This window comes from Neolamprologus brichardi, chromosome 18, assembly GCF_056152115.1.
Source record: "Neolamprologus brichardi isolate AB-2024 chromosome 18, ASM5615211v1, whole genome shotgun sequence".
Taxonomy (NCBI): domain Eukaryota; kingdom Metazoa; phylum Chordata; class Actinopteri; order Cichliformes; family Cichlidae; genus Neolamprologus; species Neolamprologus brichardi.
The window spans coordinates 7193584-7334416 of record NC_142121.1 but is presented as its reverse complement, the minus strand read 5'-3'; the positions used below and the strand labels follow the sequence as shown (position 1 = coordinate 7334416).

The 140833-nt window shown below is 41.5% G+C and overlaps 7 protein-coding genes across 7 annotated transcripts; all 7 read left to right on the top strand.

Annotated features, from left to right (window-relative positions):
* Window positions 1–15892: 15892 nt before the first annotated feature.
* LOC148097558 (tripartite motif-containing protein 16-like) lies at window positions 15893–17847 on the top strand. Its single transcript, XM_087832527.1, has one exon. The coding sequence runs from the start codon at window positions 15893–15895 to the stop codon at window positions 17555–17557; it is 1665 nt and encodes a 554-aa protein (XP_087688653.1). The 3' UTR covers window positions 17558–17847.
* Window positions 17848–28009: 10162 nt separating this feature from the next.
* LOC148097557 (tripartite motif-containing protein 16-like) lies at window positions 28010–35271 on the top strand. The gene is made up of 3 exons (XM_087832437.1): window positions 28010–29520; window positions 33877–33906; window positions 35120–35271. Exons 1-3 carry the CDS (start codon window positions 28086–28088, stop codon window positions 35269–35271), a joined length of 1617 nt encoding a protein of 538 aa, XP_087688563.1. The 5' UTR covers window positions 28010–28085.
* Window positions 35272–52544: 17273 nt separating this feature from the next.
* LOC148097556 (E3 ubiquitin/ISG15 ligase TRIM25-like) lies at window positions 52545–56118 on the top strand. Its single transcript, XM_087832435.1, has 2 exons — window positions 52545–53264; window positions 55958–56118. Exons 1-2 carry the CDS (start codon window positions 52562–52564, stop codon window positions 56116–56118), a joined length of 864 nt encoding a protein of 287 aa, XP_087688561.1. The 5' UTR covers window positions 52545–52561.
* A 7270-nt stretch (window positions 56119–63388) lies between these two features.
* Window positions 63389–65458, top strand: LOC148097555 (zinc finger BED domain-containing protein 4-like). The gene is made up of 3 exons (XM_087832434.1): window positions 63389–63971; window positions 64033–64251; window positions 65454–65458. Exons 1-3 carry the CDS (start codon window positions 63410–63412, stop codon window positions 65456–65458), a joined length of 786 nt encoding a protein of 261 aa, XP_087688560.1. The 5' UTR covers window positions 63389–63409.
* Window positions 65459–66166: 708 nt separating this feature from the next.
* LOC148097554 (E3 ubiquitin-protein ligase TRIM47-like) lies at window positions 66167–82015 on the top strand. Its single transcript, XM_087832433.1, has 4 exons — window positions 66167–66889; window positions 77413–77580; window positions 77664–77792; window positions 81930–82015. Exons 1-4 carry the CDS (start codon window positions 66193–66195, stop codon window positions 82013–82015), a joined length of 1080 nt encoding a protein of 359 aa, XP_087688559.1. The 5' UTR covers window positions 66167–66192.
* Window positions 82016–101989: 19974 nt separating this feature from the next.
* Window positions 101990–107126, top strand: LOC148097553 (tripartite motif-containing protein 16-like). The gene is made up of 2 exons (XM_087832432.1): window positions 101990–103186; window positions 107052–107126. The coding sequence occupies exons 1-2, from the start codon at window positions 101990–101992 to the stop codon at window positions 107124–107126; spliced, it is 1272 nt and encodes a 423-aa protein (XP_087688558.1).
* Window positions 107127–112769: 5643 nt separating this feature from the next.
* On the top strand, window positions 112770–120458 carry LOC148097552 (tripartite motif-containing protein 16-like). Its single transcript, XM_087832431.1, has 3 exons — window positions 112770–114141; window positions 119062–119091; window positions 120307–120458. The coding sequence occupies exons 1-3, from the start codon at window positions 112770–112772 to the stop codon at window positions 120456–120458; spliced, it is 1554 nt and encodes a 517-aa protein (XP_087688557.1).
* The last annotated feature ends 20375 nt before the right edge of the window (window positions 120459–140833 follow it).

Below are 140833 nucleotides of genomic sequence, written 5' to 3'. Positions count from 1 at the left end.
CATTCTAGGATCTCACTCAAATCTGATGCAGAAAATATGAAACTAATCTCAGTTTCAGTTTTCAGTTTTATTTGTCATATGCAAGTTAGCACAGGGTCAACATTGCAATGAAATGTGTTTGACGAGCAGCAGTCACTCAGCAGCATGATACAGTAGGAGAAAATATAATAAAATATAATAAAATAAAATAAAATATAAAAATAGTAAGGAGCTAAATATTAGAGAGACATGGTAAAAGAGAAAAGATGACTAAATATATATGTAACTATAAATATAAATATATGTACACTAGTGATTAAACCTACGCTCTAGGCCGTAGGTCGATGATCGATTTTGTAATCGTATCACCAGACTTGCGACCATATGTTCTGGACACTCGGGTAAAGAGAGGGGCTGAGCTGTCAACTGATCACCACCTGGTGGTGAGTTGGATCAGGTGGCGGGGGAGGACGCTGGACAGACCTGGTGCACCTAAACGCGTAGTGAGGGTGTGCTGGGAACGACTAGCAGAGGCCCCAGTCCGCGAGATCTTCAACGCACACCTCCGGCAGAGCTTCAACAGCATTCCGAGGGAGGCGGGGGACATTGAGTCCGAATGGACCATGTTCAGCGCCTCCATTGCCGAAGCTGCTGCATTGAGCTGCGGCCGCAAGGCGGTTGGTGCCTGCCGTGGTGGTAATCCCCGAACCAAATGGTGGACACCAGAGGTGAAGGGAGCCACCAGGCTGAAGAAGGAGTCCTATCGGGCTTGGTTAGCCTGTGGGACTCCGGAGGCAGCCGACAGGTATCGACAGGCCAAGCGGAATGCGGCTCGGGCAGTGGCTGAAGCAAAAACTCGGGTGTGGGAGGAGTTCGGAGAGGCCATGGAAAAAGACTTTCGGACTGCCTCAAAAAGGTTCTGGCAAACCGTCAGGCGTCTCAGGAGGGGAAAGCGGTGCTCTACCTGCACTCTGTATAGTGCTGGCGGAGCGCTGCTGACGTCGACTGAGAAAATTGTCAGGCGGTGGAAGGAATACTTCGAGGACCTCCTTAATCCCACTGACGCGTCTTCCGAGGAGGAAGCAGAGTCTGGGGATGAGGGGAATGACCCGCCAATTTCCGGGGGCAAGGTCACTGAGGCAGTTAAACAACTCCTTGGTGGCAGAGCCCCTGGTGTTGATGAGGTCTGCCTCGAGTTCCTGAAGGCTCTGGACGTTGTAGGGCTGTCCTGGTTGACACGCCTCTGCAATGTTGCGTGGAGATCAGGGGCAGTACCCGTGGATTGGCAGACTGGGGTGGTGGTCCCCATCTTTAAGAAGGGGGACCGGAGGGTGTGTTCCAACCACAGGGGGATCACACTCCTCAGCCTCCCCGGGAAAGTCTATGCCAGGGTGCTGGAAAGGAGAGTTCGTCCGCTAGTCGAACCTCGGATACAGGAGGAACAAGGCGGTTTTCGTCCTGGTCGCGGAACACTGGACCAGCTCTTCATCCTCTCGAGGATACTTGAGGGTGCATGGGAGTTTGCCCAACCAGTCTACATGTGTTTTGTGGACTTGGAGAAGGCATTCGACCGTGTCCCACGGGGTGTCCTGTGGGAGGTGTTGCGGGAGTATGGGGTGTCTGGCCCATTGCTACGGGCCATTCGATCCCTATACAACCGTTGCAAGAGCTTGGTTCGCATTGCCGGCAATAAGTTGGACTCATTCCCGGTGGGTGATGGGCTCCGCCAGGGCTGCCCTTTGTCAACGGTTCTGTTCATAATTTTTATGGACAGGATTTCTAGGCGCAGCCAAGTGGCGGAGGGCTTTCGCTTTGGTGGCCTCAGAATCTCATCTCTGATCTTTGCGGATGATGTGGTTCTGTTGGCTTCATCGGGTGAGGGCCTCCAGCTTGCACTGGAGCGGTTCGCAGCCGAGTGTGAAGCAGCGGGAATGAGGATCAGCACCTCCAAATCTGAGGCCATGGTTCTCAGCCGGAAAAGGGTGGAGTGCCCACTCCGGGTCGGGGATGAGTTCCTGCCCCAAGTGGAGGAGTTCAAGTATCTCGGGGTCTTGTTCGCGAGTGATGGGAGAAGGGAGCCGGGGATCGACAGACGGATTGGGGCTGCAGCTGCAGTAATGCAGACGCTGCACCGGTCCGTCGTGGTGAAGAGGGAGCTGAGTGTAAAAGCGAAGCTCTCAATTTACCGGTCGATCTACGTCCCTACCCTCACCTATGGCCACGAGCTGTGGGTAGTGACCGAAAGGACGAGATCGCGGATACAAGTGGCGGAAATGAGCTTCCTCCGAAGGGTGGCTGGCCTCTCCCTTAGAGATAGGGTGAGAAGTTCGGCCATCCGGGAGGGGCTCAGAGTAGAGCCGCTGCTGCTCCACATCGAAAGGAGCCAGCTGAGGTGGTTTGGGCATTTGACAAGGATGCCCCCTGGGCGCCTCCTGGGTGAGGTGTTCCGGGCATGTCCCACCGGGAGGAGGCCCCGGGGCAGACCCAGGACACGCTGGAGAGATTATATCTCTCGGCTGGCCTGGGAACGCCTTGGTGTTCCCCCGGACGAGCTGGAGGAGGTGGCTGGGGAGAGGGAGGTCTGGGCCTCTTTGCTTAGGCTGCTGCCCCCGCAACCCGGTCCCGGATAAAGCGGATGAAGATGGATGGATGGATGGATAGTGATTAAATAAGAAAATCTTGAAAAGAAATATGACGGGAGGGTAGATGGGATATTGCACAGGAATGAGCAGCAGAAAATTACAGTATTGCACTTTTAAATATAAATATCAATGACAATAAAGTGAAGTGACCAGTGCAGATTAAACAGAGTACTGTGTGCTCTGAGTGCTGTGTTGTGTGTGTTTAAGTGTTGTGGTTGAGGTGTTGTATGGCTTGGTGGTAAAAACTGTTTTTAAGTCTTGTAGTCCGAGCAGACAGACTCCTGTAACGTCTGCCAGATGGTAACAAGGAGAACAGCTGATGTGCTGGGTGGCTGTGGTCCTTGATGATGCTGTGTGCTTTACGGAGGCATCGCTGGAGATAAATATCCTGAATGGCAGGAAGCCTCGTGCCAGTGATGTGCTCTGCTGCCTTCACCACCCTCTGTAGTGCTTTACGGCTGCTGGCAGAGCAGCTTCGTACCAAACTGTAATGCAGCTCGTCAGCAAGCTCTCAATCGCACACCTGTAAAAATTTGAGGTGATGTTGGTGTTCATGCTAAACTTCCTCAGCCTCCTCAGGAAGTAAAGCCGCTGGCGAGCTTTCCTGATAGCAGTGTCTGTGTGAAGGGTCCAGGAGAAGTCCTCGGTGATGTTGACTCCAAGGAACTTGAAGCTGCTGACCCTTTCGACCTTGACACCGTTGATGTGGATGGGCTGGTGTTCTCTGACTGGTCGTTTCCGGTAGTCCACTATCATCTCTCTAGTTTTGCTAATGTTGAGAGCCAGGTTATTTTCCAGGCACCACTCGTACAGTGCCATCACCTCCTCTCTATAGGCCGTCTCATCATTGCCTGTGATGAGGCCTATGATGGTTGTGTCATCCGCAAACTTGATGATGATGTTGGACTCATGTTTAGCAACACAGTCGTGTGTGAACAGGGAATATAGGAGGGGGCTAAGCACACAACCCTGTGGCGTACCTGTGTTTAAGATGAGTGATGAGGAGGTGTGCTTACCAACTCTCACCACCTGGGGCCTGTTTGTGAGGAAGTTTAGAATCCATCTGCAGATCGGTGTTCCCAGCCCAAGGTCGACGAGCTTCGTGGCAAGTTTCGAGGGGATGATGGTGTTAAATGCCGAGCTGTAGTCGATGAAGAGCATCCTTGCATATGTATTCCCTTTTTCCAGGTGAGTGAGGGTGGTGTGCGTTGCCAGGGCGATGGCATCCTATGTGGCTCTGTTTGTCCGATAGGCAAACTGAAGAGGGTCCAGTGTGTCAGGGAGGGAGGAGCAGATGTGACCTTTGACCAGCCGCTCCAGGCACTTCATGATGACGGATGTCAGTGCAACAGGACGGTAGTCATTCAGACAGGAGACCACTGATTTTTTTGGGAAAGGGAATGATGGTGGATGCTTTGAGGGCCGTGGGGACCACTGACTGCCTTAGGGAGAGGTTGAAGATGTTGGTGAACACCTCTGCCAGCTCGTCTGCACACACTCTGAGTAGCCGGCCTGGGATGCCGTCTGGTCCTGGAGCATTGTGAGGATTTACCTTTTTAAAGGTCCATCTCACAGCTTCTGTTCTCAGAGTTAAAGTTGCAGCCTCACTGTCCTCCTGAGGGTAGAGGATCTGCTCTCTGTTGTCTGCATCAAAACGAGCATAGAAGTTGTTGAGCTCGTCTGCGAGAGATGCAGTGGGCTGAACACTGACTGTGTTGACCTTCTTGTAGTCAGTGATGCAGCGCAGTCCATTCCACAGTCGCCTGGTGTCAAAGCTGTGGTAGCTGGACTCCATTTTGTCCCTGTAGTCCTTTCTGGCCTTTTTTATGGACTTTCGGAGGTCATACCTGGCTGCTTTATAAGCATCAGCATCCCCGGAGTTAAAGGCAGAGGTCCGCACTTTTAGCTTGGCGCGAACGTCTTTATTTACCCAGGGTTTCTGATTTGGATATATGCGGACAGTGGTTTTTGTGATGATATCATCCATGCACTTTCCAATATATCCAATGACAGAGTCTGTGAGTTCATTGATGTTGCCATCAGCTGCATCCACAAATATCTGCCAGTCAGTTATCTCAAAGCAGTCCGGCAGGACCTCCTCAGCCTCACTGTCCCATTTGTAAATAACCCTGGAAGCTGGTTTTTCCTGTTTCAGTCTTTGTCTGTATGCAGGCAGCAGCAGTATGGAACAATGGTCTGCCTTACCAAAAGCTGGGCGGGGGAGGGGTTTGTAGCACTCTTTGAATGGAGTGTAACAGTGGTCCAATGTTTGATCACCTCTTGTGGGGAAGGAGATGTGTTGATAGTATTTGGGGAGAACCTTCTTCATGTTGGCTCTGTTGAAGTCTCCCAGCACAATAAAGGCAGCTTCTGGATTATTGTTCTCAAGTCCAGTAATGATGTCATACAGTTCGTCCATAGCCGTAACTTTATCAGCGTGTGGAGGAATGTAAACAGCTGAGAGGAGAACTGAGCTGAACTCCCTCGGGAGGTAAAAAGGCCTGACTTTAATGGTCAACAGCTCGAGGCTCTGAGAGGAGTAAGTTTTTAAGATACACACATCTCTAGCCCACAAGGAGTTAACCATAAAGCACACCCCTCCTCCCCTTTTCTTGCCTGAGGCCTTCGTTCGGTCTCCCCGGTAAACAGTGAATCCATCCGGCGTGATGGCGCAGTCGGGGACGCTGGGCTCCAGCCATGTCTCTGTGAAGGCCAGAACGCAGCAGTTCCTGATGTCTTGTTGGTGTTTAATCCGTGCACGCAGCTCGTCAAGTTTGTTGTCCAGAGACTGGAGATTCGCGAGCAGGATGCTGGGGAGAGGTGGCTTGCTGTTTCTCTGTCACGTTCGGCACAGAACTCCGGCGCGTTTCCCCCTCTTTGTTTTCCCTCGACGTCGCGCGAGTAAACAAAGGATCCCAGGCAGCAGAGCGTCCACGGAGTCGAAACCCGCTGTAAAGTCCGAACTGGCTGACGAATGTAGCTCCAAAAGCGTTTGTCTGTCATACCGAGTGTATGATCGCGCTGTGCGCACAGAAATTGAAAGCAGAACAAAATAAATAATAACATTTTTGCTGAGATGACTGGGAGCTCTCGTCGGTGCAGCCATCTTACGGCGCAACCGGAAGTAATGGAATCTGAGAGAATAACTGAAGCAGTTTTCCTCCTGAAGCATCACAAAGTTCAGAGTTCATGTTTAGAGCAGAAGATTCAGCAGTCGCTCTGTGACCTTTCAACTTTCTTCACTAAAACAGCTTCATTACAGAGAAACAAGTCACATTTTCTTCATGTTCTTAAGTCCTTTCAGATGTTTTTAATGGTCCTTGAATGCAGCATCAGTGTCGCAGGTTTAAAAGGTCACTTTCTGTTGTGTTCAAAGATTTCCTTCAGATATGGTCTTTAATCAGTAAAGCCAGTGATACAGCAGTGTCATTAGCTGTGTTATTGGCACCAGGCTGTGTTTATGTATGTATTTAATTCTGTCTGAGGATGTCTTCAGCATGAAATGATCATTTGCTCAGCTGCTGTGTCTCATCTCTTATCAGACATTGGTTGGAACAGAGTTTTGTTGCTGACCATCTGACAAGAGGGTGAAGAAAAGCTTCAGGCTTCATTTGGACACTACGTTGGACAGAAGTCTCCACAAAAATGACTCAGAAACACAAATATTATTAATGAAAGTCCAAATGTCAAAAAGGGGTCATACATGATCCTGAGAAATGTCCTTGAACATTTGAACATGAGTCAGAGGGTTGTCAGGTTTCTACACTGCAACGTGGCATCAAGCCTGAGATGTCTGTGTAAACAAGTATGGAGGACACAAATGCACAGACGCAGTCGAGCTGTTTACTGCTGATGAGGAAGGAAAATAGTCTGTTGGATATTAAAGCAGCATTTATTAGAGTAAGAACAGATACTTGTGTCCTTCATTTGATCCCCGTCAATTTACACAAGACTTAAGGACCCTTTGACTTCTAACATACAGCTGCATGTTTACAATTTTATTATTGATTTATTTCTAGCAAAGCGAGACTTTACTGATTAAAGACATATAATCAGACATATTACTGTTACTTTCTGAAAAAGACTCACATAAAGCAGATTTATCACAAGCAAACATCAAGACACATCCTTCATGGCTTAAAGTTGCAGTGGGACTCTTTCGCCATCTGGTGGTTGTAACAGTTATGACAACTGTTCCTGCATATATGTCCCTCCTCAGTGTGAAGAAGACTGGACTCCAAGCTGCTCCTGCTGATCACTGCGTGTTCCTCCTGTGTCTAAAATCTATTTCCATTATGAATCAGGAAACTGTTTGCACCAATCATAAAGGCAATAAAATACGTCACACACTAAGAAATAACAAAAAGGAATTGTGGATTTCAAGGAGATTTTTCCCTCGTTTTTTGAAATCATAAGAATACAAACTAATGCAAGACTGTCATGTTTTCATAAGTTTGTAGAGACACTGTTCTGTTGTATTCTAGGACATCAGTCACTTTTTAAATGCATGCTACTCCTCATCATCATCATCATCATCCTCATCAGCACCCATGACCTCCTTTTAGTCTTTGTTTTGTTATTTTTCAGAGTTCAGGAGACGTTCTTATGGGATTTCCACAGTGTACAAGTACTGTTTAGACCCTTTACCTAAAAGAAAAGAGTAAAGTACAAAGTAGATTTACTCACTGCAGGAAAATAATGCTTCAATCTGATATATTGTCTTATATGACAAACTGAAAGTGATGCATCAAAGTGTAAGCAGCATTTTCCTGTTACAGCTGGTCTAGATGGAACTGATCTGATCTCCTTTATGTACAGGTAGATATCCAGTGGGTTTGCTAAGGGTCACAGATGAGGGGCTGTGTGAGATGTTTAATGGGAAAGGAAATAAAACCATTGTTCCAGACCTGCAGCTAAGATACTCGAGTATCTTCAAATATGAAGCTGAGTATTACTTCCATACTTTCCTCCACTGCTGATGACCTTGTTACCTGCTGCTCCCTGTTAATGATCAGCCTCAGTTCTGATAGTAAACTGTTGGCTCTCGTTCTGTCAGGTTGTTGCTCAGTGACGTCTTGTTTTCATTTCCCTTCTTCTTCGAATGTGTCTTCCTTTAACTCTTTGCTTTTGTTTCTGCTTCAAACACCAAATGATACACGTGCTGCACCTCTGATGGTTTGTCAGAGAGCAGAACAATTTACATTAGTAAGTGTGCTCACTGGTTTTTCCAGCTGCTGTGAGATGTTTATGCCTGACTGTAAAGATGGAAATAAACACAGATGGAAATGTAGCCCTGTCTGAAATTATTCGGGCTTGCAGTGTAAAGAAAAAAAGTCTACTGTTATAAAAATAGTTAAAATATAAATAGTTGATAAAAGGTTTAAAAATCATATGCTTTGGTACAAATGTATTTCATTTACAGTTAAGAGTCCAATAAAAAAAAAGGGTTTCATGATTTAGAGTTCATTTTCTGTGCAGAATAAATATGTTGGCGTGTAACCTAGTTTATTTACCCATTTATTGTCAGTTACCTCAATGTTGTTTTGTCATTGGTTGTTTGTGCTGACGAGCCAGTCAATGTCATTCTTCTCTGTTATGGGGGCGGGACGAGTGTTAAAGTTTGTGTGAATCTGTGGGAGCGGACACAGAAGCTAAGTCCGAAGAGAGAGATGTCATGAGCCAAACGTGGTGTGGATTTTACATCTAAGAGTATCATTGAGGTCGACTACCCGTGGTCCGAATATTTCTTATTTGTGATCTGCAAGAGGTAAATGAGTCTGTGTGCCTTGACATTTGTACTGTAACTATTCGTTATAGTGGTAAAATGGCGCGAGTGATGCTAACTAGCGGCTTGCTAATTAGCGCAGCTTACCGCGTTATGTGCTGTGATGCCATGCTGTATGTTTAGCTCTGTGATTTTTAGTCTAAGCATGCTAATGCTAAATCGTTATGTGATAGCATTTGGTATTGTAGCTCAAGTGTTTTAATATGTTTAGAAGCCGAGGGACGCTCTGAAAGGAGAGGGAGAGAGAGGTTTCTGCCCGGATGGACCCTGCTGTTTTCTCGCCCCTGACTGTCTTCACTACTGGTGAACTAACTGCTAACTGCCCGTTTCCGATTGCCCCACTAACAAACTCTTTGGACTCGTGAGTACTAACTGGAACTAAAGTACACGTATTTTGTTTATGGCTCAGTTTGAGTGAAGCGGCCATCAGTTTTAGGCCTCACCGCACCCGAACTTCGAATCAGGCCTGCAACAAGCACTGTGCTACCGGTGTAGTGTGGACAGGTTAAAGTGTGTGTGTGTGTGTGTGTGCGTGTGCCCACTGTTACAAATTTGGTTTAAATTGAGTAAGTGTGTAGTTGTAAGCAAAGTTATTATCAAAGGTTGAAATTCATCCCTGTTAAAGGTGTGAGCTGTTGTAACTGAAATAACAGTTGGCACCTAAGAACGAGGTATTTTGTGTTGATAATCTTTTATTGAAAACCCATGTAGTCACTTTTACAGTATTTTTGTTTGTTTATTTGACTTCAATTCGTTTTATAAAAGTAACTGTTTATTTTATTCATTTCTTTGCTGTCTAAATAAATACCTGGTGAGGGATTTAATTTGTGTAAAATACAGTTGTGCTGGTCCTTATTAATTCAATTAGAGGATATCAAGTATCATGATTAGTAGCACTACAAACCCAGGCCCAGTCTCATTGTACTAAATAAATAATCATTTATTTTTTTGTTCATTTGTCTAAATTCTGGGAAAAGAAAGAAGTTTGTATTTGTTTAAGATACAATGAAATCATATTTTGACATATTGGAAGATGACATGGGGCTGAAAAAATACTACAGGTATAAATGGAAACTACAGTTTATTTCTGTTATTTCCTGTGATAGTGTTTGTACACTCGCTCATGATAACTGTTCATTCAGCTGCTGTTTTTGTCTGCTGGACATCTTTAGCTTTCAGTAAGGATGCATTCATAGATCAGCACATCTTTTTGAACCACATTTCTTATGAGACTCAGAGTTTACATTTTGGAAATGTGCTGAGACCTGGGGTAGAAAGAGACTGAAGCCAGCTTCAACCTCGGCAGTTTTGTGTGTCTGAAGCAGAAAGATAAGAACTGTGTGGCCAACTCATCACACACATAATCCTGAATCAGAAAAACAGCATCAAGTGTTGTAATTGTTAAACACAGAAGAAGATGCTGGCTCAGTGTAACATACGCCTGCATAAAATCTCATCTAACTGTCCTACCATCACAAATGCTTTTTCAAGGGAGGACCTTGCAGCTGACATGCAGGGCCTTGACCTTGGACAGACACCCATGCAGCGTGGCTTGGGCTGGGACCTTTCTATAGACTTGTTCAGGTTCCAGACAACCGTCAATAAGAAGCCCTTCACTAGGCGTGGAGTATTGTCAGTCGTTAATAGTGTGTATGACCCACTTGGCTTCGCTGTCCCTGTCATTGTAGAGGGCAGGGTCATACTCAGAGACATTTCCACTGACGGTTGTGAATGGGACACTGAACTCCCTAAAGACAAATTTCAACAGTGGCAACAGTGGAAACACTCCCTCAAACATCTACAACAGCTGGAGATCCCCAGAATGTTCACCTCAACACCAGTGTCTGCACCAGTAAGTAAGGAAATCCATGTTTTCTGCGATGCCTTTACCAAGGCAGTGGGCGCCGTTGCCTACCTGAAACTCACAGACAGAGATGGGCATAAAGAAGTGGGTTTCCTTCTCGGCAAGGCACGGCTTGCCCCGAGACCAGACATCGCCATACCCAGACTTGAGCTCTGTGCAGCGGTCCTGGCTGTCGAGGTGGCGAAGTTAGTTGTGGTCGAGGTGGCGAAGTTAGTTGTGGACGAGCTGGACATCGCAGTTGATCAGGTGAGCTTCTATTCAGACTCCAAAGTAGTCCTCGGTTACATCTTCAACACGAAGAGGCGTTTTTACATCTATGTGCACAACAGAGTGGAACGCATCAGGCGATCTACACAAGCCCACCAGTGGCATTATGTGCCCACTCACTTAAATCCTGCTGATCATGCCACGCGCGCATTACCTGCTGAGCAGCTTTCTACCTCCACATGGCTCAGTGGACCTGCTTTCCTTACCAAATCAGAAAAAGGTCAATCTCAGGCAGAGTCGTTTGATCTTGTAGACCCAGAGACTGACAACGAACTGCATCATGAGGTAACTACTTGTGTTACCACTCTTGCAACGGATGTTCTCAGTAGTGCCAGATTCGAAAGGTTTTCAAGTTGGAATGTACTACTGAAAGCTATATCTAAACTCCGACATATTGTTCAGTCCTTTAAGCACAGCTGCAGTGAGCATTTAACCGAAAAGCAGCTCGATCAAGCTAAGATCATTATCATTCGCACCGTCCAAAGAGAAGTCTATGCAGAAGACATAAGACAGCTTGAAAAGAGTATGCCCCTCAAAAGTTCAAGCCCACTTGGCAAACTGAACCCATTTTTTGACACAAATGGAATCCTCAGAGTGGGTGAGAGACTAAGATGAGCACAGTTGACTTCGGATGAAACAAATCCTATCCTCATCCCTGCCAAACACCACCTTGCCCAGCTCATTATAAGACATTTCCATGTGAAAGTATGCCATTAGGGCAGACATTTTACTGAATTGGCAGTCTGGGCTGCAGGCTTTCGGATTGTGGGAGGAAAAAGAGCAATAAGCAAAATGATATTCAGCTGCGTGACATATCGAAAACTAAGAGGCAGACAGCAGGAACAGGTTATGGCTGAGCTACCAGAGGACAGGCTGTCCACTGACCCTCCTTTCACACATGTAGGGCTTGATGTGTTCGGGCCCTGGCCTGTCACTGTCAGAAAAACGCGTGGTGGGCAAGCGGACGCAAACCAATGGGCAGTCCTATTTACGTGCATGAGCACACGGGCCATTCACATTGAAGTTATAGAGTCAATGGACACGTCGTCATTCATCAATGCTCTGCGTTGTTTTTTTGCCATCAGAGGTGCAGTCAAACTTCTTAGGTCCGATTGTGGGACAAATTTTGTGAGTGCTTGCAAAGAGCTGCAAATAGACAAACAGGGCTGCTACAACAGTAAACTAAACAGCTTTCTGGAAGACTCTGGCTGCAAATGGCTTTTCAACCCCCCACATGCATCGCACATGGCTGGCTCCTGGGAGCGCATGATTGGGATCACGCGCAAAATCCTTGATGCAATGCTCCTAGAACACAGGAATGCAAAGCTTACCCATGAAATACTGGTGACCTTAATGGCTGAGGTCACTGCAATAGTGAATGCTCATCCGTTAACACCAGTGTGTGAATGTGAGAGTGAATGAATAGTGGCATTGTAAAGCGCTTTGGGTGCCTTGAAAAGCGCTATATAAATCCAATCCATTATTATTATCACTAACAGCAGTTTCTGCAGATCCAGATAACCCAGTCATCCTTACCCCTGCCATGCTGCTCACGCAAAAGGTTACAACCTCACCAATCCCACCAGGTCAGTTTGGAAACAGTGATCTGTTCAAAGGTCAATGGAGGCACGTACAATACCTCACTAATGTCGTCTGGAGACGATGGAAAAAATAATACATCTCAGGACTTCAGGACCGCCGCAAATGGAAAACAATAACGCCTAACCTACAAACAGGAGGTGTTGTTCTTTTAAGAGAGGCACTCGAACATAGGAACAACTTGCCACTTGGACTCATCACCAAAACCCTTCCCAGTGAGGATGGGCTTGTAAGGAAAATAGAGGTGGAGATTTTCCGCAATGGTGAACACAGGTATAAGGCTACATAAGTGACGTTGTGCTATTGGTGTCTAAGGATTGTACTTAGACACCAATAGTACAGGTGGCTGTAGCTCAGGTGGCAGAGCAGATCAGCCATCACTTGGTGGTTCGATCCCAGGCTGCTCCAGTCTGCATGCCAAATATCCTTGGGCAAGATACTAACCCCATGTTGCTCTCCGATGCATCCATCGGAGTGTGAATGTGTATGAATGTTAGATACTTAGCACTTAAGCTTAGAAGTGCTTGTGTGAATGGGTGTGATTGGGTGAATGAATTAGTTGTATAAAGCGCTTTGAGTGCTCAGACAGAGTAGAAAAGCGCTATATAAGAACCAGTCCATTTACTTAAAAGCAGAAACTTTGTTTCATTGTATTTTACTTATTATTACAAGTATTTTACTTGCCTTTTACATGTTAGTTGAGGATGATATTCCACGGATGTCAGGCGGGGAGTATTCTGCCCTTCTGTTGTTGCTTTATTGGGTTTCTTTGGCTGGTGCATTTCTCAGGTTTCCCACTAGTGGGCAGTATTACCCCTTCAGTTTGTGGCTTCTTCTTTAGTTATTTTGTGTGCACTATACTGCCCCCTTTGGTGATGTGTTGTAAGCAGCAGGCAAAGTTCACACAGGCAGTGTGAGTAAATGCCTGGAGCAGAAAACAAGCTGCACAACTTTAAGCCCAGTTTACATCGTTGGGGAGTTTGTTGAGCCATAATCTGTAAGTAATCAATGTCTAGCTTTATTTTCTGTAAGATTTGTTACTTTCCTCTTACTTAAGAGGTTAATTGAACTTATAAGGAAAGATGTTTATGGTGAATGTAAAGGGGGGTTCGTGGTTCTTCCCTTTTGTCCTCTGTGAGATGAGTAGTTCAGAAGTTTGGATCTAAGAGGTTCACAGTTCAAACTCCAGCAGAGACGCTAAAAGGAGAACCACAGTCCAACCTGTGAACCTTTTTAACCCTTTGTGAAACAACAAAGGCATAAATATGATCATATAAATATTATCTACTGGGTCAGACTCATAGGATCAGGGATTAGAACTCCTTTTATCAGAGAGATGAAATCTACTTCCTGTACAGGGTTTTTTTGTGGGCCTACCAATCGACAGAAACTAGTCAATAAAAAAACTGGACATTGGCTCAATGTGTGTGTGGCACAGGGAAACAAGGACTGAGCGCTGTGTAGTCCCACATAAAGTCAGACACCTGGTCACCCTAGGTGGACCATGGCATGGCCTATATGGAGGATACAGACACTGCTGAAAACATGACTCTGTCTGGTTTAGATGATCAAATGTCTTTACTTTAGGAGGCTGTGGCTCAGAGTACATTCACATAATGCCTTTGAATAAACGTAAAAAGCTTGTTTTTCTCCTGCTTTGATTTCTTTGTCCAGGTAGAAATTCTGCTTTTTGCCTCTAAAATCTGAAACAGTTTGAAACAAAGTTTGGCGCTCTAATCCTCTCTGTGTTTGTCCTTTGGTCAGATGGTGATATTGAATGAAATATTCCAGTATTCAGTAGCTCAGCAGCTTTGTAACATGTGGTTTTGCACACTGTTCAAACCTCAGATGTTTGTGTAAACAAGTGTGGAGGACACAAACTCACGGGGGGAGGAACGACATTTACTGTTGATGTGTCTGACATTTAGTCTCCATGAGTTCTCATAAGACTGAAGAACTCTGTGATCTCTAACATGCAGCTGTATGTTTTGAAATTATGTGTCTCATTCTCTGGACTTTACTAGACAACAAGTGAAGAACATATAACGAATATCATCTTTAAAGTGATGAATAATAACTCTGCCTCTGTGTCTTATAAAAAGACCGTACTTCTGAAAGGTCAGAGGGCAGCATCCACTCTGTGTTTACACAGTTTTGCAGGTTTAGCTCTTCTGAAGTTCAGCACCTGCTTCTTCAGCCAATCAGAAGCCAGTATTGTAGAGAGTTCATATTTCTTTTCATGCAGTTGAATAATTTTGAATGTTTAGGTGAATATTTATATTTAGAGTATTTTCTCGATCAGTGTCTTCAGTCCTGACCCTGAGTGCGTACATTTAAAAATAAAGTGATATAACTTCTTTTACATTACTGTGAACTTCTTGTACAGTTTGACAGCTGATTGTTGTCGTGTTTGTCGTCATATGAAGATCGTTTCCTAAAGAGGACTGAACAGTCATTTAGCCTCTGGCTCCATCCATGAATCTGATGTTTGCTGTATAATCTGTGCTGTTAATAGTGTAATGGAACATATAATTTGTACATATAATTTCATATGTAATTATGATGATCTTTACCCATTAAGATTTTAAATGAAACGATAAACAAAGGCCAAGAAAACTGAGTTAAACTCCTGAGTCTACTATATATTTGCACCATGAAGAAATGAATTGTTTGCACCAGTAATAAATAATCAAATATATCAAATTATCATCAATTATTTAAATAAATGAACCATTGCAACAAACAAAACAACAATTCAACAGACAGTTCTATAAAACTGTGGATGATTCAAAGTGCTGCTATAACTGCACAACAAAACTGCAGTGAGAAAAGCTTTGGATGTTCAGTTTAGTTATAATGACAGTTAAACAACTAAAATACTCGGTTAAGAAGGTGAGAAAAAGTTACATTTACTGGATCAGTTTAAGACCAAAATACATTTGAATGAATTACTGACATGGACACTTTGTGAAAAATTACTAAACAGTTCAGGCAAAATTTTACTAAAACCTTGAATTAAACTTGAAAGTTTTCATTTCAAGCACATCTTGATGTTTTCATTGAAACTCCACTGTGACTGTGTACACAGGAAAAACTACAAAATAATGTTTGTTTGTTTGTTTGTTTTTGTAAACACTGTGGACCGATCTGCATTTGTTATTGCTAAATTTAAATATTTGTTACTATTTAATGATCATAATCTCATTTGAACATAGGTTTCATTTAGTGGAGTCAGTTGTTCCCATGCATCATTCTGTAAGTGTGAGAATGAACTAAGATTAGAAAATGTCAAAATATAAAGTGTGATTTATTTTTATTCATCACAGCATCCTAAACTTTGCTGAACTTTTTGAAATATAAAATGAACTCGCTGAGTGTTGACTGTCATAACTCAAGAAAAGTTAAACTGGGCTGACCCAGTTGAAACTAATTTTAACAGTTTAAACCAGTTAAACCAGTTTACCTGGGTCAGACTTGTTACTGCATGATGTAAACAAACATACCACACCCTGCATCATGTGAATGGCTCTTGTTTGCTCTGTAAGAATATTGCTTTAGTGCCTCCCTTCACAGATGTGTCTGTATCAGGATGGGTCTAAACAACATGGTGTAAATGCAGTTGCTGGTGAGCCTCATTTCCTGTAGGAGGAGAAAAAGAGCAGAGATCTGTTTCCCTTCAGAGCACAGAGGTTGTTTCTGTTCAGATGAAGTCAAACTGTCTGACAGTCACTGAGAGACGGTGAAACGGCACAGCACATGAATCAAATGGATCAAACAAAAATCTGCTGTTCAGTCTGTTTGGATCTACTGAAGGATCCGGTGACTATTCCCTGTGGACACAGCTACTGCATGAACTGTATTAAAAGCTTCTGGGATGAAGAGGAAAAGAAGAAAATCTACAGCTGCCCTCAGTGCAGACAGACTTTCACAGCGAGGCCTGTCCTGGAGAAAAACACCATGTTCGCAGATTTAGTGGAGGAGCTGAAGAAGACTGGACTCCAAGCTGCTCCTGCTGATCACTGCTATGCTGGACCTGAAGATGTGGCCTGTGATGTCTGCACTGGAAGAAAAATGAAAGCCTTCAAGTCCTGTTTATTCTGTCTGGTCTCTTACTGTGAGAAACACCTTCAGCCTCATTATGATGTGGCTCCACTAAAGAAACACAAGCTGGTGGAGCCCTCCAAGAAGCTCCAGGAGAAGATCTGCTCTCGTCATGATGAGGTGATGAAGATGTTCTGCCGTACTGATCAGCAGAGTATCTGTTATCTCTGCTCTGTGGATGAACATAAAGGCCACGACACAGTCTCAGCTGCAGCAGAAAGGACTGAGAGGCAGAGAGAGCTGGAGGTGAGTCGACAAAACATCCAGCAGAGAATCCAGGACAGAGAGAAAGATGTGAAGCTGCTTCAACAGGAGGTGGAGGCCATCAATCAGTCTGCTGATCAAACAGTGGAGCACAGTGAGAAGATCTTCACTGAGCTGATCCATCTCATCCAGAAAAGAAGCTCTGATGTGAAGCAGCAGATCAGATCCCAGCAGGAAACTGAAGTGAGTCGAGTCAAAGAGCTTCAGGAGAAGCTGGAGCAGGAGATCACTGAGCTGAAGAGGAAAGATGCTGAGCTGAAGCAGCTCTCACACACAGAGGATCACATCCAGTTTCTACACAACTACCCCTCACTGTCAGCACTCAGTGAGTCTACAGACTCATCCAGCATCAATATCCGTCCTCTGAGCTACTTTGAGGATGTGACAGCAGCTGTGTCAGAGGTCAGAGATAAACTACAGGACATTCTGAGAGAGGAATGGACAAACATCTCACTGACAGTCACTGAAGTGGATGTTTCACTGTCAGATCCACCAGAGCCAAAGACCAGAGCTGGATTCTTAAAATATTCATGTGAAATCACACTGGATCCAAACACAGCAAACAAACAGCTGTTATTATCAGAGGGGAACAGAAAAGCAACATTAATGAAACAACAACAGTCTTATTCTGATCATCCAGAAAGATTCACTTGGTGGCAGGTCCTGAGTAGAGAGAGTCTGACTGGACGTTGTTACTGGGAGGTGGAGTGGAGAGGGAGAGGAGTTTGTGTAGCAGTCGCATACAAGAGTATCAGCAGAAAAGGAGTGGGTACTGAATGTGGATTTGGATATAATGACAAATCTTGGGCATTATATTGTAACAACAACAGTTATACATTTTGGTACAACAACATCCAAACTCCTGTCTCAGGTCCTCGTTCCTCCAGAGTAGGAGTGTACCTGGATCACAGAGCAGGTATTTTGTCCTTCTACAGCGTCTCTGAAACCATGACTCTCCTCCACAGAGTCCAGACCACATTCACTCAGCCGCTCTATGCTGGACTTTGGCTTTGTTATAGTTATGGAGACTCTGCTGAGTTGATTAAAGTGAAATAGACTGAAGTCTTTCATATTGTGGGTTTAAATCTGTATTTTAGTTTCATTTTATTTTCTCTCCATCATTTCTGCACAGAGATCAGCTGTCAGTCAAACATTATGGGTGGTACCTCCACATCTTCTAGTTGTTCTCTTGATGTTTCTGAGTTTTTAAAGGAGATCTTTCCTGTGACTGTTTATGGAGGCTATCACTGCTCATCATCATTTTGATTTACTAAAATATTTCTCCACATGAAAATGTAAACTTCTCTATCCTCTAAATGTTTCTGGAATATTTGTATTGAAAAATGTCGACATTTCTCTTTATGAGTTTGGCAGACCATGTGTGTGTGTTTGTGTTTGTTTTTGTCAAAATCATCAAACAAATGAGGAAAAACTGTGATTTTAATGAATGAATTCATATATTGTGTTGATGTTTTATTGTGTGAATAAACTGGAAGGTTTGACTATAAATCAAACTTTGAACAAAGTCTTTTCTTCTGTCTTCATTCCAGGATCTCACTCAAATCTGATGCAGAAAATATGAAACTAATCTGAGAGAATAACTGAAGCAGTTTTCCTCCTGAAGCATCACAAAGTTCAGAGTTCATGTTTAGAGCAGAAGATTCAGCAGTCGCTCTGTGACCTTTCAACTTTCTTCACTAAAACAGCTTCATTACAGAGAAACAAGTCACATTTTCTTCATGTTCTTAAGTCCTTTCAGATGTTTGTAATGGTCCTTGAATGCAGCATCAGTGTTACAGGTTGTGACTCCTGTGAACAAACTGACACAGTGTGATATTACACATATTTAAATCTGTCTTTACTGATGATGTTGAAGCTGCTGAAGGCTCAGTGAAGTTTTGTCTTCCTGCAGGTTAACAAGTGAAATCTGAAAGTGATGCACAACACAAGAGGGCGCCTTCATCCTGCTAACAGGGATGTAGAGGAGGTTAAAGCACCTCAGCTCAGTTTGTCCACATGTTTTACATTCTGCCATGTTTTTAGGCTGAATAAAGCCTTTATCATAAAGTGCATTGTGTCATAAATCATGGTAAACTGGATCAAAGCATCATTAGTCACTTATTTAGTTTGGACTGAAGTTACTGCTCAAATATTTCATCAGCAGCTCATCAACTTTGTATAATGTAGTGTTTATGGGCTACATTTAAACTACAGTATTACACTTGTTCACAACAAATCATTTCAAATGAAGTCTATTACAGTTTAACAACTAGTTGATGAGTACAGTGAAACAGTCATGGTGACCACAGAACAGCTGAAGACTGAACTGAGGTGAGGATGACACTCAGTGTTTAAAAGGTCACTTTCTGTTGTGTTCAAAGATTTCCTTCAGATATGGTCTTTAATCAGTAAAGCCAGTGATACAGCAGTGTCATTAGCTGTGTTATTGGCACCAGGCTGTGTTTATGTATGTATTTAATTCTGTCTGAGGATGTCTTCAGCATGAAATGATCATTTGCTCAGCTGCTGTGTCTCATCTCTTATCAGACATTGGTTGGAATGTCATTGGTCATAGCAGATGGCCCCGCCCCTCCCTGATCCTGGTTCTGTCTGAGGTTTCTTCGTATTAAAAGGGAGTTTTTCCTTCCCACTGTTCCCAAAGTGCTTGCTCATAGGAGGTCATATGATTGTTGGGTTTTTCGCTGTATGTATTATTGTATGGTTTACCTTACAATATAAAGCACCTTGAGGCAACTGTTGTTGTGATTTGAAGCTATATAAATAAAGTTTAATTGAATGGACACCGTCAAACTGCACGATGCAAATAAAATGACTAAAATCATCTTTCTTGTGGTTTATTGACTTCAGACCAGCAGACAAAGCCGACAGATTCTAAAGTTGGGGAGAAATCTCGATTGTGTACTAAAAAGTTTTTCTTGTTATCAATAGACATTTGGAATGACAGTGTTATGACGTGGACCGAAAACACAGACAAAGGAGAAAATCAAAGTAAAAAAAAAATGTAAAAAGAGGTGAACTGTTTCTTTTGGGCTGAAGTCAAAAATGGAAAACAATTAGGGCAGAACGTCCTGGGACAAACTAAACTACAAACTAAACTGGGAGCAGCTAAATTACTGTGATGACTGAAACATGAAACTGAACAGGAACATGAAGAAAAAAAACATGAGCATGAACCTGAGAAGTAGAAATAAAACGCTGTGAGCAGACGTGACTTGACATGGAGAAAACACACAACCTGACAAAGAACAGGGGAAGGCAGAGGACATGAATACACAGAAGGGTAATGAGGGAAGTGGAAACACAGCTGACACAAATGTACCTGAACGCCACAGGAAAAGTACAACTAAACACACTGATTATGGAACAGAATCCACAATAAAACAGGAACCATTGAGACATGAACTGGGACACGCAAGCTTGACACGAGACAGAGAGGGAACCTACAGACGAGGAGATAAAAAACAGACAAAGACTCAAACAAGGAGACGAAGGAGAAACATAAACTAGGTTAAATCTCAACTAAACCCTAACTAATACTAAACACCAGAACCTAACATATTTACAATGTAACATAAAGCAAACTCAACTCAGTTGTTGGTTGTTCTAAAGTAAAGCTCACAGTCTTAAGTGTTGATATTCAACACAAAGAAAAGCTCACGTCTTTGAATTTACTTACAATTAGTTTTTATAAATTCTGACCGTAGACAATTTTTACAGGTTTGATATTCTTGGACACTCGATATCAGGTGAAGCGATTTAATAAAAATTTTAAAATTTGTAATTTTATATGTCCCAATGAGTCATTTACACTAAACAGTGACAGTATAACAGATTTGTCATTTAGATCCCAAATTTCTGAGAGAAATAACTGAATTTAAAATATGGCAGACCTCAAATCAGACTTAATTGATAGAGATATATGCAAATGTGGTGGCACAAAGGTGGAAAACAGGTAAAGGCAACTAGATGGTGTTGACAGCGCCACCTGGGGAGGAAGTTACACCCCAGGAGAGGTTACAATAGCCAGTGCAAACGTAACAGTTACAAAAGGCACACGGGCTTGTTATTAACCCTTTCATGGATGATGGGGGCGATCGTGGCTCAAGAGTTGGGAGTTCGCCTTGTAATCGGAAGGTTGCCGGTTCGAGCCCCGGCTTGGACAGTCTCGGTCGTTGTGTCCTTGGGCAAGACACTTCACCCGTTGCCTACTGGTGGTGGTCAGAGGGCCCGGTGGCGCCAGTGTCCGGCAGCCTTGCCTCTGTCAGTGCGCCCCAGGGTGGCTGTGGCTACAATGTAGCTGCCATCACCAGTGTGTGAATGTGTGTGTGAATGGGTGGATGACTGAATGTAGTGTAAAGTGCTTTGAGGTCCTTAGGAACTAGTAAAGCGCTATACAAATACAGGCCATTTATCATGGATGAATTATGACAACCTCACTCAGGATTGTTTTCTTGAGTATTTTTATTCATCTTTAGTCATGAAAAAAGTTAAAAAAGAGTTTTTTTAACGTAGTTTTCAAAGAGTTTTTTACACGTCCACTTAGGTGGACAACATATGTTTCAACTTGTGAATTTGACACTGTGTGTTGTGTTTATGTGCAAGTAGACCATCAACACCGACACAAATACAAGAAAACAGCCTTTGAGTAGCTGTCCACTGTAGTGACCACTATGTGTGAAAGGATCAACAAGCAGAGGTGAGGAAGGTCAGTTTCATAAAACAAAGTTTAGACAAAATAACTGCAAATGTAGAGCTGCAGAAAAGAAACTCCTTAGATAGCAGGGCTGTCAACACAGAAGCGTGAATGAAAACACTTTCTTAGCAAACATTAATTAAATGAACAGGCTTCGCTGCAGTGATGGTGGAGACCGGCCACTTGGGGAGGCAACCTACAGCAAGTGAGAGCAGCTAAACAGATTCAGCACAAAGATGTAAACACAAAGCGTGGATCGTTCACCCGATGGCACGTACGCAGACACGCTGTCGGGGCTGAATGCTGACATCTCACATTTTCTGAAGCTGCAGGTTTTGTCACTCTCTGACCAAAATTCACTGAACGAGCAGCAAAAGAAGATCAAAACTGCTTCACGTTTGATGAACATCATCATAAAATCCCTCCTACCTTTGCTGTTTTGGTTCCACCACGTTAAAATCTCACCTCCTGCACAGCTCTCTCTCTCTCAGTGTACTTCAAGAACAGTTTCCCATCTCAAATCTGTTCTCTGCATTATTCACTTGCTCATTATGCACCAGTCTACCGTTGTGTACAGCGCTGTCAGGTGCTGTTTTTATAAAATAACCTCTGACAAAAAAGCCTCATTTCGGCTGTTCAATACTGAAGAAATCTAAACTTTTTAAAACGATGCCAAATTGCAAAACGCTTAGCTGTGTCTCTAGTAAATCCTCTGCACCTTTGCTCTGCTTCACTTCAGCAGCATCACGTAATCTTCATATGCTGAGTCAAAATTGGATCCAAATGGTGATTGAATCGAATCGGGACCTTGTGAATTGGAATCAAGATGATTGTAGAAATCAAAATAATCGATACCCAGCCCAAGATATAACCCCACATACAGCTGAGCCACAAAGTGAACCAACTCATCTAGTTACAACAACAGAGGACCAAATGCACCTAACCAGCCTGCACCAACCTGACATTTCTTCCCCCTCAGTTAAATGAATAGATGGAAGTTAAATGACTGCAGACATAAAAGCCACTAGTTCCCACACAACAGTTCCCTGACACAGTGTTAATTTGTTTAGTTTTTATCAACAGTTGTAGCAGACTAAGCTACCTGAGACATTGCATTGAATTATTGTTTATATCTTAATTATTTCACCTGACTGATTTCACCTCAGATATCTTGTTTTTTCCTTTTGGTAGATCAAAGCAGCTCGTGCTGTTTCTGCTTTCTTTTTCATGCCAAAAAGAAGAAGAATGCTTCAAAGAAGTGGAGTTCATGGTCTCAGTGGATTGTTGTTTGGAGATGTGTAATATTAGTGCATGCTACAGTTTGTTATTCAAAATTGTTCACTTGTTGTCTGTTTTGCTGACAAAGCATTCAAACTGAGCAGAATACAGAAAGAGCAGAGATTACAAAACAAATCAGGAAATGACTTCAAACTTACTGAGAGCAAGGCCTCTGTTACAAATCTGTCTCATACAAAAACATGCTGTACAGGTCCAATATGGTAAGTGTTCACGGGAATCCAACAGCTGGCTCTACCTGAACCACTTAAATATTTTATAAAGTCACTGAGTCAACAGTTTCTAATGTTTGTTTTCTTAATTGCAGTTAAAGTGTGGCTGGTAAAGATGAAAACACATACAGAATGTAAACTGTCTGAGTTTGTGAAATTTGTTAATAACAAACGACACAAAAACAAAGATAAACAACACAAACAGGCTCTTAATATTCATTAATAATTAGAAAACATCTAAACATCCTGGTCGTGGATTTTTACAGTCTTAGTTTCGCTCACTGTCATCTTCATAATCATCATGATCAACATATGACAGGGGGAGGTCCTGAGGTGGGCGGGGCTGTCTCTGGTGATGTCACCATGAATGGCAGGAACAGCGTTTGCCACATGTTGCTGAAACATCACAGCACACTGGTGTAGTTTCATTTCCAGCTGTTTAACATTTGACACGTCAACACTGAGGCGAACAAGAAGAAACAGTGTTGGGTCTAAAATAACTGGCAGGAAGTAACCAGTAACCAGTAGTTAGAAAGTGGATGGCATGTGTTTATAGTGACTGCGTTATGGTTACTACAGTTAGGTAACTATAGTTACCAAAAGCAGAAGCACACAGACCAACAGGGATCAGATGATGAATGTTACAGGAACTCGCTCATCTGTGGTGATCACTGAGTGCTGCTGTGTTCTTTTATTGGAGTTGGCTGGTTGGACAGTCGAATAGTGAAAATGACTTAAAGAGGTCTAGAATATCACTACTATTAAACATTAGAGCTCAAGTTTGGATCATTTAGATCTAAAAAGAATTTCAGCAATCCAGTGAACAGACAGGAGTTTAGAGGACAGGTTGGTGTTAGATTTCAAAATTACAGCCAATGAGATGTTGCATGGTGGAGCATCTTCTGATTATTAATGAATACAGTATGTTATCATTTTCAATTCAGGTGTCAAAGTAATTTGACAAACTTGAAGTTGCCAAAGATTTAAAAAAGTGATAATTATAGTGAAGAAAATCTCTTTTTCATCTGTTTATTCAAACATTTTAAACCTCAGCTGTCTCAGTCCTTCTATAACGTTCTGCAACTACGACTAACCTGAGGAGGCTTGGATTTGGTTGCAGGCGTCCCTGAACATCCTCCTCAGCAGCACACATGTGGGTACCATATAACATCACACTTCTTGCTGAGCTTTGCTTCCTCACAAGACTAAAGGTGGCATCCTGTGTCACACAGTCTTATCATCATCCACCTGGAGAAGAAACATTTACAGTAATCCTGGTTTTGTTTTCTGATCCTGTAAAAAGATTGAGGTCAGCAAAGCCCAGAGAACACAAGATACACAAGGTCCAACATTCAGACTCAAACAGCTTTCATCAATGAAGAGCACCAGGTTGGTCCAATTATACTAGATATCATCATACATCACATTACTGTGTATGAATAATAACCAAGAAACAAACTCAGAGATGCTGAGGATGTGGTCCCATCATCAGACTGTAAACAAACATCTACCAGACTTCTTTGTTGGAACAGGTAATGCCTAAAATAGGGCTGATTCTCCCATCAGGGATCTGTACAGTGTATTAACCTGTGGTATAAGCAGCAGTCACTGAAATAAGAATAAGAATAACTTTATTTATCCCGAGGGAAATTCTTTTGTCATGTACATGCTCAAAGCAGCAGGAGAGACAGAGGAACAGATGAATAAGATATACAATATATACAATAAGAATAGTAGTGTACAGTAATATACAGTAGGATAGTGCAAGACATAGTATCAAATAACTCTAACGAAGTAATATATATAACTATATCCTGGAGAATAAATAACTTAACTATCAGTGCAGGCGATTCTATAAAGTGACATATTATTGTGCAATTGAATAAAGGGAGTAGCAGCGTATGATGGGGGGATGAAACAAATATTCAATAAGGTACTGTTGGGTAATATTGCACGGTCTGGAAGGGAACAGAATAACATTGGTAACAGTCTCAGGAAAATCAGCTACAGAGTGAGGAAGAGTTAAACAGTCTTATAGCCACCGGTACAAAGGATTTCCTGTGGCGGTCAGTTCTGCATTCTGGGGCAGTGAGTCTTTTGCTGCGTTTGCTCCGATGCTCCATCATGGAGGAGTGCATGGGGTGACAGGGGTTGTCCATGATACAAAGAAGCTTTTTTAGCATTCTCCTCTCAGACACCTCCTCCAGGTTCTCCAGTCTGACACCCAGGACAGAACCAGCCTTTTGAATCACTTTGTTCAGCCTGTTGGCATCAGCTGTCTTCACCCCACTGCCCCAGCACACAGCTGCAGAGAACACAGCGCTCTCTACCACAGAGTGATAGAACATGGTCAGCATTTTCCTACAAACGTTAAAGGACCTGAGCCGCCTCAGTAGGAGAAGCCGACTCTGCCCTTTTTTAAAGACAGCATTGGTGCTCTTGGTCCAGTCCAGTTTACAGTCCAAGTGTACCCCCAGGTACCGGTAGTCCTCCACGATCTCTACATCAGCCCCCTCTGATGGTGACAGCGGTAGGAGGAGGAGCTTCCTAAAGTCCATAATCAGTTCTTTTGTCTTTGTGATGTTAAGTTGTAGGTGGTTTAGCTCACACCACTCGACAAAGCTGTCCACCACACTCCTGCGCTCCTCCTCCTGTCCATCCCTGATACAACCCACAATGGCAGAGTCATCCGAGAATTTCTGCAGATGACATGACTGAGACTTGTACCTGAAGTCAGATGTGTAGAGGGTGAAGAGGAAGAGAAATATTACTGTTTCACATAATAAGATCTACTTCATAAAAACCAGGGTGGGAGGATTTTAGATGACCTCTGAAAACTGACTCACCTCTGCGAGTGTGAGGCTGTTCCTCCAACCTCAAAAAAAATCTGAGTCTCCAGTCACAGACAAAAACAAATATCCAGCAGGGCGATGGTAAACGCTGACTGGGTGGATGCTGGAGGTTGCTGGTCACACACATTAGCAGAGTGCTTCTAGTTCCCACTGACCCATGTGGACAGTGACTGTGGAGAGCTGCCCTGGCAAACTGAAAAAGGGAAATAAAATTTAAAAAGCCAAACAGGATTTCCGTAAAGACCATCTTGGAATCAGTAATCAAAGATGGATCACAAACTTATAGAAAATCATTGGTTCATCAAATAAATATGAACAGGTTCCTTAACTGTAAGCAGTTAAGATGTGATTTGATTCCCATCCTTCATGTACACAGCACATTTGTCAGGGCCTTCAGGTAAATACAGGAATAATCTCAGGTAACATGGCTTATTGTAGGAATTCTGTGAGAAAGGTTGCTCTAATATTAATACAAAATCCAAGGACAAAGCAACAGCTCAGATTTCTTGAACAATTTTTAAAAAAACGTCAGCCTATCGATCCATTTTCTTCTTTAATTCAGGGTCACAGTGGGAGGGTTGGTGGGTGGGAGGAGGGCTCGGGCCTGTCCCAGTAATTATAGGTAGAGTACACCTGGACAGGTCACCAGTCTGTCGCAGCACTAACAGAGACAGACATCAGAGTAACAAGTCTGTTTAAAATGACTGCAAGCTTGCTACAGCTGCATATGTGACCATGTGTTTCTGTGCATACAGTCCACTGCAGGAAGCTGCTGTCAATGTTTTTGAGTCCACTTTAAACAGACCTCACAAAAGGCTGATGGAGCTCGTCCAGTAGTCTGAATTAAGAATGAAACCTTTGGCCAGGGATTAATCCAGCACATCTCCTCACCACCTTCATTTTAACGGTCCTGGAGTGTGTACTCTTAAGTATTTTTCCCAAACCTGAATAAAAAATACTGATATTTAATAAAATACTTGGTTAAGTAGGTGAGAAAAAGTTACAGTTACTGGATCAGTTTAAGACCAAAATACATTCAAATGAATTACTGACATGGACACTTTGTGAAAAATTACTAAACAGTTCATGCAACAATTTTACTAAAACCTTTGAATTAAACTTCAAAGTTTTCCTTTCGAGCACATCTTGATGTTTTCTTTTAAACTTCACTGTGACTGTGTACACAGGAAAAACTACAAAAATATGTTTGTTTGTTTGTTTTTGTAAACACTGTGGAGCGATCTGCATTTGTTATTGCTAAATTTAAATATTTGTGTTAGGAGTTGGTGGGGTTTCTCTGGTGTGGTGTCACGGGGTCTGCTTCTGTTTTCAGCTCAGGTAGGCGGGGTGGTGTGTCACGGGATGCTGACACACCGGCGGTGCATCAGACGTCATTTGATGGAGCGTTACTTAGGAGCAGCGCGACTGACGTCTGGTGTCGGAGTATTGCCACCTCCTCGTGGGTAACGTGTTTAATTCTCCGCGGTGTGCATTACGGCCAACCTATGTCTTGGATTTTGTTTGCTTACCTGTTGTCCTGTATCCTCAGCCGGATCCATCACCCGCTTACCTGTCAGCTGTTTGTGAAGCCGCATTTCCGGGATCACTACGGAGATCAATTACAGCGTTTCTCCCACATCCCGAGAATCCTCGCCCGAGCCCGTACAGCCAGTGTGACAAGTGAGCTCTCCAACTCTCCCCATGTTTATTGCTGTTTCTTAACGGTGGTTTGGCATCTCCCCCTAAAGTTTCGTTTTCTTTTTCTTATAGATCCACGCTGCGTGCGCGGGTAACCCCTTTCCCTCCGAATGCGTGTCAGCCTCCTCCCCTGGTTTCCCTCTGTTTATTCCTCAGTATAATCTCATCCCGTGTAAATAAGTTTGACACAGCAAATAAAGAGCACTCCCTGCATTTTCTGCGCTTTTGTGTATTCTGCCATAGAGTCCGTTCACTCAGCATAACAATTTGTTACTATTTAATGATCATAATTTCATTTGAACATAGGTTTGATTTAGTGGAGTCAGTTGTTCCCATGCATCATTCTGTAAGTGTGAGAATGAACTAAGATTAGAAAATGTCAAAATATAAAGTGTGATTTATTTTTATTCATCACAGCATCCTAAACTTTGCTGAACTTTTTGAAATATAAAATGAACTCGCTGAGTGTTGACTGTCACATTTCAAAGCACCAAGTAAAGATAAACTATTAAACTTTAACTGGGTCAGACTTGTTACTGCATGTTGTAACCAAACATACCACACCCTGCATCATGTGATTGGCTCTTGTTTGCTCTGTAAGAATATTTCTTTAGTGCCTCCCTTCACAGATGTGTCTGTATCAGGATGGGTCTAAACAACATGGTGTAAATGCAGTTGCTGGTGAGCCTCATTTCCTGTAGGAGGTGAACAAGAGCAGAGATCTGTTTCCCTTCAGAGCCCAGAGGTTGTTTCTGTTCAGAGGAAGTGAAACTGTCTGACAGTAACTGAGAGACGGTGAAACGGCACAGCACATGAATCAAATGGATCAAACAAAAATCTGCTGTTCAGTCTGTTTGGATCTACTGAAGGATCCGGTGGCTATTCCCTGTGGACACAGCTACTGCATGAACTGTATTAAAAGCTTCTGGGATGAAGAGGAAAAGAAGAAAATCTACAGCTGCCCTCAGTGCAGACAGACTTTCACAGCGAGGCCTGTCCTGGTGAAAAACACCATGTTAGCAGATTTAGTGGAGGAGCTGAAGAAGACTGGACTCCAAGCTGCTCCTGCTGATCACTGCTATGCTGGACCTGAAGATGTGGCCTGTGATGTCTGCACTGGAAGAAAAATGAAAGCCTTCAAGTCCTGTTTAGTCTGTTTGACATCTTACTGTGAGAAACACCTTCAGACTCATTATGATGTGGCTCCATTAAAGAAACACAAGCTGGTGGAACCATCCAAGAAGCTCCAGGAGAACATCTGCTCTCGTCATGATGAGGTGATGAAGATGTTCTGCCGTACTGATCAGCAGAGTATCTGTTATCTCTGCTCTGTGGATGAACATAAAGGCCACGACACAGTCTCAGCTGCAGCAGAAAGGACTGAGAGGCAGAGAGAGCTGGAGGTGAGTCGACAAAACATCCAGCAGAGAATCCAGGACAGAGAGAAAGATGTGAAGCTGCTTCAACAGGAGGTGGAGGCCATCAATCAGTCTGCTGATCAAACAGTGGAGCACAGTGAGAAGATCTTCACTGAGCTGATCCATCTCATCCAGAAAAGAAGCTCTGATGTGAAGCAGCAGATCAGATCCCAGCAGGAAACTGAAGTGAGTCGAGTCAAAGAGCTTCAGGAGAAGCTGGAGCAGGAGATCACTGAGCTGAAGAGGAAAGATGCTGAGCTGAAGCAGCTCTCACACACAGAGGATCACATCCAGTTTCTACACAACTACCCCTCACTGTCAGCACTCAGTGAGTCTACAGACTCATCCAGCATCAATATCCGTCCTCTGAGCTACTTTGAGGATGTGACAGCAGCTGTGTCAGAGGTCAGAGATAAACTACAGGACATTCTGAGAGAGGAATGGACAAACATCTCACTGACAGTCACTGAAGTGGATGTTTTACTGTCAGATCCACCAGAGCCAAAGACCAGAGCTGGATTCTTAAAATATTCATGTGAAATCACACTGGATCCAAACACAGCACACGAAGAGCTGTTATTATCAGAGGGGAACAGAAAAGTAACAAACATGTATCAACAACAGTCTTATTCTGATCATTCAGACAGATTCATTTATTGGTGTCAGGTCCTGAGTAGAGAGAGTCTGACTGGACGTTGTTACTGGGAGGTGGAGTGGAGAGGGAGAGGAGTTGATGTAGCAGTCGCATACAAGAATATCAGCAGAAAAGGAGATGAATGCTGTTTTGGATATAATGACAAATCTTGGTCATTAGATTGTAACAACAACAGTTATACATTTCGGTACAACAACATCCAAACTCATGTCTCAGGTCCTCGTTCCTCCAGAGTAGGAGTGTACCTGGATCACAGAGCAGGTATTTTGTCCTTCTACAGCGTCTCTGAAACCATGACTCTCCTCCACAGAGTCCAGACCACATTCACTCAGCCGCTCTATGCTGGACTGGGGGTTTACTATGGAGCCACAGCTGAGTTGATTAAAGTGAAATAGACTGAAGTCTTTCATATTGTGGGTTTAAATCTGTATTTTAGTTTCATTTTATTTTCTCTCCATCATTTCTGCACAGAGATCAGCTGTCAGTCAAACATTATGGGTGGTACCTCCACATCTTCTAGTTGTTCTCTTGATGTTTCTGAGTTTTTAAAGGAGATCTTTCCTGTGACTGTTTATGGAGGCTATCACTGCTCATCATCATTTTGATTTACTAAAATATTTCTCCACATGAAAATGTAAACTTCTCTATCCTCTAAATGTTTCTGGAAGATTTGTATTGAAAAATGTCGACATTTCTCTTTATGAGTATGGCAGACCATGTGTGTGTGTTTGTGTTTGTTTTTGTCAAAATCATCAAACAAATGAGGAAAAACTGTGATTTTAATGAATGAATTCATATATTGTGTTGATGTTTTATTGTGTGAATAAACTGGAAGGTTTGACTATAAATCAAACTTTGAACAAAGTCTTTTCTTCTGTCTTCATTCCAGGATCTCACTCAAATCTGATGCAGAAAATATGAAACTAATCTGAGAGAATAACTGAAGCAGTTTTCCTCCTGAAGCATCACAAAGTTCAGAGTTCATGTTTAGAGCAGAAGATTCAGCAGTCGCTCTGTGACCTTTCAACTTTCTTCACTAAAACAGCTTCATTACAGAGAAACAAGTCACATTTTCTTCATGTTCTTAAGTCCTTTCAGATGTTTGTAATGGTCCTTGAATGCAGCATCAAAAAAAATATAATATTTGTCAAAAATGTCAAAATAGTCTGTTGGATATTAAAGCAGCATTTATTAGAGTAAGAACAGATACTTGTGTCCTTCATTTGATCCCCGTCAATTTACAGAAGACTTAAGGACCCTTTGACTTCTAACATACAGCTGCATGTTTACAATTTTATTATTTATTGATTTCCAGCAAAGCGAGACTTTACTGATTAAAGACATATAATCAGACATATTACTGTTACTTTCTGAAAAAGACTCACATAAAGCAGATTTATCACAAGCAAACATCAAGACACATCCTTCATGGCTTAAAGTTGCAGTGGGACTCTTTCGCCATCTGGTGGTTGTAACAGTTATGACAACTGTTCCTGCATATATGTCCCTCCTCAGTGTGAAGAAGACTGGACTCCAAGCTGCTCCTGCTGATCACTGCGTGTTCCTCCTGTGTCTAAAATCTATTTCCATTATGAATCAGGAAACTGTTTGCACCAATCATAAAGGCAATAAAATACGTCACACACTAAGAAATAACAAAAAGGAATTGTGGATTTCAAGGAGATTTTTCCCTCGTTTTTTGAAATCATAAGAATACAAACTAATGCAAGACTGTCATGTTTTCATAAGTTTGTAGAGACACTGTTCTGTTGTATTCTAGGACATCAGTCACTTTTTAAATGCATGCTACTCCTCCTCATCATCATCATCATCATCATCAGCACCCATGACCTCCTTTTAGTCTTTGTTTTGTTATTTTTCAGAGTTCAGGAGACGTTCTTATGGGATTTCCACAGTGTACAAGTACTGTTTAGACCCTTTACCTAAAAGAAAAGAGTAAAGTACAAAGTAGATTTACTCACTGCAGGAAAATAATGCCTCAATCTGATATATTGTCTTATATGACAAACTGAAAGTGATGCATCAAAGTGTAAGCAGCATTTTCCTGTTACAGCTGGTCTAGATGGAACTGATCTGATCTCCTTTATGTACAGGTAGATATCCAGTGGGTTTGCTAAGGGTCACAGATGAGGGGCTGTGTGAGATGTTTAATCAACACGTTCTCACTCCCAACTCGTCAAATGTGTGACGCATGGTCAGGCTCCCTCTGCTTCACTTATCGACGTGCAGGGTCCTCTCATTGAATACTATGCTGCTCCCTTAACGTTGCTTATTGACGACAAGAGATTGCGCGGAAGAGCCTGTTGTCTGTATATTTATATATTTCCGAAATCACATTGTAGTGACGTATACTGAACACAATAAATTATATAATGTAAACAACTACCTGAAAAACATGTAGAACGATACTTTTGTATCGTTTATTGCATTTATGGAGGGAGTGATGTATGCTGGGTAATGGCACAGCTAGCGACTGGGTGACTTTATTCACCCGCTTCGGCTGTTATCAGTCCATACAATGGGCGTTATTAGCACAAATCAGTCCCATAGATATGGGCCATCTCCTGCTAGATTGTTCAGAAGGTTGTTATCATCCATCCAGATGGAGGATCACTAACAGGAGCGTGGGAAGACTCCAGAATCCACTCTGGCTGGAATCCGGTGGATGCAGCAGTGTTTACAGGTAAGACCATTTAAACGGACAGCATTTATAGAATGACTATTAAAAGTCAGCGAGTGTCAATAATGTTAATGTGGTTATGTTAGTAATACACCGAGTGCTAATATAACAGCTTTAAGATGCATTTGTAGATATTATTACGTGTTTTACCGTCTTTATGGTGCTAGCTTAAAGTTACGGTGTAAACGTTAGCTTATATTGGAGTAAAGCTGTTACTGTTTAAACGATGTTAGCACAGAAATATTAGCTTCTGTCATGACTGATGAAGTTACTAGTTAATAAAGTTTCCAGTAAAGTGTTTAATCGCAGCCACAGATTGACAGCAAATATCTCGATTAGCTTCAGTGCATCTGTAATAAATATGTGCAAGTTTCAGTGCTTCGTTTAAACTGTATGATACTTATACTGACCCAGGGTCAGTGTAAAATACAATCCTAGCTGGGTGAACAAAGCCTGGCTCCTTTAATCCTGCATGACAAACCTCAGGATGCAGGTTATTATTACTCTTTCCTGCTGGCACACCTGTCACACCTGAGAGTCAGCTAGAAACGTACAGTGACGTGGACATCATGCAAAGACTGCCAGACTCTGTAATACTGTAAATGATCAGTGACTCAGGTTAACACTAAACTTTAAACAGTCCCTCTGTGTCTCTGTGTGCTGAACATTTAGGATTGAGTCAGGCTGCATCAGCTGAAGCTGTTATTTGTATATATCGGTATTTTTTTAAATTCAGGTGTGGGGAAAATACATAAGACTGCAGTGAAGCGATGCACCAGATTAATCCCTGGCCAAAGGTATCGTACTTAAATCAGAGTACTGATCCAGCCACATCAGCCTTTTGTGAGGTCTGTTTAAAGTAGACTTAAAATGAACTGCAGGTTCCTCAGAGGTGGACTGTGAGCACAGAAACACATGTTCATACATACAGCTGCAGCAAACTTACATTAATTTTAAATAGATTTGTTACTCTGACGTCTGTCTCTGTGTTAGTCCTCTGACAGACTGGTGACCTGTCCAGGTGTGCTCTACCTATGACTACTGGGACAGGCTCTAGCCTCTGTAATAGAAATTTTCTGTTATTCTCATTTAAAGTTTTTAAGTGCTTATGCATATGCTTAGTGACACTGTTATAGACTGTTCAGTGAAAGTTTCTAAAACTAGATGAACTTCAGCAGTTTGAGAAAACAAATCCCTTTACAGGTGCTGATAAGGCCAAGGGCACAAAACAGCGTAACCATTGATCCGTTAGGTTTCATAACGAGACACGTGAAGTGTGGTAGGATCAGTTTGTAACTTCCTTGGAATGCATAAAGGAGCAGGAGCACCACTTCTGTGGCAGCGCTGACATGACTGAACTGTGATGTTTGATGTGTGTTGGCTCTCCTGCGCGCAGTAATAAATAGCTTGATCACAGCTCTTTCTGTGTTGCAGACTTTATTTAAAAAATTCCACGACACTCCCCACCCTCCCACTGTGAAGCTGAATTGAATATTCAGAAGACATTTGTTTAAATAGTTCTAGAAATCTGAGCTGTTGGTGTGTCCTTGGATTGTGTGGTAATAATATTAGAGCTGACAATCTTTCTTACTGAATCTCTACTATGAGTCATGTTACCTGAGATTAATTCTATGTTTACCTGTCAGCCTGGACAAATGTGCTGTGTGAAGGAAATTAAATGAAATCAGATCTGAACTGCGTGCATTTAAGGAACCTGTTCATATTTAATTGAAATATGAACCAGTGTTTTTTATTGCTGATTCCAAGATAGTCTTTGTGGAAATCCTGTTTGGCTTTTTGTTATTTTAATTCTCTTTTCCATTTTCCAGAACAGTTCTCCACAGTCGCTGTCCACATGGGTCAGTGGGACCAAGAAGCACTCTGCTAATGTGTGGACTCTGACCAGCAACATCCAGCAAGACCCAGACAGCGTTTTCTATCTCCCAGCTGGAGTTTTTTGTTTGTCTGTGACTGGAGAGTCAGATTTTTGTTGAGCTTCACACTTGCAGAGGTAAGTCAGTTTGCAGAGATCCCTCCCACCCTGGCTTTTATGTGCTAGATTTCTTATCTGAAACAGTAATATTTCAGTGACTGCTGCTTATACCACAGGTTAATACACTCTACTGATCCCTGATGGGAGAATCATCACCTCTGACAGCAAAGAAGCCTGGTGGATGTTTGTTTACAGTCTGATGATGGGACATCACGCTCTGCATCTTCAAAGTTTACCTCCTCATTATTATTCATACCCAGTAATGTGAAGTATGCTTATATCTACTATAACTGAACCAACCTGGTGCTCTTCATTTATGGAGGCTGTTGAGTCTGAATGTTGGATGTTGTGTATCTCGTGTTCTCTGGGCTTTGTTGTCCTCAGTCTTTTTGCAGGATCAGAAAACAAAACCAGGAGGCGTGTAAATGTTTCTTCTCCATGATGTTTCTTCAAATGTTTCTTCTGGATGATGATAAGACCGTGACACGGGATGCCACCTTTGGTCTTGTGATGAAGCAAAGCTCAGGAAGAAGTGTAATTAAATGGTACCCACATGTGTGCTGCTGAGAAGGATGTACAGGGGCACCTGCAGCCAAATCCAAGCCTCAGGTTAGTTGTAGTTGCAGAACGCTATAGGACTGAGACAGCTGAGGCATCAAATGTTTGATTAAACAGATGAAAAATAAAATTATCACTTCTTAAAATCTGTAGCAACTTCAAGTCTGTCAGCGTGCTGAGCATGCTCAGAATGTGACAATATATTTTTGTTCAATATTTAATTTCTTTCAGTTGCAATTGTTAAATGAAAAAAAATGTATTCTTATAATTTAGCAAACTAATTTATCAAAAAAAAAAATATATATATACATATATCTGTATTAGTTTTAATAAATTAATTTGACACCTGAATTGAAAATACCGTATTGTATTCATACAGAATCAGTATCATTGTTTGTCTGTTCACTGATTGTTGACACTAAGAGCTAGTTTGATCTGTTTAGATCTAAAGTATTCAAAGTTGAGCTCTAATGGTTCTTCACCCCTGTGTGTGTGATATGTGATTTCCTACATGCTGGCAGAGCGGCAGTTTGTGCTCACAGATGGTGACGGTGTGGAGAGACGGTGGTGTTTCCTCAGAAGAACCAGCAGAGTCACAAAGGACACCAGTCCATCTCACCATCTCGACTTGCTGACTGATGCTCGTCTGCACTACACAGAGGAAATCAACTGACCGAGGTTTGTCCAGTGCAGTGTTATGAAATGTATATTTGTTTTATGCTTACAGATATGTTTTTCTTGACAGAGGCTCTGCAGAGTTTAGACAAAGCAGAGAAAATATGTGCTTTACATTTTACTGTGATTTACTGAGATATTTCTTGCCTGATGTTCAGCAGGAATGGAGAAATAGAATCAAAGGGAGAAGTTTTTGCTGTTTTTGTAATGATGTAAGTAAATCTTGAATATTATATATTTGCTTGGTTATATTAGGAGTGTTTCTGAGTGAGGGAGAGAGGAGTCATCATCCAGGTAAAGTGACGTAGATCAGTGGATACACTTGTCTCCCCTTTAAAGGAGACGATCCAAGTCATCCTTAAATGTTAGTGCTTTCAAATACACAAACATTTTTAAAGGACAAAAATGAACATCCAACTTTGACTGTAATACAAAATAAATCTTTGCATGTGTGTTTTCAAACTCTCAGATGGGCAGCATATCAGTCTTGGACTGTGTAACCTGCCGGAGCAGCACTGGATGATCACCACACGTGAGCATGTTCCTGCAACATTCAGCATCTGATCTGTCATCTGTGTGCTTCTGCTTTTGGTAAGTAGAGTTACCCAACTACAGTAACTCTAAACACATGCCATCCATTTCCAATGGCCTGGTTACTTCCTGTCAGTTATTTTAGAAACCATGTGGTCACCTGACCTAACACTGTTTCTTCTTCTTCCCCTTAATGTTGAAGTGTCAAACAGCTGGAGAGGAAACTACACCAGTGTACTGGGATGTTTCAGCAACACGTGCCAGATGCTGTTCCTTCATGGTGACATCATCAGAGACAGCCCCGCCCACCTCAGGACCTCGCCATTGATCATGATGATTATAATGATGACAGCGAGCGGAACTAAGACTGTAAAAATCCACGACCAGAATGTTTCGATGTTTTCTAATTATTAATGAATACTGAGTTTTTGTCTCTCTCTTTTTTTCCTCATTTGTTACTAACAAAGTTCACCAAACTCACACAGTTTACATTCTGTATGTTTCCATCAAGGTTTATTTTCTTAGAAATCATCGTTTTTCTCCTTTTCTCTTTTTCTCTTTTGTAATTGATGATAATACAGTGAATATACTTTTATTGCGTCACACATTGCTTTAAGTTTTTCAGAGTCCAGTTATTTTTTACTGCTGTTTGAATTCTCTGTATGTTTGACCCTGTAGACTGTTTGATGGACTGCTTGTCTTCCTGTTTGTAACCGCCGCCTGTTTTTGACTAAAGATTTGGATTTCTGACTTTAACACAGCCTCTGCGTGTCCTCCCTTTGTGTCCTCTTCCTCTGTGAATGTGTTGCATGTGTCACAGATTCATTTTATTAACAGCTTTCCCACAGTGAGTTGCATCAGCATTCATTCACAGCACATTTCAGAAGGATTCAGATTAATACAGTGATCTTATAGTCAGAATGATCCTGACAGAGTGCCATTGTAAATGATCTTTCATCAGGTACATTTTAAAGTTCAGTATTTCAAAGCAGGAGTTATGAGGAATCATATTGGAATTAGGACTGTAACAATATGTACTTACAAAGTCTAATTTTTTTAATTATGCTAGAATATTGGAAGGCAATCAACTTTTAGTGTTTTCCGCATATTAATTATTCTGAAATAGAGACGGTGAGCCTAACTGTACAGAAGCACACTAAACAACTGACAATCTAACAGACATCATTGGCCCGAGCCGTCATGCACAGTGAGTCTGATCCTTTGCTGTGAGAGTCTGACAAGCATGTTTCTGGTCAGTTTGGAAGAAATAATATCACAATGTTGATCTTTTTTCAACATTCCTTCTCTTTTACAACATAAACTGTGATCAAAGCTACTTATGTTCACAGCATGTAATAATACTGACAGTCCAGGGCATTGTGGTCTGTTGAGCTAGGGTTAGGGTTAGCAATTCAGACATATGTAATCAATATTAAACGTCTCTGACGTGGGCCACTGTCCGCAGTGTTGGGAAATCCATACCAGGCTGGAACGAGTCAAGGTAGGTGAGCATCCACGAGACGACACAGCAGATGCATCCTACTAATACTGACAGGACCAGGAGACTCCAGAAACCGAGCATCTTCTCTTCAGTGCCATCCTCTCCTGTCACCCTCTCTGCCCGCAGCTCTTTGAGTATGGGGTAGATAAGGGCGCAGAGAAACCCTTATTACTAATTTGTATTATAATTCAATTTTCATGAAATATTCATATTCAGTATCGGTCCTTTTAAATTATAACCACGTATCCACCCAGGCTCATGGTGGGGCAGGGCTCTGTCCTGGAATGCTTGAGTACAAGGTAATGTACACATGACCAGGTATCCAGTCTGTCAGAATTGTTTTCAATATTTGGTTCAAAAATATGAGTGAAAACAAAAATCCAACTAGGATTCTTGCATATGATGAATGAAGTCTGTCTTTGACTGTATTGTCCAGCTGATCCATCAAACCCCCAGCAGGTGAACCTTATGCATGACATAACACGGCAACAATGTAAAAAATTAAACAGCAACAGTCTAAATGTAAAGTGCATTCTAAAGTCCTCTTCAATAAATTATATGCAAAGAGTCATTCAGGACTGTAAAACATGAACTACAGAACCCAGAGTCTTCATCATTAAATCTCTGGTTGCTTCATTTTTCTATCCTATATCAGATACTTTAAAGGTTAGGTTAGGTAAAGTTGCACTGTCATTGTGAGGCAAAGTGCTTTATGTGTGTGTGTGCGTGTCATGAACGGCTATAAAAGGCCTATAATTAAAGAACAAAGCGGGGTTTGAGTTCGAGTTGCGGCAGACTGTCACTACTTGTAAATGGAACGCAGCCTTCCTACGGCGGACAGCTAATAACAGGAATCGGACGCGGTCCACCCAAGTCCACAGCAACCACCATAGCAACCGCCTAGCATGACCTTAAAAACATATTCTGTCTTCATAACTATCAAAAACGTGAAATGAGTTGCAAAGTGTGAAAGTGTTACAGCTGTAGAGAGCTATGGCGGTATCTTTGGAAGCTGTTTACATAGCTAATAATATACGATGTAACCATGGAGACAATCAGTCACGTGAGCTAGCGGCGCACGTTTACTACAGTAAATAAGGTGATTGTGTGCACAGCGCGTCCACAGGCTGCACAGGGTAAAGACGTTACTTCAATATTGTTTTATATTGATATATATTTGCCTTCTGTTGACCATCACCTCAGGTTCACCATTACAGTTTCAGCATACAAATGCACACTGTCTAAATATGAACACATTCAAAAAACAAAATCATGTCTCAGAAATAAGCACAGCTGTTCATGTTTGTCATTATAGTTTTATTTGTAAGAAAATTATGAACTTCATATTGTGCATCAAATAAAAGAACATTTCACAACTCTGAGTCAACAGAAACAGGTAACAGAAATGTCTCTAATGTAGACATGTACAGTGTAGTGTAAGCATTAAAAGATCATAAAGGAAACACTAACATTTATGTGAAACTAATTGTAATAAAAAATGAACAGGTGCTTTATAGATTTAAAAGAAAGAATCTGAAAACAACACTTTTTTGGTCTAAGTGATCAAAGTAGAAAACAGAACTGATGTTCAAGAACAAACCGTAGCTGCACTAATATTACACATCTCCATTGTTGTGGTGAACAGACATGTTGCTTTTAAAACCACATGCAGTGTGTGACCATGACTGTTCATTGAGACCATGAACGCCACCTCGCTGAAGCAGTCTTCTTCTTCTTCTTCTTCTTCTTCTTCTTCTCATTAAAATAGAAGCAGAAGGAGCACGAGCTGCTTTGATCTACTGAAAGGAAAAAGCAGAACATCTGAGCTGAAACCAGTCAGCTGAAATCTTTAAGACAGGAACAATCATTCAATGCAGTGTCTCAGGTGGCTTAGTCTGTTACAACTGTTGATACAAGCTAAATACGGTTAACACACAGTGTCAGGGAACTCCAGTGTGGGAACTAGTGGCTTTAGGTTTGTAGTCATTTAACCTTCATCCATTCATTCCTTTAATTCAGGAGGAAGAAATGCCAGGTTGGTGCAGGCTGGTTACATGCATTTGGTCCCATGCTGTCTTTAACTAAATGACTTGGTTCATTTTATGGCTGGGCTGTATGTGGGGTTATATCATGTTATTTGGGCAGGAGTACCTGTCCCCTGTTAGACTTAGAAAGTTTCTCCATAAGTAGAGTTTCTAACTCTTCTAGCACATCTGTGGCTGACAGCTTTTTGGTGGCTCTTTTTACCCCACACTGGTTGTGAGTGTGTAAATAGCCCCACTAGTTCTTTTGGGTTGCAGTTAACTTGGGAGGAAGGGGTGGGTCTGCCATGACTAGATGAATAACAATTATCTGGGATACATAAATTTCATAATGCATGCATATATCTCTATAAACCTGGCCTGAGTGCTGCCATTTTTTTACATTCAGTTATTTCTCTTAGAAATGTTGGAACTAAATAATGAATGTGTTGCAGTTAAATGCAAACACTGGTCAGTGTAAATGGCTCATTGGGACACAGAAACCTTTAAATTAAACCTGATATCTAGTGTCAAACAATATCAAAGCTGTAGAAGATGTTTACAGTCAGGATTTATAAAACTATGATTGTAAATAAATTCAAACAAGTGAGCTTTTCTCTTTGTGCTGAATATCAACACTGTGATTTCTTAGACTGTAAGCTTTACTTTAGCACAACCAGTTGTAGAAGCCATCACTCCAAATGTCTTTTGATAACAAGAAAAAAATACCTATAGAGTACACGGCCTGAAGTTCTTCTCCGACATCTTCTGCCATCAGCTTTGTCTGCTGGTTTGAAGACAATAAACCACAAAAAAGATGATTTAGTCACTTTGTCTGTGTCATGCCGCTCGAATGTGTCGTGTAACGATGTTGAATAGCCGTCGTTATCCCTCTGCTGTGTCAGTAGGATTGTACTGTACAGCATCTCATTGATATGTGAGGAATGCTAATGTAACACGATAACAGACTTACATCATTAAAATATAAAGGGCAGGAGATATTTAGATATTTTTTATATTTATATTACATTTTATAGCTGACGGATATTACTAAATAGATAGAATTTACTATATAGCTGGATGAACATGAAAAATATGTCTATAATAACAAATGACCATGAGAGCCAGTAGAATTAATTCAACTGGACGCTCAAAAGACGTCCTTAAATGCTCTTTAAGTGGCAGAACAGATGAACAAACAGTTAATCGCTTACTTGAGATGAAATCTGCTCAGCTACTTGGAAAACAGCTTCTAACTGGTTCCTCCTTTAACAGGATGACTGCTCAGGGGTAAGGCCATCATGCAATCCAGCAACCTTTATGGTTCTGCTTTGATTCACCAGGAACTATTAGGGAAACCGTCCAGCGCCTCCTGTGAAAGACACAGGGATAAACACAAACATTTATTAACATGTTCCACAGTGTTCCAGTTTGATTTTCTCATCCTGTGGACAACAACATACAGGGATGCAGGTTTATTGTTAACGTTTGTAAGGTTTATTTAGTGAACATATCCAGCTGCAGCTCCACTGTGATCCTGAACTGGATAAGCACTTAAGAAAATGTGTCAATAAATGGACGTACATCAACTTACTATATTTATCCAAACAGACTGGACCAATAATGCTTCACTGAGTTCGAGACTTTAACAGTCTCTTCTATGTAAGAATGTCTCGTGCTGATAGACCTGCAAACTTGACAACAAAGGTTTTTCAGACTGCATGTAGCTGTCCTCTATGTCAGCTCACACATTTACATTTATGTCACACTTATTTCTGCTTTCCCATTTTATAATTATTACTTACATTTTGATTAGATACCTTGAGTTTGTAAATGATCAGATTACATAATTGGAATACAATGTATCCAATTCAGGGTTGCGGGAGGATGAAGCCTATCCCAGCTGATACAGGACAAAGACAGGACAGGCTGCCAGTTTATTGCAGGGCTAACACAATATGTGTAACAGAAAATCCACTTAAATGTTGGATATTTCTTAGAATAATCATAATTATGACTATTATTTAAAGGTTTCTTCATAAATACATTTTGATTTTTTATAAATCAAACTAAAATATAAACACGAGCTTTTCAGATTCTGACCTCTGACCTCAGTGACCTGGCTGTGTCCACACTGCAGCTCCCTCTTGGAAGTACGTCTGCTTCTTGTCTTCCCCCAGTGTTGACCGCCTGCCCTTGATATCACGTACTGTAACTGAAGAACAAAAAAGGACAAACACTTGCCTTCATTTAAGAAGTACATTCATACAGAGATAATCTATGGAAACACACTAGTTCACCCTTTTGGGAGGAATCAGTTCCTGTGAAACATTTCTGTAAATGAACATCATGTGGAGAATGAAGGAAATGAGTTCTTCAGGTGACTCAGCAGTCCCACACTGACAAATGAAATCTAGTTAAACTATTAAGCATATTTGCTCTTCTGAAATCTGTGTTAAACAACAACAAACATAAATTAGTAACAAAAATACAGCTGAGTAGAAGCTTTACAAACCACCAGCAGCCATAATGCTAAATTTTAATCTTCAAATGTTTCTGAGCCGTCTTCAACCTGCTTTTAACACATTAAAGTCCCAATAAATAAAGTCAATGCAGCCTGACTCAATCCTAAATGTTCAGCACACAGAGGGACTGTTTAAAGTTTAGTGTTAACCTGAGTCACTGATCATTTACAGTATTACAGAGTCTGGCAGTCTTTGCATGATGTCCACGTCACTGTACGTTTCTAGCTGACTCTCAGGTGTGACAGGTGTGCCAGCAGGAAAGAGTAATAATAACCTGCATCCTGAGGTTTGTCATGCAGGATTAAAGGAGCCAGGCTTTGTTCACCCAGCTAGGATTGTATTTTACACTGACCCTGGGTCAGTATAAGTATCATACAGTTTAAACGAAGCACTGAAACTTGCACATATTTATTACAGATGCACTGAAGCTAATCGAGATATTTGCTGTCAATCTGTGGCTGCGATTAAACACTTTACTGGAAACTTTACTAACTAGTAACTTAATCCGTCATGACAGAAGCTAATATTTCTGTGCTAACATCGTTTAAACAGTAACAGCTTTACTCCAATATAAGCTAACGTTTACACCGTAACTTTAAGCTAGCACCATAAAGACGGTAAAACACGTAATAATATCTACAAATGCATCTTAAAGCTGTTATATTAGCACTCGGTGTATTACTAACATAACCACATTAACATTATTGACACTCGCTGACTTTTAATAGTCATTCTATAAATGCTGTCCGTTTACACCTCCCGAAGAATTTTGTCTGGGCTCTTATCTCACTTTTTTATTTCAAACAATCAACAGAAAATTTCACAGACATAGTTTTATGTAAGGTTTTTAAGGCTGTGGTGTTAATTTTTAAGTAACATGAGCAGCAACGCTAGGCTAACACTAACTAGCTAGCAAGATTATAATCCTGGTGCTAAACTAAGAGAAGCCACAAAATCAGTTTGAATAAGAGTAAACATTTACTCACCAAGTCAGTGTATCAGCTAAAGATCCACAGCAATGACAATAATATGTTGAGCTGAGGCTTCTCCAGGTTTGCTCAACATATTCCATAACAAATGCTGGCACCGTGAACATGCGGACTGATCCGAGAGGGAGGAGGACGGTAGTGACGTGGCATTTTCAAAACACATCTTTTATCCTTCCGCCCTCTGAAGCAAAACTTCCAGCTTAGTTAGTTTTTCTAAGTTAAGACAAGTGAAATAAATTGAGTTTCTCAGCATTTTTGCATAAAAAGTACTGGTAAGTTATTTAAATGGAGTTCTAATAAGAAATAGTTAAAAATTGAGTTGAGCCTATTTAATATTTTAAATGAAACACAATATTCCATTTTACAGTGTAGGTTTCCATGTGTAATTAGTGTGTAAGAATATTGCAGAAGAAGCTTAATGTGTACTTTGTAAAAACGATGAGAAAAAAAGCTGTCTGAAGAAGAAAAGATAAATGTCCTTTTTTTCAATGATTATCTTGGCCGGCCGCTTGGCGTATGACATGTGGCGGAAGGCTCTGGTGCAGAGCGCCGCCAGCTCGAACCCCTCACGAACTCGGTGCCACGGCCCTCGCTTGGGGGGCGGGGAGACGCATACTCGCGTTTCCTTTTTGCCTTCTCCTGCTCTCGCCAAGTCCTCCGCCCGCTCTACATCTCTCTTATTACCTTTTATTACCCCAACAAAATCACAATCACGCTTACACTCATGCCTTAGTTAGACAGCGCAACTTTTTTTTTTTACTTACAACTTTGTTTCAACAACAACAATAACAACAAATATAAAAATTTGCCATCAGTATAGCCAAATAGCACATTTTGGTAAAAAAGCACAAAATCTGATAAGACATCGCATAGAAGCAGAACTGAGTCGTACATGTGACAGACAGTGAGGTGGAATTATTCCTCAATATCACACTGGAATATGAAACAGCAAAAAAAAACAAGAAAACGTGGACTGGGAGACTTGTCAGGGGAAATAAGGTTAGCCTACCATACATGTATAAACCAATGCCCTACTATATTTCAGTAGCCCAATTATAGATGCCTTTAGCACCTTTAGGTTCGACCTAGTAATGATACAGCTCGGCTTCATTTCTTTAACTACTGTGTAGCTTAACCTATACGAAGTCATCATAATGACACATTTATATTCATCTGAATCTGCAGTGTAACTGTGTTGCTGTTGAATCCCTACCTCAAGAATGTTGTAGAGTTCAAAGTATAGGAAAAGAGAACACTTAACCTAAAATATTTAAGTGTAGCACTTAAGGAAATATTAATCTTGGCATTCCACCACTGATTTATTTTTAACATTTATTGTGGTTAATTTGTTTTTCATTATTCTACCTTTTGTCAAGGCAAAACTCAAGGGCTACAGACAGGACAGACTTAAAAGAAGACTTTCAACTGAAACACATTTGCGTAATGTTGCAGAGGTGGACATACAGATGAAGAAAAGAATTCTCATGAGTATGGCAGACCATGTGTGTGTGTTTGTGTTTGTTTTTGTCAAAATCATCAAACAAATGAGGAAAAACTGTGATTTTAATGAATGAATTCATATATTGTGTTGATGTTTTATTGTGTGAATAAACTGGAAGGTTTGACTATAAATCAAACTTTGAACAAAGTCTTTTCTTCTGTCTTCATTCCAGGATCTCACTCAAATCTGATGCAGAAAATATGAAACTAATCTGAGAGAATAACTGAAGCAGTTTTCCTCCTGAAGCATCACAGTTCAGTTCAGTTCAGTTCAGTTCAGTTCATTTTTATTTCAAACATTTCAAACATGAGCCTTCACAATCATTACAAAATATTATTCCATTATTTGTTTGAAAAGGAGTATTTACTTATTTATCCCTACCCCCTCAAGTTTTACCTCTCATTCCTTTAAATTTTTTTTTAGTCCTAAGTTAAACAAACGACATATGAAACAAAAGTAAAGCAAAACAAAACAAAACATACATAAATCAAAAACAAGAAATTAGCAAGCCCCACCACAGTATAGTTTCTTACATATGAAAAATACAGAAGGTGTATATTTGCAGATACACAAGTTATGGAAAACCAAACAACCAAAACAAAAAAAACAAAAAAACAAAAAAGAACCACAACACCATTACCAGCAACATTACCATCCTGGGTTAACCCCGTTTTCTTCATTATTATACTTATTTAAAATTAGGTTTTTATATTTTACTTTAAACTGTTTTATGTTTTTACTGTCTTTTATTTCTTCTGTTAGACTGTTCCATAATTTAACTCCTGCAATTGAGATAGACATCGTTCTTAATGTGGTTCTAGCACTTTGTATTTTTAAATTCCATTTCCCTCTTAAGTTATACCCACCTTCTCTTTCTATGAACAATTTACAGATTTCTTTTGGAAGCAATTTATTTCTTACTTTATACATTATTTGCGCTGTTTTAAGCTTCACCAAGTCTTGGAATTTAATAGCTTGCATTTTGACAAAGAGTGCATTTGTATGGTCCCTGTACCCCACATTATTTATTAATCTAATGGCCCTTTTCTGTATTACAGTTATTGTTTGTGTGTTACTTTTGTATGTGTTTCCCCAGTGTAGATTTTCCTTTCAATGGAGCCTTAGCTTGACGCTTAGCCCCTCTTTCCATATCCAAAAAACAAAACAACAGTCCTTGATAGTTTCTCAATATTTACTTCAAAAGTCCAAACAGGTACCCAGCAACAGAATTCCAAATTATAAAAACTTATAAAGCTCAATTCAAAATGGATGAAAAGAGATTGCGAGGTCAAAAAACCATGTGGCTCCACTCTCCTCTCGCCCAACTTCCTGTTTTTTCTGCACTATCAAAATAAAAGCGTACATTTCAAATTAAACTGCATGTAGGCTTCTACATTACCGGCCCCTAATTGTTATCAATGTCTTTGAAACAATTACTCCAAAATCTTTAACTTAAATGAAAAGATCTATGGCTACATTACTTAACTGAACTTCAACTATCTTAAAGAAATCTTCTTTCACTTTCCTCCCCTCAGAGGAAACTAGTTCTTGACTTTCGAAGAGTGCATCAATTATCTTCGGCTTCTTGCAAAAGGCACAGCTTTGTAACTGGTCGACAAAGCTCATTGGTCTTGGTCTTTACTTTCACCTGACGCACCAGACCTTTCTGGTCTGGAAAGATCTCTACGATTCTTCCTAGTGGCCATGAATTTCTGGGTGCTGTGTCATCTACGATCAGCACAACATCACCAACATGGAAATTTCTCTTAGGTGTAGTCCATCGTTGACGCTCTTGGAGTTGCATGAGGTATTCCTTGCACCAGCGTTTCCAAAAAATGTCTGCAAGATATTGGATTTGTCTCCACCTGCGATTTACATACTGGGCATCCTTGTTGAAGATTCCTGGGGGTAATTCTGGCTTAACCTTCAGCAACAGGAGATGGTTGGGTGTTAAAGCCTCCAGGTCATTGGGATCTGAAGATTCCTTTGTAATAGGCCTGCTGTTTATGATAGCCTCAGCTTCACAGAGCAATGTGTGGAGACCTTCTTCATCCAACAGTTGTTCTTTTACTGTGACGTTTAAAATTTTTCTCACTGAGCGGATGAGTCTCTCCAAGCTTCCTCCATGGTGAGATCCTGCTGGTGGATTAAAATGCCATTGGATCCCCCTTTGCTGCAATGATTTTATGATCATACTGGAGTTCCATTCTTTAACTGCTTTCTTTAACTCACTGTTAGCTGATCGGAAGTTGGTTCCATTATCCGAGTACATCTCTTTAACTTGTCCTCTTCTGGCAAGGAATCTTCTGATGGCGTTGAGACACGCATCAGTGTCAAGTGAAGATGCAACCTCTTGATGTACAGCTCGTGTGGTAAGACATGTGAAAATGACACCATATCTCTTTATTTGACTTCTTCCCCTTTTTACCAGGAATGGACCAAAGTAGTCAACACCTACTTTGGTGAATGGAGGGTCATCAGGCAGGATCCTGCATTTTGGTAAATCTGCCATTATTTGTTTGCCAGTACTTCCATGTAGCCTTTTACAGGTGACACATTTTGACAAGAACCTTCTAATGGCTCCATTTGCTCCAGGGATCCAAAATTTTTGACGCAGATGAGCCAACATGTGATTCCGTCCGGCGTGAGCTGTAACATCATGGGTATGTCTTAACACAAGCTGTGTGATATGTGACTCCTTTGGCAAGATGACTTGCTGTTTAGCATCATCTGGCATCGCTGCTCGACTTAACCTTCCTCCAACTCTTATGACTCCATCTTGCAGTATTGGAGTCAACTTGTAGAGAGAGCTATTTTTCTTCACCCTTTGATGTTCTTTCAGCATTACCAAGTCCTGTTCAAAACTTTGCTTCTGACAGTACTTCACAATTTCCATTTCTGCTTCAGACAAATCATCACAGGTTAGATTTTTTCCCCTGAAAGCTTTCTTGAATTGGCTCATCCTGATTTCCTCACTCATTGTGCTTGCTTCCTTTCTCTTTGCTATTAATTCCTTAAGCAAACTCTTCAGTTTCATGAACCAGGCTACAGCACGCTTTAGCTTTGTCCAGGATGAGTAGTGATTCATCAGCTGGTCTACTGAGTCTTTGAGCCCTTGCATCTGAATGACATGTGTCTGAGCTTCTCTTTTGACCTCTAAGTCATCAAAATCCAGCATTCTGGGATCTGGATTCTTGGGCCACTGATCTTCTGAGCAGAATAGGAAACTTGGTCCCGAAAGCCAATCACCACATTATAAGAATGCTGCAACAGTCTGTCCTCTAGAGACATGATCTGCTGGATTCAAAGTGGTATTGACATATCTCCACTGCCGAATGTGAGAATGGCTCAAGATTACTGAGATCCTACTAGAAACAAAGGTCTTGAATCTTGTGCCTTCACTATTCAAGTACTTTAGCACAGCCGTGCTATCTGTCCATAAAACAGATTCATGCAGTTCTACTTCTAGTTCCTTCTTTAGAAGTTTATCCATCTTCACTGCAACTGTTGCGGCAATCAATTCCATTCGTGGGATGGTTGGACACTTCAAAGGTGCAACGCTTGCCTTTGCCATTACCAAGGTGGACTGAGTCTCGCCACTTGCATTGCGCAGCAACAGGTAGCTTGCTGTTCCATAAGCGTCTTCGCTTGCGTCAGCAAAATGATGCAGCTGCGCAAAGACTGGTGCACCAAAATGCTTTGACTTGATGCTCCTGTCAACTCCAAAGTTGTCAAGCCTTTGCAAATCTGCAACCCACTTATTCCAGCTCTTAATGACATCCTCTGGTAGGGATTCATCCCAGCCGTATTTCCTCCGACATAAATCGTGCAAGATTTTTTTTGCACACAGAATCACCGGAGCAACAAATCCCAGTGGATCAAAGATGGAGCTGAGAAGGTAAAGCAGTCCTCTTCTAGTGTTCGGTCTGTTTTTAAGGTTGATCTTGAACTTGAACTGATCTGATTCAGCACACCACTGAATTCCCAATGCTCTTTCCATCGGCAAATTACTCTCGTCCAGATTCAGAACTTTAAATCCTTGTGCTCTTTCTTCATCAGGAATTGAGTTGAGCAACTTTCTGCTGTTGCTTGACCATTTTGTTAGTCGAAATCCGCCTTTGGCCAACATGTTCCTCAAGTCAGAACACAGGTTGATTGCTGCGTCTTCCTCTGCAATTGACTTAAGACAGTCGTCCACATAAAAGTTTTTCTTGACTGTCCTTGCAGCTTCTTGACCAAATTCCCTTTCGAAATCAGTAGCACATTTCTGAAGTGCAAAAGATGCAACACTTGGCGAAGAGGTGGCACCAAAGATGTGGACCAACATTTTGTGTTCTGCAAGCTTCTCCTTGTAATTCCCATCAGACCACCAAAGAAACCTGAGGAGATCTGTATCTTCCTTGCTGACTCTGACTTGGTGGAACATGGCCTCCACGTCAGCCATTACTGCCACAGTCTCCTGTCGAAACCTCAGGAGGACTCCCACCAGGGAGCTTGTCAAATCCGGTCCCTGCAAGAGATGCTGGTTCAGCGATGTTCCTTGAAAGCTTGCCCCGCAGTCGAAGACAACACGTAACTTTCGCTTGACTGGATGTCTCACTCCATGATGAGGCAAATACCATGTTCGTCCCTCCAGTGACTTACATTCAGCATTGTTCAGTTTGATTGTGTAACCCTTTTTTAGGATATCATCCATATATGCAACATATTCCTCGTAAAACTTGACATCTCTGGTGAATCTTTTCTGTAAGTTCAGCGCACGTTGCACTGCGACTTCTCTGTTGCTTGGCTAGCACAGCGCCATGCTTCTCACTGGAAGACAAATACTATAATGGACATCCTCCAGTTTTGCAGACTGAGACACCATGTTCAGAAACTGACGATCTTCCTTGGACATTTCAAGATTTTCGTCTTGTCCCGCATCAGGAAAGTCCTGCTTAAACTGTAGTTGCCAGAGCTCTTCCAACCTGGCTACTGATATCCTATTCACAGTCACTTGTGCCAATGTGTTTCTCCCACTCATGTTGCCTACACTCCTAAGTGGTCCATTTACTGTCCAACCTAATATTGTTCTCACTACGTAGGGTCCATTGTCCATGCTGTTTACCACCTTAAGCGGTTCCATGGCTTTGGGAACATTCACTCCTATGAGTAATCCAACATCCGCTTGGATCGTGGGAAGTTTCACTTCCCTCAGGTGAGACCACCTGTCAACATCCTCCTGGCATGGGATATTGTTTTTACTTACAGGAATGTGGTTTTGTGCATACACCTCTGAAAGTTTAATAAACTGGCTACCATCCAGACTACTGACTTCCAGTCCAGTCACAATGCAGGTGTTCACAACAGATTCATTTCCCATCGTTCGGAGTGAGATTTTCGTAATTCGTCCGTTCAGGTTCAGTTGTTTTATCAGTGACTCTGTCACAAAGGTGGCTGAGCTGCCTTGATCCAAGAATGCATATGTTGTTACTGTCTTGGTTCCTGACTAGGCCTTGACACGTACTGGAACGATTGGAAGAATACAATCTTCCTTACCGGCCCCAGTCATGCTGAAAGTTGTTGTTGTTTGTACAAGAGCACTTGATACGAACTGTTGAGCAGTCTCCCTTGCTGTTTCTTCTTGTGAGTCCCTATTGGTGATGTGCAGCAGGGTAGGATGCAGTCGAGAGCATTCTTGACAATGGAGCTTGTCTTTGCAGCTGCTACTCATGTGACCATGTTTCAAACAGGCAAAACACAGTCATATGCTCCTTAAAAACTCAATCTTGTCCTTATGAGGCTTGTCCTTGAGCTTTCTGCAGATTTGGAGGTTGTGTTGCTCTCCCTTGCAATAAACACAAGGTTTGCTGCTTGAATCCACTGGGACAGTCTGTGTTTTTGATGGCACTTGTTTGGCACTTTCTGTCTTGTTTTCCATTTGAGGGTTTGCTGTTGTAAACACTTTCTTTGGTTTGAATGTCTCTGCGTATTGTGGCTTTGCTCTTTGTCTGAATGAGTCCTTCACACCTGTTGTAGTTTCCCTTATATTTCCATAAAGTGGGTGTAGCACGTACCTAACTTGCTGATTGATAAAGTTGACAAAATCCTTGAACTTGACTCTTTTCTTCATTTTGTCTTGCAGGTCACAAGCATACTTTCGCCACGATTCTTTAAGTTTGTAAGGAAGCTTGTTAGCTAATGCCCTTAGGTTAGACGTATTATCCAAGTCTTCCATGTAGTTAACATCTGTCATTGCATTGTAGCAGCCGGTGAGAAACAATGCAAAGGACTGTAGTGCAGTGCCGTCTTCTGGCTTAATTGTCTGCCAATCCAGGGCCTCCTTTATGTAGGCTTCAGCTATCTTAAAGTCATCTCCAAAAAACTCTTTGAGCATTTGTTTCGCCTTTGTATAACCCACTGAAGGTTCCATATGGATGCAACTTTTAACCAACTCATGGGGTTGTCCACTCATGTACTGCAGCAAATACTGTAGACGATCACGATTATTATCAGTACGGTTTTCAATTCCATGTTCAATGGAACCGATAAAAGAGTTGTATTCAAGTGGATCTCCGTTGAAAGTTGGAATGGAGATGTCAGGTAATAGAGATGCTTTGTGATTCTTTACCAGGTACTCAGTGACATTAACTTGCTGAGAAATGGCTTGACACAAACTATCGAGCACAGGTTCACCAGCCCTTTCAGTGCTTGGCGCAGGCACTGTCCTTTCTTGCATTGGTGTATGCACATCGTCGTTGTCGCAGGGTGCAGATGAGACGTATTGCGATGTTGGGTGGAATGTTGTTTTAATCTCAGTTTTGCCATTCTGATCATCATCTGCAAAAATGCTCATGTCTGGCTGTGTATCTTCATATTTTTGCAAAACTTCCAGTTTTGCATCTGACACAGCAAGGGCAGTCTGCATAGCAGGCATTTTAGCCTTTATTGCAGCCTCTCTTTGTTTTTCTTCTGCCTGCAATTGAGCCTTCTTTCCTTTCATTTCTGCATACCAATCCGCTTCTTCCTTTTCTATTGCCAAACTCTTCTCCAGAGCTGCAGCCTTTGCCTTTAATGCAGCACGCTCCATTTCTACCTTTAATCTAATAGAGGAAGATGTAGAGGAAATGCTTCCACGTTGTGATCCAGATCTACTTGAGCGTTTGCTTGCCGACTTTGATGATATGGACCTATTATCTGCCTGCTTTCCTATGTCATCCTCTCTGTTCTGTTCAGAGCGTTTCATGACTTCATTCATCCACCCTTCACATTTCCAAAAGAAATCATTCAGGGACTTGTTCTTTGGATCAAACCAATTATTTTGATCTTCCAAAAACTCATCTTCACTCATAAGTTGTTGCAGTTCAGAATTTAGGCTAGCAAAGTCTTGCTGCAAAGAGCTAAAGTCAACTCGTAATTTATTTTTAACGAGGTCAACATATATTTATTTCCTTCTTTCTTTATAGTCAGGCGTTTTCAAACTCCATTAATCCGTGAAGAGCAGGTTTTATGACTAATGTAGATTTCCTTCTAATGGAGCCTTAGCTTGACGCTCCACTTAGTCCCTCTTTCCATATACAAAAAACAAAAAACAAAACAACAGTCCTTGATAGTTTCTCAATATTTACTACAAAAGTCCAAACAGGTACACAGCAACAGAATTCCAAATTACGAAAACTTATAAAGCTCAATTCAAAATGGATGAAGAGAGATTGCGAGGTCAAAAAACCATGTGGCTCCACTCTCCTCTCGCCCAACTTCCTGTTTTTTCTGCACTATCAAAATAAAAGCATACATTTCGAATTAAACTGCATGTAGGCTTCTACACCACCATGCTGTGTCTATGTGCTGAAAGAAAATGATTTCCTTTTAACTTAAATCAATCAAGAAGTACACTTTCATTAACTCATTAATACAAGACATTTTGTAGAAGCTAAGTTAAAAATTAACAAGGTTAGGTAGGTCAAAGTTCTTTACTACATACTGTAAAAGAAACAGAACACACCTTGGAACTCATAAAATAAGCATTTTATGACTTCTTGGAGCCTCCCTTCACAGATGTGTCTGTATCAGGATGGGTCTAAACAACATGGTGTAAATGCAGTTGCTGGTGAGCCTCATTTCCTGTAGGAGGTGAAAAAGAGCAGAGATCTGTTTCCCTTCAGAGCACAGAGGTTGTTTCTGTTCAGAGGAAGTGAAACTGTCTGACAGTCACTGAGAGACGGTGAAACGGCACAGCACATGAATCAAATGGACCAAACAAAATTCTGCTGTTCAGTCTGTTTGGATCTACTGAAGGATCCGGTGACTATTCCCTGTGGACACAGCTACTGCATGAACTGTATTAAAAGCTTCTGGGATGAAGAGGAAAACAAGAAAATCTACAGCTGCCCTCAGTGCCGGAGGACTTTCACACCGAGACCTGTCCTGGAGAAAAACATATTAGTGGCAGATTTAGTGGAGGAGCTGAAGAAGACTGGACTCCAAGCTGCTCCTGCTGATCACTGCTATGCTGGACCTGAAGATGTGGCCTGTGATGTCTGCACTGGAAGAAAAATGAAAGCATTCAAGTCCTGTTTAGTCTGTCTGGCATCTTACTGTGAGAAACACCTTCAGACTCATTATGATTCACCTACATTCATGAAACACAAGCTGGTGGAGCCCTCCAAGAAGCTCCAGGAGAACATCTGCTCTCGTCATGATGAGGTGATGAAGATGTTCTGCCGTACTGATCAGCAGAGTATCTGTTATCTCTGCTCTGTGGATGAACATAAAGGCCACGACACAGTCTCAGCTGCAGCAGAAAGGACTGAGAGGCAGAGAGAGCTGGAGGTGAGTCGACAAAACATCCAGCAGAGAATCCAGGACAGAGAGAAAGATGTGAAGCTGCTTCAACAGGAGGTGGAGGCCATCAATCAGTCTGCTGATCAAACAGTGGAGCACAGTGAGAAGATCTTCACTGAGCTGATCCATCTCATCCAGAAAAGAAGCTCTGATGTGAAGCAGCAGATCAGATCCCAGCAGGAAACTGAAGTGAGTCGAGTCAAAGAGCTTCAGGAGAAGCTGGAGCAGGAGATCACTGAGCTGAAGAGGAAAGATGCTGAGCTGAAGCAGCTCTCACACACAGAGGATCACATCCAGTTTCTACACAACTACCCCTCACTGTCAGCACTCAGTGAGTCTACAGACTCATCCAGCATCAATATCCGTCCTCTGAGCTACTTTGAGGATGTGACAGCAGCTGTGTCAGAGGTCAGAGATAAATTACAGGACATTCTGAGAGAGGAATGGACAAACATCTCACTGACAGTCACTGAAGTGGATGTTTTACTGTCAGATCCACCAGAGCCAAAGACCAGAGCTGGATTCTTAAAATATTCACGTGAAATCACACTGGATCCAAACACAGCAAACAAAAAGCTGTTATTATCAGAGGGGAACAGAAAAGCAACATTAATGAATCAACAACAGTCTTATTCTGATCATCCAGACAGATTCACTGACAGGTGGCAGGTCCTGAGTAGAGAGAGTCTGACTGGACGTTGTTACTGGGAGGTGGAGTGGAGAGGGGAAGGAGTTTATGTAGCAGTCGCATACAAGAATATCAGCAGAACAGGGAGTGCGAGTATATTTGGACGTAATGACAAATCTTGGTCATTAAATTTTTATAACAACAGTTATACATTTTGGTACAACACCATCCAAACTCGTGTCTCAGGTCCTCGTTCCTCCAGAGTAGGAGTGTACCTGGATCACAGAGCAGGTATTTTGTCCTTCTACAGCGTCTCTGAAACCATGACTCTCCTCCACAGAGTCCAGACCACATTCACTCAGCCGCTCTATGCTGGACTGTTGGTTTACTATGAATATGGAGCCACAGCTGAGTTGATTAAAGTGAAATAGACTGAAGTCTTTCATATTGTGGGTTTAAATCTGTATTTTAGTTTCATTTTATTTTCTCTCCATCATTTCTGCACAGAGATCAGCTGTCAGTCAAACATTATGGGTGGTACCTCCACATCTTCTAGTTGTTCTCTTGATGTTTCTGAGTTTTTAAAGGAGATCTTTCCTGTGACTGTTTATGGAGGCTATCACTGCTCATCATCATTTTTGATTTACTAAAATATTTCTCCACATGAAAATGTAAACTTCTCTATCCTCTAAATGTTTCCTGAATATTTGTATCGAAAAATGTCCACATTTCTCTTTATGAGTATGGCAGACCATGTGTGTGTGTTTGTGTTTGTTTTTGTCAAAATCATCAAACAAATGAGGAAAAACTGTGATTTTAATGAATGAATTCATATATTGTGTTGATGTTTTATTGTGTGAATAAACTGGAAGGTTTGACTATAAATCAAACTTTGAACAAAGTCTTTTCTTCTGTCTTCATTCCAGGATCTCACTCAAATCTGATGCAGAAAATATGAAACTAATCTGAGAAAATAACTGAAGCAGTTTTCCTCCTGAAGCATCACAAAGTTCAGAGTTCATGTTTAGAGCAGAAGATTCAGCAGTCGCTCTGTGACCTTTCAACTTTCTTCACTAAAACAGCTTCATTACAGAGAAACAAGTCACATTTTCTTCATGTTCTTAAGTCCTTTCAGATGTTTTTAATGGTCCTTGAATGCAGCATCAGTGTCACAGGTTTAAAAGGTCACTTTCTGTTGTGTTCAAAGATTTCCTTCAGAAATGGTCTTTAATCAGTAAAGCCAGTGATACAGCAGTGTCATTAGCTGTGTTATTGGCACCAGGCTGTGTTTATGTATGTATTTAATTCTGTCTGAGGATGTCTCCAGCATGAAATGTTTACAATTTTATTATTTATTTATTTGTAGCAAAGCGAGACTTTACTGATTAAAGACATATAATCAGACATATTACTGTTACTTTCTGAAAAAGACTCACATAAAGCAGATTTATCACAAGCAAACATCAAGACACATCCTTCATGGCTTAAAGTTGCAGTGGGACTCTTTCGCCATCTGGTGGTTGTAACAGTTATGACAACTGTTCCTGCATATATGTCCCTCCTCAGTGTGAAGAAGACTGGACTCCAAGCTGCTCCTGCTGATCACTGCGTGTTCCTCCTGTGTCTAAAATCTATTTCCATTATGAATCAGGAAACTGTTTGCACCAATCATAAAGGCAATAAAATACGTCACACACTAAGAAATAACAAAAAGGAATTGTGGATTTCAAGGAGAATTTTCCCTCGTTTTTTGAAATCATAAGAATACAAACTAATGCAAGACTGTCATGTTTTCATAAGTTTGTAGAGACACTGTTCTGTTGTATTCTAGGACATCAGTCACTTTTTAAATGCATGCTCCTCCTCCTCCTCATCATCATCATCATCATCAGCACACATGACCTCCTTTTAGTCTTTGTTTTGTTATTTTTCAGAGTTCAGGAGACGTTCTTATGGGATTTCCACAGTGTACAAGTACTGTTTAGACCCTTTACCTAAAAGAAAAGAGTAAAGTACAAAGTAGATTTACTCACTGCAGGAAAATAATGCCTCAATCTGATATATTGTCTTATATGACAAACTGAAAGTGATGCATCAAAGTGTAAGCAGCATTTTCCTGTTACAGCTGGTCTAGATGGAACTGATCTGATCTCCTTTATGTACAGGTAGATATCCAGTGGGTTTGCTAAGGGTCACAGATGAAGGGCTGTGTGAGATGTTTAATGGGAAAGGAAATAAAACCATTGTTCCAGACCTGCAGCTAAGATACTCGAGTATCTTCAAATATGAAGCTGAGTATTACTTCCATACTTTCCTCCACTGCTGATGACCTTGTTACCTGCTGCTCCCTGTTAATGATCAGCCTCAGTTCTGATAGTAAACTGTTGGCTCTCGTTCTGTCAGGTTGTTGCTCAGCGACGTCTTGTTTTCATTTTCCTTCTTCTTCAAATGTGTCTTCCTTTAACTCTTTGCTTTTGTTTCTGCTTCAAACACCAAATGATACACGTGCTGCACCTCTGATGGTTTGTCAGAGAGCAGAACAATTTACATTACAGAGAATATTTTACAGTTGAACATAAACTTTAAATGCATCATGTGTTTCCCATTACTGGCTGACTTGTCCGTGTCTTTTGAAAGGTGATATTTGTGTATCTTTAACCAGTTAATGCAATATGCTCGACTGAAAGAGCCATCCAGCGGGTCAGATGGAGAATTTTTCATGCCGAATCTGACCCACGAGCCTTATGTTTGACACCCCTCATTTATACCTTTTAAATAAAAGAACAGATTCAATTACAGTGTGGATTTGCTCACCACAGGAAAAATCATGAATGTGATAAATTGTGTCATATCTGACCTCTAAGCATCATTTTAACTGTCACAACTGGTGAAGATGGAGCTGAACTGACCAGCAGCATGTATAGTTAGATTTTTACTGGTTAGCAAATGTTCACAGATGAATATCAGCGGCTGTGAGATTTTTAATGGGAGTGAAAAAAATGTTACAGTTTCTGGAAACTTGACTTTGTTTGAGTTTCTAAAAATTCATTTACATCTGAAGTGGCGCTGAGCAACAGCTGCTTTTTGTGAGAGGGGAAAACAAGTTGTTGTTGTTTTTATTTAAAACTTAACATGAAGGTTGTGCCACAATTTCAGCTGCAAGAAGTGCAAAACAGCACATGAGTAGAAAAAAATATTATTGATTAAAGTCCCTGAAAGTATAAAGGAGAGTTTTACATGTACTTGGATACTTTCAGCTACTCTGCGTGACTTTTGTACCCTGCTGCTCCCTGTTAATGATCAGACTCTGACAGTAAACTGTTGGCCATCGTTCTTGTCACGGCTGCGGGGGCAGACGTGTGGTGAGTGTGAGACTGGATCCAGACGCAGGCACCGGCTTGGAAGTGAGCGAGCTTTTATTAAAACAGGTGGCACAAACAGAAATACGGCGAGCAAAGCAAAACCTAAAGCTGACCTAAACGGGGAATGACTAACAAAACGAACCTGAATGGACGACTCCGGGAGAAAACGCAGGGAAGAAACAGACGGACTAACAACTAACATGAGTGAACACACACTATAAATACACAGAAGGGAACGAGGAAACTACACACAGGAGGGAGGCACAGCTGATTGTGATCAACAAGACGAGACAGGGGAAACGCAAACTGAACACACTGGCATAAGACACAGACTTTCACAATAAAACAGGAAACTCAAAACACACATGAAGACACAGACTCAGAGACGCGGGCTTTACACAGAGACCTGACTACACTAGAGGGGATACACAGGCAGGGAAGACACAGAACAGAGGGAGCACAGAAGTAACACTGGGAGGTCAAATAACAAAAGCTAAAAATCAGAACTCAGGAAGTACCACGAAACTAGGGAGCTAGAAACACTAGGACAGAAACCCAAAACACAAACAGTCACAAACCATGATGAAATCAAAAGTAAAAGTACAAAAACCAAAAACACTGGGTCACTGACCCAGGATCATAACAGTTCTGTCACATTGTTGCTCAGTGACGTCTTGTTTTCAGATGTCTGCCTTTAACTTTTTGGTTTTGTTTACTGTGTAATATATAATATATGGTTTTTCAGAGAGGAACAACTTTTATTACAGAGAACATTTTTTAAACTCAACATAAACTTGAATAAACTTGATAAACATAAAATGAATTATATGTAACACATTATTGGCTACTTTAACTGTGTATTTAGGATCTTACTCTCTGTATTAAATACAGTGGCGGTCCTAGCCTTGTTGTCTTAAGGCCAAGAAAGATGCCAAGCAGATTTATTTTACCAAGTGGATCATCATGGCCTTGCCATATTGGTCCATTTGATTGACCTTTATTATAATTATGTATTTATTTTATTTTCGGTTGCTACAAACGGGACAGACATGACTGGGGGATAGGACAGGGAGAAAGAATGAAAGAAAGAGGGAGAGAAAGAAAACCAGAGGGGAGAAGAGACGGTGAGAAAGGGGGGAAGAAAGAAAGAAAAACAAACAAAACACCTGGATCACCTGTATGGAGAAAAAAAACAGAAGAGAAAACAAACAAAAAAAAAGAGCAACATAATAAAAACAGCACCATCACAATAAACTAGCTAGCAGTAGATAACAGTAGATACTAAATATTAAACGATATTGTGCAGCACGCAAGATAGACAGCGCACAATGTGCTTTGAGGCAGCAGCCAAGAAAGGTGTAGTCCGCGTCTGTGAACACCTGTGTGCACTGTAAACCTGAATTAGTTGACTGAACTCAAAGATTTTGTGGAAACTGATTACCTCAAAAGACTTAAGTACACAAACTCATCTCTTCTAAGTATGGGGGTACTCAAAATTTGTATTTATTGTTAACCTAAAAATGTAAAATTATATTTTATATTGTATTAATTGAGCTTCACTCAAAGACTGTTGTGGTGATATGTAGGTGTTCATGTAATAAGGTTTACCAGCAGGGGGCGCTGTATTTAAGAAAGCTCATGAATGCCTCCAGGGAGCACATAAAAGAAGACTGGTCTGTGGTGTGAGAGGTTTTTTTGAATGGTGTCAATAAAATGATTGGAGCAGTAGCTCGCAAGGCATAAGTGGATATTGTGGTCTTTTTAACAAGCGCTACGAAGACAACACATGGTACCAGGAGTAAAAGTGGGAGAGTGGAAGCGATAGCAGTTCAAAGTTGAGAGATGGAAAGTTTGAAGCCACCGGAAGGACTGAAACTGGTGGGGAATGTGGACAGCAACTGGCGGTGTTTTAAGCAGCAGTTTGAGCTGTATATGGCTGCCATGGGACTGGACTCCAAACCCGATGCCAGGAAAATTGCATTTCTGCTCACGGTAGCTGGTCCTCAAGCCATTGAAGTCTTCAACACGTTTGAGTTTGAGGAAGTTGGTGACAGGAATAAGTACGACAAAGTGGTTGAAAAGTTTGATGCACACTGTTCACCACAGAAGAACACAGTATATGAAAGGTATGTTTTCCGATCTCGGATGCAGCAACCAGAAGAGACTTTTGATTGCTTTGTGACTGATTTGAAGCTAAAGGCACAGTCATGTGATTTTGGAGAGCTGAAAGATTCTATGGTTCGTGATCAAATTGTGTATGGGATCCATGATAAACGGACTAGAGAACGGCTGCTCAGAGATTCCAAGCTAACTCTGGATGAAGCAGAAAGACTGTGTCATGCAAGTGAGTTAGCCCTGCAGCATGCAAAGACATTTAATGAGACAAGCATCGCTGCAGTACATGATGGTGCAAAAATATCTGTGGTTAAAAAGAAAATGAGGAAGAATGTGTCACAAAAGTCCAGCAAAGAGGGTACAGTGTACTCCTGTAAGCGATGTGGTAGCAGACATGAACCTAGACAGTGTCCAGCTAATGGCAAAAGATGTTTGAAATGCGATGGAAAAAATCATTTTGCCAAACAATGTCTGTCGAAAGCCAAACCCAAATCAGTGCATGTAGTTGAAGAGACTGACTTAAGCGAGACTTTCTTTGTGGGCATGGTGTCACTTGGGGATGTAAAACGTGAGCATAACGTAGCAGAAGACAGTGACCGACGCTCAGATTATGAAGACACGTGGATTGTTTCACTCCCAATACAAGGAACTTTGGTGGCACTAAGGATTGATACAGGTGCACAGGCAAACCTAATCAGCATGACAGAGATCCGTGCTATGAAACCAAAGCCCAAAATAATAAAGAAAAGAGTACCTCTAAAAGACTACAATGGAAAGAATATTGAAAGTAGTGGTCAATGCAGACTTAAAGTGACAATAAAACATAAGGATTATCATGTATTGTTTAATGTTGTTCCAGAAGGTCGTGAATCACTGCTGGGTGGAGTGACATCCAAAAGATTAGACCTAGTAAAAAGGGTGTACCACATTAGCTGTGCAGAAGCAGCAAGTGGACAGCGAGGAGCAGTTGACTCCGTTGTGCAGTATTATGAGGATGTCTTCAAAGGTTTGGGATGTCTACCATGCACTTACAGTATCCAGCTGAAAGAGGATGCAAAGCCAGTGATCCATTCACCACGTAGAGTCCCAGCTCCACTGAAGGACCGTTTAAAGAAAGAACTGGACAGGATGTCACAGTTGCAGGTCATTACAAAAGTGGAAGAACCAACTGAGTGGGTAAACTCAATGGTTTGTGTGGATAAGAGGAATAAAAACAATGATTTGAGAATATGCATGGACCCTGGCGATTTAAATCAAGCCATAAAACGTGAGCACTACCAGATACCAAAGCGTGAAGAGATTGCAAGTGAAGTGGCAGGCGCCAAATACTTCTCAAAGCTAGATGCAGCACAGGGTTTTTGGCAAATAAAGCTAGATGAGAGAAGTTCAAAATTGTGTACTTTCAATACACCTTTTGGCAGGTACAGATTCCTCAGAATGCCATTTGGCATAATCTCAGCATCTGAGATTTTTCATCGTGCCATGGACAACATGTTAGAGGGATTACAGGGTGTTCGCTGTTATGTTGATGATGTGGTTATTTGGGGCTCCACCCTACAAGAACATAATGAAAGACTGGTGAAGGTGCTGCAACGGGTAAGGGAGAATGGATTAAAGCTAAATCGTGACAAGTGTCATTTTGGTGTAAAGGACATAACATTTTTGGGAGACAAATTCTCTGCTGAAGGTATTGAGCCAGATGAAAGAAAAATAAAAGCCATCGCAACAATGCCACGTCCGACAGATAAGAGAGGTGTGCTCAGAGTGATGGGAATGATAAACTTTGTAGGAAAATTCATACCTAACTTGTCAGTGAGAACATCAAAACTAAGGGAGTTACTTCGTGATTCCATAGAATTTAAATGGTCAGCGAGACATGAACAAGAGTGGAATGATGTAAAAGCCACATTGACAACGCGCCCAGTGCTTGCATATTATGATCCAACTAAGAGTCTGAAGATCTCAACAGATGCCTCAAAGGATGGGCTTGGAGCTGTTTTACTTCAAGCTGAAGAGGGGAGTTGGAAACCAGTTGCTTATGCTTCTAGATCCATGACAACATTTTGATGTCATCTCTCCTAATAAGGTATACACACTGTAATAAAGAAATGATAAGTACCATAATATAAATAAACCACACCACAGATCCTATAATCAGATTTCTGTCTTTTTGTTTATTAAAAGGTGAAGTGTTTGCTGTGCTCTAAAGAACTTGGATACAGCAACAACACCTCATCTATGCTGAGGCATTACAGAGCCCTGCATGAGAACAAGGAGACTAACCAAGGTGGACCAAGCTCAGGTGAGTTTTTGTAGGTTTTAAGGATACAGTCATTTGATACATTTATATTCCCCATGTAATTCATTAACCCTTTAAGACCTACCATAGAACCAAGTCCGCCAGAGCTTATATTATATTTTTACATGCTGTGGAGCCATTTTTGGGAGCATTTCAAGTTGCTATACATCAATACAACCATTACAGCCTAGATTTTAATAATATGCATGAATTAAGTGCATAGTAATTACATAAATTGCAAAACAGTGCAATAAACTACAAAAAAATTGAAAATCGTTTTTGTTTTTTTAACATATATTTCTAGTTAGAGAAATTTAAGAGGCTTATCCCTCAAAACTGTAAATACAAAAAAGTTGCACAAAATAGTTTCCCACCAAAGGAAATTTATTTTGAGTGTCTTCATAGTTTTATTTTTGAAATACACCAATTTTTATACACTGCAGGAAAAACAAAAATAAATATTATAATGCAAATTTGCAAAAAAGCAGCATATGCATCAAAATAAACTATTTCCAGCAGTGCAATATGAGTCGTAAGCATCCCAGAAACGACACAGAAAGTCATAAAGTCAAACATAACTTTTAAAAACACCAGTATAGGGTCATTGAGGCCCGGACGATAAAAAACTACATTTCCGCGAAAATGACGTCACTTCCGGTTTCGGGCAGGTCATGGCGGACATCGCGCTGACCTCTAATCCAATGTAGGAAGTGTTATAAACAGCTGATCGGATCGGCAAAGCGTGTTTCTGGAATATTATGTTTTTGTTGCTGCAAGTGCTTTTTATGCAGTTTTTGCAACGCTATATGTGGAAGGAAACTGTGACCTAGCACAAGCTGATGGCATAAGATGTAAGTACAACTCCTCAGGTTTCATATGCAAAAAAAATTATTGCGCTAGCTCACGTGATTGCAGAGCTACCGGGATTTAAAAATAGTTACGCAAAACAGAGCGTGCCCGCTCCGACCGGTTTTAAAGGGTTAATATTTGGGTTCTATTTACTGAAATATGTAATTTCTTAATGTTTTTTTGTTGTATCAGGGGAGAGGAATGATGTGGATGAGGCCTTGGTCAACATGGTGATAGAGGATTCCCAGCCCTTCACTATTGTGGAGGACAGTGGGTTTAGGAAGCTTGTTAACGTTTTGAACCCTAACTATGTTCTCCCCACAAGGCAGGTGTGTATCTTAAAATATGAAGCATGTTTCCATTTTGCCTTTATTTACATATTAAGTACTGTACCTTCTTTTGTTTAGGCTTTGAAAGCTATGGTGGACCAAAGATACAAAGAGTCCAAACAAAAAGAAAAACTGACTGTGGCCAAGGTTTCTGCAGTTAGTTTGACATCTGATATGTGGACCTCCATTAACACAGAGGCTTACCTAGCCGTCACCTGCCATTTCATTGACTCTAACACTGCATTGCATTCTGTAGTGTTAGGTGTTCAGCACTTCCCTCAAGCACATACTGCTGTCAATTTGTCACAAGTAACAGCAGCGCTCATGTCAGAGTGGGGCATTACAGACAAAGTTACATGTTATGTGACTGATGGAGCAGCAAACATGGGTGCTTGTGCTAAGGAGCTTCGTTTGCATCACAGTAATTGTGTGGCACATACATTAAACCTAATGGTCAAAAAAGCTCTTGATCAACACACGACGCTGTCTGACATCCGGACTACCTGTAGGAGGATAGTGGGATATTTCAAGAGCAGTACAACTGCTAAGGTTTGTTCCATTATTTCATTACTGCTTTGAGGTGCTGCTGCAGTAACACAGCTTGAATTAATCAGTTTGTGTTGGCTGTTTTTCTAGGAGAGGCTGACAGAGGTGCAGGAGCAAATGGGCCGGCCTGCACTGAAGTTAATTCAAGAGGTGGATACACGTTGGAACAGCACATTCCAAATGCTTCAACGTGTTCATGAACTCAGGGAACCTATTGGAGCATCGTTAGCTGGCCTGCACACTGATATTTGCCCACTGTCCTCTGAACAGTATGACCTTATGGCAGAATGTCTTAAAATACTCTCCCCATTTAATGATGCCACCACTGAGCTGTCAGAGGAAAAGCGAGTGTCTGGATCCAAAGTAATTCCACTTCTACCAATGTTGCACCATGCACTAAATGAAGAGGAAATGGGAGTTGTCCTAACTCCAGAGAGCTCCACCATGGTTGAGTGTCTAAGGAGACAATTAAAGGAGAAGCTCTACACATTGCAGTCAATGAGCATCATGTCACTGGCAACATTGCTGGATCCAAGGTTCAAAAAAAAAGGCTTCTTTAGCCCAAATAAAGCAATGGATGCTGAGAAGAGACTTATTTTTGAATGTGCTGCTATTTTGCGGCACGTGGTCTTCTCATCAGCAGCCTCATCATCAAAAGCTTCTCAGCCTGTGACTCAAGGTATATGAGCACATTTCGATTATTATATTGTATTTAGTTACTTACATTCTGTTTGTTTTAGGTAGCAAACTGTGGCATCGTTTGGACACCACTGTTCTGGAGACAAAGACCCCAAATGCTACTGCTGATGCAACAGCTGAAGTACAGAAATACCTCCATGAACCAAATATCGGCAGACTGGAGAATCCGCTGGAGTACTGGGCTGGACACAAATTTCTTTATCCAAACTTGTATAAACTTGCTGTGGTTTTTCTTGCAACCCCTGCTTCATCTGTGCCCTGTGAGAGGATATTTTCAAAAGCAGGAGAAATCCTCTCAAAAAAGAGGAACCGTCTTAAGCCCAGCACTGTGGAAAAGCTGCTATTTTTGAATAAAAACAAATGAAAACTTTTCCCTAGTGTCATGAGCACTGTTATAAAGTCACAACCACATTCACATCACAACTCCCTCCCTTTTTGTTTCCATGTACATTCCTGTGTTAAGCTGCCAATTTATTATACACAAACATTAATTAAATTAAATTAATATAAAATTAGTATAATATTAAATATAACTAATATTTAGAGTTTAGTTATTGGTGTCATGAACAAAAGTAATTTCTTTATTCATTCAACTTGAAGCGCCACACACTAGTTTGTGTCACATGATTACACAGTTACACAATCATCCCAAAAACTCTGTACTGATAGTTTCCACTTTCTCTTTTGTATCAGACATACTGAGACAATATTCGGGATAAATGACCATAAAAACAATTTATTTATTCAGTTTAGAGGTTTACACATCACATCATTATAATCATTGAGCCCGTTTCACTTGAATCGTCCACTTGATGGCGCAGTAGAGCAAATGAATCATCACAATGCTTCGAACCATGAGTCGACCAGTTGGATGGAAAGCTTCATTTCATCACGAGGCTTCATCTCACCATCACTACATTTTATGAGTGAGCTTGACTTTAAGTGACTTACAGGTTTCTTTGAAAAATACTTTCTTATATCCAGGTTCTTCCTTGTTGCTGCCGTCCTCCTCTCCTCCTCGCAGCGCAGGTTTGCCGCTGCTGAAACTAAACAGAGCTCCAATCACATTGGTCATATTTGTCACGTGACGTAGGACTCCAGTAGAGAACGTAATTTAACTCTTTCTGCACCGCTGGGTGAATGAGACGCTGACAGATCGTTTTTTTCTTTCTATCGGGTTTGTTTTTCTTTCTAATTATTGGTGGGGACAATTCAATAATCGCTGGATATTGGTGGGTCCCTTCCGTCCATGCCAAATCTACGCCCTTGGACTGAACAGTCGTTTAGCTTCTAGTTTAATCGGATTTGCTGTGTAATCTTTGCTGCCAACAGTGTAGTGAAACATTTAAGCTGCACATGAAAGTTAATGGGTAATTATGATGATCTTTACCACAAAGATTTTAAATGATAGAATAAACAAAGGGCATGAAAACTGATTCTTATGTCTACTGTGTATCTTCAGTGTGAATGTTGAGTTATATTTGAGTGTCTGCATTTAAAGCACATATTAATGTATTGTTTCGAAATCCATGTTGGTAAACAGGAAAAATTACTAAAGAATGTAGAATTAGAACACTATCTGTATTTGTTTTTTAAATAGTTTTACATATATTTTACTATTTAAAAAAAATAATCAAGAAATCAAGCTTGCTGCCTGTCTTGTACAGTAATTTCATTTGAACATAGGTTTGATTTAGTGGAGTCAGTTGTTCCCATGCATCATTCTGTAAGTGTGAGAATGAACTAAGATTAGAAAATGTCAAAATATAAAGTGTGATTTATTTTTATTCATCACAGCATCCTAAACTTTGCTGAACTTTTTGAAATATAAAATGAACTCGCTGAGTGTTGACTGTCACATTTCAAAGCACCAAGTAAAGATAAACTATTAAACTTTAACTGGGTCAGACTTGTTACTGCATGTTGTAACCAAACATACCACACCCTGCATCATGTGATTGGCTCTTGGTTGCTCTGTAAAAACATTTCTTTAGTGCCTCCCTTCACAGATGTGTCTGTATCAGGATGGGTCTAAACAACATGGTGTAAATGCAGTTGCTGGTGAGCCTCATTTCCTGTAGGAGGTGAAAAAGAGCAGAGATCTGTTTCCCTTCAGAGCACAGAGGTTGTTTCTGTTCACAGGAAGTGAAACTGTCTGACAGTCACTGAGAGACGGTGAAACGGCACAGCACACGAATCAAATGGATCAAATAAAATTCTGCTGTTCAGTCTGTTTGGATCTACTGAAGGATCCGGTGACTATTCCCTGTGGACACAGCTACTGCATGAACTGTATTAAAAGCTTCTGGGATGAAGAGGAAAAGAAGAAAATCTACAGCTGCCCTCAGTGCCGGAGGACTTTCACAGCGAGGCCTGTCCTGGAGAAAAGCACCATGTTAGCAGATTTAGTGGAGGAGCTGAAGAAGACTGGACTCCAAGCTGCTCCTGCTGATCACTGCTATGCTGGACCTGAAGATGTGGCCTGTGATGTCTGCACTGGAAGAAAAATGAAAGCATTCAAGTCCTGTTTAGTCTGTCTGGCATCTTACTGTGAGAAACACCTTCAGCCTCATAATATTGTTGCAGCTTCATTCATGAAACACAAGCTGGTGGAGCCCTCCAAGAAGCTCCAGGAGAACATCTGCTCTCGTCATGATGAGGTGATGAAGATGTTCTGCCGTACTGATCAGCAGAGTATCTGTTATCTCTGCTCTGTGGATGAACATAAAGGCCACGACACAGTCTCAGCTGCAGCAGAAAGGACTGAGAGGCAGAGAGAGCTGGAGGTGAGTCGACAAAACATCCAGCAGAGAATCCAGGACAGAGAGAAAGATGTGAAGCTGCTTCAACAGGAGGTGGAGGCCATCAATCAGTCTGCTGATCAAACAGTGGAGCACAGTGAGAAGATCTTCACTGAGCTGATCCATCTCATCCAGAAAAGAAGCTCTGATGTGAAGCAGCAGATCAGATCCCAGCAGGAAACTGAAGTGAGTCGAGTCAAAGAGCTTCAGGAGAAGCTGGAGCAGGAGATCACTGAGCTGAAGAGGAAAGATGCTGAGCTGAAGCAGCTCTCACACACAGAGGATCACATCCAGTTTCTACACAACTACCCCTCACTGTCAGCACTCAGTGAGTCTACAGACTCATCCAGCATCAATATCCGTCCTCTGAGCTACTTTGAGGATGTGACAGCAGCTGTGTCAGAGGTCAGAGATAAACTACAGGACATTCTGAGAGAGGAATGGACAGCCACTTCAGTGACTGTCTCACTGACAGTCACTGAAGTGGATGTTTTACTGTCAGATCCACCAGAGCCAAAGACCAGAGCTGGATTCTTAAAATATTCATGTGAAATCACACTGGATCCAAACACAGCAAACAAACAGCTGTTATTATCAGAGGGGAACAGAAAAGTAACATTAATTATTGAAGACCAGCCTTATTCTGATCATCCAGACAGATTCACTTATTGGTGGCAGGTCCTGAGTAGAGAGAGTCTGACTGGACGTTGTTACTGGGAGGTGGAGTGGAGAGGGAGAGGAGTTGATGTAGCAGTCGCATACAAGAATATCAGCAGAAAAGGAGGGGGTATTGAATATGCATTTGGAGGTAATGGCAAATCTTGGTCATTAGATTGTGACAACAACAGTTATACATTTTGGTACAACAAAATCAAAACTCGTGTCTCAGGTCCTCGTTCCTCCAGAGTAGGAGTGTACCTGGATCACAGAGCAGGTATTTTGTCCTTCTACAGCATCTCTGAAACCATGACTCTCCTCCACAGAGTCCAGACCACATTCACTCAGCCGCTCTATGCAGGACTGATGGTTTACTATAAATATGGAGCCACTGCTGAGTTGATTAAAGTGAAATAGACTGAAGTCTTTCATATTGTGGGTTTAAATCTGTATTTTAGTTTCATTTTATTTTCTCTCCATCATTTCTGCACAGAGATCAGCTGTCAGTCAAACATTATGGGTGGTACCTCCACATCTTCTAGTTGTTCTCTTGATGTTTCTGAGTTTTTAAAGGAGATCTTTCCTGTGACTGTTTATGGAGGCTATCACTGCTCATCATCATTTTGATTTACTAAAATATTTCTCCACATGAAAATGTAAACTTCTCTATCCTCTAAATGTTTCTGGAATATTTGTTTTTTTTTTTGTTTTGTTTTGTTTTGTTTTTTTTGCCTGTCCCATTTGGTTCTTTAGCCGTCAGAATTGTTGTCTGAAGACCAACAAGGATACCCAATGGATTTATTTTGCCAAATGGATCATCATGGCATTGCCGTATTGGTCCATTTGATCGACCTTTGTTTTTATTATTTATTTTATTTTCAGTTGTTACAGACGGGACAGACATGAGTGAGGGATAGGAAAGGGAGAAAGAAAGAGGAAGGAAAAGAAAAGCAGAAGGGGAGAGGGACAGTGAGAAAGGGGGGAAGAAAAAATATCTCCGGGATCACCTGTTGAGAGAAAAAGAATAGAAAACAAGCAAAAAAAACAAAACAATGCAACATACTATACACAACACCATCGCATTAATCTAGCTAAGTGTAAACAGCAGTAAATACTAAATATTGAATGTTGTTGTGCAGCACGCAGGACAGACAGCGCACAATGTGCTTTGAAGTAGCAGCCAAGAAAGGTGTGATTTAAGTCTACGAACAGTGAACACCCATGTGCACACCTGTGTGGATCGGCGCGCTTGTATTCAAATGGTTTCCCCATGTAATGGTCTGCTAGAGGATGTAGAGAGCCATAGCCCTGTCCCCCAGGGCATGAAGCAGGCATGGGGGAGATCCAGGCCCCAGACATCCAGAGGCCCCAGAGTGCAAGAGCCCAAGGAGGACCACCGGAGGGGCATCCGTGCCACCTTCATGGGAAGGGCTGAGGATCCCCAGACGAGGGGTCACCCAGTAGCCACCGGGCAGAAGCTAGAGGGGGCTGCACCGGCGTGCCCGCCGGCTCCGCCGGCAGCCAGCTGCGCCAGAGTGAACCAAGCCGCAGGCAAACAGGCCGGAGGCCAGAGGGCCCCCCGCGCCCCGGAAGAGGCCTGACCGAGCAGCAGGCGCCAGGCCCCGCCAAGTAGCCACCGGGAGTGAGCTGGCACATGACCTGAGCGCCCAGCCCTGGACACCAAGAACCACCAATGCACCGACCCCTGAGGGCATCAGTCACCGGCAGGGAGTGTGGTGAGGGGAGATAGGCCTCCACACTTGGAGGGCCTGGGAGTTCCCAGAGAGGTGGAGTCTAAGACCCGACCTGACATATAGACACAGACAAACAGGCACACACAGACACAGACATGCATTCCCACCCTCATGCACACATATACAAACACTCAGCACTCACCCAACGTAGGAATAAACGTAAATGGACATGTACACACAATCACACTCCCCAAACATACTCTATACCCCGGGTCCAGGTATCCTCGCCCCCAGAGGGGGAAACGGCACCCAGACCCGAGAGATGTTACCCTTCCCTCCGGGGTGGAGGCAAGCAGACCGCCCCAGGCTCCGCAGCAGCAGGGAGGCAAATCGGACAGCCAGCATCTCTTCCCAGCCCCCCCGCCCCGATGGCTAGCAGAGAACGGGGGTGTGTTAAGACCCCATACCTCCCTCCTCCCGCTCAAGTGTAGTGTTGCTGCGTGTTGCTCTAAAGTGTGTTTAAAACAAGGGAGAGCATGGTGCTGCTGCCAGAGAGCAGCAGGTGTTAGCACGGCCCCTCCCGAGAACCCTCAATGTCTACATGGATTTAAAATTGAGAGGTGGGCACCGGCGCCAGAGGTAGGTTTGAATACTCAGACCGTCTACTGGACGCCGTTAACGTGCCCACCCTCAAGGCCCTATATATATATATATATGTGTGTGTGTTATGAGAGTGTAAGTAATGTGGATGTCTAAGTTGTGAGATAAAATTGAGGCACAGGTGGCCAGAAGAGGACAGAGGGGGGGGGAATGTCTCCCCTGCACCCTGGTGACACACCCGCACCCCAAAGCCCTACCTGTGTGGGTGGGTGTGGTGGAGCGGGAAGAGGGAGGCAGCCGGGGATGGGGAGGAAAAGAAGGGAGGGGAGGGTGTCCCTCCCTAGGGCCAGCTCCCCCGCTGACCCCAATATGCACCCCCGTCCTCTGGTATCCACCAAGGCAAGGGAGCCCAGGCCCATCCAGACCGGGGCCTACGGCAGCAGCACCGCCAAGCCCCACAGGACCCGGGGCAGCCCACCCCACCCCACCGCAGAGGAAACTGTACCCACCCCAACATTTAATCATCTCCCAGACTACATAAGACAACAGACACCCAGGTTAAGTTTATTCTCCACCTCTTCTGTGTCTCTCCCCCACCTGCAGAGTGGACTCCTGCAAAGATGGAACAACCTCCCTGCCAGTTGAAGAGCCCCCCGGTTAGGCCGATGCACAAGAGGCCCCCTGCGCCAGGGCTGAGCCCCCGTGCACCCACCCGCCCACAACCTCGGCGACACACCGACGAGGACCAAAGCCCCCAAGGCCCAGCCAGAGCCCCAGCACAGAGACGAAGCACCCCCGAACCCCAAACCCCCACGCCCGCCCCGGATCCACTCAGGGGCAGCCAGGCCACCAGGCCAGTAACCTACGTCCGCCAGCACAGACCATCCTCCAGCCCCGCTGCACGCGGCCACGAGGAGAACAACCTCTGAGAGCGACCAGAGCCACTAACCAGGTTATGAACACAACCCCCGGGTTAAGCCCTCCAGGGATAACGTCTCTAGGAGTCCTCCAGGTGCCCTAAGCCCATCCCAACCTCCACATCAACCACAATAGCCAAGGTGGGACCAAACCACGACCCCCTACCCCCGCTAGGTGATGGAGCCGATCAAAGGAGCCCAGAGGGATTGATCTAATGCGGTGGCAGAGGCTATATCGAGACTAATGTGATCTATTAGATAGTTTCTATATTGGCTAGAATTAAGATTATTTTTATTTTTCCAGTTCATGAGGACCGTTTTCTTGGCGATGCATAGGGCAGTAAAAACCATGTGGACTGTATTAGTTTCTGTAGTGACATCATCCAAATTTCCCAACAAGCATACTAAAGGGGAGGTTGGAATTTTACATTTCAGACACTTTGATAAGTCTTCACATATCTCGTGCCAAAACGTCTGCACTGGTGGACAGAACCAAAGAGCGTGGATGTAATTGTCTGGTGTATTGCCTTGACAGTGTGAGCAGTTGTTGGCGGATGTAAAGCCCATCTTAAACATTCGATGACCTGTATAGTGCACTCTATGCAGTATTTTGTATTGTATTAATTGCAGATTGGGATTTTTAATCAATTTAAAGGTTTTTAAGCAAATCTGAGACCAGACGTTTTGGTCTAAGCTGACTGATAAATCTGCTTCCCACTTTGCAATAGGAAGGGATATTGATTCATCTATTTTAGAAAGTGTTCTGTATATTTTAGATAATAGTTTGGGGGATTTAAGAGTAAGAAATTGAACCACACTTGGTGGTGTTTGTAATTCAACTTGACTGAGGTTAAATTTCTTTTTTACTATGGATTTAATTTGTTGATATTCTAAAAATCTTTTCTTGTTGATCCCATATTGTGTAACTAGTCTGTCAAATGGAATAAATTCTGTTCCCTCTAATATATGTTCTAAGTATTTAATTCCTTTACAACTCCATTCTGGGAAATTAATCATATTTTTGTTTTGTAATATGTCAGGGTTATTCCAGATAGGTGTACGTTTGCATGGGATTAATGAAGACTCCGTTATTTTTAGAAACTCCCACCATGCTGTCAGAGAAAAGCTGATGTTGATGCTTTAAAAGCATTCATGTCTTTTGATGTTTGAGCTAATAAATGGTAGGTCTGAAATCTCTAGATCATTGCATAGTGCCTGTTCAACATCTAGCCAGGGCTCATCTAAGAGGGTACATTTTAACCATTCTGAGATGAACTGAAGCCTGCTGGCTAAGAAGTATTGGTGAAAATTAGGCAGATCTAATCCTCCTCTATCCTTGGTTCTTTGTAGCGTTTTTAAGCTGATGCGCGGGGGTTTATCTTTCCAAAGGAATTTAGAAATATGTGAATCCAGAGATCTGAACCAATCTTGTGATGGTTTGTTAGGGATCATTAAAAATAAGTAATTTATTTTTGGCAAGATCATCATTTTTATAGTGGCGACCCTTCCCATGAGTGATATGGGTAGAACCCATATCACTTCTGGAATATTTGTATTGAAAAACGACATTTCTCTTTATGAGTATGGCAGACCATGTGTGTGTGTTTGTGTTTGTTTTTGTCAAAATCATCAAACAAATGAGGAAAAACTGTGATTTTAATGAATGAATTCATACATTGTGTTGATGTTTTATTGTGTGAATAAACTGGAAGGTTTGACTATAAATCAAACTTTGAACAAAGTCTTTTCTTCTGTCTTCATTCCAGGATCTCACTCAAATCTGATGCAGAAAATATGAAACTAATCTGAGAGAATAACTGAAGCAGTTTTCCTCCTGAAGCATCACAAAGTTCAGAGTTCATGTTTAGAGCAGAAGATTCAGCAGTCGCTCTGTGACCTTTCAACTTTCTTCACTAAAACAGCTTCATTACAGAGAAACAAGTCACATTTTCTTCATGTTCTTAAGTCCTTTCAGATGTTTGTAATGGTCCTTGAATGCAGCATCAGTGTCGCAGGTTTAAAAGGTCACTTTCTGTTGTGTTCAAAGACTTCCTTCAGATATGGTCTTTAATCAGTAAAGCCAGTGATACAGCAGTGTCATTAGCTGTGTTATTGGCACCAGGCTGTGTTTATGTATGTATTTAATTCTGTCTGAGGATGTCTTCAGCATGAAATGATCATTTGCTCAGCTGCTGTGTCTCATCTCTTATCAGACATTGGTTGGAACAGAGTTTTGTTGCTGACCATCTGACAAGAGGGTGAAGAAAAGCTTCAGGCTTCATTTGGACACTACGTTGGACAGAAGTCTCCACAAAAATGACTCAGAAACACAAATATTATTAATGAAAGTCCAAATGTCAAAAAGGGGTCATACATGATCCTGAGAAATGTCCTTGAACATTTGAACATGAGTCAGAGGGTTGTCAGGTTTCTACACTGCATCGTGGCATCAAGCCTGAGATGTCTGTGTAAACAAGTATGGAGGACACAAATGCACAGACGCAGTCGAGCTGTTTACTGCTGATGAGGAAGGAAAATAGTCTGTTGGATATTAAAGCAGCATTTATTAGAGTAAGAACAGATACTTGTGTCCTTCATTTGATCCCCGTCAATTTACAGAATACTTAAGGACCCTTTGACTTCTAACATACAGCTGCATGTTTACAATTTTATTATTTATTTATTTCTAGCAAAGCGAGACTTTACTGATTAAAGACATATAATCAGACATATTACTGTTACTCTCTGAAAAAGACTCACATAAAGCAGATTTATCACAAGCAAACATCAAGACACATCCTTCATGGCTTAAAGTTGCAGTGGGACTCTTTCGCCATCTGGTGGTTGTAACAGTTATGACAGCTGTTCCTGCATATATGTCCCTCCTCAGTGTGAAGAAGACTGGACTCCAAGCTGCTCCAAGCTGCTCCTGCTGATCACTGCGTGTTCCTCCTGTGTCTAAAATCTATTTCCATTATGAATCAGGAAACTGTTTGCACCAATCATAAAGGCAATAAAATACGTCACACACTAAGAAATAACAAAAAGGAATTGTGGATTTCAAGGAGATTTTTCCCTCGTTTTTTGAAATCATAAGAATACAAACTAATGCAAGACTGTCATGTTTTCATAAGTTTGTAGAGACACTGTTCTGTTGTATTCTAGGACATCAGTCACTTTTTAAATGCATGCTACTCCTCCTCATCATCATCATCATCAGCACCCATGACCTCCTTTTAGTCTTTGTTTTGTTATTTTTCAGAGTTCAGGAGACGTTCTTATGGGATTTCCACAGTGTACAAGTACTGTTTAGACCCTTTACCTAAAAGAAAAGAGTAAAGTACAAAGTAGATTTACTCACTGCGGGAAAATAATGCCTCAATCTGATATATTGTCTTATATGACAAACTGAAAGTGATGCATCAAAGTGTAAGCAGCATTTTCCTGTTACAGCTGGTCTAGATGGAACTGATCTGATCTCCTTTATGTACAGGTAGATATCCAGTGGGTTTGCTAAGGGTCACAGATGAGGGGCTGTGTGAGATGTTTAATGGGAAAGGAAATAAAACCATTGTTCCAGACCTGCAGCTAAGATACTCGAGTATCTTCAAATATGAAGCTGAGTATTACTTCCATACTTTCCTCCACTGCTGATGACCTTGTTACCTGCTGCTCCCTGTTAATGATCAGCCTCAGTTCTGATAGTAAACTGTTGGCTCTCGTTCTGTCAGCTTGTTGCTCAGTGACGTCTTGTTTTCATTTTCCTTCTTCTTCAAATGTGTCTTCCTTTAACTCTTTGCTTTTGTTTCTGCTTCAAACACCAAATGATACACGTGCTGCACCTCTGATGGTTTGTCAGAGAGCAGAACAATTTACATTACAGAGAATATTTTACAGTTGAACATAAACTTTAAATGCATCATGTGTTTCCCATTACTGGCTGACTTGTCCGTGTCTTTTGAAAGGTGATAGTTGTGTATCTTTAATCAGTTAATGCAATATGCTCGACTGAAAGAGCCATCCAGCGGGTCAGATGGAGAATTTTTCATGTCGAATCTGACCCACGAGCCTTATGTTTGACACCCCTCATTTATACCTTTTCTCTAAAAGAACAGATTCAATTACAGTGTGGATTTGCTCACCACAGGAAAAATCATGAATGTGATAAATTGTGTCATATCTGACCTCTAAGCATCATTTTAACTGTCACAACTGGTGAAGATGGAGCTGAACTGACCAGCAGCATGTATAGTTAGATTTTTACTGGTTAGCAAATGTTCACAGATGAATATCAGCGGCTGAGAGATTTTTAATGGGAGTGAAAAAAATGTTACAGTTTCTGGAAACTTGACTTTGTTTGAGTTTCTAAAAATTCATTTACATCTGAAGTGGCGCTGAGCAACAGCTGCTTTTTGTGAGAGGGGAAAACAAGTTGTTGTTGTTTTTATTTAAAACTTAACCTGAAGGTTGTGCCACAATTTCAGCTGCAAGAAGTGCAAAACAGCACATAAGTAGAAAAAATGATTATTGATTAAAGTCCCTGAAAGTATAAAGGACAGTTTTACATGTACTTGGATACTTTCAGCTACTCTGTGTGACTTTTGTACCCTGCTGCTCCCTGTTAATGATCAAACTCTGACTGACAGTAAACTGTTGGCCATCGTTCTGTCACGTTGTTGATCAGTGACGTCTTGTTTTCAGATGTCTGCCTTTAACTTTTTGGTTTTGTTTACTGAGTAATATACCAGGTGTTGAAGCTCTGATGGTTTTTCAGAGAGTAACAACTTTTATTGCAGAGAACATTTTAAAACTCAACATAAACTTAAAATGAATTATATGTAACACATTATTGGCTACTTTAACTGTGTTTTTAGGATCTCTATCTTCCTGTATTATCTGTACTTGAAGGACTGTGTATAAAGGACTTTGACTCTGTGATCAACCGTGGATGTGAAAGCCTTCAATTTCAGTCCCAAAGTCAGAAATTGTTTAATTCCAGTGAAATATACATTTTATAAGTTGAGTCTTTTTTGTGCTATGCAACACAGTGCATGTACATATGTGTACAATTAGTGAAGTCATCAGTCCTCTGTCACTGTGTTTAGAACGACTGTTTTCTTTTCTAAATCATAGAGATGTTTCCTGATGCTGTGTGATGGCTGTGACTGACTGTGAGGATGGAAACAAACAGAAACACTGAGAGAGTTTCTTGGTCAGTATATAAACAAACATATGGCAGATGAGACTGCTACATACATTTTTAATATGTGTTGTCATTTTTCAGTTGCGTTGTCCATTGTGATGACCATCTCACGCAGGTCCAGAGAGCAGATGTTGCTGCATTGCAGCAGCTTTTTGCAGATGTGTTCTCCCCCTGCCCGACCGTACAGCTCTCACAGAGCACCATTTTATAACCCGCCCTGGTGTGACGCTGCGTTCACGGCCCTACTGGTTACCTGAACTTAAAAGACAAATTATTTAGAGAGAATTGGCTGAAATACTGATGCTGGGAGTAATAAAAGAGCCGCACAGTGAGTGGTATAGCCCCATAGTTCTTGTAAGTGAAGACAGATGGGTCTGTTTGTTTCTGTCAACTACCACAAGGTGAATGAGTGTGTCTCAGTTTGATGCTTACCCAATGCCCCGACTCAAGAAACTCCTGGAACGGTTAGGCACTGCTCGCTTTCTCAAGACACCGGATTTAACCGAGGGCTACTGACAGATGCCTTTGTCTCCAGAGTCTAAGGAAAAAAGATATTTCTCCACTCTGAATGGTTTGTACCAATTTATCACACTTTTGCTTGGCTTGCTGGGAGCCTGAGCCACTTTCCAATGACTCATGGACTGGGTGCTGAGTCCACGCATCTTTTATCGAAGATGGGGTTTTTATTTTGCATGGTTTTATTGGCAATCCTGACAATTGTTTGGTGTCATTGACACTCACAAACAAATACGTACTCACGGGAGTTTCTTTTGAAGCTTCTGTGGAACTGCCCGTCTCTGGATTCTTTTTACCCTTCAGTGTTTTCCAGCCCTGGATCATCCTCTAATCACAGGAACACTTTGGAGGACTGAGGAAGCAAATATGATACAATCGTATTCCTTTGCCATCAATAATCCTGCTAATGTGCAGTCTCTGAGGAGTAAATTGGATGAACTGAATTTGAATGTCGCACATTTACGTGACTACAGGGACACATGTCTGATGGCATTCACAGAGACTTGGCTCAGGGATTCTGATCCTAATTTAGCAATTTGAATCAGCTGAGTTGGATCAAGAACACATCTAAAAGCTGTAGGACACCGGCACTCGAGGCCTGGAGTAGCCTACCCCTGCACTGAACCATAAACGTTGTTGCCATTGCACGTTGCACTTTTTTGATGATAGAATTTGGACTGTTTCTTTGGGCTTTTGTGTGTGTGTGTTGTGTTTGCTTGTTTTGTGTTGTGTTGGCTTGTTTTGGTCTCTCTGTATGGACAGACTGCAAATCAGTTTCCCACTGGAGACAAAAAGTTCCCATTGACTAATGCCTTAAAAGATGGATTGCATCTTGGTGCAGTGTTTCTGCAAGCTGAAGGTGAGCACTGGAAACTTATAGCCTACGCATCCAGATTCATGACAGAGACTGAGTGTCATTTACACTCAAACTGAGAAGGAATGATTGGTATTTGGGTGCAGTTTGTCACGATCTACTACTGTTGTGTTATTTTTTCTGCTCTTCTGTGCTCACTCAGTTTTAATGATGTATTAGCTGCCCTGGTGTATGATCGCCTGGCTTTGCTATCCATCCGATCCTCTATGATGCCTCACGATGTCTCGTCGTCCTCCGGCATTTTCCACCCTCCTCCATTAGCTGGATCCTCGTCAGGCGATTTCGGTGGTTCCTCTAGACCACGGAGAAGGAGAGGGAGAAGAGGAGGTATTCAGGTAACGCTCAGGCTTTACTGGCGGCGGGGTTTGGCTGGTAAGCGACGTCGAGTGTGCGTTGTCTCCTGTGTTCAGAAAAGCTCCATGGAGGGGGACTTGTTTTCCACAGCCTTGTTTGGATACGCTGGGCCCGGCTCTTTGAGACCGTGCCACCTTTGGAGGGTTTATCCAGACTCTTCTTCAGGCTGGCATTTTCTTCCCTCGGTGAGTTGATTCTAGGAGCGTGACGGCTCGAACCCTGTGTATTTATGTCCCTTAACTCGAGCCTCTGCAAATAATGAGGCTTCCAGCTCACTGAATATGGCGCTTTTTAACGCTCGATCTCTGTCTAATAAATCATTCTTGTTGAATGGTTTTATATTATCTAAAAAACTGGATTTTGTATTCCTGACTGAGACCTGGCAGCGGGATGTAGACTACTCGTCACTCGTTGAACTCTGCCTGGATGGCTATACTTTTATTACCCGGCCTCGGTTATCTGGTCGGGGTGGTGGGCTTGCCGTGGCTTTCCAGGACCGTTTCTCCTGCCGCTCTGTTAAAATTGGACATTTTCTTTCGTTTGAGCTGCAGCTGCTTAAAATTGGTAACAAGGATCCTTTCTACTGTGCTGTGGTGTATCGTCCACCTAATAGGTTCTAATAGATCTAATAGGTTATTTTTATCAGAGCTCAGTGACTTCTTATCCGCTACTATGAAGCTGTCTCGGGTGCTCATAGTTGGGGACTTTAACATACACGTTGATGATGACTCCGACCCATTCGCCAGAGACTTTATGAACATTATGGATTCTTTTCATGTTGCTCAGCATGTGTCCGGTCCTACACACAGCAAAGCTCACACACTGGACCTTGTTTTTACTTTGGATTTAATATTGATTTCATTTGCTCTGAGAACATTTATATTTCTGATCATTATTGTTTTTAACTTGTCTTTTAATGAGCCTTTGTCCCCCGTTAGACGGATGGTTAGCTCTCGCATCTTAAACTCCTCCACAGCAGAGAAATTTGTGGATGCTTTTAACTTACAGCTATCTCCTCAAAATGGTTTTGATTTCTCAACCAGTCTTTTTAATAATTGTTGCCTTTCTTATTTAGATGAAATTTGTCGGGTTTAAGACGAGTGTTTCTGCCTCCAAATCTCCTCCTTGGCCAAATGACAGTATTCATTGTCTAAAACGTGATTGTCGTAAAGCGGAGCACAGGTGGAGGAAAACTCATCTAAATGTTCAACTCCTCTATCTAAAGGACCTTTTAGCTTCTTTTAATAATGCGATCAGAGATGCGAGAGCTGCCCATTTCTCACGCTTGGTTACAAAGAGCAGAGGCAATCCTAAGGTGCTGTTCAACACCATTAGTGACATTGTTTAGTGAAATTAGTGAAATTTTCTTTCTTTTCTGCTTGCAAAAATTCATAACGTGAGAATGAATTTGATATTCATTTGTACGTTTCTTTTAAGCCCCAGGATTTATCTAAGCTTCAGCGTCTGAATAATTGCTTAGATTCGATCAAACGTTGGATGGCTGCAAATTTCCTCCAACTCAACGAGGGGAAAACCGAAGTCCTCGTATGCACCCCTGATAGATTTTTATGGCAGATACTGAAAGCCCTTGGTCCTCTCTCACTCTATGTTAAATCCTCTATCAGGAATTTAGGTGTCACTTTTGACTCGACTCTCACATTGGATGGGCACGTGAAATCTCTGGTTCGGTCTTGTTTTTATCACTTAAGAAATGTGGCTAAGCTAAGCCCGATTTTATCTCGCTCTGAACTGCAGATTGCTATACATGCATGCAAAACGCTGCAGCTAGGCTTTTGACAAAATCCTCCAAGTACTCACATGTGACACCGTTGTTATCTCAGCTTCCTGTTGAATTTAGAGTCCATTTTAAGATCCTGGTCTTGACTTACAGAGCTGTGCACGGACTGGCACCAGCCTACATCTCTGATCTGCTACAGCCCGATGTCCCCAGCAGGTCCCTGAGGTCATCTGATCAGGGCTTACTTGCTATAAAACAGACTAAGATGAGAACTGAGGGTGACAGAGCTTTTGCCACTGTGGCCCCGAGACTGTGGAACTCTCTCCCCCAAACATTAAGAACTGTGGACTCAGTAGCTGTTTTTAAAAAACAACTCAAAACTCACCTTTTTAAAACTGCTTTTGGTTCATTTTTTGCCTGTTTTATTTAGTCGTTTTTAAATCTTTTTATGACTTGTAATCTTATGTGCAGCACTTTGTGATTCTGCCATGAAAGATGCTATATAAATTATTTATTTATTTATTTTTGGCTTAGAGAGGTTCCACAGCTTTGTATGTGGCTTACCCTCTTTCACTGCAGAAACAGATCATTGCCCACTAGTATCTATCATCAAGAAGAACTTGAATGAAATGACGCCAAGAATTTAGCGTCTGATAATGAGAATGCAGAGATGTGACTTTCAGCTAGTTTACACGCCAGGAAAGCACCTGATAATTGCAGATGCACTCTTACGAGCACCCACAGGGGGCATGGTGAGTACAACAGAAGAAGACATTCAGACTCACATAAACATGGTCTCTGCCAAACTTCCTGTGCCAGACATGAAATCTAAGCAAATAACTGACGAGACTGCACAAGACACAGAACTGCAACATGTTATGGAAAGCATGTCAAATGGATGTTTGTTGGCTCGTGTCCACTCTTCTACCATATTAGAGGAGAACTGAGTGTAGTCAATGGACTGCTATTGAAGCAGGACAAAATCGTCATTCCACAGACAAAGAGGCAAGAGATGCTTACCAGAATACATGAAGGCCATCTCGCAATTGAGAAATGCAAAAGAAGGGCAAGAGAGACAGTCTTTTGTCCTGGAATGAACAGAGAGATAAAGAATATGATAAGAAGGTGTGAGACATGTCAGAAGTAACACAATAAACAGACCAAAGGATCTATGGTTGTTGAGGAAACACCAACAGCGCCAGGATGGATTTGTTTCATGTTAAAAACAACTACATTTACAATATTTACAATGAACTTTTGACCTACTCAAAATTGTAAAAATATAAATAAATAAGACTATAAATAACCTTTCTGAGAATGTCCAAACACCAAGTGCAGCTATCAAACTTTAAGTAGGTTGCAGTTTTTACTGAAAGTTGTAAATCAAACAAACCCTGTTAGTGCCTCCCTTCACAGATGTGTCTGTATCAGGATGGGTCTAAACAACATGGTGTAAATGCAGTTGCTGGTGAGCCTCATTTCCTGTAGGAGGTGAGACGCAGAGAAATGGACCTTCCCTGTCGAGCGCTGGGAGAGAAACTCCTGCTCATCCCCTCACTTTGCGCTTCCCCGTTAACCCACTAGATGGCAGGTTTGCCATTAGAAGATCAGGAATAGACCCATTCATTGAAACGTTGATCCCATTACTTACAGAACAAACGACTCTGACCTGTCATATAACAAACTTATAAAAAACATGCCTCAGAAATACCCGTGAGACAGAATACGTACTATCAGACACTTGCATGGAGAAATCTTATGAATACCAGCGGTCACACACTCACGTGTGCACGCAGGTACTTACAGACTCACACTATCTTGGGTGGCTGCTGCCTCAACATATCAAGCATTATCGATTTTGTGTACTGCTTAAAAAGATTCAGCATTTATTATTTACTGTTACCCAGTGTTGGGCAAGTTTGAAAAAGTAATTAATTATAGTTACTAGTTACTTCTTCAAAAAAGTAACTGAGTTACAATATTCTAAAAATAATTAATTACTTGAAAAGTAACTATTGTGTTACTTTAAAAAAAACGTTTCACCCTCTGGGGTCCAGGGTTTAATTGGCCATTTTTTACTACTTTTGATTTTCCCTCCACATTTTACCTTTAAAAACTATTTGCTTTGCCTTGTTTGGTTTCATTCTTTTCAGCACAACCTCACATGTCTGAATTTACAGTTATGTTTTCATTTTGACAAACCGTATTAGCACAATTGATCTAAAATGAGACAGAAAACATAAAATCTGAGTAGAAAAGGTTATATTTTTTACTGTAACAACCACAAACATGTTTATTGAATCATATTTCATAACTTTCATGACATTAAATGCAGTTGTCAATTTTAAAATCTTATGCACAAGTTTTGCAAACAAAGTTATTTGCAGCCATTTACCTTTTTTTAAAATAACAATTTCAACGTCACGGAAAAGAGGGACCCAGGCGCGGTTCTTCTTCACAGAAACACAGTGCGTTTATTTACAGTGAAACAGACAGGCAAGTCCAACAATTCACTCAAAAGTGCAATTTTTCCAATCGTGCTCGTCCCTTGCTCCCAGTGCGTTCGGTGTTGTAACTCCCTTAGTGTGTGTGCTCCCCAACTCGCTTCTCCGCTCGCCCCTCCTGGAGGAAGAAGGAAAATCCACCGTTAGCCACACGCTCGCCGAATAACAAGCTCACACTGCTCGCACGGACTATACCAGTTCGGAGTAATAATCCCACGTCGACTGTCGCCGCGAGTCCAGGTTAAATACCTCTGTCTAGCCGGGAGGAATGATTACCAAGGGCTGGTCAGGTAATCAGCTGCAGGTGGGCCAGCAACAGCGAAGAGGGACTCCCAATGACGACAGTCGCCAGGACACGCCTCTCCCACGGCGCGCACTTCCGTAAACAGCCCCGAGGACCGGGGAGGGAGAGAGGGAGAAGCAAACACACAGAAAACATAAACACAAGCAGAGTCGTCCGGAAGGACCGTCCGACCGTGACATTCAGACTATTTACAGAACAATCAGCTGTTCTGCATTCAGTAAGATGCCACACAAATTATTTGTGCCACTCCAAAAAATGGGATGAACTATTTAATATTTTGAATGAAACACAATATTCCATTGTACAGTGTAGGTTTCCATGTGTAATTAGTGTGTAAGAATATTGCAGAAGAAGCTTAATGTGTACTTTGTAAAAACGATGAGAAAAAAAGCTGGCTGAAGAAGAAAAGATAAATGTCCTTTTTTTCGAGCATTCTCTCGGCCGGCCGCTTGGCGTATGACATGTGGCGGAAGGCTCTGGTGCAGAGCGCCGCCAGTTCGAACCCCTCACGAACTCATTGCCACGGCCCTCGCTTGGGGGGCGGGGAGACGCATACTCGCGTCTCCTTTTTGCCTTCTCCTGCTCTCGCCAAGTCCTCCGCCCGCTCTACATCTCTCTTATTACCTTTTATTACCTGAACAAAATCACAATCACGCTTACACTCATGCCTTAGTTAGACAGCGCAACTTTTTTTTTACTTACAACTTTATTTCAACAACAACAATAACAACAAATAGAAAAATTTGCCATCAGTATAGCCAAATAGCACATTTTGGTAAAAAAGCACAAAATCTGATAAGACATCGCATAGAAGCAGAACTGAGTCGTACATGTGACAGACAGTGAGGTGGAATTATTCCTCAATATCACACTGGAATATGAAACAGCAAAAAAAACAAGAAAACGTGGACTGGGAGACTTGTCAGGGGAAATAAGGTTAGCCTACCATACATGTATAAACCAATGCCCTACTGTATTTCAGTAGCCCAATTATAGATGCCTTTAGCACCTTTAGGTTTGACCTAGTAATGATATAGCTCGGCTTCATTTCTTTAACTACTGTGTAGCTTAACCTATACCAAGTCATCATAATGACAGATTTATATTCATCTGAATCTGCAGTGTAACTGTGTTGCTGTTGAATCCCTACCTCAACAATGTTGTAGAGTTAAAAGTATAGGAAAAGAGAACACTTAACCTAAAATATTTAAGTGTAGCACTTAAGGAAATATTAATCTTGGCATTCCACCACTGATTTATTTTTAACATTTATTGTGGTTAATTTGTTTTTCATTATTCTACCTTTTGTCAAGGCAAAACTCAAGGGCTACAGACAGGACAGACTTAAAAGAAGACTTTCAACTGAAACACATTTGCGTAATGTTGCAGAGGTGGACATACAGATGAAGAAAAGAATTCTGGATATGATGGAGTCATCTGAGAGGCCAGCTTCTGAACATCACAGTAAATTATAAGTCACTCTTGAGAGACAAGTTCAGTTGCAGATGGATTTTTACTGCTAAGACAAGTCATGCATCCACCACCACAACCTTTCAACCTGCCACCACACCATGGTCTATGCATGTGCACCACCACCACCACACGCTGTACCTGGCTCATTTTGAGTACACTGTACAGCCTTGTTAGTTCCCAGAACTCGAAAAAAATTGAGGAAACTCGTTGCCTCAAAAAATCTAAGTAAAGCTTACTTAAGATGACTGTTAGGACAACTTACACATTGCAAGTCTGCAGTATTAAGAATAACTTGATATTTCTGACTGTACAATTTTAATTCTTTACCTACTGACAAACATTTCAAGTTCAACTAAATGAAAAAACTATTTGTGGTAACCTGAATATGATTAAAAATAATTAACCCTCTACAGCATAGCGTTGCCCTGAAGCAACAAACCACATTTTCATGCCTTACACTGGCCCTTCAAAAAAAAAAAAACTTTTTTTTTCAAATAATGCTACCAGACACATCTCTTTCCAATAAAATGATGAGTTGAAGGTGGTGTGACTTTCATTTTGGTGGGGGAGGACCCCTTTCTGCAAGCTGCACTGCATGAGGGACATCTCCATTAGGAGGCAAGATAAAGATCACTATTTTACATGTTTATAGTGAAATAAATGTATATTAAAAAATACTTGTATGTGCATGAACATGTTAAGAAGCATATTTGATTGTTTGTTCTACTTTTGTAAATTTATTTATACAGTAAAACTGTTAATTTTCATTCGTTGCCTCAAGGCAACACTGCGCAGTTAGCCCAAAATTTTTCAGGCATTATAATGCATTTGCATATGAGTGTAGATATGTGTTTGTCTGCATTTATATGATCATAGTCAATGTTTTTTACTTTACAATCTACTCATAATTACAGGACATGGATGTAAATACCTTTTATGGAAGGAAACCAAGGGAATGTGCACTTTCTGTCCTCAGAAAGTGAGGACAGTGAGCTTTCAGGGAGTGACATTGAAGTAGAGTAGTGGATCCCTGAATGAGGTTTGGGGGACACTTAGGAGCTCAGGGGTCAGTTGGTAAAGTAACTGTGTCTGTGTGTGTGTTAGTGCCCACATAGCAAGCAGGTCTGGCCAGGATCTGGTATCAAGTCGGCACTGCTGGCCAACTTCTGGCATGATAAGACGTATGTCATCAGGCCTGGCATAGATGGCACTGTCTATGTGATGGCATGCCATATCTGGCTTGATTGTGGTTTGGTTTATGTGGCCCAGGCCTACAGAAAACAGGTCTGGCCCAGATCTGGCATCAAGCTGGCACTTCTGACTGACTGGTGTTTTGACAGAGTGTATGCCAACCAGATGTGTGCCAGGTCTGGCAATGACGCCACTGTTTATGCGATGGCGTACCATATCTCAGGTGGTAGAGCAGGTTACAAACTGATCGGAAGGTTAGTGGTTCGATCCCTGGCTCCTCTAGTCTGCATGTCAAGAGTGTGAATGTGTATGAATGTAGTTAGGAAGCACTCAGTTAAGCAAAAGTGGGTGAATGTGGCATGTTGTATAGAGCAATTTGGGAGAGTAGAAAAGCGCTACATAAAAATCAGTCCATTCACTGTCTGAAGAGAGTTTCGGCATGTTACTTTTGCACTGTTTTGCATGTTCTGGCACATGTTGTTATTGCATTGCTTGATTAAGGTACACATTAGGCTGACATCTGGGGCCAGAGCTGAAACCGTTCTGGGCCAGCACAGGGCCAGCAGTGTGTCTACAACTGGCCCGTGGCTGCACATCGCCTACAGATGGCCCACATACTGCAATGAATGACGGCCCTTTGGTGGCCCAGATCAGGTTTGCCAGAGGTAATCCACACATGGGCCAGCACAGGACCACCAGTGTGTCTGAAACTGGCCTTGTGCTGGCCCATGTGTGGGCCACCTCTGGCAAACCAGATCTGGGCCACCAAAGGGCCGTCATTCTTTGCGGTATGTGGGCCATGTGTAAGCACATTGTGTGGGCCAGATCCGTGCCATACCAATTTTGCTGTGTGTGTGTGTGGAAGTGTATTACTTGTTGTTGTGGGGACACAAATTTGTTTACACACTCCCATTGTGAGGTCTCGCCTACTTTATGGGGACAAATTGCAAGGTAAATCATTTAATTTTAGGGTGAAGGCTTGAGTCAGGGTTAGGGTAAGGTTCAGGCAGGGACTTGTGATGGGTAGAGTCAGGATAAGTCACCAGGAAATGAATGTAAGTTAATGTAATGTCCCCAAAAGTGATGGAAACACAACGTGTGTGTGTGTGTGTGTGTGCGTGTGTGTGTGTGTGTGTGTGCGTGTGTGTGCGTGTGCGCGTGCGCGCGCGTGCATGCGTGCATGGGGTTACGGTCAAATGTTGGATATATTTTGGTGTTTTATTGTTCTGTGAAATGTTTGCATTGTTTATTTGTTGTTTATTTATTTGTTCATCCTTGTTGTACTAATACAACTTATTATAGAATAACTTGGCATTTTACTACCCTTGTCGCACAGTGTTGCCTTGAAGCAACAAACCCATATCTGTTTGGGGGGGGGCAGGGTGTCAAATTTTATGATTGATACAGTGGGGCAAAAAAGTATTTAGTCAGCCACCGATTGTGCAAGTTCCCCCACTTAAAATGATGACAGAGGTCAGTAATTTGCACCAGAGGTACACTTCAACTGTGAGAGACAGAATGTGAAAAAAAAATCCATGAATTCACATGGTAGGATTTGTAAAGAATTTATTCATAAATCAGGGTGGAAAATAAGTATTTGGTCAATAACAAAAATACAACTCAATACTTTGTAACATAACCTTTGTTGGCAATAACAGAGGTCAAACGTTTACTATAGGTCTTTACCAGGTTTGCACACACAGTGGCTGGTATTTTGGCCCATTCCTCCATGCAGATCTTCTCAAGAGCAGTGATGTTTTGGGGCTGTCGCCGAGCAACACGGACTTTCAACTCCCGCCACAGATTTTCTATGGGGTTGAGGTCTGGAGACTGGCTAGGCCACTCCAGGACTTTCAAATGCTTCTTACGGAGCCACTCCTTTGTTGCCCGGGCAGTGTGTTTTGGATCATTGTCATGTTGGAAGACCCAGCCTCGTTTCATCTTCAAAGTTCTCACTGATGGAAGGAGGTTTTGGCTCAAAATCTCACGATACTTGGCCCCATTCATTCTGTCCTTAACACGGATCAGTCGTCCTGTCCCCTTGGCAGAAAAACAGCCCCATAGCATGATGTTTCCACCCCCATGCTTCACAGTAGGTATGGTGTTCTTGGGATGCAACTCAGTATTCTTCTTCCTCCAAACACGACGAGTTGAGTTTATACCAAAAAGTTCTACTTTGGTTTCATCTGACCACATGACATTCTCCCAATCCTCTGCTGTATCATCCATGTGCTCTCTGGCAAACTTCAGACGGGCCTGGACATGCACTGGCTTCAGCAGCGGAACACGTCTGGCACTGCGGGATTTGATTCCCTGCCGTTGTAGTGTGTTACTGATGGTGACCTTTGTTACTTTGGTCCCAGCTCTCTGCAGGTCATTCACCAGGTCCCCCCGTGTGGTTCTGGGATCTTTGCTCACCGTTCTCATGATCATTTTGACCCCACGGGATGAGATCTTGCGTGGAGCCCCAGATCGAGGGAGATTATCAGTGGTCTTGTATGTCTTCCATTTTCTGATGATTGCTCCCACAGTTGATTTTTTCACACCAAGCTGCTTGCCTATTGTAGATTCACTCTTCCCAGTCTGGTGCAGGTCTACAATTCTTTTCCTGGTGTCCTTCGAAAGCTCTTTGGTCTTGGCCATGGCGGAGTTTGGAGTCTGACTGGTTGAGGCTGTGGACAGGTGTCTTTTATACAGATGATGAGGTCAAACAGGTGCCATTCATACAGGTAACGAGTGGGGGACAAAAAAGCTTCTTACAGAAGACGTTACAGGTCTGTGAGAGCCAGGGATTTTCCTTGTTTGAGGTGACCAAATACTTATTTTCCACCCTGATTTACGAATAAATTCTTTACAAATCCTACCATGTGAATTCATGGATTTTTTTTTCACATTCTGTCTCTCACAGTTGAAGTGTACCTCTGGTGCAAATTACTGACCTCTGTCATCATTTTAAGTGGGGGAACTTGCACAATCGGTGGCTGACTAAATACTTTTTTGCCCCACTGTATATTATTAGGGACCCTAAAGCTCCCCCAAAAAAGGGAGAAATATTTTTTTCCCAAAAAATTAAAAAGTCATGCAGTAGAGGGTTAACAACACTTTTTGTAATGATGTTAAAATCAGCCCAACTTTTATTTTCAAACACAACAAAGTATAACAGCCAACATACTGGACACTGTTCTGCTGAACAACAAACGTCTTTTGAGTGTCCAGTTGAATTAATTCTACTGGCTCTCATGGTCATTTGTTATTATAGACATATTTTTCATGTTCATCCAGCTATATAGTAAATTCTATCTATTTAGTAATATCCGTCAGCTATAAAATGTAATATAAATATAAAAAATATCTAAATATCTCCTGCCCTTTATATTTTAATGATGTAAGTCTGTTATCGTGTTACATTAGCATTCCTCACATATCAATGAGATGCTGTACAGTACAATCCTACTGACACAGCAGAGGGATAACGACGGCTATTCAACATCGTTACACGACACATTCGAGCGGCATGACACAGACAAAGTGACTAAATCATCTTTTTTGTGGTTTATTGTCTTCAAACCAGCAGACAAAGCTGATGGCAGAAGATGTCGGAGAAGAACTTCAGGCCGTGTACTCTATAGGTATTTTTTTCTTGTTATCAAAAGACATTTGGAGTGACGGCTTCTACAACTGGTTGTGCTAAAGTAAAGCTTACAGTCTAAGAAATCACAGTGTTGATATTCAGCACAAAGAGAAAAGCTCACTTGTTTGAATTTATTTACAATCATAGTTTTATAAATCCTGACTGTAAACATCTTCTACAGCTTTGATATTGTTTGACACTAGATATCAGGTTTAATTTAAAGGTTTCTGTGTCCCAATGAGCCATTTACACTGACCAGTGTTTGCATTTAACTGGAACACATTCATTATTTAGTTCCAACATTTCTAAGAGAAATAACTGAATGTAAAAAAATGGCAGCACTCAGGCCAGGTTTATAGAGATATATGCATGCATTATGAAATTTATGTATCCCAGATAATTGTTATTCATCTAGTTATGGCAGACCCACCCCTTCCTCCCAAGTTAACTGCAACCCAAAAGAACTAGTGGGGCTATTTACACACTCACAACCAGTGTGGGGTAAAAAGAGCCACCAAAAAGCTGTCAGCCACAGATGTGCTAGAAGAGTTAGAAACTCTACTTATGGAGAAACTTTCTAAGTCTAACAGGGGACAGGTACTCCTGCCCAAATAACATGATATAACCCCACATACAGCCCAGCCATAAAATGAATTAATTCAATTCTAATTCTAATTCAAACTAATTCACTGGATGGTGTCAGGTCCTGAGTAGAGAGAGTCTGACTGGACGTTGTTACTGGGAGGTGGAGTGGAGAGGGAGAGGAGGTTATGTAGCAGTCGCATACAAGAATATCAGCAGAGCAGGGAGTGAATGTGTATTTGGACGTAATGACAAATCTTGGTCATTAGATTGTGACAACAACAGTTATACATTTTGGTACAACAACATCCAAACTCCTGTCTCAGGTTCCTCCAGAGTAGGAGTGTACCTGGATCACAGAGCAGGTATTTTGTCCTTCTACAGCGTCTCTGAAACCATGACTCTCCTCCACAGAGTCCAGACCACATTCACTCAGCCGCTCTATGCTGGTCTGTTGGTTTACTCTGGAGCCACAGCTGAGTTGATTAAAGTGAAATAGACTGAAGTCTTTCATATTGTGGGTTTAAATCTGTATTTTAGTTTCATTTTATTTTCTCTCCATCATTTCTGCACAGAGATCAGCTGTCAGTCAAACATTATGGGTGGTACCTCCACATCTTCTAGTTGTTCTCTTGATGTTTCTGAGTTTTTAAAGGAGATCTTTCCTGTGACTGTTTATGGAGGCTATCACTGCTCATCATCATTTTGATTTACTAAAATATTTCTCCACATGAAAATGTAAACTTCTCTATCCTCTAAATGTTTCTGGAATATTTGTATTGAAAAATGTCGACATTTCTCTTTATGAGTATGGCAGACCATGTGTGTGTGTTTGTGTTTGTTTTTGTCAAAATCATCAAACAAATGAGGAAAAACTGTGATTTTAATGAATGAATTCATATATTGTGTTGATGTTTTATTGTGTGAATAAACTGGAAGGTTTGACTATAAATCAAACTTTGAACAAAGTCTTTTCTTCTGTCTTCATTCCAGGATCTCACTCAAATCTGATGCAGAAAATATGAAACTAATCTGAGAGAATAACTGAAGCAGTTTTCCTCCTGAAGCATCACAAAGTTCAGAGTTCATGTTTAGAGCAGAAGATTCAGCAGTCGCTCTGTGACCTTTCAACTTTCTTCACTAAAACAAACTTGTTTCATTACAGAGAAACAAGTCACATTTTCTTCATGTTCTTAAGTCCTTTCAAATGTTTTTAATGGTCCTTGAATGCAGCATCAGTGTCGCAGGTTTAAAAGGTCACTTTCTGTTGTGTTCAAAGATTTCCTCCGATTTTATTTATTTCTGGCAAAGCGAGACTTTACTGATTAAAGACATATAATCAGACATATTACTGTTACTTTCTGAAAAAGACTCACATAAAGCAGATTTATCACAAGCAAACATCAAGACACATCCTTCATGGCTTAAAGTTGCAGTGGGACTCTTTCGCCATCTGGTGGTTGTAACAGTTATGACAACTGTTCCTGCATATATGTCCCTCCTCAGTGTGAAGAAGACTGGACTCCAAGCTGCTCCTGCTGATCACTGCGTGTTCCTCCTGTGTCTAAAATCTATTTCCATTATGAATCAGGAAACTGTTTGCACCAATCATAAAGCCAATAAAATACGTCACACACTAAGAAATAACAAAAAGGAATTGTGGATTTCAAGGAGATTTTTCCCTCGTTTTTTGAAATCATAAGAATACAAACTAATGCAAGACTGTCATGTTTTCATAAGTTTGTAGAGACACTGTTCTGTTGTATTCTAGGACATCAGTCACTCTTTAAATGCTACTCCTCCTCCTCCTCATCATCATCATCATCATCATCATCAGCACCCATGACCTCCTTTTAGTCTTTGTTTTGTTATTTTTCAGAGTTCAGGAGACGTTCTTATGGGATTTCCACAGTGTACAAGTACTGTTTAGACCCTTTACCTAAAAGAAAAGAGTAAAGTACAAAGTAGATTTACTCACTGCAGGAAAATAATGCCTCAATCTGATATATTGTCTTATATGACAAACTGAAAGTGATGCATCAAAGTGTAAGCAGCATTTTCCTGTTACAGCTGGTCTAGATGGAACTGATCTGATCTCCTTTATGTACAGGTAGATATCCAGTGGGTTTGCTAAGGGTCACAGATGAGGGGCTGTGTGAGATGTTTAATGGGAAAGGAAATAAAACCATTGTTCCAGACCTGCAGCTAAGATACTCGAGTATCTTCAAATATGAAGCTGAGTATTACTTCCATACTTTCCTCCACTGCTGATGACCTTGTTACCTGCTGCTCCCTGTTAATGATCAGCCTCAGTTCTGATAGTAAACTGTTGGCTCTCTGGGAAAAGAAAGAAGTTTGTATTTGTTTAAGATACAATGAAATCATATTTTGACATATTGGAAGATGACATCGAGCTGAAAAAATACTACAGGTATAAACGGAAACTACAGTTTATTTCTGTTATTTCCTGTGATAGTGTTTGTACACTCGCTCATGATAACTGTTCATTCAGCTGCTGTTTTTGTCTGCTGGACATCTTTAGCTTTCAGTAAGGATGCATTCATAGATCAGCACATCTTTTTGAACCACATTTCTTATGAGACTCAGAGTTTACATTTTGGAAATGTGGTGAGACCTGGGGTAGAAAGAGACTGAAGCCAGCTTCAACCTCGGCAGTTTTGTGTGTGTGAAGCAGAAAGATAAGAACTGTGTGGCCAACTCATCACACACATAATCCTGAATCAGAAAAACAGCATCAAGTGTTGTAATTGTTAAACACAGAAGTGTGATTTATATCAAAGTCAGCTTTATTGTCAAGGACCATATACGTACAGTCATACACAAGAATTTGAAATTGCAATCCTCCCATGGCCCCCAGTGTACACTAAAACAATATAAAGATAAAAGGATAAAAATAAAATAAAAGTTTTATGTACAACACAATACAATACTATACAATTATTTAAACAGCAGTGTCCAACACAATCATAGTGATTGTGGACAAGTTCGTGTGCAAGTGGGGGTGGGGCGGACAGTGAAAAAGTCATAGTGGTGGGTCAGGGTTCATATGTTTGGGGGGTTCAGAGGAAAGAGGTTAATGCAGGTCTGGAGTTCGTGTGTGAGAGCAGGGAGTGAATTCAGCATCCTGACAGCCTGATGGATGAAGCTGTCGCTCAGTCTGCTGGTTCTGGCCCGAAGGCTGTTCAGTCTCCTTCCTGATGGCAGCAAACTGAAGAAGGTGTTGGACAGATGAGCTGAGTCACCTGTGATGCAGAGGGCTTTCCAGGTGAGGGGGGTGCAGTAAATGTCCTGGAGGGAGGGAAGAGAAGTACCCATGATCCTCTCCGCTGCTCTCATTACCTGTTGTAACGTTTTCCAGCAGGACCCAGTGCAGGAGCCATACCACACAGTGATGCAGCTGGTGAGGATACTCTCAACAGTGCCTCTGTGCTCATAATGGGGGTCGAGGCTCTTGAGCCAAGGTGTGACCTTGGCTCAAGAGTTGGGAGTTCGCCTTGTAATCGGAAGGTTGCCGGTTCGAGCCCCGGCTCGGACAGTCTCGGTGTGTCCTTGGGCAAGACACTTCACCTACCGCCTACTGGTGTTGGCCAGAAGGGCCGATGGCGCGATATGGCAGCCTCGCTTCTTTCAGTCTGCCCCAGGGCAGCTGTGGCTACAACTGTAGCTTGCCTCCACCAGTGTGTGAATGTGTGTGTGAATGGGTGGATGACTGGGTGTGTAAAGCGCTTTGGGGTCCCTAGGCGGGACTAGTAAAAAGCGCTATACAAATACAGGCCATATTGTTCTCCTCAGTTTGCGGAGGAAGTAGAGTCGCTGTTGGGCTTTACTGACCAGTGATGCTGTGTTTTTTGACCAGGAGAGATCTTCTGAGATGTGCACACCCAGGAACTTGGTGCAACTGCTCACCCTCTCCACAGCAGCACCGCTGATGGTTAGTGGGGTGTGCAGGGTTTGAGTTTTCTTGAAGTCTATGAAGATCTCCTTAGTCTTCTCCGCATTCAGGGACAGGTTGTTGTTACTGCACCACTCGGACAGATAGTAAACTTCACACCTGTAGTAGGGCTCATAGTTGTTGCTGATGTGACCCACCACAGTTGTGTCGTCTGCAAACTTGATAAAAAGATTGGAGCTGTGTGATGGTGTGCAGTCGTGGTTCAGCAGAGTGAAGAGAAGGGGGCTCAACACACATCCTTACGGAGCCCCCGTACTCAGTGTTCTTGTGCTGGAGGCTAACATATGAGTCTCTAGTGTCCAGATGTGTGAAGGCTGAGTGAAGGGCGGTTAAAATTGCTTCATAATGATGGAGGTAAGTGTGACCAGACAGTAGTCATGAAAGCAGGAGGGAGATGACTTCTTCGGTACAGGGATGATGGTGGAGGCTTTGAGGCATGTGGGAACGACAGTCTGGCTCAGTGATGTATTAAAGATGTCTGTGAAGACATCTATGAGTTCTGCAGCACAGTTCTTCAGTGCTCGTCCCGGGATGTTGTCAGGACCTGGGGCTTTGAGTGATCCTAGCAAGGGACCTCCACACACTGTCTGGGGATAGTCTCGTTGGGGGGGTCCTCTGTGCGGGGGTGAAGGTCTGTGCCTCAAAGCGAGCGAAAAATTTGTTTAGCTCATCCGGTAAAGACATGAAACCAATATTAAATTCAGTTCTTTTGAATTCTTTTGGCGACAGAAAAAAGACTGTACTCAGAGTGGTCAAAGCTCAAAAAATGATCTTTATTTTACGTTTCCGGAGACGGAGACCTGAACACACGAACACACACGCTCAGGTCTGAAAGCAGTAGCAGCCAGCATGGTTATATTTCTGCAGCACGTCACACACACACTCAGTTAGTTCCTCTTTCTTTTTGCGTCAGATTTCCGGTGCAGCTCTGCACTAAACTTCCTCTTTCTAAAGTCTGTTGCCAGGGCAACCTGTCACCCTCTGACCTAGTTTTTGTCTCGTCTGAGCTTAGTTTCTAAAGGCCTATCTTATTAAAATACATAAAACAATATAATAAGAAAATAAGCACTACGAATACATTAATTACATGATACCAACAACAGTCTGCAGAGTGGGCTTGTAGTCTGTGATGGTCTGTATTCCTTGTCACAGCCTCCGAGTGTCTCAGCTGTCACTGAAGCTTTGTGAAATCCTCCTGGAGTACTGCCTTGGTCCCTGATGGTAGATGCCACCGAAGCAGTCAACAGTTCCTGAGTGATTCGTAACGCTTCCGTGACTGAAAAGTTTGAGGAGCTCACAACTGTATGAGCCAAAACAAAGACGTGAACACTGTTTTGTTGGGAGAGGAAGCAGCCGTTGCCTGTGTCTCTGCCGCCATCTTGAAAAAAAATGTTTAACACAGTTGCACAAACAGCTAAAATGATCAAAATTTAAAACAACATATTAAACATAAATATGTGCCAGTTACCAGAATTTATATGCGGTTTCACTAATTATGCTCAGTTTCTCAATACTGGCATGTTGAAAATAATTTAAATAATTAAAAATAAATATGTTTAAGTTAACCAGTATAATGAATCAGAAAATAGAGTAACAGTGATTTTAATAACAGACCTCACCGTGTGTGTGTGTGTGTGTGTGTGTGTGTGTGTGTGTGTGTGTGTGTGTGTGTGTGTGTGTGTGTGTGTGTGATTGAAGAGAGGATTGAATATTAGTTTATTGTAGATTGTAGTCAGTTGGCTGCCACCTGGGCAAAAGAAAAATAGACACATCACATTATAACATTAAAACTTTATTGTTCTAACAGTATAATTATCACATTCATGCAAAATAATATTTATATTGTAAGACCGTGAAATGTGTTTTTGTAATAACATGATAGTATATTGTACAAACATGAAAAGTATATTGTTAGAACAATAAAGTTTTCACATTATAACGTGATATAGCTCTATTTTTCTTTTGCCTGGGTGGCAGCTCTGCGCTTCCATAGTTGGCCAAGTGGGAAATATTTTATTTAATAATTGTAATTATGGTTTTTATGTCTACAGAATTAATTTGATATTAATAATAATTATTATATAAGAAATGTGTGTGTGGTTTAGTTCAGTATGTAACCCCAGATAGTGGTATGGCTTCAGGGTAAATTAGCAGCAGTCTATAAAGAGCTGCCAGTTAAACAAGGAAGGTTTATTCATCTAAATGATTTATTATTGAAATAAACATGACATTATTTTTTCAGGTCTGCAGAGTGGGCAGTCATAATGAAGCAGTTCATTATAAGCTGCAGACTCAAGCTGCTCTTCATAGTTTTGTCCACCAGATGTCACCAAAGAGGACTGTGTTGAAAAGCTTTGAGTAATGAACCGTTTTTCAATGCAAGCTTCAGAAAGCTTCATTTGGACATCAGAGGGCGTCTGATGTTAAACACGTGCCATGGGTTGTTGTCCTGCGGCTTCTTGATGTTTTTTGCTAATAAAAAAACATCTTGTAATCTTAAAATCAATCTCATAGGTTGTGAGTATGCTTGTGCTATGAGGTCCCTGCTTCCACCTGATTAAGTAATTAACCAGCAGACATTTACATCCTCCTGCAAACCAGCCTATTCATTTATGGTCTCTGTAATAAACATTTACTTTTGGTCTCTATCTTTTGACTTATTTGAGCTATCATAATAAGTCCTGATGTACTACATAGAGGACATCCTGTCTTTCCATTGATAGCTCATGTGTTTGGGTAGTGTCTTTTAGCTCCAAAGAGGACGGAAATCACCAAAATCATTCAATGGGAAGGTTCATTTTTCCTCGATCATCAGGAAGATATATTATATACTATGACTTCTATATTTGTAAGTATGTGTATCATATTTTAGACCTGGGAGCAGAAATGCTGATGGTCACCCTAGGTGGACCATGGCCTAGGTGGACCATGGCATGGTCTATATGGTCAGACACTGCTGAAAACATGACTCTGTCTGGTTTAGATGATAAAATGTCTTTACTTTAGGAGGCTGTGGCTCAGAGTACATTCACATAATGCCTTTGAATAAATGTAAAAAGCTTGTTTTTCTCCTCCTTTGATTTCTTTGTCCAGGTAGAAATTCTGCTTTTTGCCTCTAAAATCTGAAACAGTTTGAAACAAAGTTTGGCGCTCTAATCCTCTCTGTGTTTTTCCTTTGGTCAGATGGTGATATTGAATGAAATATTCCAGTATTCAATAGCTCAGCAGCTTTGTAACATGTGGTTTTGCACACTGTTCCAGTGTTGCCAACTCCTCAGTAAGGAAAATCGCTATTGGCTGTCCTAAAAGTCGCTAGAAGTCGCTAAATGATGTCATCACCTAATTTGCATAATTGGTCATGCTAACGTAATTGTAATCTATGTTGTTGGAGAGAGAAATAACATCGTGGAAGAGACATAAAGTGAGTAAAAAACATCCTAAATGCATTTAGAATTTATTTAGAACTACAAATTAAATTTATTTTAGCAATTATTGTTTTTTTAATGTCACAATTCCAACCCTGCTCCTTTATCCGGGCTTGGACCGGCAAAAGTGACCCGAAATAGGCACTCTGGTGGATTTACTTTGTGTGTGTGTGTTTATAAGTAGTTTTAAACCTTGCGATCCACAAAACAGCATAAGAGTAAAAGAAGAACCGACTGCGTTACAGCACCCGCTGCTTGTTGAGAGTAAAAGCGATATGCGCTTTCACGTCTTTTTTTAGCGACTTTTTTTTAGAAAAAAAGTCGCTAGGGGGTCTGAAAACTCGCTAAATATAGCGACAAAGTCGCTAAGTTGGCAACACTGCACTGTTCAAACCTCAGATGTTTGTGTAAACAAGTGTGGAGGACACAAACTCACGGGGGGAGGAACGACATTTACTGTTGATGTGTCTGACATTTAGTCTCCATGAGTTCTCATAAGACTGAAGAACTCTGTGATCTCTAACATGCAGCTGTATGTTTTGAAATGATGTGTCTCATTCTCTGGACTTTACTAGACAACGAGTGAAGAACATATAACGAATATCATCTTTAAAGTGATGAATAATAACTCTGCCTCTGTGTCTTCATAAAAAGACCGTACTTCTGAAAGGTCAGAGGGCAGCATCCAATCTGGGTTTACACAGTTTTGCAGGTTTAGCTCTTCTGAAGTTCAGCACCTGCTTTTTCAACCAATCAGAAGCCAGTATTGTAGAGAGTTCATATTTCTTTTCATGCAATTGAATCATTTTGAATGTTTAGGTTGTGGAGGTAAGCATCGACGACACAGAGCTCTCAGTTCTCACTCCTTCTTTATTTGTCTCCAACATCAACTGCACATATCGCGCCACAAAACACAGGAACACACTTCCTCAACACTGGGTGTGAGTGGAGCCCTCTAGTGGTCCACCACACATGCCCCCCCCCCCCCCCCCCCCCCCGAACACCCAGCAGAACTAGTCCAGGACCCGGGGCTTAAGCAAACGGCCGGAATGGCTGAACCAGGGGTGTGGGGAACTGACAGAGGGCAACCCAGCCCGGGAGCGAGGCTGGCACTGGCGGTCAGAAAAAGCTGCAGACGACTCGGACTCCATTGATTGTGGGTCGCTCCTGGGGGAAAAAACAGAATCCATCAGCCCGGTGGCAGGTGGGCGGCCGCGGCGAGGGGCCTGGGCCGGGACCACCTGATCCTCTTGCATTACATGTGCAGGCTTAAGTCTGTCCACAGAGACAACCTCCTGCCGACCCCCAAAGTCCAAAACGAAATGTTTGTTGCCTGGTTTAAGAACCCTGTATGGCCCGTCATATGGTGGACGCAGCGGAGTCCTATGGGCATCGTGCCTGACGAAAACAAAACGAGCAGAGTCCAACGAACTCGGAACAAAAGTGTCAGGCAGGCAGCGGTGCACAGGACCAGGAACAGGACATGAGTCTGTTGGGGGGCAAAAAGGCAACAATAGCAGACCAAAGCTCAGAAACAAACTGGGGACCCCTGTCCGAGGTAATGTCAGCAGGGGGACTGAAACGTGAAACCCACGTTGACAAAAATGCTTTGGCCACCGTCACTGCTGTCGTGGACGCCAGGGGTACCGCCTCCGGCCACCTGGTCGTGCGGTCCACCAAAGTCAAAAGGTGCGTGAAACCCTGTGACTGCGGCAAGGGACCAACCAGGTCCACATGAACGTGATCGAAACGCCTACCCAGGACACGGAAAGGTTCGAGGGGTGCCTGTGTGTGCCGGTGGATTTTTGAGCGTTGGCATGGTATACAAACCGCCACCCATTCTTTCACCGTCTTGCGAAGGCCCGGCCAAACGAACCTGGCGCTGACCAGCTTGACCGAGGTCCGGACGCCGGGATGAGAGAGGGCATGCACCGAGTCAAAAACACGACGACGCCACGGTGGGGAACCACCGGGCGGGGGCGGCCGGTGGAAACGTCGCAAAGAAGGTGCGGACCGCCGTCCCACACCACGGTGTCCTCCAGCACAAGGCCCGTTTTTGTTGACTGAAGGGCAAGGACGTCCGGGTCAGCACGTTGCTCGGCGGCCATGGCAGCGTAGTCGACGCCGACATACACTGGAGAAACCAACACACGTGAGAGACAGTCAGCGACGTGATTGGACTTACCAGTCACATGCTGAATGTCTGTGGTAAACTCTGAAATGGCTGCCAACTGGCGCTGCTGGCGTGCGCTCCATGGGTCAGAGACCTTGGACATCACAAACGTCAAAGGTTTGTGGTCAACGTACGCAGTAAAGTTGCGACCCTCGAGGAAAAAACGAAAATGTCGCGAGGTGCAGGGCCAGCAACTCCCTGTCAAAAACACTGTACTTGCGTTCAGCATCCTGAAGCGTACGACTGAAAAAGGCGAGCGGTTGCCAGAGACCTGAAACCCGCTGTTCCAACACCCCACCCACTGCCACGTCGGACGCGTCGGTAGTCAACGCGATCTCCGCCGACGGAAGCGGGTGTGCCAGCAGGGCGGCGTCAGCCAGCGCAGACTTGGCTGCGGAAAACGCATGGACGCGTTCCGGCAGCCAGTCAACCGGATCTTTGGCTGTTTTACCTTTTAAGGCAGCATAGAGTGGCTGTAGCAGGTGGGCAGCTCTGGGGAGAAAGCGGTTGTAAAAATTTATCATCCCCAAGAACTCCTGCAACCCTTTAACCGACGTGGGACGCGGAAAAGCCGAAACGGCCTGGACTCTGTCGGGCAACAGAACCACACCTTCAGCGGAAATGCGGTGCCCGAGGAAATCCAGAACCGGCAACCCAAACTGGCACTTGGAAGGGTTGATGATCAGGCCGTGCGCTGCCAAACACTGGAAAACCTGGCGCAGATGGGACTCATGCTGGCTCGCTGAGCAGCTGGCCACCAATATATCGTCCAGATAAACAAAAACGAACGGCAGCCCACGCAAAACAGAGTCCATCAGCCGCTGAAAGGTCTGGGCGGCACCTTTTCAGGCCAAACGGCATGCGCAAAAACTCGAACAAGCCGAAGGGGGTAATGACAGCGGTTTTAGGAACGTCTTCGGCGCGCACGGGAACTTGGTGATACCCCCGCACCAAGTCAACTTTTTTCTAAAATTGACGTTCCGGCGAGATTGGCAGAAAAATCCTGAATGTGGGGGATGGGGTAACGGTCATTCTCCGTGGCATTATTTAAACGGCGGAAATCTCCGCATGGCTGCCACCAACCGTCCGATTTGGGCACCATGTGAAGCGGAGAGGCCCATGCACTGTTCGAACGCTGTACAATGCCAAGCCGCTCCATGGCTGCAAACTCTTCCCGAGCGACGGACAGTTTCGCGGGGTCGAGGCGCGCGAACACCGGGGGCCCGACCGTGGGAATATAATGCCCAACTCCATGCTTCGTTACCGTGCTAGAGAAATTAGGGACAGACAGCGATGGAAACTCTAAAAGCAAACACTGAAAAGCATCCCCGGAGGTTACTACATTAGCCCGAATCAGGGGCTCGGCGGCCCGAGTAAAACAGGGTAGCGAAGAAAACGCGAGAGCACCAATTAAACATCTGTTAGCAACATCGACAAGCAGTCCATGAGCACACAGAAAATCAGCACCTAAAATAGGTACAGAGCTAGCGGCAACAACAAGGTTCCACTGGAAATCCCGGCCATGAAAACAAACAGTCACCAACCTTTCCCCAAACGTTTTGATGGGAGAGCCATTAGCTGCAATGAGCTGCGGCCCACAGTTCGCTGCTAGTCCGTCGGCAGCGCTAGGGGGAAGGAGGCTCTTCTGGGAGCCGGAGTCCACGAGAAAACGTCTCCCGGAGCGCGAGTCCTCTATGAAGAGCAGCCTTTCTGTATTGCCAGCGGTCGCGGCTGCTACGGCGCGCTGGCGGGTCCGTTTCCCTGGGCCGTGAAAGTGCAAGGCGGCAGGCAGCGACGCGCTCTGTCGCTAAAACGCTGATGGTAGAAACAGATGCTCTTTCCGCGGTGCCGACGTGTAGCAATCCCTGCCGTCAGCAAGGGGGCGGATGCTCCAGGGGAGGCAGGTGGAGGCGTGGAAGGTCCCGCCAGCGAGTCCATAGCCAGGGCGTGAACGTCGAAAGTGCGGCTAGCCAGGAGAATGCGATCCGCTTCTTCAGCCAGGGAGCGATAATCCTTCGCAGGCAGAAGTGAGGAGTTTGCGAGAACAGCTCTCACGGCGGCCGGTAGTTGGCGGAGGACGAGGTGGGCGAAGAGGAATCCCCCGTCATCCGGCCCGAGCAACGATAGCATGTTCTCCATGAGCTCGAGCGCGGTACCGCCACCCAAGCCTGACAGGTTGAGGAGCTTTTCGGCTCGTTCAGTGTCAGAGAGGGCATAGCGCCGAAGAAGCAGCTCTTTAAGGGCGGCGTATTTCCCTTGGGCGGGTGGGTCCCGGAGGAGCGTCATCGCGCGACGGGTGGCCAGCGGGTCAAGCGAGGCCACCACACGTGTCGTCAGCCGAAATGCTGCGAAGGGCGAACTGAGCCTCCACGTGTACGAACCATGACGGGGGTCATGGAGCCAAAAGTCCGGCAGTTTCAGAGCCACAGCAAACGTAGCTGCAACAGGAGGCGGAGGTCCGGTGGCCGCTGATGCATCCATAGCGGAGTCTGCATTATCTGCTCAAGTTAGGGGTCACCAATGTGGAGGTAAGCATCGACGACACAGAGCTCTCAGTTCTCACTCCTTCTTTATTCGTCTCCAACATCAACTGCACATATCGCGCCACAAAACACAGGAACACACTTCCTCAACACTGGGTGTGAGTGGAGCCCTCTAGTGGTCCACCACAAGGTGAATATTTATATTTAGAGTATTTTCTCGATCAGTGTCTTCAGTCCTGACCCTGAGTGCGTACATTTAAAAATAAAGTGATATAACTTCTTTTACATTACTGTCAACTTCTTGTACAGTTTGACAGCTGATTGTTGTCGTGTTTGTCGTCATATGAAGATCGTTTCCTAAAGAGGACTGAACGGTCATTTAGCTTCTGACTCCATCCATGAGTCTGATATTTGCTGTATAATCTGTGCTGTTAATAGTGTAATGGAACATATAATTTGTACATATAATTTCATATGTAATTATGATGATCTTTACCCATTAAGATTTTAAATGAAACGATAAACAAAGGCCAAGAAAACTGATTTAAACTCCTGAGTCTACTATATATTTGCACCATGAAGAAATGAATTGTTAAAGTTTAACTGGGTCAGACTTGTTACTGCATGTTGTAATCAAACATAACACACCCTGCATTGTCTGAATGGCTCTTAGTCACACTGTAAGAATATTTCTTTAGTGCCTCCCTTCACAGATGTGTCTGTATCAGGATGGGTCTAAACAACATGGTGTAAATGCAGTTGCTGGTGAGCCTCATTTCCTGTAGGAGGTGAAAAAGAGCAGAGATCTGTTTCCCTTCAGAGCACAGAGGTTGTTTCTGTTCAGAGGAAGTGAAACTGTCTGACAGTCACTGAGAGACGGTGAAACGGCACAGCACACGAATCAAATGGATCAAACAAAAATCTGCTGTTCAGTCTGTTTGGATCTACTGAAGGATCCGGTGACTATTCCCTGTGGACACAGCTACTGCATGAACTGTATTAAAAACTTCTGGGATGAAGAGGAAAAGAAGAAAATCTACAGCTGCCCTCAGTGCAGACAGACTTTCACAGCGAGGCCTGTCCTGGTGAAAAACACCATGTTAGCAGATTTAGTGGAGGAGCTGAAGAAGACTGGACTCCAAGCTGCTCCTGGTGATCACTGCTATGCTGGACCTGAAGATGTGGCCTGTGATGTCTGCACTGGAAGAAAAATGAAAGCCTTCATGTCCTGTTTAGTCTGTTTGACATCTTACTGTGAGAAACACCTTCAGACTCATTATGATTCACCTACATTCAAGAAACACAAGCTGGTGGAGCCCTCCAAGAAGCTCCAGGAGAACATCTGCTCTCGTCATGATGAGGTGATGAAGATGTTCTGCCGTACTGATCAGCAGAGTATCTGTTATCTCTGCTCTGTGGATGAACATAAAGGCCACGACACAGTCTCAGCTGCAGCAGAAAGGACTGAGAGGCAGAGAGAGCTGGAGGTGAGTCGACAAAACATCCAGCAGAGAATCCAGGACAGAGAGAAAGATGTGAAGCTGCTTCAACAGGAGGTGGAGGCCATCAATCAGTCTGCTGATCAAACAGTGGAGCACAGTGAGAAGATCTTCACTGAGCTGATCCATCTCATCCAGAAAAGAAGCTCTGATGTGAAGCAGCAGATCAGATCCCAGCAGGAAACTGAAGTGAGTCGAGTCAAAGAGCTTCAGGAGAAGCTGGAGCAGGAGATCACTGAGCTGAAGAGGAAAGATGCTGAGCTGAAGCAGCTCTCACACACAGAGGATCACATCCAGTTTCTACACAACTACCCCTCACTGTCAGCACTCAGTGAGTCTACAGACTCATCCAGCATCAATATCCGTCCTCTGAGCTACTTTGAGGATGTGACAGCAGCTGTGTCAGAGGTCAGAGATAAACTACAGGACATTCTGAGAGAGGGATGGACAAACATCTCACTGACAGTCACTGAAGTGGATGTTTTACTGTCAGATCCACCAGAGCCAAAGACCAGAGCTGGATTCTTAAAATATTCACGTGAAATCACACTGGATCCAAACACAGCACACACATGGCTGTTATTGTCAGAGGGGAACAGAAAAGTAACAGTAATGGAACAACAACAGTCTTATTCTGATCATCCAGACAGATTCACTGGATGGTCTCAGGTCCTGAGTAGAGAGAGTCTGACTGGACGTTGTTACTGCGAGGTGGAGTGGAGAGGGGGAGGAGTTGATGTAGCAGTCGCATACAAGAATATCAGCAGAAAAGGACGGGGTAATGAATGTTTATTTGGATATAATGACAAATCTTGGTCATTAGATTGTAACAACAACAGTTATGCATTTTGGTACAACAACATTGAAACTTGTGTCTCAGGTCCTCGTTCCTCCAGAGTAGGAGTGTACCTGGATCACAGAGCAGGTATTTTGTCCTTCTACGGCGTCTCTGAAACCATGACTCTCCTCCACAGAGTCCAGACCACATTCACTCAGCCGCTCTATGCTGGACTGAGGTTTTACTTTATTGGAGACACTGCTGAGTTGATTAAAGTGAAATAGACTGAAGTCTTTCATATTGTGGGTTTAAATCTGTATTTTAGTTTCATTTTATTTTCTCTCCATCATTTCTGCACAGAGATCAGCTGTCAGTCAAACATTATGGGTGGTACCTCCACATCTTCTAGTTGTTCTCTTGATGTTTCTGAGTTTTTAAAGGAGATCTTTCCTGTGACTGTTTATGGAGGCTATCACTGCTCATCATCATTTTGATTTACTAAAATATTTCTCCACATGAAAATGTAAACTTCTCTATCCTCTAAATGTTTCTGGAATATTTGTATTGAAAAATGTCGACATTTCTCTTTATGAGTATGGCAGACCATGTGTGTGTGTTTGTGTTTGTTTTTGTCAAAATCATCAAACAAATGAGGAAAAACTGTGATTTTAATGAATGAATTCATATATTGTGTTGATGTTTTATTGTGTGAATAAACTGGAAGGTTTGACTATAAATCAAACTTTGAACAAAGTCTTTTCTTCTGTCTTCATTCCAGGATCTCACTCAAATCTGATGCAGAAAATATGAAACTAATCTGAGAGAATAACTGAAGCAGTTTTCCTCCTGAAGCATCACAAAGTTCAGAGTTCATGTTTAGAGCAGAAGATTCAGCAGTCGCTCTGTGACCTTTCAACTTTCTTCACTAAAACAGCTTCATTACAGAGAAACAAGTCACATTTTCTTCATGTTCTTAAGTCCTTTCAGATGTTTTTAATGGTCCTTGAATGCAGCATCAGTGTCGCAGGTTTAAAAGGTCACTTTCTGTTGTGTTCAAAGATTTCCTTCAGATATGGTCTTTAATCAGTAAAGCCAGTGATACAGCAGTGTCATTAGCTGTGTTATTGGCACCAGGCTGTGTTTATGTATGTATTTAATTCTGTCTGAGGATGTCTTCAGCATGAAATGATCATTTGCTCAGCTGCTGTGTCTCATCTCTTATCAGACATTGGTTGGAACAGAGTTTTGTTGCTGACCATCTGACAAGAGGGTGAAGAAAAGCTTCAGGCTTCATTTGGACACTACGTTGGACAGAAGTCTCCATAAAAATGACTCAGAAACACAAATATTATTAATGAAAGTCCAAATGTCAAAAAGGGGTCATACATGATCCTGAGAAATGTCCTTGAACATTTGAACATGAGTCAGAGGGTTGTCAGGTTTCTACACTGCATCGTGGCATCAAGCCTGAGATGTCTGTGTAAACAAGTATGGAGGACACAAATGCACAGACGCAGTCGAGCTGTTTACTGCTGATGAGGAAGGAAAATAGTCTGTTGGATATTAAAGCAGCATTTATTAGAGTAAGAACAGATACTTGTGTCCTTCATTTGATCCCCGTCAATTTACAGAAGACTTAAGGACCCTTTGACTTCTCACATACAGCTGCATGTTTACAATTTTATTATTGATTTATTTCTAGCAAAGCGAGACTTTACTGATTAAAGACACATAATCAGACATATTACTGTTACTTTCTGAAAAAGACTCACATAAAGCAGATTTATCACAAGCAAACATCAAGACACATCCTTCATGGCTTAAAGTTGCAGTGGGACTCTTTCGCCATCTGGTGGTTGTAACAGTTATGACAACTGTTCCTGCATATATGTCCCTCCTCAGTGTGAAGAAGACTGGACTCCAAGCTGCTCCTGCTGATCACTGCGTGTTCCTCCTGTGTCTAAAATCTATTTCCATTATGAATCAGGAAACTGTTTGCACCAATCATAAAGCCAATAAAATACGTCACACACTAAGAAATAACAAAAAGGAATTGTGGATTTCAAGGAGATTTTTCCCTCGTTTTTTGAAATCATAAGAATACAAACTAATGCAAGACTGTCATGTTTTCATAAGTTTGTAGAGACACTGTTCTGTTGTATTCTAGGACATCAGTCACTTTTTAAATGCATGCTCCTCCTCCTCATCATCAGCACCCATGACCTCCTTTTAGTCTTTGTTTTGTTATTTTTCAGAGTTCAGGAGACGTTCTTATGGGATTTCCACAGTGTACAAGTACTGTTTAGACCCTTTACCTAAAAGAAAAGAGTAAAGTACAAAGTAGATTTACTCACTGCAGGAAAATAATGCCTCAATCTGATATATTGTCTTATATGACAAACTGAAAGTGATGCATCAAAGTGTAAGCAGCATTTTCCTGTTACAGCTGGTCTAGATGGAACTGATCTGAGGATTTAGTGTTTGTGTTATTACGAGTGCTAAACAGATGGTACAGTGGACACATGTGTGACTCCTGTAATTAAAGCATCTTTCTTTCAGCTTAACGAGTGAACCGTCAGCACACACGTTAAAGTCCGTTTGGCTCGACACCACCGAACAGAGGCAGCAATATAACATAGCTAACATTAACAGTGCAGTGAATCCTGCTTGTGCCATCATATTCAGGACTGCAAACCGACTATTGAACGTCGTATATTTTACAGTAAAGGCTTTAAAACAAAGTTAGTACAAACATCACTAATGTCACATAACTTTGCCGACATGTGGCCAACAGTAATGTTTTAATGTTCTTCATTATTAAACATTCGCACATAAATAAGTGACATAATATTCAGTACTTACTTTTAAAAGTTTATTCTTCGCCGCTCCGCTTCTGCTGTTTTTTTTGGTAAAATTATCCACACCCACCGCCGCGCTGTGCATTCTGGGATATGTTGGGCCACGAAGTCTACACCGCCACATCCTTAAAATTCAGGGAAATGAAGGACGCATTTGAGGGCCGCATTTCAGGCAGCCTTCGAATTGGGACAGCCTTCGGCGCGTCGCTGTGACGTAATCGGCCTTAAAATGCGGCCTTTAAACCACGTTACCCAGCATGCCACAGGGCCACGATTTACAGCCCAGTGCTAGAAAAGTAGCTGTGATTACCCACCTGGCACTGTGCATAACGTCAGCAACTTGAGAAGGCTGACACTTGAATGCGGTGACCGGCCAGAAAGTACACGGAGAAGGGCAGCGAGGGCTCGCGTTAGGCTGGTGAGTCAGGTCCCCAGGAGAGTCGATCACAGGAAAAACGATAAAATCCAGGTTTTCCAGGCTAAAAATTAAAACAGAGCTAAGCAAACGAACACATACACAGAGAGCAGCGGCAGAAAGACACGCCAGCGCACGCTCACCCGGAAACACGACCTCAGTACTTTCGGTGTAAATATCTAATTAAATAATTACATGTGGCATTAATTAAACAAAATTAGAAATATATAAATAAATAATTTATTAAATGTTTTAAATTAAATGAATTGGCATTTAAATAATTATTACAATATGTATTTAATTAATTCATTACAATTTTAAATAGTTAATGAAATCTTAATTAATTGTTTAATGGTGTCTTTAATTAAGTCATTTTGTCACTCCTGGCTCTCCATACCCTTGGTCTGTCGCAAACAGGTAATCAAGAAGGAGACAGACTCGGAGGATGAGTCACAGGGCGAAGGCACTGTAACAGAGGGAGAGGTGAGGTAGAGCGGGGAAGACGATTATGGGTGGAAAACTAATACTGATGGGTCTTACGTACAGGTGGAGGAGAGACGCTCGGGAGGAGGGAGTGGATAGCTGAGTGGGTGTCCAGTTGAGACATGGAGGAGTGGTGCCAGGGGCGGATCTAGAGAAATTTCCCTAGGATGGCATAAGGGTGGCATGAAAATCAAATGGGGTGGCAAAATCAAAGCCTTTTTTTTCAAACACCTATGCAGGCGGTTACATATGGTTAAAATGATTCAAATGCATTAAGTATACACATGTTTCATATAAACATAGTCTATAACTTAATTATTTTCAGTTACACAAAACATGTGAATTTTGATTTTATGTGCTGTATAGCCTGTATAGTAAATAAATATGTAGCCCAATGAGTATACAATCCAGAAAGCTACACAACATGGGGCGGTTCATTGACAAACACAAGTCTAACTTAAGTTTCACACTGTTTTTTGTTAGAAAAATAATCAAATTCTGACTTAAATTTACACAAAATGTCAGAAATCTGCACTGTCATGAAAGAAAACTGAAACCTAATTTTTCATAATTTGTTGGGTTTACCCTCTGAGGTCCAAAATATAACTGGACACTTTGGACTCCTTTTCATTTTACATTTGTATTTCACCTTTAAATTGTTTCATTTAATATTTTTTCCTGGCCTTGTTTGGTATCATTCTTTTCAGCACAACCTCATGTGTCTGAATTTGGTTTTTTTTTCATTGACATATTGATTAACTGATCTGAAATCACACAAAAACATCAAATCCTAGTAGTAATTTACTGTAAAATCCCTAGACATTTTTATTAAATTATTTTATAACTTGAAATGCAAAACTTTTGCGAGATCTCGCAAACGTAACTCGGGATCTCGCAAAAGTTGAATTCCAACAATGGCGGCAGCTACTTAGTTGTAATATTACTCTTTCTGGGTCACAAAATTAACTTTCAAGATGTTTTGAGGCGTGAATGTAGCTGTGTAAACGTCAAATATCTGCTCGATTTACAAGACATCACATATTTGCAAAAGTGCTCCGACGTTTTCGGAGACGTCTGACACCCACCATCTCGAAGCTAACGGGAGGTCGAGACCTACTATAGCCGGGGGGGACACCGCTCTCCCGGCACATCGTGCCTCGACCTCCCGGTCAGCTTCGAGCTGGCGGCCTCCGAATGCGGCTAAAACTTTTGCGAGATCTCACAAAACTTTTGCGAGACCCCGAGTTTGTTTTGCGGGGCTCCATAAAATATAAATGGTACATTTTGCAAATTTATGTACAAATTTTTTAAACATATACAACTATTATTCTAAAAATGAAGGCCTGAAACCAGGAGGTTTATCACGCCTTCTGTCTTCCACCAAGGAGACAGCATTTACATTGCAGTTTGCCTTTGTGACTTTCATTAGTGCCCTCACTGACACAAAAAACAAAACAATGACTACACAACAGACTAACTACATAAGGTTGGTTGTCATTGGCTGACATGGTACATTTTTCCACTAATAGGAAAGATGTGTTTTTTGTCTTTCTTTACTATTTTTGTGCCGTCCTTAGAAAATACTTTAAAAACAAAAACAAAACTTGATGATAGCAAAAAGCATGTCTTTTATATATATATATATATATATATATGTTTGTGTGTGTATATATATATATGTATGTGTGTATGTGTGTGTGCATATATATATATATATATATATATATATATATATGTATATATATATGTTGCTACAGACAAGAAGTCTGAAGCAACCTTTCAGTTATTGATCAGCTGATCAGTTATTGATTCTGACAGACTGAAGCACAAACTCAACTTAAGTTGGCGTAGGCCTGAACCCCCTCAGTGAGATCATTAACAACACTGGCTACGGATACCGACTACGGAACGGAGCAGTTGTCAGCCACCTCCTGTACATGGATGACATCAAGTTGTATGCCAAGAGTGAACGAGACATCGATTCACTGATCCACACTACCAGGCTATACAGCAATGACATTGGAATGTCGTTCGGGCTGGAAAAGTGTAGTCGGATGGTAACAAAGAGAGGGAAGGTAGTCAGAACTGAGGGGATTGAACTACCAGAAGGCAACATTGCAGACATAGAGGACAGTTACAAGTACCTGGGGATCCCGCAGGCGAATGGGAACCATGAAGAGGCCGCTAGGAAAGCTGCAACCACCAAGTACCTGCAAAGGGTCAGGCAAGTCCTGAGGAGTCAGTTGAACGGTAAGAACAAGATCCGGGCCATCAACACGTACGCCCTGCCCGTGATCAGGTACCCTGCTGGGGTAATAGGCTGGCCAAAGGAGGAGATAGAAGCCACTGACATAAAGACAAGAAAGCTCCTTACCATGCATGGAGGGTTTCACCCCAAGTCCAGCACCCTGAGGCTGTACGCTAAGCGGAAGGAAGGGGGCCGGGGACTGGTGAGTGTCAGCACCACAGTCCAGGATGAGACAACGAACATCCAAGAATACATCACGAAGATGGCCCCAACTGACAGCGTGCTCAGTGAATACCTCAGGCAGCAGAAACCCAAGAAAGAGGAGGGAGACGAGGAACCATCATGGAAGGACAGGCCCCTGCACGGTATGTACCACCGGCAGATAGAGGAGGTGGCTGATATCCAGAAATCCTACCAGTGGCTGGACAAAGCTGGACTGAAAGATAGCACAGAGGCACTAATCATGGCAGCACAAGAACAAGTTCTGAGTACAAGATCCATAGAGGCTGGGGTCTATCACACCAGGCAAGACCCCAGGTGCAGGCTGTGTAAAGATGCCCCAGAGACAATCCAGCACATAACAGCAGGGTGCAAGATGCTAGCAGGCAAGGCATACATGGAACGCCATAACCAAGTGGCCGGCATAGTGTACAGGAACATCTGTGCCGAGTATAACCTGGAAGTCCCGAGGTCAAAATGGGAAATGCCCCCAAGGGTGGTGGAGAATGACCGAGCTAAGATCCTGTGGGACTTCCAGATACAGACGGACAAAATGGTGGTGGCTAACCAACCGGACATAGTGGTAGTAGACAAACAGAAGAAGACGGCCGTAGTGATCGATGTAGCGGTTCCGAATGACAGCAATATCAGGAAGAAGGAACACGAGAAGCTGGAGAAATACCAAGGGCTCAGAGAAGAGCTCGAGAGGATGTGGAGGGTGAAGGTATCGGTGGTCCCCGTGGTAATCGGAGCACTAGGTGCGGTGACTCCCAAGCTAGGCGAGTGGCTCCAGCAGATCCCGGGAATAACATCGGAGATCTCTGTCCAGAAGAGCGCAGTCCTGGGAACAGCTAAGATACTGCGCAGGACCCTCAAGCTCCCAGGCCTCTGGTAGAGGACCCGAGCTTGAAGGATAAACCGCCCGCAGGGGCGTGCTGGGTGTTTTTTTTTTTTTTTGTGTGTGTGTGTGTGTGTGTATTTAACACTTAACATGTAATATATTTAGTTTTAAATTCAGTGTTAACTGTATCTAGGTTCAAAGTGTTAATCCTATCTTGTTTTAATAAAGAACTCTGTCATATGTGTAACCCACCTAAAATTTGCCTCATGAAAATGAACTGCTGTTACCAAAGAATGTCAGTAGGTGGCACTATGAGATTGTTTAGTGTTTGTGAACTTGAGTTGAGATCTATAGAGAAGGAGAATAGCGCTAAGGCTACGTATACTGGTCGGAGCTACTCACCGAGTTCTTCTTTAATCCTTGTTCAAGAAAAAGGTTATGTGTGAAGACACAAATTGGATTTTACTTTTCCGCTTGTTGGGAAATGCGGACACTTTTTGTTGATGCCGATGTACCTCTGTTTTTGTGTTTTTTGTTCATTTCCGGTGAGTTGACTAACTGCGCTAGCATAGCAAGCTAATCGTTAGCTAATCATTAGCTTAGTATAATGTAAATTTCATGTGTTCCTTTTAAGTGCTGTATTATCTTTTTATTTCTTCACTTGTGAATGTTTTAAACCAATCGGAAATATTTATTTGGAAGCTAGTAGGTAAGTTTTCTTTATTGTAATGAGATGATAAATATGAGCAGTCTTTGGCTAAATAGTACTGCGACCACGTTTTGCACTTTCCTCGTGCATCAGTAATGTACATTCTCTCAATTCATTGGATTGATGTGACTGCTGTTCACAAAATATGAGATTTGAGTTAAATTTGTACGATGTGGAAATTGTTTTAAGGTTTTCTGATTAATTTTATTATTGATTGCATTAAGTCGTTATATACAAAGAGTGAGAGGCATTTGGTCACTAGTGTTGATTAAGTTGTTATATGATATTCATGTAAAATATGTTCACTGCCCTGTGCAGGTTGGTTTTTTTGTTGGAGTCTTAAGTTGCGAGCCAGGGTTCCGGATCCACAGCTGCGATGCAGGAAAGATTTCCAGCCTACTTAGAAGTGACAACTGCGTTACTTCTTGACAGATAAGCTTATGAGATCTCAGAACAATACACTACCCGTGTAGTACTACTAACATTAACACTATACACACACACTCACACACCTCAACTGCAAAGACTGAAAAGAACTCTGAACTCTAAAACTGAATACACAGACTGACAAATATGGACTATTGGAACTGTTGTGAACTGTTGGATGACTGTTTTTGTTTTTGTTTTGAATAAATGTTGACTGTTCTTTTAGCTGTGTGTCATTCGCTCCTTAGTTGATTCCTAGAGACCATAAGCCTAAGATCCTAACTTTCTCTACATTCAGTAGTGGTAAAGTATCGTGTATTACATATGCAAAACTAGGGTGGCAAGAGATCATTTTAGGGTAGCACATGCCACCCCATAATACCCCTCTAGATCTGCCCCTGCCTGGTGCTGAGCTCCAGATTTTCCAGAGAGAACGGCGGGCAGGAAGACAGGCAGGTAGGAGCAGAGCGATGACTGAATCCAGAGAGACGCTTGTAGGAGGAGAGTGTAAACTTTGTAGCAGTGACCAGAGTCCAGAGATTACTGAGGAGTTTGGAGTGAACCAAAATGCCTTATTTAGAAGAGTTAGTGAAACAAATTGATCTTATCCTGTCTTGTGTTACAAAATATAAAACCTCTTTAATCCACAAGGGTGTAACCATGTTATCCTTGCATCTGTGCATTGTCATTTTGTACAATCCAGCTAACGCTTCCAAGTTTGTGTGTTTTTGTTTTTTCCTTCTGACCAGATGCAGCTTTTTACACAATTTTGTCAGTGTCCTTATACCACCATGCTGTGTCTATGTGCTGAAAGAAAATGATTTCCTTTTAACTTAAATCAATCAAGAAGTACGCTTTCATTAACTCATTAACACAAGACATTTTGTAGAAGCAAAGTTAAAAATTAACAAGGTTAGGTAGGTCAAAGTTCTTTACTACATACTGTAAATGAAACAGAACACACCCTGGAACTCATAAAATAGGCATTTTATGAGTTCTTGGAGCCTCCCTTCACAGATGTGTCTGTATCAGGATGGGTCTAAACAACATGGTGTAAATGCAGTTGCTGGTGAGCCTCATTTCCTGTAGGAGGTGAAAAAGAGCAGAGATCTGTTTCCCTTCAGAGCACAGAGGTTGTTTCTGTTCAGAGGAAGTAAAACTGTCTGACAGTCACTGAGAGACGGTGAAACGGCACAGCACATGAATCAAATGGATCAAACAAAAATCTGCTGTTCAGTCTGTTTGGATCTACTGAAGGATCCGGTGACTATTCCCTGTGGACACAGCTACTGCAGGAACTGTATTAAAAGCTTCTGGGATGAAGAGGAAAAGAAGAAGATCTACAGCTGCCCTCAGTGCAGACAGACTTTCACAGCGAGGCCTGTCCTGGTGAAAAACACCATGTTAGCAGATTTAGTGGAGGAGCTGAAGAAGACTGGACTCCAAGCTGCTCCTGCTGATCACTGCTATGCTGGACCTGAAGATGTGGCCTGTGATGTCTGCACTGGAAGAAAAATGAAAGCCTTCAAGTCCTGTTTAGTCTGTCTGGCATCTTACTGTGAGAAACACCTTCAGACTCATTATGATTCACCTACATTCAAGAAACACAAGCTGGTGGAGCCCTCCAAGAAGCTCCAGGAGAACATCTGCTCTCGTCATGATGAGGTGATGAAGATGTTCTGTCGTACTGATCAGCAGAGTATCTGTTATCTCTGCTCTGTGGATGAACATAAAGGCCACGACACAGTCTCAGCTGCAGCAGAAAGGACTGAGAGGCAGAGAGAGCTGGAGGTGAGTCGACAAAACATCCAGCAGAGAATCCAGGACAGAGAGAAAGATGTGAAGCTGCTTCAACAGGAGGTGGAGGCCATCAATCAGTCTGCTGATCAAACAGTGGAGCACAGTGAGAAGATCTTCACTGAGCTGATCCATCTCATCCAGAAAAGAAGCTCTGATGTGAAGCAGCAGATCAGATCCCAGCAGGAAACTGAAGTGAGTCGAGTCAAAGAGCTTCAGGAGAAGCTGGAGCAGGAGATCACTGAGCTGAAGAGGAAAGATGCTGAGCTGAAGCAGCTCTCACACACAGAGGATCACATCCAGTTTCTACACAACTACCCCTCACTGTCAGCACTCAGTGAGTCTACAGACTCATCCAGCATCAGTATCCGTCCTCTGAGCTACTTTGAGGATGTGACAGCAGCTGTGTCAGAGGTCAGAGATAAACTACAGGACATTCTGAGAGACGAATGGACAAACATCTCACTGACAGTCACTGAAGTGGATGTTTCACTGTCAGATCCACCAGAGCCAAAGACCAGAGCTGGATTCTTAAAATATTCATGTGAAATCACACTGGATCCAAACACAGCAAACAAAAAGCTGTTATTATCAGAGGGGAACAGAAAAGCAACAGCAGTGAATCAACAACAGTCTTATTCTGATCATCCAGACAGATTCACTGACAGGTTTCAGGTCCTGAGTAGAGAGAGTCTGACTGGACGTTGTTACTGGGAGGTGGAGTGGAGAGGGAGAGGAGTTCGAGTAGCAGTCGCATACAAGAATATCAGCAGAAAAGGATGGGGTAATGAATGTTTATTTGGACTTAATGACAAATCTTGGTCATTAGATTTTTTGAACAACAGTTATACATTTTGGTACAACAACATCCAAACTCGTGTCTCAGGTCCTCGTTCCTCCAGAGTAGGAGTGTACCTGGATCACAGAGCAGGTATTTTGTCCTTCTACAGCGTCTCTGAAACCATGACTCTCCTCCACAGAGTCCAGACCACATTCACTCAGCCGCTCTATGCTGGACTGAGGCTTTACTATAATTATGGAGACACTGCTGAGTTGATTAAAGTGAAATAGACTGAAGTCTTTCATATTGTGGGTTTAAATCTGTATTTTAGTTTCATTTTATTTTCTCTCCATCATTTCTGCACAGAGATCAGCTGTCAGTCAAACATTATGGGTGGTACCTCCACATCTTCTAGTTGTTCTCTTGATGTTTCTGAGTTTTTAAAGGAGATCTTTCCTGTGACTGTTTATGGAGGCTATCACTGCTCATCATCATTTTGATTTACTAAAATATTTCTCCACATGAAAATGTAAACTTCTCTATCCTCTAAATGTTTCTGGAATATTTGTATTGAAAAATGTCCACATTTCTCTTCATGAGTATGGCAGACCATGTGTGTGTGTTTGTGTTTGTTTTTGTCAAAATCATCAAACAAATGAGGAAAAACTGTGATTTTAATGAATGAATTCATATATTGTGTTGATGTTTTATTGTGTGAATAAACTGGAAGGTTTGACTATAAATCAAACTTTGAACAAAGTCTTTTCTTCTGTCTTCATTCCAGGATCTCACTCAAATCTGATGCAGAAAATATGAAACTAATCTGAGAGAATAACTGAAGCAGTTTTCCTCCTGAAGCATCACAAAGTTCAGAGTTCATGTTTAGAGCAGAAGATTCAGCAGTCGCTCTGTGACCTTTCAACTTTCTTCACTAAAACAGCTTCATTACAGAGAAACAAGTCACATTTTCTTCATGTTCTTAAGTCCTTTCAGATGTTTGTAATGGTCCTTGAATGCAGCATCAGTGTCGCAGGTTTAAAAGGTCACTTTCTGTTGTGTTCAAAGATTTCCTTCAGATATGGTCTTTAATCAGTAAAGCCAGTGATACAGCAGTGTCATTAGCTGTGTTATTGGCACCAGGCTGTGTTTATGTATGTATTTAATTCTGTCTGAGGATGTCTCCAGCATGAAATGATCATTTGCTCAGCTGCTGTGTCTCATCTCTTATCAGACATTGGTTGGAACAGAGTTTTGTTGCTGACCATCTGACAAGAGGGTGAAGAAAAGCTTCAGGCTTCATTTGGACACTACGTTGGACAGAAGTCTCCACAAAAATGACTCAGAAACACAAATATTATTAATGAAAGTCCAAATGTCAAAAAGGGGTCATACATGATCCTGAGAAATGTCCTTGAACATTTGAACATGAGTCAGAGGGTTGTCAGGTTTCTACACTGCATCGTGGCATCAAGCCTGAGATGTCTGTGTAAACAAGTATGGAGGACACAAATGCACAGACGCAGTCGAGCTGTTTACTGCTGATGAGGAAGGAAAATAGTCTGTTGGATATTAAAGCAGCATTTATTAGAGTAAGAACAGATACTTGTGTCCTTCATTTGATCCCCGTCAATTTACAGAAGACTTAAGGACCCTTTGACTTCTAACATACAGCTGCATGTTTACAATTTTATTATTGATTTATTTCTAGCAAAGCGAGACTTTACTGATTAAAGACATATAATCAGACATATTACTGTTACTTTCTGAAAAAGACTCACATAAAGCAGATTTATCACAAGCAAACATCGAGACACATCCTTCATGGCTTAAAGTTGCAGTGGGACTCTTTCGCCATCTGGTGGTTGTAACAGTTATGACAACTGTTCCTGCATATATGTCCCTCCTCAGTGTGAAGAAGACTGGACTCCAAGCTGCTCCTGCTGATCACTGCGTGTTCCTCCTGTGTCTAAAATCTATTTCCATTATGAATCAGGAAACTGTTTGCACCAATCATAAAGGCAATAAAATACGTCACACACTAAGAAATAACAAAAAGGAATTGTGGATTTCAAGGAGATTTTTCCCTCGTTTTTTGAAATCATAAGAATACAAACTAATGCAAGACTGTCATGTTTTCATAAGTTTGTAGAGACACTGTTCTGTTGTATTCTAGGACATCAGTCACTTTTTAAATGCATGCTACTCCTCCTCCTCATCATCATCATCAGCACCCATGACCTCCTTTTAGTCTTTGTTTTGTTATTTTTCAGAGTTCAGGAGACGTTCTTATGGGATTTCCACAGTGTACAAGTACTGTTTAGACCCTTTACCTAAAAGAAAAGAGTAAAGTACAAAGTAGATTTACTCACTGCAGGAAAATAATGCCTCAATCTGATATATTGTCTTATATGACAAACTGAAAGTGATGCATCAAAGTGTAAGCAGCATTTTCCTGTTACAGCTGGTCTAGATGGAACTGATCTGATCTCCTTTATGTACAGGTAGATATCCAGTGGGTTTGCTAAGGGTCACAGATGAGGGGCTGTGTGAGATGTTTAATCAACACGTTCTCACTCCCAACTCGTCAAATGTGTGACGCATGGTCAGGCTCCCTCTGCTTCACTTATCGACGTGCAGGGTCCTCTCATTGAATGCTATGCTGCTCCCTTAACGTTGCTTATTGACGACAAGAGATTGCGCGGAAGAGCCTGTTGTCTGTATATTTATATATTTCCGAAATCACATTGTAGTGACGTATACTGAACACAACAAATTATATAATGTAAACAACTACCTGAAAAACATGTAGAACGATACTTTTGTATCGTTTATTGCATTTATGGAGGGAGTGATGTATGCTGGGTAATGGCACAGCTAGCGACTGGGTGACTTTATTCACCCGCTTCGGCTGTTATCAGTCCATACAATGGGCGTTATTAGCACAAATCAGTCCCATAGATATGGGCCATCTCCTGCTAGATTGTTCAGAAGGTTGTTATCATCCATCCAGATGGAGGATCACTAACAGGAGCGTGGGAAGACTCCAGAATCCACTCTGGCTGGAATCCGGTGGATGCAGCAGTGTTTACAGGTAAGACCATTTAAACGGACAGCATTTATAGAATGACTATTAAAAGTCAGCGAGTGTCAATAATGTTAATGTGGTTATGTTAGTAATACACCGAGTGCTTTTATAACAGCTTTAAGATGCATTTGTAGATATTATTACGTGTTTTACCGTCTTTATGGTGCTAGCTTAAAGTTACGGTGTAAACGTTAGCTTATATTGGAGTAAAGCTGTTACTGTTTAAACGATGTTAGCACAGAAATATTAGCTTCTGTCATGACGGATTAAGTTACTAGTTAGTAAAGTTTCCAGTAAAGTGTTTAATCGCAGCCACAGATTGACAGCAAACATCTCGATTAGCTTCAGTGCATCTGTAATAAATATGTGCAAGTTTCAGTGCTTCGTTTAAACTGTATGATACTTATACTGACCCAGGGTCAGTGTAAAATACAATCCTAGCTGTGTGAACAAAGCCTGGCTCCTTTAATCCTGCATGACAAACCTCAGGATGCAGGTTATTATTACTCTTTCCTGCTGGCACACCTGTCACACCTGAGAGTCAGCTAGAAACGTACAGTGACGTGGACATCATGCAAAGACTGCCAGACTCTGTAATACTGTAAATGATCAGTGACTCAGGTTAACACTAAACTTTAAACAGTCCCTCTGTGTCTCTGTGTGCTGAACATTTAGGATTGAGTCAGGCTGCATCAGCTGAAGCTGTTATTTGTATATATCGGTATTTTTTTAAATTCAGGTGTGGGGAAAATACATAAGACTGCAGTGAAGCGATGCACCAGATTAATCCCTGGCCAAAGGTATCGTACTTAAATCAGAGTACTGATCCAGCCACATCAGCCTTTTGTGAGGTCTGTTTAAAGTAGACTTAAAATGAACTGCAGGTTCCTCAGAGGTGGACTGTGAGCACAGAAACACATGTTCATACATACAGCTGCAGCAAACTTACATTCATTTTAAATAGATTTGTTACTCTGATGTCTGTCTCTGTGTTAGTCCTCTGACAGACTGGTGACCTGTCCAGGTGTGCTCTACCTATGACTACTGGGACAGGCTCTAGCCTCTGTAATAGAAATTTTCTGTTATTCTCATTTAAAGTTTTTAAGTGCTTATGCATATGCTTAGTGACACTGTTATAGACTGTTCAGTGAAAGTTTCTAAAACTAGATGAACTTACTTCAGCAGTTTGAGAAAACAAATCCCTTTACAGGTGCTGATAAGGCCAAGGGCACAAAACAGCGTAACCATTGATCCGTTAGGTTTCATAACGAGACACGTGAAGTGTGGTAGGATCAGTTTGTAACTTCCTTGGAATGCATAAAGGAGTAGGAGCACCACTTCTGTGGCAGCGCTGACATGACTGAACTGTGATGTTTGATGTGTGTTGGCTCTCCTGTGCGCAGTAATAAATAGCTTGATCACAGCTCTTTCTGTGTTGCAGACTTTAAATTTAAAAAATTCCACGACACCCCCCACCCTCCCACTGTGAACCTGAATTGAATATTCAGAAGACATTTGTTTAAATAGTTCTAGAAATCTGAGCTGTTGGTGTGTCCTTGGATTGTGTGGTAATAATATTAGAGCTGACAATCTTTCTTACTGAATCTCTACTATGAGTCATGTTACCTGAGATTAATTCTATGTTTACCTGTCAGCCTGGACAAATGTGCTGTGTGAAGGAAATTAAATGAAATCAGATCTGAACTGCGTGCATTTAAGGAACCTGTTCATATTTAATTGAAATATGAACCAGTGTTTTTTATTGCTGATTCCAAGAGAGTCTTTGTGGAAATCCTGTTTGGCTTTTTGTTATTTTAATTCTCTTTTCCATTTTCCAGAACAGTTCTCCACAGTCGCTGTCCACATGGGTCAGTGGGACCAAGAAGCACTCTGCTAATGTGTGGACTCTGACCAGCAACATCCAGCAAGACCCAGACAGCGTTTTCTATCTCCCAGCTGGAGTTTTTTGTTTGTCTGTGACTGGAGAGTCAGATTTTTGTTGAGCTTCACACTTGCAGAGGTAAGTCAGTTTGCAGAGATCCCTCCCACCCTGGCTTTTATGTGCTAGATTTCTTATCTGAAACAGTAATATTTCAGTGACTGCTGCTTATACCACAGGTTAATACACTCTACTGATCCCTGATGGGAGAATCATCACCTCTGACAGCAAAGAAGCCTGGTGGATGTTTGTTTACAGTCTGATGATGGGACATCATGCTCTGCATCTTCAAAGTTTACCTCCTCATTATTATTCATACCCAGTAATGTGAAGTATGCTTATATCTACTATAACTGAACCAACCTGGTGCTCTTCATTTATGGAGGCTGTTGAGTCTGAATGTTGGATGTTGTGTATCTCGTGTTCTCTGGGCTTTGTTGTCCTCAGTCTTTTTGCAGGATCAGAAAACAAAACCAGGAGGCGTGTAAATGTTTCTTCTCCATGATGTTTCTTCAAATGTTTCTTCTGGATGATGATAAGACCGTGACACGGGATGCCACCTTTGGTCTTGTGATGAAGCAAAGCTCAGGAAGAAGTGTGATTAAATGGTACCCACATGTGTGCTGCTGAGAAGGATGTACAGGGGCACCTGCAGCCAAATCCAAGCCTCAGGTTAGTTGTAGTTGCAGAACGCTATAGGACTGAGACAGCTGAGGCATCAAATGTTTGATTAAACAGATGAAAAATAAAATGATCACTTCTTAAAATCTGTAGCAACTTCAAGTCTGTCAGCGTGCTGAGCATGCTCAGAATGTGACAATATATTTTTGTTCAATATTTAATTTCTTTCAGTTGCAATTGTTAAATGAAAAAAATTAAAAAATGTATTCTTATAATTTAGCAAACTAATTTATCAAAATATATATATATACATATATCTGTATTAGTTTTAATAAATTAATTTGACACCTGAATTGAAAATACCGTATTGTATTCATACAGAATCAGTATCATTGTTTGTCTGTTCACTGATTGTTGAAACTAAGAGCTAGTTTGATCTGTTTAGATCTAAAGTATTCAAAGTTGAGCTCTAATGGTTCTTCACCCCTGTGTGTGTGATATGTGATTTCCTACATGCTGGCAGAGCGGCAGTTTGTGCTCACAGATGGTGACGGTGTGGAGAGACGGTGGTGTTTCCTCAGAAAACCCAGCAGAGTCACAAAGGACACCAGTCCATCTCACCATCTCGACTTGCTGACTGATGCTCGTCTGCACTACACAGAGGAAATCAACTGACCGAGGTTTGTCCAGTGCAGTGTTATGAAATGTATATTTGTTTTATGCTTACAGATATGTTTTTCTTGACAGAGGCTCTGCAGAGTTTAGACAAAGCAGAGAAAATATGTGCTTTACATTTTACTGTGATTTACTGAGATATTTCTTGCCTGATGTTCAGCAGGAATGGAGAAATAGAATCAAAGGGAGATGTTTTTGCTGTTTTTGTAATGATGGAAGTAAATCTTGACTATTATATATTTGCTTGGTTATATTAGGAGTGTTTCTGAGTGAGGGAGAGAGGAGTCATCATCCAGGTAAAGTGACGTAGATCAGTGGATACACTTGTCTCCCCTTTAAAGGAGACGATCCAAGTCATCCTTAAATGTTAGTGCTTTCAAATACACAAACATTTTTAAAGGACAAAAATGAACATCCAACTTTGACTGTAATACAAAATAAATCTTTGCATGTGTGTTTTCAAACTCTCAGATGGGCAGCATATCAGTCTTGGACTGTGTAACCTGCCGGAGCAGCACTGGATGATCACCACACGTGAGCATGTTCCTGCAACATTCAGCATCTGATCTGTCATCTGTGTGCTTCTGCTTTTGGTAAGTAGAGTTACCCAACTACAGTAACTCTAAACACATGCCATCCATCTCCAATGGCCTGGTTACTTCCTGTCAGTTATTTTAGAAACCATGTGGTCACCTGACCTAACACTGTTTCTTCTTCTTCCCCTTAATGTTGAAGTGTCAAACAGCTGGAGAGGAAACTCCACCAGTGTACTGGGATGTTTCAGCAACACGTGCCAGATGCTGTTCCTTCATGGTGACATCATCAGAGACAGCCCCGCCCACCTCAGGACCTCGCCATTGATCACGATGATTATAATGATGACAGCGAGCGGAACTAAGACTGTAAAAATCCACGACCAGAATGTTTCGATGTTTTCTAATTATTAATGAATACTGAGTTTTTGTCTCTCTCTTTTTTTTCCTCATTTGTTACTAACAAAGTTCACCAAACTCACACAGTTTACATTCTGTATGTTTCCATCAAGGTTTATTTTCTTAGAAATCATCGTTTTTCTCCTTTTCTCTTTTTCTCTTTTGTAATTGATGATAATACAGTGAATATACTTTTATTGCGTCACACATTGCTTTAAGTTTTTCAGAGTCCAGTTATTTTTTACTGCTGTTTGAATTCTCTGTATGTTTGACCCTGTAGACTGTTTGATGGACTGCTTGTCTTCCTGTTTGTAACCGCCGCCTGTTTTTGACTAAAGATTTGGATTTCTGACTTTAACACAGCCTCTGCGTGTCCTCCCTTTGTGTCCTCTTCCTCTGTGAATGTGTTGCATGTGTCACAGATTCATTTTATTAACAGCTTTCCCACAGTGAGTTGCATCAGCATTCATTCACAGCACATTTCAGAAGGATTCAGATTAATACAGTGATCTTATAGTCAGAATGATCCTGACAGAGTGCCATTGTAAATTATCTTTCATCAGGTAAATTTTAAAGTTCAGTATTTCAAAGCAGGAGTTATGAGGAATCATATTGGAATTAGGACTGTAACAATATGTACTTACAAAGTCTAATTTTTTTAATTATGCTAGAATATTGGAAGGCAATCAACTTTTAGTGTTTTCCGCATATTAATTATTCTGAAATAGAGACGGTGACCCTAACTGTACAGAAGCACACTAAACAACTGACAATCTAACAGACATCATTGGCCCGAGCCGTCATGCACAGTGAGTCTGATCCTTTGCTGTGAGAGTCTGACAAGCATGTTTCTGGTCAGTTTGGAAGAAATAATATCACAATGTTGATCTTTTTTCAACATTCCTTCTCTTTTACAACATAAACTGTGATCAAAGCTACTTATGTTCACAGCATGTAATAATACTGACAGGGCATTGTGGTCTGTTGAGCTAGGGTTAGGGTTAGCAATTCAGACATATGTAATCAATATTAAACGTCTCTGACGTGGGCCACTGTCCGCAGTGTTGGGAAATCCATACCAGGCTGGAACGAGTCAAGGTAGGTGAGCATCCACGAGACGACACAGCAGATGCATCCTACTAATACTGACAGGACCAGGAGACTCCAGAAACCGAGCATCTTCTCTTCAGTGCCATCCTCTCCTGTCACCCTCTCTGCCCGCAGCTCTTTGAGTATGGGGTAGATAAGGGCGCAGAGAAACCCTTATTACTAATTTGTATTATAATTCAACTTTCATGAAATATTCATATTCAGTATCGGTCCTTTTAAATTATAACCACGTATCCACCCAGGCTCATGGTGGGGCAGGGCTCTGTCCTGGGATGCTTGAGTACAAGGTAATGTACACATGACCAGGTATCCAGTCTGTCAGAATTGTTTTCAATATTTGGTTCAAAAATATGAGTGACAACAAAAATCCAACTAGGATTCTTGCATATGATGAATGAAGTCTGTCTTTGACTGTATTGTCCAGCTGATCCATCAAACCCCCAGCAGGTGAACCTTATGCATGACATAACACGGCAACAATGTAAAAAATTAAACAGCAACAGTCTAAATGTAAAGTGCATTCTAAAGTCCTCTTCAATAAATTATATGCAAAGAGTCATTCAGGACTGTAAAACGTGAACTACAGAACCCAGAGTCTTCATCATTAAATCTCTGGTTGCTTCATTTTTCTATCCTATATCAGATACTTTAAAGGTTAGGTTAGGTAAAGTTGCACTGTCATTGTGAGGCAAAGTGCTTTATGTGTGTGTGTGCGTGTCATGAACGGCTATAAAAGGCCTATAATTAAAGAACAAGCGGGGTTTGAGTTCGAGTTGCGGCAGACTGTCACTACTTGTAAATGGAACGCAGCCTTCCTACGGCGGACAGCTAATAACAGGAATCGGACGCGGTCCACCCAAGTCCACAGCAACCACCATAGCAACCGCCTAGCATGACCTTAAAAACATATTCTGTCTTCATAACTATCAAAAACGTGAAATGATTTGCAAAGTGTGAAAGTGTTACAGCTGTAGAGAGCTATGGCGGTATCTTTGGAAACTGTTTACATAGCTAATAATATACGATGTAACCATGGAGACAGTCAGTCACGTGAGCTAGCGGCGCACGTTTACTACAGTAAATAAGGTGATTGTGTGCACAGCGCGTCCACACGCTGCACAGGGTAAAGACGTTACTTCAATATTGTTTTATATTGATATATATTTGCCTTCTGTTGACCATCACCTCAGGTTCACCATTACAGTTTCAGCATACAAATGCACACTGTCTAAATATGAACACATTCAAAAAACAAAATCATGTCTCAGAAATAAGCACAGCTGTTCATGTTTGTCATTATAGTTTTATTTGTAAGAAAATTATGAACTTCATATTGTGCATCAAATAAAAGAACATTTCACAACTCTGTGAAACAGGTAACAGAAATGTCTCTAATGTAGACATGTACAGTGTAGTGTAAGCATTAAAAGATCATAAAGGAAACACTAACATTTATGTGAAACTAATTGTAATAAAAAATGAACAGGTGCTTTATAGATTTAAAAGAAAGAATCTGAAAACAACACTTTTTTGGTCTAAGTGATCAAAGTAGAAAACAGAACTGATGTTCAAGAACAAACCGTAGCTGCACTAATATTACACATCTCCATTGTTGTGGTGAACAGACATGTTGCTTTTAAAACCACATGCAGTGTGTGACCATGACTGTTCATTGAGACCATGAACGCCACCTCGCTGAAGCAGTCTTCTTCTTCTTCTTCTTCTTCTTCTCATTAAAATAGAAGCAGAAGGAGCACGAGCTGCTTTGATCTACTGAAAGGAAAAAGCAGAACATCTGAGCTGAAACCAGTCAGCTGAAATCTTTAAGACAGGAACAATCATTCAATGCAGTGTCTCAGGTGGCTTAGCCTGTTACAACTGTTGATACAAGCTAAATACGGTTAACACACAGTGTCAGGGAACTCCAGTGTGGGAACTAGTGGCTTTAGGTTTGTAGTCATTTAACTTTCATCCATTCATTCCTTTAATTCAGGAGGAAGAAATGCCAGGTTGGTGCAGGCTGGTTACATGCATTTGGTCCCATGCTGTCTTTAACTAAATGACTTGGTTCATTTTATGGCTGGGCTGTATGTGGGGTTATATCATGTTATTTGGGCAGGAGTACCTGTCCCCTGTTAGACTTAGAAAGTTTCTCCATAAGTAGAGTTTCTAACTCTTCTAGCACATCTGTGGCTGACAGCTTTTTGGTGGCTCTTTTTACCCCACACTGGTTGTGAGTGTGTAAATAGCCCCACTAGTTCTTTTGGGTTGCAGTTAACTTGGGAGGAAGGGGTGGGTCTGCCATGACTAGATGAATAACAATTATCTGGGATACATAAATTTCATAATGCATGCATATATCTCTATAAACCTGGCCTGAGTGCTGCCATTTTTTTACATTCAGTTATTTCTCTTAGAAATGTTGGAACTAAATAATGAATGTGTTCCAGTTAAATGCAAACACTGGTCAGTGTAAATGGCTCATTGGGACACAGAAACCTTTAAATGAAACCTGATATCTAGTGTCAAACAATATCAAAGCTGTAGAAGATGTTTACAGTCAGGATTTATAAAACTATGATTGTAAATAAATTCAAACAAGTGAGCTTTTCTCTTTGTGCTGAATATCAACACTGTGATTTCTTAGACTGTAAGCTTTACTTTAGCACAACCAGTTGTAGAAGCCGTCACTCCAAATGTCTTTTGATAACAAGAAAAAAATACCTATAGAGTACACGGCCTGAAGTTCTTCTCCGACATCTTCTGCCATCAGCTTTGTCTGCTGGTTTGAAGACAATAAACCACAAAAAAGATGATTTAGTCACTTTGTCTGTGTCATGCAGCTCGAATGTGTCGTGTAACGATGTTGAATAGCCGTCGTTATCCCTCTGCTGTGTCAGTAGGATTGTACTGTACAGCATCTCATTGATATGTGAGGAATGCTAATGTAACACGATAACAGACTTACATCATTAAAATATAAAGGGCAGGAGATATTTAGATATTTTTTATATTTATATTACATTTTATAGCTGACGGATATTACTAAATAGATAGAATTTACTATATAGCTGGATGAACATGAAAAATATGTCTATAACAACAAATGACCATGAGAGCCAGTAGAATTAATTCAACTGGACACTCAAAAGACGTCCTTAAATGCTCTTTAAGTGGCAGAACAGATGAACAAACAGTTAATCGCTTACTTGAGATGAAATCTGCTCAGCTACTTGGAAAACAGCTTCTAACTGGTTCCTCCTTTAACAGGATGACTGCTCAGGGGTAAGGCCATCATGCAATCCAGCAACCTTTATGGTTCTGCTTTGATTCACCAGGAACTATTAGGGAAACCGTCCAGCGCCTCCTGTGAAAGACACAGGGATAAACACAAACATTTATTAACATGTTCCACAGTGTTCCAGTTTGATTTTCTCATCCTGTGGACAACAACATACAGGGATGCAGGTTTATTGTTAACGTTTGTAAGGTTTATTTAGTGAACATATCCAGCTGCAGCTCCACTGTGATCCTGAACTGGATAAGCACTTAAGAAAATGTGTCAATAAATGGACGTACATCAACTTACTATATTTATCCAAACAGACTGGACCAATAATGCTTCACTGAGTTAGAGACTTTAACAGTCTCTTCTATGTAAGAATGTCTCGTGCTGATAGACCTGCAAACTTGACAACAAAGGTTTTTCAGACTGCATGTAGCTGTCCTCTATGTCAGCTAACACATTTACATTTATGTCACACTTATTTCTGCTTTCCCATTTTATAATTATTACTTACATTTTGATTAGATACCTTGAGTTTGTAAATGATCAGATTACATAATTGGAATACAATGTATCCAATTCAGGGTTGCGGGAGGATGAAGCCTATCCCAGCTGATACAGGACAAAGACAGGACAGGCTGCCAGTTTATTGCAGGGCTAACACAATATGTGTAACAGAAAATCCACTTAAATGTTGGATATTTCTTATAATAATCATAATTATGACTATTATTTAAAGGTTTCTTCATAAATACATTTTGATTTTTTATAAATCAAACTAAAATATAAACACGAGCTGTTTCAGATTCTGACCTCTGACCTCAGTGACCTGGCTGTGTCCTCACTGCAGCTCCCTCTTGGAAGTACGTCTGCTTCTTGTCTTCCCCCAGTGTTGACCGCCTGCCCTTGATATCACGTACTGTAACTGAAGAACAAAAAAGGACAAACACTTGCCTTCATTTAAGAAGTACATTCATACAGAGATAATCTATGGAAACACACTAGTTCACCCTTTTGGGAGGAATCAGTTCCTGTGAAACATTTCTGTAAATGAACATCATGTGGAGAATGAAGGACATGAGTTCTTCAGGTGACTCAGCAGTCCCACACTGACAAATGAAATCTAGTTAAACTATTAAGCATATTTGCTCTTCTGAAATCTGTGTTAAACAACAACAAACATAAATTAGTAACAAAACTACAGCTGAGTAGAGGCTTTACAAACCACCAGCAGCCATAATGCTAAATTTTAATCTTCAAATGTTTCTGAGCCGTCTTCAACCTGCTTTTAACACATTAAAGTCCCAAAAAATAAAGTCAATGCAGCCTGACTCAATCCTAAATGTTCAGCACACAGAGACACAGAGGGACTGTTTAAAGTTTAGTGTTAACCTGAGTCACTGATCATTTACAGTATTACAGAGTCTGGCAGTCTTTGCATGATGTCCACGTCACTGTACGTTTCTAGCTGACTCTCAGGTGTGACAGGTGTGCCAGCAGGAAAGAGTAATAATAACCTGCATCCTGAGGTTTGTCATGCAGGATTAAAGGAGCCAGGCTTTGTTCACCCAGCTAGGATTGTATTTTACACTGACCCTGGGTCAGTATAAGTATCATACAGTTTAAACGAAGCACTGAAACTTGCACATATTTATTACAGATGCACTGAAGCTAATCGAGATATTTGCTGTCAATCTGTGGCTGCGATTAAACACTTTACTGGAAACTTTACTAACTAGTAACTTAATCCGTCATGACAGAAGCTAATATTTCTGTGCTAACATCGTTTAAACAGTAACAGCTTTACTCCAATATAAGCTAACGTTTACACCGTAACTTTAAGCTAGCACCATAAAGACGGTAAAACACATAATAATATCTACAAATGCATCTTAAAGCTGTTATATTATATTAGCACTCGGTGTATTACTAACATAACCACATTATTGACACTCGCTGACTTTTAATAGTCATTCTATAAATGCTGTCAGTTTACCTCCCGAAGAATTTTGTCTGGGCTCTTATCTCACTTTTTTATTTCAAACAATCAACAGAAAATTTCACAGACATAGTTTTATGTAAGGTTTTTAAGGCTGTGGTGTTAATTTTTAAGTAACATGAGCCCAGCGGCAGCAGCAACGCTAGGCTAACACTAACTAGCTAGCAAGATTATAATCCTGGTGCTAAACTAAGAGAAGCCACAAAATCAGTTTGAATAAGAGTAAACATTTACTCACCAAGTCAGTGTATCAGCTAAAGATCCACAGCAATGACAATAATATGTTGAGCTGAGGCTTCTCCAGGTTTGCTCAACATATTCCATAACAAATGCTGGCACCGTGAACATGCGGACTGATCGGAGAGGGAGGAGGACGGTAGTGACGTGGCATTTTCAAAACACATCTTTCATCCTTCCGCCCTGTGAAGCAAAACTTGCAGCTTAGTTAGTTTTTGTAAGTTAAGACAAGTGAAATAAATGGAGTTTGTCAGCATTTTTGCATAAAAAGTACTGGTAAGTTATTTAAATGTAGTTCTAATAAGAAATAGTTAAAAATTGAGTTGAGCCTATTTAATATTTAAAATGAAACCCAATATTCCATGGTACAGTGTAGGTTTGCATGTGTAATTAGTGTGTAAGAATATTGCAGAAGAAGCTTAATGTGTACTTTGTAAAAACGATGAGAAAAAACGCTAAATGGGAAAAGGAAAGAAAAGATAAATGGCCTTTTTTTCAATGGATCTCTCGGCCGGCCGCTTGGCGTATGACATGTGGCGGAAGTCTCTGGTACAGAGGGCCGCCAGTTCGAATCCCTCACGAACTCATTTGCCACGGCCCCTCGCTTGGGGGACCGGGAGACGCATACGCGCGTTTCCTTTAGCTTTCACCTAGTAATCATACAGCTCGCCTTCATTTCTTTAACTACTGTGTAGCTTAACCTATACCAACTCATCATAATCACACATTTATATTCATCTCAATCTGCAGTGTAACTGTGTTGCTCTTCAATCCCTACCTCAACAATCTTGTACACTTAAAAGTATAGGAAAAGACAACACTTAACCTAAAATATTTAAGTCGAGCACTTAAGGAAATATTCATCTTGGCATTCCACCACTCATTTATTTTTAACATTTATTGTGGTTCATTTGTTTTTCATTATTCTACCTTTTGTCAAGGCAAAACTCAAGGGCTACAGACAGGACAGACTTAAAAGAAGACTTTCAACTGAAACACATTTGCGTAATGTTGCAGAGGTGGACATACAGATGAAGAAAAGAATTCTGGATATGATGGAGTCATCTGAGAGGCCAGCTTCTGAACATCACACTAAATTATAAGTCACTCTTGAGAGACAAGTTCAGTTGCAGATGGATTTTTACTGCTAAGACAAGTCATGCATCCACCACCACAACCTTTCAACCTGCCACCACACCATGGTCTATGCATGTGCACCACCACCACACGCTGTACCTGGCTCATTTTGAGTACACTGTACAGCCTTGTTAGTTCCCAGAACTCGAAAAAAATTGAGGAAACTCGTTGCCTCAAAAAAACTAAGTAAAGCTCACTTAAGATGACTGTTAGGACAACTTACACATTGCAAGTCTGCAGTATTAAGAATAACTTGATATTTCTGACTGTACAATTTTAATTGTTTACCTACTGACAAACATTTCAAGTTCAACTAAATGAAAAAACTATTTGTGGTAACCTGAATATGATTAAAAATAATTAACAACACTTTTTGTAATGATGTTAAAATCAGACCAACTTTTATTTTCAAACACAACAAAGTATAACAGCCAACATACTGGACACTGTTCTGCTGAACAACAAACAATTATATTGCCATCACTGTTATAATCTTACAATGAAACAAAGTCTCAGATGTAATTATTCTGAAAAGAAGTTTAGGCCTACCACAAGTTTGTTTTGTACTTACATTACTTATATAATCAAAATAAAATATTTATTGTTCTGTCACAAGTGCAGTCTCTGATTTAAACAGCACATTTGTTGTTCATTCCAACACAGGAGCTGGAATGTTGTAATGTTTTAAGGATGGCTTGTTTCCAGTCCAGGCATTACTGCCCGAATGACTGTCATGGATCGAGGTGATCCAAATGTAAGTGCAGAAGAAGGTCTTTAATTTCCCTTAAGTACAGTGGCAGTGGATGTGGGTTGGAGATGCAGGCGACCATCTTCACTGACCACACCATCTGTGACGGAGGACTCATCTCTCCTGGTGTCCTGCGAGCAAACAATCATATTTTTTGGAACATGAACTTAATTGCTTTCTTAAAACATTTTTTTCTGCATTTGGTATAAAACAGACTCCAATTTACACAATCTCAGGCTCCCTCCCCACCAGAGAGGTGACATTCAATGTCCCAATTGTCAGTCTGGATAGCCCTGACCCCCACCCGACACACAATAATGCCATGAAAGCATCATTTTAAAAAGGGCTATGCAAACATGGCCAATAACTTTCATTCTAATGATGTGCAAAATGATTTGGGAACAAAACAAATTTTGCTGTTAGAAAACTTGCAGACTTCACTATATACAGTGTAGACCCTCTAAACTAAGTTTGGGGGATGTGATCTTTCAAGAAATGCAGACCAAACTGTTGTTGTTTGTTTACTTACACAGCATGTCTTGTAGAATTAACTGGAGTCACCAGCAACAGCATAGTGCAGTCATATCTCAAGTCTAATAACAGAAGACAGGAAAAGATCAGTAAAGAAACAACTTCCCCAAACCAAAGCACGAATAAAACGATAAGTAAAACAGGCTGATCTAAAGTATGATTAAAGTTCAGCCTGATTAATATAAATGTCACTGACAGTTGCAAATATATTGGAAAACCGAAATACTTACCACTGAGTTGATGTCTTTCTGTCCAACAACAGGAGTGCTGATCCCGAGCCTCAAAGACAGTAAGAAGCAAGCAGAGGGAGAAAAAGCAGAACAGTTTTCAGAAACTGATTTTATCCTTAATGGCTGTGCAATTATTGTAACATAGAGATTGCTTATGTTGTTAAATAAAGGCTAGATTTGACATTAATAGATGCCACAGATGTTCAAAAGCTGCCACAAAGCATGAAAAAAAAAATGGACGTCTCCGAAAACGTCAGAGCATTTTTGCAAATATGTGATGTCTTGATAAATCGAGCAGATATTTGAACTTTACACAGCTACATTCTCGCCTGAAAATATCTTAAAAGTTTATTTTGTGACCCAGAAAAAGTAATACGTTTTTTAGCCGCGCTCCTCCGCCATTGCTGCGTTTACAAGTATGCACAGGCTCCAATGACCACCCTCCTCCTTTTCCCCAGACTACCCTTTCTGGGTCACAAAATAACCTTTTAAGATATTTTCAGGCGAGAATGTAGCTGTGTAATGCTCAAATATCTACTTAATTTATAAAAATATCACATATTTGCAAAAGTGCTTCCACGTTTTCGGAGAGCTCTGTTATCCACCAGCGCAATAGCTGACCGGGAGGTCAAGGCTTGATAGAGTCCAGAAGCACAGCTAACTCCTGGCTTATTGTTTTCAACCCCCCTGCACTCTTTTGCTACTCAGGTTAAACATTATCTATATAATTAGTTAGTTAGTTATGGCTATGGATTGAAAATACCCCCCACACCCCACCCTACCCCTAACGGCTATACCTCCCGAAGAATTTTGTCTGGGCTCTTATCTCACTTTTTTATTTCAAACAATCAACAGAAAATTTCACAGACATAGTTTTATGTAAGGTTTTTAAGGCTGTGGTGTTAATTTTTAAGTAACATGAGCCCAGCGGCAGCAGCAACGCTAGGCTAACACTAACTAGCTAGCAAGATTATAATCCTGGTGCTAAACTAAGAGAAGCCACAAAATCAGTTTGAATAAGAGTAAACATTTACTCACCAAGTCAGTGTATCAGCTAAAGATCCACAGCAATGACAATAATATGTTGAGCTGAGGCTTCTCCAGGTTTGCTCAACATATTCCATAACAAATGCTGGCACCGTGAACATGCGGACTGATCGGAGAGGGAGGAGGACGGTAGTGACGTGGCATTTTCAAAACACATCTTTCATCCTTCCGCCCTGTGAAGCAAAACTTGCAGCTTAGTTAGTTTTTGTAAGTTAAGACAAGTGAAATAAATGGAGTTTGTCAGCATTTTTGCATAAAAAGTACTGGTAAGTTATTTAAATGGAGTTCTAATAAGAAATAGTTAAAAATTGAGTTGAGCCTATTTAATATTTAAAATGAAACCCAATATTCCATTGTACAGTGTAGGTTTGCATGTGTAATTAGTGTGTAAGAATATTGCAGAAGAAGCTTAATGTGTACTTTGTAAAAACGATGAGAAAAAACGCTAAATGGGAAAAGGAAAGAAAAGATAAATGGCCTTTTTTTCAATGGATCTCTCGGCCGGCCGCTTGGCGTATGACATGTGGCGGAAGTCTCTGGTACAGAGGGCCGCCAGTTCGAATCCCTCACGAACTCATTTGCCACGGCCCTTCGCTTGGGGGACCGGGAGACGCATACGCGCGTTTCCTTTAGCTTTCACCTAGTAATCATACAGCTCGCCTTCATTTCTTTAACTACTGTGTAGCTTAACCTATACCAACTTATCATAATCACACATTTATATTCATCTCAATCTGCAGTGTAACTGTGTTGCTCTTCAATCCCTACCTCAACAATCTTGTACACTTAAAAGTATAGGAAAAGACAACACTTAACCTAAAATATTTAAGTCGAGCACTTAAGGAAATATTCATCTTGGCATTCCACCACTCATTTATTTTTAACATTTATTGTGGTTCATTTGTTTTTCATTATTCTACCTTTTGTCAAGGCAAAACTCAAGGGCTACAGACAGGACAGACTTAAAAGAAGACTTTCAACTGAAACACATTTGCGTAATGTTGCAGAGGTGGACATACAGATGAAGAAAAGAATTCTGGATATGATGGAGTCATCTGAGAGGCCAGCTTCTGAACATCACACTAAATTATAAGTCACTCTTGAGAGACAAGTTCAGTTGCAGATGGATTTTTACTGCTAAGACAAGTCATGCATCCACCACCACAACCTTTCAACCTGCCACCACACCATGGTCTATGCATGTGCACCACCACCACACGCTGTACCTGGCTCATTTTGAGTACACTGTACAGCCTTGTTAGTTCCCAGAACTCGAAAAAAATTGAGGAAACTCGTTGCCTCAAAAAAACTAAGTAAAGCTCACTTAAGATGACTGTTAGGACAACTTACACATTGCAAGTCTGCAGTATTAAGAATAACTTGATATTTCTGACTGTACAATTTTAATTGTTTACCTACTGACAAACATTTCAAGTTCAACTAAATGAAAAAACTATTTGTGGTAACCTGAATATGATTAAAAATAATTAACAACACTTTTTGTAATGATGTTAAAATCAGACCAACTTTTATTTTCAAACACAACAAAGTATAACAGCCAACATACTGGACACTGTTCTGCTGAACAACAAACAATTATATTGCCATCACTGTTATAATCTTACAATGAAACAAAGTCTCAGATGTAATTATTCTGAAAAGAAGTTTAGGCCTACCACAAGTTTGTTTTGTACTTACATTACTTATATAATCAAAATAAAATATTTATTGTTCTGTCACAAGTGCAGTCTCTGATTTAAACAGCACATTTGTTGTTCATTCCAACACAGGAGCTGGAATGTTGTAATGTTTTAAGGATGGCTTGTTTCCAGTCCAGGCATTACTGCCCGAATGACTGTCATGGATCGAGGTGATCCAAATGTAAGTGCAGAAGAAGGTCTTTAATTTCCCTTAAGTACAGTGGCAGTGGATGTGGGTTGGAGATGGAATGAGCTTGAACCTGCAGGCGACCATCTTCACTGACCACACCATCTGTGACGGAGGACTCATCTCTCCTGGTGTCCTGCGAGCAAACAATCATATTTTTTGGAACATGAACTTAATTGCTTTCTTAAAACATTTTTTTCTGCATTTGGTATAAAACAGACTCCAATTTACACAATCTCAGGCTCCCTCCCCACCAGAGAGGTGACATTCAATGTCCCAATTGTCAGTCTGGATAGCCCTGACCCCCACCCGACACACAATAATGCCATGAAAGCATCATTTTAAAAAGGGCTATGCAAACATGGCCAATAACTTTCATTCTAATGATGTGCAAAATGATTTGGGAACAAAACAAATTTTGCTGTTAGAAAACTTGCAGACTTCACTATATACAGTGTAGACCCTCTAAACTAAGTTTGGGGGATGTGATCTTTCAAGAAATGCAGACCAAACTGTTGTTGTTTGTTTACTTACACAGCATGTCTTGTAGAATTAACTGGAGTCACCAGCAACAGCATAGTGCAGTCATATCTCAAGTCTAATAACAGAAGACAGGAAAAGATCAGTAAAGAAACAACTTCCCCAAACCAAAGCACGAATAAAACGATAAGTAAAACAGGCTGATCTAAAGTATGATTAAAGTTCAGCCTGATTAATATAAATGTCACTGACAGTTGCAAATATATTGGAAAACCGAAATACTTACCACTGAGTTGATGTCTTTCTGTCCAACAACAGGAGTGCTGATCCCGAGCCTCAAAGACAGTAAGAAGCAAGCAGAGGGAGAAAAAGCAGAACAGTTTTCAGAAACTGATTTTATCCTTAATGGCTGTGCAATTATTGTAACATAGAGATTGCTTATGTTGTTAAATAAAGGCTAGATTTGACATTAATAGATGCCACAGATGTTCAAAAGCTGCCACAAAGCATGAAAAAAAAAATGGACGTCTCCGAAAACGTCAGAGCATTTTTGCAAATATGTGATGTCTTGATAAATCGAGCAGATATTTGAACTTTACACAGCTACATTCTCGCCTGAAAATATCTTAAAAGTTTATTTTGTGACCCAGAAAAAGTAATACGTTTTTTAGCCGCGCTCCTCCGCCATTGCTGCGTTTACAAGTATGCACAGGCTCCAATGACCACCCTCCTCCTTTTCCCCAGACTACCCTTTCTGGGTCACAAAATAACCTTTTAAGATATTTTCAGGCGAGAATGTAGCTGTGTAATGCTCAAATATCTACTTAATTTATAAAAATATCACATATTTGCAAAAGTGCTTCCACGTTTTCGGAGAGCTCTGTTATCCACCAGCGCAATAGCTGACCGGGAGGTCAAGGCTTGATAGAGTCCAGAAGCACAGCTAACTCCTGGCTTATTGTTTTCAACCCCCCTGCACTCTTTTGCTACTCAGGTTAAACATTATCTATATAATTAGTTAGTTAGTTATGGCTATGGATTGAAAATACCCCCCACACCCCACCCTACCCCTAACGGCTATACCTCCCGAAGAATTTTGTCTGGGCTCTTATCTCACTTTTTTATTTCAAACAATCAACAGAAAATTTCACAGACATAGTTTTATGTAAGGTTTTTAAGGCTGTGGTGTTAATTTTTAAGTAACATGAGCCCAGCGGCAGCAGCAACGCTAGGCTAACACTAACTAGCTAGCAAGATTATAATCCTGGTGCTAAACTAAGAGAAGCCACAAAATCAGTTTGAATAAGAGTAAACATTTACTCACCAAGTCAGTGTATCAGCTAAAGATCCACAGCAATGACAATAATATGTTGAGCTGAGGCTTCTCCAGGTTTGCTCAACATATTCCATAACAAATGCTGGCACCGTGAACATGCGGACTGATCGGAGAGGGAGGAGGACGGTAGTGACGTGGCATTTTCAAAACACATCTTTCATCCTTCCGCCCTGTGAAGCAAAACTTGCAGCTTAGTTAGTTTTTGTAAGTTAAGACAAGTGAAATAAATGGAGTTTGTCAGCATTTTTGCATAAAAAGTACTGGTAAGTTATTTAAATGGAGTTCTAATAAGAAATAGTTAAAAATTGAGTTGAGCCTATTTAATATTTAAAATGAAACCCAATATTCCATGGTACAGTGTAGGTTTGCATGTGTAATTAGTGTGTAAGAATATTGCAGAAGAAGCTTAATGTGTACTTTGTAAAAACGATGAGAAAAAACGCTAAATGGGAAAAGGAAAGAAAAGATAAATGGCCTTTTTTTTCAATGGATCTCTCGGCCGGCCGCTTGGCGTATGACATGTGGCGGAAGTCTCTGGTACAGAGGGCCGCCAGTTCGAATCCCTCACGAACTCATTTGCCACGGCCCTTCGCTTGGGGGACCGGGAGACGCATACGCGCGTTTCCTTTAGCTTTCACCTAGTAATCATACAGCTCGCCTTCATTTCTTTAACTACTGTGTAGCTTAACCTATACCAACTCATCATAATCACACATTTATATTCATCTCAATCTGCAGTGTAACTGTGTTGCTCTTCAATCCCTACCTCAACAATCTTGTACACTTAAAAGTATAGGAAAAGACAACACTTAACCTAAAATATTTAAGTCGAGCACTTAAGGAAATATTCATCTTGGCATTCCACCACTCATTTATTTTTAACATTTATTGTGGTTCATTTGTTTTTCATTATTCTACCTTTTGTCAAGGCAAAACTCAAGGGCTACAGACAGGACAGACTTAAAAGAAGACTTTCAACTGAAACACATTTGCGTAATGTTGCAGAGGTGGACATACAAATGAAGAAAAGAATTCTGGATATGATGGAGTCATCTGAGAGGCCAGCTTCTGAACATCACACTAAATTATAAGTCACTCTTGAGAGACAAGTTCAGTTGCAGATGGATTTTTACTGCTAAGACAAGTCATGCATCCACCACCACAACCTTTCAACCTGCCACCACACCATGGTCTATGCATGTGCACCACCACCACACGCTGTACCTGGCTCATTTTGAGTACACTGTACAGCCTTGTTAGTTCCCAGAACTCGAAAAAAATTGAGGAAACTCGTTGCCTCAAAAAAACTAAGTAAAGCTCACTTAAGATGACTGTTAGGACAACTTACACATTGCAAGTCTGCAGTATTAAGAATAACTTGATATTTCTGACTGTACAATTTTAATTGTTTACCTACTGACAAACATTTCAAGTTCAACTAAATGAAAAAACTATTTGTGGTAACCTGAATATGATTAAAAATAATTAACAACACTTTTTGTAATGATGTTAAAATCAGACCAACTTTTATTTTCAAACACAACAAAGTATAACAGCCAACATACTGGACACTGTTCTGCTGAACAACAAACAATTATATTGCCATCACTGTTATAATCTTACAATGAAACAAAGTCTCAGATGTAATTATTCTTAAAATAAGTTTAGGCCTACCACAAGTTTGTTTTGTACTTACATTACTTATATAATCAAAATAAAATATTTATTGTTCTGTCACAAGTGCAGTCTCTGATTTAAACAACACATTTGTTGTTCATTCCAACACAGGAGCTGGAATGTTGTAATGTTTTAAGGATGGCTTGTTTCCAGTCCAGGCATTACTGCCCGAATGACTGTCATGGATCGAGGTGATCCAAATGTAAGTGCAGAAGAAGGTCTTTAATTTCCCTTAAGTACAGTGGCAGTGGATGTGGGTTGGAGATGCAATGAGCTTGAACCTGCAGGCGACCATCTTCACTGACCACACCATCTGTGACGGAGGACTCATCTCTCCTGGTGTCCTGCGAGCAAACAATCATATTTTTTGGAACATGAACTTAATTGCTTTCTTAAAACATTTTTTTCTGCATTTGGTATAAAACAGACTCCAATTTACACAATCTCAGGCTCCCTCCCCACCAGAGAGGTGACATTCAATGTCCCAATTGTCAGTCTGGATAGCCCTGACCCCCACCCGACACACAATAATGCCATGAAAGCATCATTTTAAAAAGGGCTATGCAAACATGGCCAATAACTTTCATTCTAATGATGTGCAAAATGATTTGGGAACAAAACAAATTTTGCTGTTAGAAAACTTGCAGACTTCACTATATACAGTGTAGACCCTCTAAACTAAGTTTGGGGGATGTGATCTTTCAAGAAATGCAGACCAAACTGTTGTTGTTTGTTTACTTACACAGCATGTCTTATAGAATTAACTGGAGTCACCAGCAACAGCATAGTGCAGTCATATCTCAAGTCTAATAACAGAAGACAGGAAAAGATCAGTAAAGAAACAACTTCCCCAAACCAAAGCACGAATAAAACGATAAGTAAAACAGGCTGATGTAAAGTATGATTAAAGTTCAGCCTGATTAATATAAATGTCACTGACAGTTGCTAATATATTGGAAAACCGAAATACTTACCACTGAGTTGATGTCTTTCTGTCCAACAACAGGAGTGCTGATCCCGAGCCTCAAAGACAGTAAGAAGCAAGCAGAGGGAGAAAAAGCAGAACAGTTTTCAGAAACTGATTTTATCCTTAATGGCTGTGCAATTATTGTAACATAGAGATTGCTTATGTTGTTAAATAAAGGCTAGATTTGACATTAATAGATGCCACAGATGTTCAAAAGCTGCCACAAAGCATGAAAAAAAAATGGACGTCTCCGAAAACGTCAGAGCATTTTTGCAAATATGTGATGTCTTGATAAATCGAGCAGATATTTGAACTTTACACAGCTACATTCTCGCCTGAAAATATCTTAAAAGTTTATTTTGTGACCCAGAAAAAGTAATAAGTTTTTTAGCGGCGCTCCTCCGCCATTGCTGCGTTTACATGTATGCACAGGCTCCAATGACCACCCTCCTCCTTTTCCCCAGACTACCCTTTCTGGGTCACAAAATAACCTTTTAAGATATTTTCAGGCGAGAATGTAGCTGTGTAATGCTCAAATATCTACTTAATTTATAAAAATAACACATATTTGCAAAAGTGCTTCCACGTTTTCGGAGAGCTCTGTTATCCACCAGCGCAATAGCTGACCGGGAGGTCAAGGCTTGATAGAGTCCAGGAGCACAGCTAACTCCTGGCTTATTGTTTTCAACCCCCCTGCACTCTTTTGCTACTCAGGTTAAACATTATATATATAATTAGTTAGTTAGTTATGGCTATGGATTGAAAATACCCCCCACACCCCACCCTACCCCTAACGGCTATACCTCCCGAAGAATTTTGTCTGGGCTCTTATCTCACAGACATAGTTTTATGTAAGGTTTTTAAGGCTGTGGTGTTAATTTTTAAGTAACATGAGCCCAGCGGCAGCAGCAACGCTAGGCTAACACTAACTAGCTAGCAAGATTATAATCCTGGTGCTAAACTAAGAGAAGCCACAAAATCAGTTTGAATAAGAGTAAACATTTACTCACCAAGTCAGTGTATCAGCTAAAGATCCACAGCAATGACAATAATATGTTGAGCTGAGGCTTCTCCAGGTTTGCTCAACATATTCCATAACAAATGCTGGCACCGTGAACATGCGGACTGATCGGAGAGGGAGGAGGACGGTAGTGACGTGGCATTTTCAAAACACATCTTTCATCCTTCCGCCCTGTGAAGCAAAACTTGCAGCTTAGTTAGTTTTTGTAAGTTAAGACAAGTGAAATAAATGGAGTTTGTCAGCATTTTTGCATAAAAAGTACTGGTAAGTTATTTAAATGTAGTTCTAATAAGAAATAGTTAAAAATTGAGTTGAGCCTATTTAATATTTAAAATGAAACCCAATATTCCATGGTACAGTGTAGGTTTGCATGTGTAATTAGTGTGTAAGAATATTGCAGAAGAAGCTTAATGTGTACTTTGTAAAAACGATGAGAAAAAACGCTAAATGGGAAAAGGAAAGAAAAGATAAATGGCCTTTTTTTTCAATGGATCTCTCGGCCGGCCGCTTGGCGTATGACATGTGGCGGAAGTCTCTGGTACAGAGGGCCGCCAGTTCGAATCCCTCACGAACTCATTTGCCACGGCCCTTCGCTTGGGGGACCGGGAGACGCATACGCGCGTTTCCTTTAGCTTTCACCTAGTAATCATACAGCTCGCCTTCATTTCTTTAACTACTGTGTAGCTTAACCTATACCAACTCATCATAATCACACATTTATATTCATCTCAATCTGCAGTGTAACTGTGTTGCTCTTCAATCCCTACCTCAACAATCTTGTACACTTAAAAGTATAGGAAAAGACAACACTTAACCTAAAATATTTAAGTCGAGCACTTAAGGAAATATTCATCTTGGCATTCCACCACTCATTTATTTTTAACATTTATTGTGGTTCATTTGTTTTTCATTATTCTACCTTTTGTCAAGGCAAAACTCAAGGGCTACAGACAGGACAGACTTAAAAGAAGACTTTCAACTGAAACACATTTGCGTAATGTTGCAGAGGTGGACATACAAATGAAGAAAAGAATTCTGGATATGATGGAGTCATCTGAGAGGCCAGCTTCTGAACATCACACTAAATTATAAGTCACTCTTGAGAGACAAGTTCAGTTGCAGATGGATTTTTACTGCTAAGACAAGTCATGCATCCACCACCACAACCTTTCAACCTGCCACCACACCATGGTCTATGCATGTGCACCACCACCACACGCTGTACCTGGCTCATTTTGAGTACACTGTACAGCCTTGTTAGTTCCCAGAACTCGAAAAAAATTGAGGAAACTCGTTGCCTCAAAAAAACTAAGTAAAGCTCACTTAAGATGACTGTTAGGACAACTTACACATTGCAAGTCTGCAGTATTAAGAATAACTTGATATTTCTGACTGTACAATTTTAATTGTTTACCTACTGACAAACATTTCAAGTTCAACTAAATGAAAAAACTATTTGTGGTAACCTGAATATGATTAAAAATAATTAACAACACTTTTTGTAATGATGTTAAAATCAGACCAACTTTTATTTTCAAACACAACAAAGTATAACAGCCAACATACTGGACACTGTTCTGCTGAACAACAAACAATTATATTGCCATCACTGTTATAATCTTACAATGAAACAAAGTCTCAGATGTAATTATTCTTAAAATAAGTTTAGGCCTACCACAAGTTTGTTTTGTACTTACATTACTTATATAATCAAAATAAAATATTTATTGTTCTGTCACAAGTGCAGTCT

Coding starts and splice junctions, on each gene's coding strand:
- LOC148097558 (XM_087832527.1), top strand. CDS start 15,893: ATGAATCAAATGGATCAAACAAAAATCTGCTGTTCAGTCTGTTTGGAT.
- LOC148097557 (XM_087832437.1), top strand. CDS start 28,086: ATGAATCAAATGGATCAAACAAAAATCTGCTGTTCAGTCTGTTTGGAT. Junction 29,521..33,876: donor ATTAGATTGTAACAACAACA/GTTATACATTTC, acceptor TCCATTTTCCAG/AACAGTTCTCCACAGTCGCT. Junction 33,907..35,119: donor CACAGTCGCTGTCCACATGG/GTCAGTGGGACC, acceptor ACATGCTGGCAG/AGCGGCAGTTTGTGCTCACA.
- LOC148097553 (XM_087832432.1), top strand. CDS start 101,990: ATGGATCAAACAAAAATCTGCTGTTCAGTCTGTTTGGATCTACTGAAG. Junction 103,187..107,051: donor TGTCAGAGGGGAACAGAAAA/GTAACAGTAATG, acceptor TGTCGCAAACAG/GTAATCAAGAAGGAGACAGA.
- LOC148097555 (XM_087832434.1), top strand. CDS start 63,410: ATGGGCCGGCCTGCACTGAAGTTAATTCAAGAGGTGGATACACGTTGG. Junction 63,972..64,032: donor TTCTCAGCCTGTGACTCAAG/GTATATGAGCAC, acceptor TGTTTGTTTTAG/GTAGCAAACTGTGGCATCGT.
- LOC148097552 (XM_087832431.1), top strand. CDS start 112,770: ATGGATCAAACAAAAATCTGCTGTTCAGTCTGTTTGGATCTACTGAAG. Junction 114,142..119,061: donor TATCAGCAGAAAAGGATGGG/GTAATGAATGTT, acceptor TCCATTTTCCAG/AACAGTTCTCCACAGTCGCT. Junction 119,092..120,306: donor CACAGTCGCTGTCCACATGG/GTCAGTGGGACC, acceptor ACATGCTGGCAG/AGCGGCAGTTTGTGCTCACA.
- LOC148097556 (XM_087832435.1), top strand. CDS start 52,562: ATGAATCAAATGGACCAAACAAAATTCTGCTGTTCAGTCTGTTTGGAT. Junction 53,265..55,957: donor TGATCAAACAGTGGAGCACA/GTGAGAAGATCT, acceptor CTTTATGTACAG/GTAGATATCCAGTGGGTTTG.
- LOC148097554 (XM_087832433.1), top strand. CDS start 66,193: ATGGATCAAATAAAATTCTGCTGTTCAGTCTGTTTGGATCTACTGAAG. Junction 66,890..77,412: donor TGATCAAACAGTGGAGCACA/GTGAGAAGATCT, acceptor ATGATGTATTAG/CTGCCCTGGTGTATGATCGC. Junction 77,581..77,663: donor AAGGAGAGGGAGAAGAGGAG/GTATTCAGGTAA, acceptor TCCTGTGTTCAG/AAAAGCTCCATGGAGGGGGA.